Source organism: Diadema antillarum, unplaced genomic scaffold, assembly GCF_040938485.1.
Source record: "Diadema antillarum isolate AM-2024a unplaced genomic scaffold, OU_Dant_1.0 seq00001232_RagTag, whole genome shotgun sequence".
Taxonomy (NCBI): domain Eukaryota; kingdom Metazoa; phylum Echinodermata; class Echinoidea; order Diadematoida; family Diadematidae; genus Diadema; species Diadema antillarum.
Window position 1 is genome coordinate 543,202 of NW_027272020.1, and position 144,179 is coordinate 687,380.

Here is a 144,179-nt window from a genome sequence, read left to right on the forward strand (position 1 = left end):
AGGCGTTATTCAATGCCTCATTTGTAAGCCCTTCAACACGTGGTCCAGAAAAAAATAATGAAGGTACTGTTCGGAATCACGAAAGTGGATAATTTTTATACATTGAATCAAACATGAACAATACAGAATCCTTCACAAAACTAAGTTAATAGACCTGTTTACCAACATTACCTTTATTGAATGTAAGAACTGTATACCATTGATAACGAGAAATATTCCTACTGTTAAACTTGTGCGAGACTTGCCCGAAATAGCAAAAACTAATGCATACAAATGGATTCGACTATAAAATGCAGAATTTGAATACAAGACTTATCTGGCATATCACTGGACACACATGTTTTTATTTTTACCCTTTTACGCACTTTATCTCATAATTAACGGTATATAGTCTGTAAATCCGACCCACAAATTACCAGCAAATAACCAGGCTTAAGTGGTATATCAACCAGACAGGAAAATCAAGTAAATGAGATGTAATCAATGGAATCTTACGACCACCTGCTCGCTTTAAGGCTGGGAATTCGAAACTGCTTCTATGCACACACAATAAAGCCCTAAAACTGGGATCGGTAATTGATTAGAGCAAAACAAAACACACACACAAAAAAAAATACATGGATATCATAGGTAGATGTAAATGTAGACACACATCCAAAATGTATCAGTGCGTAAACATAATGTTCTTGAATTGAAAATCTGCCTCTATTGCTACTCCAAGATGGATGCATAAAAGATAAGTGGATAAATAATGGATGGGTAGATTGGAAAATAGATTGAAACATACAAGAGGCAAGGGACTGGTGCTGTCACTTTGTATGTTGCCGTATCTCAGCACAAACAATGGATGCTGTATGATTGAATAAAACAGAATACGGCAGGCAAAATTAAAATCACATTAGTGTCGACTGTAATTTGGAATATCTCAGTTGCCGTGGCAACGTCATGCGGGAGGAATCACTTATATGCCTCTACCATTTTTCCCCCACGCGAAGCCAGTGAGAATGATCTCCCCGCTTCATTCGCGATATACGTAGCCACTCACCAATTGTTACGTAAGTGCACCAGAAGGTGAACCCCAGGGCCAGAACCTTGATCACACTGCAACATCGTATGGATTGGAAGATCTTCCGGGCGGGTCGCCCCACCCTCCTAAAGTGTGTCATCCTTCCGTTTGCACCCCTCCTCACCTTCCTCTCCAGGTTATTACATCCACACGAGGGAACATTATCTTCGGTGGTACCTTTTTCAGATGTTTAGATTGATCTCTTTCGCATGCAGTAATATGTAACTGACAAATTCACGTTTGCGCAGTGGGAGACGAATGTTTATCTCTTGATCGAATGTTATGTAAAAGATGATCCAATGATGACGATGTAACTATCGTATGATGTTGCATCGAATATACTCGTGGCTTCCCCAAAAAGATTCAATCAGCAAGCAAAATTTGTCGGTGGTGGCACTTTAAAAAAGAAAGTGCGAGCTAGCAACAATCTTTATACACTCTCGTATCTAATCCAGCCGGAGTTTGGGAGAGGTAGCGTGCATTTCATCCATGGTTTGATGTCGGCGTCAGCATGATGAACGAAGCAGTGACAAGATAAGTAGCGACCAATCCGGGCTCAGATCCACTGCATCGCGCATCTCTGCGCCTTGATTTGAACCGTATATCCGACTAAATCCGAGAATAGCCCCTTGCTATAAATGTTTGATGCCACGACGAGGCAAAGAGTGGTCCGATAAAAGAGGATGCATTCCTGCGCTATATCCATGGTGACGAGAATTTGGGAGCAGTCGTCTCTTTCTGTGTTTATATTGTGGACGCTCGCACACACTGCGCGCACCATGCAGGTATTACAATATTAAATCGACTTTGGCGAACAGACTATAGACGAATCTAGAGTGATGCATATCCAATTGCATGTATGTCGATGTCGGGTCTCTCTCTCTCTCTCTCTTTTTCTTTCCAACTGAAGCTACCCCCCCCCCCTTCTCTCTCTGCCCAGCACACTCCGATTCACCATGGGTCATCCCTTTAAGGAGTAATGATACTCAAATGAAGCAGGGCACTAGCTGAAGGAAACATTCAGTGAAAAAAGAAAAATCCGATCTATTTTTCTTGTCCTTGAAAGTTCAGTGTTCCCATCACCCGAATGTCACTGGTTTACACCGCTCTTATACATCTGCTTTCAAGGCGCCAAAGTTTCGTGTTGCACATGAGGGAAAAGGAGAAACAGATATCCTCGCTTCGGATAAAACACGCTTGTATGAGGTGTCAGAGGAGGTGGTTGCCATGGCAACCGGCTTTCTTCCCTCCAATCTGGGTTAAGGCATCTCAAAGCAACTCCCCCTTTCAACCACAACATATCATAAAGGGTACATATGACGTCATCAACTGCTTTTTTAAGTTGAGGGCGCTCCGAAATCCGCGGGTTGTGTCCCGGGATTGCAATCGTGGAGTGGGAACCGACGACGAATTGGTTAAAACGACTGGTGAGCGGCTGTAACGAGGTGCACGAATGTAGATCATAATTGATCACTGAAGGTTACATTTTTTAGACATCCCTTATTACGATTTCTTTACTGCAGAAAGAATGTCATGAGCAATTTAGGGCAGAAAGATTGTCACGAATGCTGGTAATCATTTGGCAATGGCTCTTGCAGGACGCACGCATTATCTTTGCGTTCTATCGGTCGGGATGGAAATGACAGTTTCTAAACAAGGCTCACGCAAACATAACTGATACAATCAGCGAACATTACTGCGTAGCTCATTAAAAAATCTCTCCCCATCAAAAAAGCATAATCATCATCCTCCCCCTCCCCCATGTTCATCTCTGCGTACGAGTTTTCAGTCCATTAGCTGATACATTCACTTCATAATTTGATAATTCACAGATAGAAGGACACATAACTATAATAGTATACAGAAGTATACAAAAACAGATGTCGCGGGACATGATAGATAGATATAGATTATATACATACATGTGTGTGTGTGTGTAAGTTTGTATGTGTGTGTGTGTGTGTGTGTGTGTGTGTGTGTGTGTGTGTGTGTGTGTGTGCGCGCGTGGGTGGGTGGGTGGGTGGATGTGGTATCGCATACTAGATAGACACACAGTGGTAGTTGGATGAATAACAGGAAGGAATAGAAAAACGAAAACACATATGACCAGAATGTCAATGAATCTAGGGAGGACGAAAGAGAATATAGAATACTCATTATCTGCAAAATGAAAAGGCGTTCTGATTTAACAAAAAGGTTAAATACTCAAATCAACAGGCATAACAGATTACATCCTCCTCTATCTGAAAGTCGAAAGCAATCAAGGTGTTAATGCCGTACGGTCACCAGTGGAAATCAACAAACATTGCACTTAAATTGCAATTCAGCATTTGACATAAAAGGTGTCTTTCACAAAACGGCTGTATATCCAGACTAGCGAGTGTCCTTTTTGCTTATGCCTTCATAGCAAGATTGAAGGGTGAAATTTGACGTGTTCTAACCACTGAGGACTGGTAGTGAAAGCCGCATTCAATATTTCATGAAGCTATTAAACACACTCTTGGGCAGCGGGGCATTTTATGAAATATCGATACGCTGGCAGAAGCCTAAATCTAAGGATGCTCTCCCCGGGGGACCTAAGGTGGTGAACCCTATTTTTTGGTCGATTCCATGCATCGAAATTGTGTTGAATGATAGAAAGTAATGCATCAAAGTAGAGTGGACTTGCTTGTAGCGGTAAAAACCTACGCTTTGCCACAATTGCCAGGTGGGAGGAGGCAAGTCAACCACGCATACCGTCCCTTGTGACATCAATTAGACATTCATAGAGCAGAAAAACAAGTCTAATCCATAAGGATACCTTGTACGAAGGCGAAAATATATGCAGAGGTAAGAATGTCATGTGGTATTTTGATGCGCGCTATACATTATGGCATGCATGAAAGCGGGTCAAACACGTACCTTGGCGTTCTTCGGAGTCACCCCTGTCAAGAAAGCACGCTTGGTCTATCCAGCAAATGAAGTAACCGTTATGTGGTGACACGTAAATTTTCTTGCAATATCGGAGAGCTCCCATGCCTTTAATTGGTAGACTAATTGAGTTACGAGCTTCTGTAGCAGAACGCAGGGAAACGTTGAGTGTTCGTGTGTGTGTGTTGCACAAACACACGTACAATTGCACGCATACACATGAAGATACAAAGTAGTCACTCAAACATGCATTTATTTGATGACCCACGACTATAACAAGGAAGACGACTTCGAACATCTTCGACAAACTACAGCTTCTTAATTTACTTATAACAGGGAGATGGTCACTCCGAAGAATTCTCATGATTCTTAATTGATATACGTGTGACTTGGAGACGGGGTGAAAGGTCAAGTATTATATTTGGACAATAATTCCTCTAAAGAATCAATTGAATTGACTTTTATGAAGGATAGAGCTGGTGTCACAACCCATCTGAATGAAATTAGGCACCTGACCACTGTATGACCTATAATTTATGGACAAAAGAGAAACCCCTTTTCTCCAAGTGTGGAATGTTTTTTTTTTTTTTTTTTTTTTGGTTGTACGGACCTTCGAAATGACTTAAGTGTAATAATTGTATGTAATGATTACTTGAACATGATAACAATGAAATGAGATTTGTGTTTGGCTTCTTAATATGAAGGTTTGTTTTACGATTCAATGGATTTGATTAATTACAGACTATTTAGATATACATATATACGTATACACACATACAACATGATATGTAAGTATGCATGTATATATACGTATGTATGTAAATACGATGGATATAGATAGGTACATTATATATATATATATATATATATATATATATATATATATATATGATTAAAGATGACAAAGGATGTCGTAGGATGCCAAAATTGTAGAAATTTTCGGCATTGTCTTCGTCGGTTCTACTGTCTGCAGTCAACATTGACCATTAGATGAAATGTTTCATCTTTTATTCATATTTCTATCCCATGCATCTTCGTTTATGTTTATTTCTTTATTACTCCATGTATGTGAATAGACAATAAAGTTGAGGAAGACAAAATATGTCGAAACCTTCTACAAATCTGATATCCTGGAACATCCTTTGTCATCATTTATAACACCCATGCGATAAGCTTTAAAAATGACAAAAGTCTATGGTACATACAGCACTGAACCAGTATATCACATTAAAATAATATATATATATATATATATATATATATATATATATATATATATAGTGTGTGTGTGTGTGTGTGTGTGTGTGTGTGTGTGTGTGTGTGTGTGTGTGTGTGTGTACATATATACTGATACTTATTCAATCTTACACTGAATACAAGGCTGACGAGAGAGTCTATCCACTCTGAATTCTGCACTTTCGGCACTCAATGAGTTCAGCCAAATGAAATTTTGTCGTCACCTCCACCTTCATCAGCATATCACCTGCGGACAAGACATGGAGGGAAGTGAAAAAGGAAAAGAGAGAGGGGGACGGAGAGAGATGGGGTAGAAGGTGAGAAAGAGAGAAGAGCAGATTGAAGATGAAAGAGAAGTTTGATGGAAGAGCAGACAACAGTGATTTCAATTTCGTTTGCCTCCTTTGCCCCGCCAGACGAGAGGAGAGTTCAGAGGGGTGGCGGTGAGGTGGCGGAACGGTCGTCTGCGATGCACCGCGCACCGCACATAATCGTTTTTGCGCGGTAGCCACTCCTAGAAACACGTTTTAACTAACGCTCACAGTTTATACGATCTCCCGGGGGAGAACATTATCTAACTCAATGAGGACCACTTTGTCACGCCTATTTTTTTTTTCTTCTCTCGGCAGTGCCTGGTTACACATATCAAATGAGCTGCCCATATGATTATGTCTTCTAGATGAGAGCTCAACAAAAGAGATCCATAACCACGCGATGCTACTCTTATCCTTTCGATTTGAGCCATCAATGACAATACATCTATAGTTTGAGTTATGTGAAAGGAACATAACTTTAATTGCTAAGTGGCTCTTTGGCAAACATGATCCGTCTACTCTGTCAATTATTTCAGCAATTAAAGAGCGGCACAGTTTGGTATGATGGATATTGAGCAGAGCTCTGTGTTACAGCAAACATGAGGAAAGTCAGTGTATCATGAATTATTGTGAAATGTCGTTAATCTAGACTGTGATTGGGTGAAGAAAAAAAAAGAGAAAAAAAAATGATGGCAAAGTACCAGCAGAGCAGAGAGCAAAATGTGATCAGTCTTCGTTTATTCTGCCGTAAGGTACCTGCCAACGAGAGCTTTTCTTCTAGTCTTGCCATTCCAGTCCATAATCACGCCTGACTGCAGGAGAGCACGTGTTATTTTTTAACGAGGAAACTTACGCGATGTTCATTAAAGAGAGTTCATATCGCGCGCAAAAAAAAACAAAACAAAACAAAACACACACAAACCTCGAGATATTGGACGGGTGTAGATATGTGATGTACAGTGCTGTGGGCAAATTATCATTGTAAAGTACGCATCGTTCCCATAGATACACACCACTTTGTCTTTTCAGGTGATAAATTGTATAGAGAAACACAAGAAATACATTCCTTGGACATTTAAGGTACTTTACTATGTGCGCAGGCTGCCGTACTTAGCATCCTCTAATTTGTAAACTGTTCAATTTTAGAATGGGAGGATGGGGTGGAACTTAATGGAATTGAGGGGATAGGATGAGATACGACAAAAGAAAAAGGTAAAATGAGTAAGATGCCCTACAAGGTTGTTGAGAGAATTTACAGAAAAAAATCCGTCATTTATACTTAAGAAACAAAGACTCTTTGAGAAAAGAAAAATTTCTATCCAAAAGAGGGGTCATGGGAAAATGACGTCATCAATACCGTTTGTGCTCAGTACGGATCAGCCCTAGTCCAATCACTTTGTCGTGCCCATTACTGCCCAAGATACACAAATGAGTAGGGGAAAGAGCTCAATGAAAGCCTGTCAAGAACAAATTAGATGTGGGTGACGAGGGTGTATCCCTCTCACAACACACCTCCTTAGGAAGATGGACACGCTTTCTCTTAAATTTGGGGGGACTGCGTCATTTTGTTTCGGCGTGAATCAAAAAAAAAAAAAAAAAACTCGTGAAATTTTTTGAATAGTGAAACCTCTTAATGGCTGGCGAGCTGCAAAGTGTCCCCTTCAGGACTGGAGTGAAACAAGTTAATTTGCTCAGATATGAAAAACAAACGATCTTCAATCTAGTGTGTATTTCATAACGTGTGTTTGTGCGTGTGTTTTGTGTTAATTCTTTATTTTCAACGAGTGTGTCTAGGGAGAATTATTTGGAAGTGTGAGAGCAGTCACGACTAGCGTAAGGCTCAAAATAGAAAGAGAACGTATCGTATTCCCCACAGCTATCTCCACACGCACACCATCGGTATGTATCTGAGTCTACACCTGAAAGAGATGGGAAATCGTTGATGTTTTGGTATTGCGTTCGTAACAGAACTTTAGCGCTGTTTGGTATATAAAACAAATACTGACCTCTCTCTCAATTAGGTCGGAGTGCAGATCTTTGACTCGCGTTCATTACAACAGAGTTGTTATGGCCTGCTCGGGTTTCATACAGCACGTCTATCAAAGCATATCAATGATTTGCACGAAGGCCCTATTAAGAAAGCTCTTTTAACTCTTAAAGGAGACCTCCGGATGATTTTCAGATTTTTACATTTGAACAACTATAAATTAATGCTGAGGACAGAGTTTCAGAATTTATGATGATTGGGATGAAGAATAAGATTATTTTGGAAATTTATAACAAATTGCAATGAGCAAGGATGATGACATGGCAGGTTCACCATAAGAATGCATGAGTTGGGGCTCAAGGATGCACAACAAAAGAAGAAGGCATGCATAGATTATAGACAGGTGAACTCGCAAGCAAGCGGTATTGTAATGGAATTACACTGCTACATTTCTGAAATATGTGAGCCTCCTATGTCATCATCCTCGTTCAGTGTAATTTGTTTAAGGTCTTTCCAAGTATGGTTTCTCTTTTTAAGAACTACAATAAATTCGACAAATCTATTCATGGAGCTGTTGATTTATGTACTACATGATGTGAAATTATGAAAATCGTCTGGAATGCCCCTTTAAGGTATTCCTTGCTTCCTCTCTATCCCTTCATACCTGCCCTCGTCATTATTTTTCTTTCTCATTCATTCCTATTTTCTTCTCCCTTATCTCTCTCTCTCTCTTTCTTCTTTTTTCTCCTTGTCATTTTCGCTACTTAGCTACTATCCCTCACCTGCTCACTGCTAATTTCGCTTCCATTAAAAAAGAACTTTTCGTTGTCATCATCGTTAGTGATATGTCATCATTTTGTTTTCTGCTGCGGCTTTCATTCTCTCTCACCCTCTCTCTCTCTCTCTCTCTCTCTCTTTCTCTTTCTCTAATAAGCAGGAAATGACGTAGGCCACTCGTCGACCTCGCTAGAACTTTCACCAATCATTTTGAATGCAGGTCAATATCGAGGGCTTGGTACAAATCCTGAGTATTCTCTTTTGCCAACTGGAAATATATTATTATAGGAAGACACTGCTAGTCGTATGTTTGGAGTACCGAGCGAGGCGATATTATTTTCAAACTTCAGAGTGAACAGACCATCATAAAAAAAGAAAATCTCTTACAACTATATTCTGATGTAATATATATTTCTTACCGAATTGATAGCTATATATGATAGCTATAAACATCTTTTGAAGCGCGTGAAACAAACACCACACCGGGTGGACTTTGAGAATGAGAAAGCAAACGCGTGGTTTTCGATTTCAAATTTTGTCAGGATCTCAGTGTGATCTTCGTTTATGTCAGCGTATACATCACACTATCCTAGCTCATAGTATGTGCGTGATGGACTGAGCTTGGGTAATAAAAGTAAAACCAGACGACACCCTCCTACCTATATACAAGACACCTACAGCGCGGGAAAATATCACCGCTATGCTGGAGTCGCGGATCAACAGAACTTGGAGGGGGGAGAAAATTAGATCTGTCCGTGCAATTGGACATTTCCAAGCACATAATTGAGTTGGATTCATATAGAATTTGACAAGAAATCTCATTACCCGAGCTACTACATGACTCTGTGGAATCCTCGTACCCAAAGAACTCGCTTCACTTCATCTTATTATACAGCCCTATATTTCTCGAATGATTCACTGGTGCGTATCATCATGTTATGTTTGTACATTAGACTCTCAACACAAATTCATACAAATTATTACATATACAAAATATATGTATAGCTCTCTTCTTTTTGAATTTCATATTATTTGTACTATTTCTTATATAAATATATTATATATCTATGTTTATATATAAACATACATATACATGTATATGAGAAAGGAATACACACACTTATCATATATATATATATATATATATATATATATATATATATATATATTAATATATGCATATTCATATGATAAAAACCTAAAATGGCATTAGATTGAAAACGCTTTATCCTGGCGAGGAAAGCGCATGATTTAGAAACAAGACACCAAACAGATGTATATATATTTATACCTATATATATATATATATATATATATATATATATATATATATATATAAAGGAACGGATCATCAAGACACAGACTGCTTAAAAAAAAGAAAAAAAATGAAAGCAAAAACCAAACAAGCAGAGCAAACAAATGCAAAACTAACAAGGATATTTGTATACCCATGCAGCACATTTTATTCTCTTCCTTTCTGCCTATGACATTTCGTCTCAGTTACCTCTCTTGTAACTTATATCCTACCTTCTCCTCCTCTTTGTCCTTTTATTTTCTCCTCAAATGTATGTTTAGTTGACTTTCCTTATGATATTTGATTGCCCTTTTACTCAACTTCAATTCACGGTTCGCGGTACAGGTCCATCAATATCGTGCTTCCATTAAAGTATCTAATGTAAATGACCCAGATATGTAAAGGTTTTCGAATCCTACGACACATCTTCTCCTTTTGTTTTCCTCTTCTTCAAAATCTCTCTCTCTCTCTCTCTCTTTCTCCCATCTCTCTCTCTCCTTCTCTCTCTCTCTCTCTCTCTCTCTCTATATATATATATATATATATACATATATATATGTATATATGTATACATAGTGCGAGAGATAGTCCGCCTCAGTCTAATTTCTTTCAGTCAGTATATAAATATATATATATATATATATATATATATTTCGCTTTCTTTCTAGAACGCTCACCTCTCAAAATTATTCTTGCGCGTCTTCTCAGTCAAACCAATCCTTGACCATTTCTATCCATATTTGTTTTTCAATGTATACTCTCTTCATTGCACAATTCTTGTATTGATTTTCCTACATGTTCCCCTTTGACGCCTTTGATACATGGTGATGTCATCGATCACGTTACTCAACTCAGCTCTCTTATTTGCGTTTCTCACGCACTCTATTCTTGGTCTAGATGAACTTCCGAAAAGAGAAACAAAGAAAAAAGAAATGATATTAGCGATAACATTGTATATCCTAACAAGGAGTTAACCGATAGTCTACTAGTATATGAATCTTTTGCCTGGAATGCCATTTATGTTAACAGAAGTAGTGAACAGTATAGCAATGACAGTTATCTACCTAACTTCAAGCCCAAGTCATCCACTTGGGTGTGTGTGTGTGTGCGTCAGGCGTGTGTGTGTGTGTGTGTGTGTGTGTGCTTGCTTGTGTGTCTGTGTGTGTGTCTGTCTGTCTGTCTGTCTGTCTGTGTGGGTATGTGTGTGGGTATATGTGCGTTGGTGTGTGTGTGAAATAATACTATGTAGCCTACCATACAAGTTTACAGTGTAATTCATTATGTGCATACCATGCACATAAAAGCAAGGCCTGTTAATCAAATTTTCACTAATATTTATGGATATTGCAGACTCCCTAGAATTTCTGCAATGGATTTGGTTTCTTTCTTTCTTTCTTTCTTTCTGTCTTTCTGTCTTTCTTTCTTTCTCCTTTCTTACTTTCTTAAATTCACCGTGCCATACTCTTCTCTCACTACACGTCCATATTATGTAGGCCTACACACACAACAGTAAACACATTTATCTGTGGGGGACACTTGCGTTCGTTATTTGTATTGGGGTTTTTTTTATTATGTACAAGATAAAGTTGGTTCTTTATCGTACACTTTTGCAGGATTAAAGTCATTTATCATCCAAGCCGGTATAACATTAGAGATTGGACAAGCCCAAAGCTGATCACATCGTTATCAAAGGTCCTTATTTTTACGAACACAACATTCAAGGCCAAGTGGTAGTGTATCAAAGTTGAACTTCTTATGACGTCAGTACTATAGTTCATTTTGCATTGTTATGCACGTAAATTGAGAAAGAAAAAAATAGTGATCGATTGCCAACTCTTCACACTAGTTCTGTATAGAAGAAGAACAAAACTATATATGAATGGCTCCAATCCTGAGCCATGTCTGTGGTATAAGAATGACGCTTGAAACAAGCATTGTTCAGGATTTTGTCCATAAATCGTGATGATGTTCCATTTCCAGAAGGTGCCATGGCAACACGAGCCACCTTCCATTCTATGTCTAAGCACTTCTATGACCGACAAAATGGCGTCTCGTGTAAAAGTATCAGTATATTTACCAAATGTGCTACCAATACCACAGAGTAACTGTAGTAATATTGACCAAAATGATCTTTCAGATGCTACAGGAAAATCAGTGCTCCTCATCAATCAAAAATCCAATTTAATCTCTGATCAGCAAGAGTTTTTACGATCTTAATAAGATGTTGATACATTATAATTTCCTCCACGTAATTGAGGTATATAGCTAAACTCCATTAGGCTGTTGTTTTTTTTTTCTTCGCGCAATTGCTACCAGCGTGCACTAGTTCCGCCAATATAGCCAGCGCGAACTTATAATATAGCCCACAGTTAACGAGTCCATTGAATTATACATCGTGCTTGCGACATGACTTCATTGAATGCGGGCGTAATGAGTAAACCACGTGACGTGGACCAACCCGATACAAAATCTTGTGACGTGCTTTAACAGACCGAAATTGGTTTAGCATCGTGTAATGCGGAGAACAGGTATGGTGGTCTGTTGAAGACCATCAAGCGGAGGTTTTGCTATCACAATGTAAGAGTAGCCCTCGTTTTGCCAATAAACCACTTCGGAAGGTTTCGAGCAAAAGATGTATCATGCCCATTGTATGTGTGAATGCATGTAATGGATAACATGAAAGAAGGGAGGGATGTCTAATGACTACAAGTATATTTATATATCTTATTTGTATGTGTGTGTATAAGTGTATATATGTATGTCTGTATGTAAGTATGAGGGTGTATGTAAGTATAGGTGTATGTAAGTATAGGTGTATGTATGTATGCGTGTATGTATGGATGTAGAGCCCTATACATTTGTCTATGTATGATATAACACATAAAATGACGTGAACTATGGGAAATCTTATTCAATGTACTGACACTCAATCGTCATTCTAAGCAAATTTCCTCTACAATGACTGTTGGTTTCGGAAGAGAGGGTATGAAATTCTTGGTTCAACCATCAGTTAGAATATGTGAGGAGAGATCGAACTATTCGCAGTTCATCACCTATCCCAATCCCCAAACCATTTTTCCACATTCTGTAGACAGGTCTTTGCTTTCTTGACACGAACGCGTCTAGTACCAGTAAGTTATCATGAATATTGGAATTTTGTCACTGTTGAGGGGGTGTGTTTACAAAATACTTATTGTATATAATGTAAAACTAAGTCAGTCTTTCTTTTGTTTTTCTTTGAATCCAAATTGATCTGCAAATGAGGGCTACCATCACCACGACCTATGATCTTGTCCACTGACTCCAAAAGATATAGTATGTCTGAGGTCTTATTTCAAATTAGCAACGTGTATCATCAGATAATGTTTTTGAACAGTCCCCTCCATTTCCAACATTTTTTTTTTTTGCGGTATTTGTCTTGAAATGAAAAAAAAAAAAATTACAACTGTTGATAATTTGTTTTTCATTGCATTGTTGAATCATTATGTGTATTCAAATGTTGTAATCATAATGTGCTGGAAATGAAATAAACCTAAATGAAATGAAAAGAATAAGCTAACACTCGTATAAATCATTCCCTAAAAGGAAAACGGAACGAATTAAGACAATCCTCTGGTGAAAATAATGACCGAGAGACATGCCTTCAAGGTAACTCCATGGGGCTACAAAACATGTCTCCATGGTAACGGTAACGGGGGAGCAGTTTTGAAGATTGTCGATCAAATTCTCTCGGTTTGTCTGCGCCCTCAACGATATACGTCGGTGTGATTCAAGAGGACTAGGGACGCAAAGAAATGGTTAAGTTGAGTGCAGGGAAGCTGATAAGTAGACCTTCTCAGAATAAATGGAGTTAGTGACAGCAAGGTCAAAAATGCGTTTGATTATTCCAGAGGTTTCCCACAAAATGACATGCAAGTTTAAAAAGACACGGAGACTAAGGCCCGAATTTACGAAGGTGGTACAATTGAAACCATGGTCAACATGATGATTTAAACCATGGACAATATATGGAGCGCCAAGTGTCGCATGACCTATTTCGTAACCAAATCGGTCATTTCGTCAAATTTTGTCGATGAAATGACGAAACGACGAAATAGGCCATGCAACACTTGGCGCTCCATACAAATTGTCCATGGTTAAAACCTTGGTTTCAATTGTTCCACCTTCGTGAATTCGGGCCAAAGATGTAAAAGAAGGCGGGAGGCTGGGAAAGAGAGACAAAGAAACTTTTCAACAATAGCGCTTCCAACTAATCACCCTGGTTTTCCGTCTCTATAGAAACAGCCGCTAATGTGATATACTGTTTTTCATTACTACCTCATGGTCTGCGATATCATAGTATGCACGTAAAGGGTATACAGCGTTGTGAGTGTGTGTGTGTGTGTGTGTGTTTTCCATAAAATTACACATTAATTAGGTCATTGCGTTTCAAATTTGCAACACCATGCACTTCAATCATCAATCTTCTCTCTCAACAGTTCAATCGCCCTCGAAGAGGGCAGCTCGCGTTCTCCACACTCAACCTCCTTGCCCGAAAGTTCGGTAAGGTCATACTTATGAACTGCTCAACATGTTCACCTTATGGATAGTGCAACGCTACGCCATCCTCACCTCACAGCTCCACTCCCATACTGATCTGTACACAGATTAGTGCACAATCAAGGAGCTACAACGTAGTAGCTCCAAGATATAATATTTTTGAAGATACTCTAAACATCAATATAATTTCACGACCAATTTGATAAAAAACGTGTACTATTTTGTTTGTTTTATGTTTTCTACTTATCAACGTCAACTTATTTATGGAGTAAAGCTACACTTCGGCTGCACTCTATTTCTGCTAGCTGATTTGCGCACTTAAAAAAACACATTAGACTCTGTGCGTCACGTCAATCCCACTTATACTAGTCATCAATCATTTGCAAATATTTCTTTTTCTATTCCTTTTTTCTCACACATAGCATTTCCTATAGATCTTCATCTTCCTGTACCTCTGTTGCTCTCTTTCTTACTACAATATCATAAATGTTTCACTCTCTCTTTTACGTTTTTCTTTGCAATCATCTCTCTCCCCATCACACCTCTCTTTCTCTTTACCTCTCCGTCAGTCTGTCTGTCTCTCTGTCTTTTTAAAATTGTGTCGATTTCTTGTCATGCTCTTTCATCAATCACCATGATATGACTTCATTCTCTCAGACAGTAATACCTTATCAGCTTTACACCTCTCAGTGTGAGGTATAGGACGACCCATTAGTGTGTGATCCCCACTGTCGCTCTCCGACTCCTTAATTCCCATCGCATCTCAAGTATACTTCCAAGGAGACATCCGACCTTCTGAAGATCACACCAACGTAGACCTGTTGACCGTCGGGCTCTCGAACCACTTCTTGCATGCAGCAACCTTTGTCTGACTTGCACTTTTCTCGATCCTATTACCTCACCAAATGTAAGGAGTTTAATGTTTTCGTCGGCTCTTTTTTGATTGTCTGTTAGCGAGACATTCGCAAGGCTACGAACGGATATTGATGACATCTTCAACATAGGTCCAATCTGGTTAACGGAACAGCTATAGGTACTCAGTTTTGTGGGTTGTTTGGGGGTTTTTGTGCCGGGTGATCCGGATCATGATCCGGATGCAGGGGTTTTCTTAAAGGAAGTGTGGATAGTTCGACAGAGGTACGTGACCTTTTAATTGGCGGAGGGTTTGCGCTCTGCTATCCAAGAATGGGAATTCATCTAACTTGTCTGCACGTATATGGCGATGTTGAAACGGATTGCTAGTACTTTCAGGGTGACCTATAGTATTCATCACACACATATTGAAGGTAGGGCAACGTAGGGTTTTTCATCTTTTTACATAAATGATTTACCAAACTGTTCTCAATTGTTAAATTATATATTGTTTGCTGACGATACAAATATTTTTATGCGTAACAATGATCTGTCATTATTATTTGACAATATGAATACAGAATTGAAGAAATTAGATACATGGATGCAGGCAAATAAGTTAATTTTGAATGCAGGAAAAACTAATTTTATGATATTTGGGACTCGTGAGTGTACTGATAATTTTGTTTTATATTATAATAGTGATATGATTAAACGTGTAACAAATATAAAGTTTCTGGGTGTTATGCTGGATGATAAACTGTCTTGGAATAGTCATGTCAATATGCTCTGCAACACACTGTCTAGAAATATTGGTATATTGCGAAAACTGAAATTTTTACCTAAGCATGTGTTGAAATTGTTATATCATTCTTTCATTTCATCTCACTTGAGTTATTGTACTCTCATCTGGGGCCATTCAACTAAAAAGAATGTGAAACGTATTCATTTGTTGCAAAAGAAAGCTATTCGTATCATAACTCATTCACATTATTTGTCACAAACTTCTGCATTATTCAAAAAAATGAATATATTACCAATTCAAGATATAATCTCCTTCCAAACAGGAATTTTTATGCAACAGTATTTATTTGGTGCATTACCAGCCCCCTTACAACCATGTTTTCATCTCAACAGCAGTATCCATTCTTATAATACAAGAAACCAACACAATTTTCATCCTCCCCTTTATCGAACCGAATTAGCCAAGTCAACAATTTTTTTATCAAGGTCCCATTTTGTGGAATACTTTACCAAAAGAACTGAAAACCTACAAATCATTACAGCAGTTCAGAAACAATTTTAGACGCACTTTCCGTATGTAATAGCAACATGGTTTTGTATATTCTGCCAGTATTTTACTCTCTTCTTTTTCCTTCTTCATCCTGCTTTGATTGTGCACCATTTGTGTTCTATATATTTTGTATCTATATATTGTAAGTTGAGAAAGTCTTGTATTTACTTTGGGGCCTATTCCCAACAAGCCTGAAAGGCTTTAATTGGTCCCCCACAATGAATATGTTTATACTATGACTTGAAATGTAATGATTGTTGTTTTTAATGTGGAAATAAATGAAATGAAATGAAATCTTGTAAGATCAAGGAAAGGAAATATAGGTCATTTTGGTGTCGCGTTGTGTAGTGACGAAGTAACGTATCGTTGATGTGTTTGAGAAACTCGACATGTATCAGGAGCCATGACCCCTTGTAAAACGAGGTTTCTGTTTAAAGCCCAAACAAAGTTCTGGTACGCCTGCAAAAGTTGTCAAATTTCGCTCCCAAATGTGAACGTATGCTTAGGAAATGTGCAGGATAACGATGTTATAACAAGATATTCCATGGGTAACGACGAAAATGCGAAATATTAACCAAAAAGGTTCAGTCTCAGAACTTACCCGAACGGGGTCAGGCTAAACCAGAGACTCCAACTCTCCCGTTTTCGACGGGAGATCTCCCGCCGAAAACCCATTTTTGCAAAATCTCCCGTTCTCCCGTTTGAGATTTAATTTCTCCCGCCCTGGCTCTGTGTCTCCCGTTGGAAAGGATTTCTTACTTATTGCTATTGTATGTTGAAAAAATAAGCCTTAGATAGCACCAGAGAGCATCTACAACCCTAGGAATTTCGCGCATTGCACACATCAACTTGGAGTCTCCCGTTTGCTAGGGGTTTCAGGCGGGAGAATCTCCAGATCAGAAGGTGCTTTGGGTTGGAGTCTCTGCTAAACTCGGACTCGGGGATAACTCGGCTTCGCTTTGACGGCGGGATGAGTTGTAATGGTTGTCCCTCTGATTGTACAGTGTTGTCCTATGGGAACGGCCTGTATAAACTAGCGCTTCGTGTTCTGGCTACTCGCAGTAATGGTCCGAGTTGTTACAACGCGCGCATCAAAAACCTCTTTTGCGCGCATGCAAAATTAGTGTGCGCCTCTAAAACAATCAAAGGCGCTTGAAACAACAACAAAAACTCCAAAGACCGCGCGTCTCAGCAACTGAGGACCGCGCGCTGTCATTTTTGTTTTTTGTACAGGATTACGTTAGCACGCACTTTCCTGTCCATTCAGTCAGGCCTCACTTTGGTATCATGCAGTGGCCAGTAGAATGTGGCGATCACGAACTGCGTGTGTCTAAAGTAGGGTCGAATTTTTCCCGAGACCGAGTTAGTCTGGAGCCTTCTGGAATAAAAGTCGGTTTTCCTACTATCATTATTTTTCTCAAAATACCCCAAACCAACTCATCATTCCGGCAAACCGCGTCAGCCAGGTAAGTTTCTTAGTGGACTCTTTCGATATATTGCAAGAAAAAATGAAATGGTGCTAGACGGGTTCTCAAGCACTTACCGAAACTTAGTTTTCACTTTAAATGCATGACGAGGCAATACATTTACTGCTATTTCCTCATCCCCCTGTGTTTTTGACTGATAGTTGTATGTCTACTCCACATAGCATCAAATATCAAAGCGGAAATTTCTTTCTATATGGAATAAAAGACTGGAAGAACAAAACAAAAACGAAACAAAGCAGAACAGATCGTTGTTGAATGCATCAAAGTAATGTTTAGAGTTTGGTATCTGTAATGACTTCCGGGAAATCAAGCGGAAAATTTTTAATGATCATTTCCGCCATGCTTTTTGCCGTTGCCTATCCTCACCAGCTGTTGTAGTCTCTAGATTTACTGAAACCGATAGAACTCCGGACTCCAGACACAAATTACCTGTAACTTACAGGGAAAAAATGGTATTGCTTATTTGGAAGTTCCCTTAAACTGTACACTCACTATAGAATACCAACTCTTCATCAGTGCTTTGGTATTCTTCATTGCAGAGGCGTTGGGTAAACTCAATGTTGTAAGGACAGCAGAAGTTTGAAAGTACGATTTTTTAATTTTTTTTTTTCACACCGGGACAATGGTTTGTAACTCATTAACAATACAGACCTCTATAGAAAATTATGTATAATTATACAGGTGCTGAGATTGTGTGGACTATTCCTAACGTTAATTTGTGTCCAATGCAGTAATGTATGAAAACGAAATGAGGCAACGAAAAATAAAACAACGCACAAACAAAATCTACAATTCGTCAATGAATAATCAAATGTGTTTTTTTTTTCCTTTGCTAGCAGAGTGTTAAAAAAGAACATTGTGGTGACGATTACTCACTGAAAAAGACATAAAACGAACCTTCGGAATAACTAATCTTCGGAATAACGAATCTTCGGAATATCGCCACTGTAACCATTATATACACACACACATGCAAACACGCACACACACACACACACACACATGCACACACGTAGACACACACACGCACTCACACACACAAAGTGAGCAAAAGGCAAAGAGAACTGTCTACTGTTAACGTGATGGACAATAATCACACATGCATGATTTATTTTTCATCCTATACTATACTGTGCAGTGTATAATATGCCCTACTATGAATCTCGAGCTGTTTTTCCGATGCATAAATTGCATCTCTTACTACGTTTTTAAGAGAAGCAACGATTATAATCATTTAGTATGGAGGAAGTTAAAACAGGAATACCTAATAAAATTCCATTCTACAATACGCCCCACGTCTATTCCGCAAAAACAAAACAGAGCAAAACAAAACACAGCAAGAGTTGAGAAAAGGAAACTAAGTTCACGGATTTCCCGAGCATATCCAGCACATGGTCTCGTTCAATGTCATGGTTGCGTGAATTTCCACGTTTTCCGTGCGTGTTGGTGTCATCGGGTGATGGGTGATAACCTTCTTTGTTCCTCGCGCGTACGTGCGGTACGATGGAAAAGACAAAATAAACAACGAAAAGCATTGAGCATTCCACCATCAAAAACTTACCAGTTTTGAAGTCAATATCCTTCTTACTAAAGTTAGGAACAACGTGTTTTGTAAGCAAGAGAATACATTATTAATCAGAGGGGATGAAGGTTGAGGTGTGAATTGTTGTAGAGAGGGAGACAAATTGAAGAAAATTCACACCTCAACGTGTTTTGTGTTGTTGATGTCATGAACGGCAACAACATCATGCCAAATGGCCATCAACAGGGGCAGATTACAATGAAAACAGCCGTGGAGTTGCATGTCTTCTTTTCTGAACACATTCGTGGCATTTAACTGTGACTATATCATTTCACCAATTTGACGTTTATGATACTTGTGAATTCGACGTCGCGCCAAGAATATCAAGCAAGGTATCATTTCGATAATAAGACTCCCCCCCCCCCCCCTCCGCCTTTGACACGTACGTTTGTGATCCGGATTACAAACTTATGGCAAGCTTTATGTGATTCTATGAATCTGAACTGATAATGACATTATTTGGTGTAGTAACCAAGTATTTGAGATATCACCTCATGTCGCTAACAATGATTATAATCCAGACGGTTTTATTGTCAGGCAGCCACCAGTTTCGTCGAGATAAACTTGGTGCTTTTATGTCTAAAATTGTCACATTATGTTAGTATTAAGATCCCCGTCTTTATTTTTATGATCATAAGATGTACTAGCCTTTCTAAGGCTTTAAGAGTAGCACAATTTTCCTCCGCTTTTGAATAGGGCAAAGCTATTAATACGCGTGTATTTCCTCATTTTCATGTCACGTAATGTAACATAGTTTAAATATAATCATAACAAATTATTGCTGATCATGTCGTAAGCGGTATAAGGGACCGATACTTCTCCCCCTGTCTGTGTTTTCAGTACATTATAATAATCTCGGCAATCATAAATTGCCTGCTCCTTCTTTTCTTTTCTAAAACTTTCTTTGGCACAATTGTTTTATCCAGTGTCCTCCTTTACCAATTGTTGCACGCACTTTTTTTGTTTTGAGGACAGTTTCCCCAAACTATACTACACTGTGATGAAGACAAGAGAGGAACGTTATTAATCCTGTCATTTCTGGATGACAGTTTGTATAGGTAACCAACCCAGTGACATATTAATCTTATGCGTGAATTTTTGATGAGGCTGAAAGAGTTAATAGCCCCACCAACGTTGGCCTGGTGATGACGAAGCCATCATCAACACGTCTTCGTTTTCATCCACGGAGACAGTGATGAATGAGTTGTCTCATGGTAATTATACATACAGTGTCATCGCCCTGTAAAGACGTGGTGGGAAGTCCGCACCACTCGGCCGAACCGTAGGCGAGACGATCACCTATTCAGCCCTGTCGTTAAAATATGATTGAGTGCCAAACAGTATTTCCTTGTACATGTCTATATAGAACGATGCATAAAATGTTGAAGTGAGCATTGACTACTACACGAACATTTTCTCATTGTTGTTTGATGCTATTAGTAGAGGCTACTATGTAATCCCGTGAGATTTTTGTGCCAAAATTGATTTTTTTGGCTAACTTTGTCAATTTGGGGGTGCTGAATCCAAAAAAGTTTGGTTCCATTTTTTCTGACCACGTCTTCAGCCGCCATTTTGAATTTCAAAATGGCCGCCATAGTAAACTGTAATTTCATCCATATCTCATTAAGTGAGTATTATAGAAGCTTCAAATTTGGTGCAAAGTGCATGGTTGTGATGTCAGACACTCTGGTATATCTTTTTCTGATATTGTGGATTGTTTTGATACAATTTGTAGGCTGCCATCTTGAATTTCAAAATGGCCGCCATAGCAAACAGTATTTTGAATCATATCTCATGCAGTGAGCATTGTAGAAGCTTCAAATTTGGTGCAAAATGCATGATTGTGATGTCAGCCACTCTGATATATCATTTTCTGTTACGTGGCTTGTTTTGATACAATTTCTGGGCTGCCATCTTGAAATTCAAAATGGCCGCCATAGCGTTTTTACCCATATCTCATGTTGCAATTATTGTAGGAGCATCAAATTCTCAGTAATAGACATGCTAGTGGTGTCCAACGTTCCACTACAGCTGTTTCCTATTGTCGATCATTAGATAGGCCACCATCTTGAAATTCAAGATGGTGGCCATAGAAAAACATATGATACTGTGGTAAGCGCCCTAGATAAATTTGCCAAAATTGTCTTAGTTAGACCGAATTCACGTTCAGGTCACGCAGAACGACAACCATCTCTTAATTCAAAATGGCCGCCATAAGTTCAGACTGTAAGGACGAGGTTCCAATGATGTCATCAAGCCATCCTGAGGGGCAAAAACTGTGTGTGTGTGTGTGGGGGGGGGGGGGGGGAGGGGTCCCATACCATTTCCCATAAGTGTGGGCAAGCGTGTAAGCGTTACATCCCACGTCCCATAATAGCGCCAAGCGGGTATGTGATTCGCTTACACGTGATTTGTTTTTGCCTCTCAGGCAAAACATTATTTGGTTTCGTGGAACCTCGTCAATAGTTACATTCAATCCCAGTTATTAAATATTTGTACAAAAGTAAGCATTGATACAATTAAAGGTGATCTTCAAAAACTTGATGCTGCCTTGAGAGAATGAAGACAAACACGGAAAAGTCTCGCAATGTCAAGAAATGCCATGGTCACCCTACCAGGCATCCCATTCACAAGCTTGTTTGTTGACCACAAAATAAAACAACTCATCAGGGAGCTCATAATTGCTGGATGTATTTCTGGAATAACACAGAATGAATAAGGAATGCCAATGAGTAGGTTTTTCCTGATTGCCCTTGTGTGGGTCATCCTCAATTATCAAGACTTCCAAGATGTTTACTGCTGTACCGCCAATGACTCTAAAACTACCAAGGAGCAATAATAGCTCAGTTCTGTGGCACTTTGGATGCATAAGAATTCCTCAACAATTTAGAACTCCATCACACGAGGGTAATCTCAAAAATTATCACTGCATTGAAACTGATGAACGTGGTGTTTGGCAATCAGGTATCGGAAACATTCAAGGAGGATATTCTAGAAAGAGATGAAAATGGATGTTTTCATGTTCTTTACTAAGAATTTGTATCTGAAAGAATTTAAAAAAAAAATCTGTCTGGGATAATATGAGAAAGGCCAGTCATTCAGCTCTTGCAATTGAAATACACGATGTAAGATTGGATCAAAAGTCACTACCTTCTTATAACACTTCTACCGGTACAACAGTCTGATAGACCTGTCATTATCCAGTCATTACTGGAGGATACAATTATCGGAAGTTATAAGTTCTACTGTTCTATCAAGTAATTCCACAATCACTCTTCATCTCACAATTTATGGCCTTCTCCTCATTCTGACTAACAAAGGTTCATTTTTCATACACATGCCTTAGAAACCCACAAAACTGAGCCAAATAATCAGCCTGAAAGTTGAAATACTGATCAGTCAATTCCATCTGACACAGAACGGGGGAAAAAAAGAAACAAAAGGTTCATCAAAGATGCCATGGGAGCTGTCACCCGTCACGATGAGGAAGCAGATATCCTGATTCCGTTGCATGTATTAAATGCTACTTCAAGAGCAACAGGGAATTTCAGAGATATTGATGATTATTACGTATAGACACTGACATTTTCATTCTCCTAATGGATCTTTGCTTTACTTTTAATACTGCATCGCATGTTGTCTGCTCCATCACTGGAAAAGGGGAGATGATTAAGTACAATTGACAATGTTGAGAGATTATGTTCTGCAAATTGTTGCGAAAAACAGAAGTCTGCTTGGTCATGCCTTTCATGGCACAGGATGAAGTTGAAAATTTGAGGATGTCTCAAAGAGCAGATGGATCAAGAATTCTCTAAGCCTTGAATCATGCAGAATATCCAATGACACAGTCCATGCCTTCCAGAAGTTGGGCGTGGATGACTTCAACCTGGACAATCTCCCGCTTTGCTTTCGTAGAGTCTTGATACAACACATCCAGAGAACAAACCTTGTAAACCTTCAAAACCTAATTTGTGCCTCTACTATACAGGGGAATTTAATATGGTACATTGTAGTTATTTCCAGCGGATATACATAAACTGTGCAATTAAATGCTTTGAGCTTCCTACACCAACGGTAGCCACATAATTCATTATCATGTTCATAATAATGACAAGAAATGCAAAAGTCATTGTTTCTGGAAGAATTTAGAACCAATTCTCCCCTGTGTACAGCCCTATACACAAGTGCTGTGACTTTAAGAACACATGCAGGGAATGAGCCTAGAAGACATTAACTAAAGTAAATTTCCAATAAATTTTCTAGTACACGGCTAATATTGTTTATTCAAGTTCTACAACCAAATCGTCTAAATGGGGGCATTTAGTCACCCAGACACAGTTATTGAGGCACTTTTGAAAGTCATTTGCTTTGACACCAGAATCACATGATTTCCCATTCACAAGTTTTACCCAAATGCAATGCTCTTAAAGGAATGTTTCCCATGGCAGCCATTTTGCATTTCAACATGGCAGTGTACCTACAGGAAGCAGTCCCTCCTATGCAATGATAACACTATTTATTGAAGTGATTGACTTACACATAGGTCCTACATGAAAGTGCTCCAGCATGCTTGAGTTTGCAGGGTAAAGATCTTACAGTACCAAATAATATGGGTCGAAATCATCTTGAATTTCATGAGTGGCAGCCAATGCGAATAATCCATTATTACAGAATGTATATGATTATGTGTGTGTGTCTGTGTTTGTAAAATAATGTACAATGTACACCACCATAAACATTGATATGCCTAAAAGTTGCTTGTCGACCACAGATATTAGCTGAAAAGCAGCCATTTTGAATGATAAAATGGTAGCCTCATAAATGATCTGCAATTTTAGGGAGGGGATCAAGGTACATCTGAATGTTCAACATCATGAGCCTGGTTTATGCCCGAAATGTGAACTTTCTGTATTGTTTACAGCATGAAATACGGGTCGAAATATACATTCTGGTATGGCGGCCATTTTGAATTTCAAGATGGCCACCTATGATATCAAAATGGACCATCATTTCAGATAAAGATGTTTCAGAAAGTATGATAGCAAACGCATGCTCTTTGCCAAAGTTAGAACCTTACACAATGCATACAATATGAGATATAGGCCCAATTACATTTGCTATGGTGGCCATTTTGAATTTCAAGATGGCCGCCAACCAAAATTATCCATCATTTAAAACAAATATGTATATATTAGCATATCTGACATCATAAGCATGCTTTTTGGCCCAAATTTATACTTTCCATAATGCTTACAACCTGAGATACAGGTAAAAGTGCATTTAGCTATGGCGGCCATTTTGAATTTCAAGATGGCAGCCCTCAAATTGTATCAAAACAATCTACAATATCAGGAAATGGTGTATCACAATGTCTGACATTATAAACATGCTTTTTGCATCAAATTTGAACCTTCCATGATGCGCACATTATGACTGGATCTGGGTCAAAATACAGTTTGCTATGGCGGCCATTTTGAAATTCAAAATGGCGGCTGAAGACGTGATCGAAAAAAATGGAACCAAAGTTTTTTGGATTCAGCACCCCCAAATTGACCAAGTTAGCTAAAAAAATCAATTTTGGCACGAAAATCTCACGGGATCCAATATTTCGACATAGCAGACCGTACTATATTGTTGTTGCCCTTGTTTGATTGAATGAGTGAAATATAGGGAGACATTGGTAAATACAAAGCGAAACTGGGCAAACAATGTACAAAGAAAACACTACACTACACTACAAAGTTCCCATCTTAGGGAGACCTCACAAAACGTGCTTACTATGTGTTCTTTTAGGGAGGAGTTGTACTAGCTCTACGTTTATCGAACTTCGTGGACACAATAATAGTGGCATGTTTGGCGTTCAACCGAAAATTGCTATGGCCTACGCCTTATGCATGCCGGAATATGCCGACTCCTGGCAAATGTGAAACAAGCATTAATTTTTCTATATACTGGTAGCAATGAAAACATTGCGTGAGAAAAACAGAATAGCCTATAAACATTATACAACCTTGTGTGCGTGATGTCATTACACGCTGTTATGGTCATTGATGGCATTGTGTATTGTATATTGTGCAGTAACAAACTTCGACCGTGTTGATAATATAATCATGCACTGTTGAAAGATATCGGATACTGCTGAAGCACGCCATTTTGTCAGCTATAGCTCAAACTACGTAAACTTTGGAACGAAAAAATGGTGATATCACACGTCTCATCTATTCGTAGGTCAAGCGCATCAACAAAAGACATCGCGGTGCTAGTTCCCACAGTATCTGAAAGCCTTTACACTTTTGCAGTGGTCACAATGATGATCACATCCTGCGCCCCGTATTTCAAATTAAGATACTCCATGATATGGTATACATAAACATAATTCTGTCCTTTGTATTTTCTTGCTGGTCCCTTCAGCGATTAGAGACACTGGGTGATCTTTATTGGGTTGGCACGTCTTGTCCTTAAGGTCATACGTTGATCTGATCATTCATCAAATACATTGCCCTATCAGGTTTCCTGTCAACGGAATACATCAGATTAATATCTTCAAAATTATGGATTTTTTTTTACCTCTAACGGACGGCCTAAGTAAGTATGCCACCCATTTGGAGATACTCAACTTATTTTAACACTTGGAAGACACATGGCATACACTGATTCTTGCTATGGCAGAAAACCTCGGGGCTCGTGCAAGATTTTTGGCTGTCAAAAATTGTTTGTTATAAAGGTACCCACAGAATTCGAATATATCAGCGAATTGTTCCATTGTAATCCTAGACAAGAGTGGTAAGACCGGTTCTGTAATGTATACAGATTTTATGCGTACTTTGTTCACAAAAGTTACCCTTAACAACCACAAAACTTGCCGGAGGCTTGTCCTACCCAGCAACAACTAAGAGAATTCCTGCCTGTGTAACTTAATTGGAGGGAGCAGGTGAATGAAATGTTTCGTTACTGAGCTGTTAGAAAGGAACATCCAGAAATTGTAATACATTGTGTTAACAGTCTTTTCATGTACTCGTGATCCCTCCATGGTTATAGTCACACCTTTTCCCCCCTCAACAAGATTCAAACCACCTGCTTACAACACGTACAAGCCTACAAACTGTCTGCGATACCCCTGTCGCGCCTTGTACACGTATCCCGTAAAATGAAAAATTACCTGTTGCAATATAAATGATATAAGAATACCCACTAATAACACGGTGTGAATGTTAGTGCTATCTAATAGATATAAAACACATAGGTCTCACTGTGTTGATGGTACACGTGCATGCCATGCGAATGACACATCGAATATCCATCCCACTCTATTTGATCAAGTACTTGTGCCTACTTTTCACTTCAATGACATTGGTACACACACGCACAAGCACACTCTCCAAACAGGCCGCGATCTATCAGAACTCCAAACTCACATGCCGAGGCGCTTCGGTCGAGTTTGGTTACCAAATACATCATAAAGCACAAGGAAATGACTCTACTTACCCAGAGTACGAATTTCGATATTCCTCACAGCTTGCCCCCTCCACGTCTATGAGCTCAAACCTTTCAGGATTCTATTAAGGTGCGCAAGGGTTTTCCATTCAATCATGGGCTCATTAAAACAGATCCCCGGTTGGCGCTGTTATGTTGGCCACACTTTCATAATAATGTACTATACCAAGCATCGTCAGTCCGATATTCGTTCCCACGTCGAGGGTTACAGATGGGACCACGGAGATTGTCCCACGTCAACAAAAGGTGTTTTTTTTTCTCTCTCTCTCGTTTTGAGAACTGCACGCCTGACTTGGTTCAAATACACGAGTTGGCGGCAAACATTCCGAGTGAAGGCGGAGTTCATTCTCTTTTCGTGGTGGATGACTAATGACTTTTTATCATTCAAATCCAAACTTTAGAGATTTATTTCGCTACAAGATGTCAACTTAAATTCCTCCAATTTGCATTATAATAGAGACGTTTGGGATCTAAATTTCCTGACATCTTAATCCGGTCAATAAAGTGACACATATACTAAAACGTGTTCATTCGTGTCTAACAGCACATCGAATAAATTGAAATCAATAGAGCGACAAACATACTAAAACTTGTTCAATCGTGCCTCAAAGCACATCGAATAAAATAAAATCAATAGGGCGACAAACATACTAAAACGTGTTCATTCGTGTCTCAAAACACAATGAATAAGACGGCTCTTGGTTAAGATAACCCTATCGCATATCTTTATTTCGGTACAATTGCGTAATGTTTGGTACATGCGGGTACCATGTTTTCATGTTACCATCTTGTTTGTTTGTACGTTTGTTTTTATTTTTAGTGGAGATGAAGTTTTTTAGGTGAGTGCAGATCAAAACAGATATATGTATATGAGTTTCAATGACACAAAGAACTTTCGAAGGGCATTTATAGTCTCCCCACCCACACCCTTCCTTTTCTCCCCACTCTACCATTTCTGCCCTCCCTTCAGAAAAGGGAATGGGTGAGCGTGTTCGGCTGAAATTGTCTAGATCGAATTCATTCGCGCCGAATTTGCGCATCGTCGTGAACTCCGGCGTTGATAAGCGGGACGCGCGAGCGTGTGCGGCTCATATCTGGCCGCTATCTCGTTACTGGTAATTAATCGAGGTCGATGATGGTGCTATATTCAATTAGAGAGAGACTAGACCAGAGTGTAATTACCGCCACATTTACTCAGCAATATGCAGAGGATTGTAACACCGTTGGTGTTCAGCGTGAGGAGGGGGGGGGGGGGGGGGGGGTAAGATGGGCAGAGAAGGGAGAAAGAGATGCTCGCGTAACAAACTGTTCCCATATTACTTCTTCACTGACGAAAGAAGCTTGAAGGTCCACTACACGTTCACTTTAATTTCTGAGGATGGGAGTTGGTTGATTTTGGGCTATACCATTCTACGCTCACGTTAAACCTGAGGAACGAAGCAAGAGCGTGAAAACAGAGTGGCTATAGATTTATCGGGATCGAACGTAGAGCAAACAAACTTTTGGAATGGTGAAGTTTATATCTTTAATAGATCAGAGATAATGGTCACAATGGCATGTTAAATTAGGCCAAGTGATGATGTTGTCACTATTGTGTTAACAACTGTCCCATTGGTTTGTATATTGTTGGGGTTTTGTTTTTTCTTTTGGCTTAACGTGTTGATGTCCTACTCACATAACACCAAATTTTGCAATCCTTTTCTTTTTCTCTTTGAGATTGCGATTACTATCACATAATTTAATGGATTTGGGGCACATTGACCCTTTAAGTGCTTCGAGTGCCGATTTCCACAGAATACCCAAGTAGCTTTCTACACACCTTCAACAATCCCTGGCACGGAATAGGTTAACAAGATATCATGGATCCGAGTCCTGCCCAGCGAGTACATCCTTGGGAAGGATGTTTTCCCAGTTTTTGGTCCGTGACAAACCCCGGTGTGTATTGGGTGTACGTCACGAGTTCGACAGAAACGAATCATACAACTCACGAGTCATACAGCCAGTAAGTTAAACACTATGCAAATAAGGCCCATGAGTCCGACACTTAGAAGGCATATGAGTGACACTAAGCAAACGAGACCTACGAGAAAGATGCATTACGCCGCGTAATGTTGTGTCGAACTCCTGTATCGTTTTTACCTAGCTTCGCCCAGTGTCGAACTCGTGGGTCGTTTTTACCTAGAGTCGAACTCGAGGGCCTTTTTTGCTTAGTGTCGAACTCGTGGGCTTTGTTTCGTTAGTGTGGGACTCATGGGCCTTGCTTCCCTAGTGTCGAACTCATGGGCTGCACGACTCGTGGGTTGTATAACTAATGGACCTTTATTCAATGTCGAACACCTGGGCCGTATGACTCGTAGGTGTCGGTCTCGTGGGATGACCCCTGTAAATCATGTGGGTGCCTGGCAATGATGGCGAATTGGTAATGGCAGGACTGTCTTATAAGATAGTGATAAACACTGAACGGTATATCCAGGAGGTAAAACGTCACAGTACGTTGTAGCTACACCAGTAAAATAATCTCATCATCATCATCATCATCATCATCATCATCATCATCATCAATAACATTATTGTCGTCGTCGTTCCCATCATCATCAATAACATCATTTCCTCGGCCAAGGAGGTTATATTTTCGACGGCGTTTGTTTAATTGTTCGTTTGTTCGTTTGTTAGATTAGTTTGTCTGTTAGCAATATTGCACGGAATTTTATGAAGGGGTCATGACGACATTTTCAGGACGGAGTAATTGTGATAAAAGGAACAATGGGTAAGTTTTAGGTAGTGATCCAGGTTCAGATTGTTTTAAAGGATGCGCGCTAGGTTCCAGGTGTTAGTCATGTTAGTCGCTCTGTGTTTGTACTCTCCGAATGCGTCTGTTCAAACCCTTATTAATCGGATGGTAAATGTAATTATATGACCTCCTTCAACTAGTTTCAACATAATCACGCTCTTAGTCCGGGAAATACGTTAATATCCCTTTCATACTTGCTAAGCAAATGCAACACACCTGTTAATCTTAGGTTAAGTGCACTTTTACTAACTGCTGTCGTTAATATTCTGCATAGCTTATTACGACCTCACAGCAATCACTAGTCTAGGCAAACCTAACTTGGCTATTGACACTGAATAAACCTGTTTTAAAATCTATCCATAATGCAAGATAATTTCTTTTCGAAGATAACATTGTAATATGCTATTCAATGAACTTTAAGTTAAAATGTTTATTACGTAAATTTCAGCTTATATATTTAATTTGAACGCGTTGATATTTCTGTTTTGTCGTGCAAGTCATTCACAGACAAGCTCAATGGTCGCAAGTAACCACCTTTGTATGATGAGGCACGCATACAATTTGAATACGTTGTTAAACTATCGTTCTAAACGAGGCAGCTGAAATAAATGGCCCATTACTGCAAACACATAGTGCGAAAATAATGAATACGTCATGCAGGTGGGCTAATGGAACACAACTGCCGAAAGTCAAACGAATGGTTCAGTGCTGTAGGAAATGGGGCCAGAAATATATATACAATGGATCGACATTTTATCAGTGAATAGTTCGGCTGGCTGCGAACCCTTGATGTACTGGTCCTCTGTTGACCCTTTATGGATCTTTTATCTCAGAGAATTGCTGGCGGCATCTGTCTTCTTGTCTCAGGATAATAGTTGCCAATTTGCCTTTTTAGGACATTTTCAACATTTACATATCTTTTGTCTTGATCAATAGCGAGCTATACCAACAGACCAGAGAAACCTGTATTGATGAATAGCATTTATGTAATTTTGTATGCGTTACCTTTGCATGATAATAATTTGGATTTTTTTTTTTCTGACAACCATAGAAATCTCTCCCGTGGCTTTCCGACAAAGCAGCAAGGAATGCACGCAACTTGGGTTCAAAGTATACCAGAATTTGTCCCCATAAAACGGTTTACGGTTCCGATTAAGCGGTGGAAATAACACGCGAAAACTTTGTTACATCAAGTTTTGTTGCACTTAAGCGGGGGTTCCCGCTAAAGCGACTCTTGATTAATGGGTGAGCACTGTTTTTTGAAGATATCTAATACACTGTATCTTGAAAAAATATGCGCATTTTGTAGCCTTTTATTAGGTCTTTATAAGGAGAGAAATTTAGAGATATATTGAGAGGACAGGTTCCTGGTGAATTCAGATTTGTGGATAACGATATTCACAATACTGAATTCACCAGTAAACCGTCTTCTCAACAGTTTGCACGCATTATTTGTTGCCTGTCTCCAAAACTCGTCCAGGATGTATTGTGACGGGTGATAAAATTTTTTTTTTACATTTTGCTTCAGACTTCATAGTCCTTTATTGCATTTCCCAATGCGATGTACAAGTTTACTCACATTGTCCAATTTAATCCATACAGCAGCATTGGTTCATTAACAAAGTAGCTTCGATATTTTTGTCCTCGTTTGCTGGCGTAAAACGGAGAATGCTTTCTTGGCGCCATGTTTAGTTGCGCTTTAATAGACTGACAATATTGACTTTTAAAGGAAACGGTTGTTGCTGTTAAATTATTCACCACAAATATGCCTACTTTGTGTGAAAAAAAAACCGGATAGAGAGTTGAGAGCCGATGACGTGATTATCACCCTCATCTTATTTGCATAAATGTATGATGTTGTTGTTTGAATCAATCATGTGAAAAGCTAAATTCCATTAGGGTATTTCATCATGACCGATTTTCAATAGATGACTTTGATATCTTGATATTGCTCCGGGTCGTTTGTTTGTTTGTTCGATTATTTGTTTGTTTGTTTGTTTGTTTGTTTGTTTGTTTGTTTGTTTGTTTGTTTGTTTTAAAGTCAACTTTATCCTACCGTGGAATCGCATGCATCTATAAGTCAACCTCATGAAATAATCAAACACGACACTGGCAGTATTTGTGTTGATGAAATAATCTGCGAAGATTTTGTTTTATTTTCATAGGCACTTAGCTCTGCTCAGTACACGAAAAACACGGTAAAACGACAATCTGCTCAAATTTCACAGCAGTGGTTTTACCGTGCAATAACAAGGTGAATGTAGACTTTTTAATTATATATATCAGTCATAATAATCATTATCATAGGCATGATAGGTGACAATTTGTACAGTTGTGCGATCATTCACTATTTCGGTGTCTTATTTGCATATATTTTCTTCTTTTTATTTTGTTAAATACCTATAGTACTTCGAAGTAAAGAATATCTACACAGACCATTCCAATCAAATCAATGATAAATCTCACATAGAGGATCTTATTCGTGTATTAAAAAAAAAGCAATTTCAGTCTATCTAAATTGTACATAATATTGAAAGCTTGATCATGACCTCGATAATGTCTCATGAAAGAGTAGCAATCAAAATTCATTCTCAGGCAACTCATCTTCTTAGATGTATGTTGTTGTTTTTTTCTTGCACGCATAGCTATCAAGAGAGTTTGAGGACAGATGTGTCGAGCGAAGTCTATGGTAGGCTGTATTGGTATAAATTGAATTTCATGCGATGGAAAACGTGACTCTTGTCAGTGCTTGTGACGTATATTTAGCACAATAATAAACTCATTACTTCATTGAATCATTTGTATCTGAAAAGACACGAGTCAGGGGCGGATCCAGGAATTCCATAAAAGAAGGGGGCGCAAACAATTATTTCTGGTGCTACTTCCGGGTTTCATCTCATTTTTTTCTTTTATTTTTCTTTTGTTTCAACAACAAATAAAGGGGGCGCGCGCGCCCGGTGCGCCCCCCTCTGGATCCGCCACTGCTAGGAAAGGAGAGAACGATATTTAAATCAATAAGGTTGATGAGTATGTTACATAATTTTGACAACAATATATTTTTGTACTTTCATTTCCCTCTTGGACCCAGACAATGGGTCTACCTGATGCCATGGAATTTCGACTATCAAAATTTAACACGATTTTGATACAGGAACATTATGGCTCTTTGATTATTCAGGATTAAAAACCATAAACAGCAAATGCGTTAACCACTTGCAGGACTTGGGTGATCATTGTTCGACGTTTCACTCAAAAATTGTATCAAAACTGCATCTTTTCTAATGAGGTGATTTATACTTCCCTTCACCTATATTTTAATTGTGAGGCAACTCTGGTGTATAGTTTCATTCCAAAAAATATCTGCCTGTCTATTTCATTCGGCATTATGACGCGATACATTCAACAATGTTCAATAGCGTTTTTCTGTACATTGAAAGACACTTTAGGACGACTTTTTTTTTCTCAAACATTTTTTTTCTTTTAGTAATTATGGCTGTGCATCCAGCATTCATTTCAAAGTCCGATAGTTAATTTCGCAGAAATTAAAAGTACATTGAACGTTAAACAATTTCTACAACACTACGTAAAATTAAACACAGTGATGCGTTGCATCAAGTGCGCGAGGGTGATTATCAGATAATAGTATGTTATTCAGCGTTGTGCATACAATGCGACTGAGATGTTTACAGTTTATGCTATATTCCTCGGACTCACATTCTTCAGTAACATGTTGAAGAAAGTCTCGCACAAAACAATACAAAACAAAACAAATGGGAATCCCTGCTCACCGTCAAAATTCGACCAATTAAGTAAAAGAAATTACGGTAACATAGTTTTTCGTCTAACTACTGGTGGTAATTACCTTTACACCTCATCGACTTTAATCAGGGACTTGCATCGTATACTTGTATTTAAATAACGCAAAGGCCACCTCGTGAACACAGCCCTCTAACCTTTAAGCAGTGGACCTAAAACGATGGGTTTAAAAAAAAAGTCGAAGCTGAAATGATCACGGAAATCTGAGAGTGTATACGGCTTGTTATTATTCTCGTAGTCAACATTACATCATTAAAGTACGCAGTGTTCACTCTAACAAAAGCATAAACACGATATCTCTTCGGCATATACTTTCGTAAAATATCCAAAACGACAATCACACTTTAAACAAGCTAAGATATACAATCAGTCTGTATGGCATCAGCATATTTGCAGCCAATACTGACGACAAACAACAAAAACTTAAATGCAAGATTTCTTCATAGCAAGTCTTTGAGATGACGGAATGGGTTCTACAAAATGTCGGGCTCTCTTTGTAGTTTAAAAAAAATATTGCCAAAGTTTAATCACGGCGATTGATCGATATTCATTTCATGAATTATTACACTTACTGTAAAAAGGTAATTTCAGCAAAAAATTAAGATACAAGAAATCCCAGAGAATTAACATCAAAGGGGACTTTCTTACGAGAGAATTGTTAAAATGAAATCTGTGGAATACAATGACACCAGTTCATTATAATGAAATTTGTATAAAACAAAATTATTACTGAGAGCATTTTGATAATGGTATGTCGGTGGATCAATTCACGATCCGTTCTGTGTCATCTCAGTCTAGCCATCATTTTTTATAAATTTATTACATCATTGTCGGACAGATAGACCATTAACAATTACAAACCAATGATAAGTATAATGTACAAATCTCTATGAGACTCCACGAGATACGATGTACTGTAGCACGTTTTCCAATTGCACTGTAGGTAATCAGGATCCAGGAATTTTTAACAGTCAGGCCGATGTATTCAGAAATAGAGCACATCGTTCAGCAGGCATTCATTTCGATCACATGAAAGTAAATGGTCCTCTGTTTATTGATATTAGAAAACCAAGTGCACCATCATGACATATCATTTTGATGAGATCTCTAACGTAGAGGGCGCATGAAACTCTTTGGCGCCAGTGCCGTATTTGGCGCTGTCAAGAGAACCTTGAGGTGCGGTACAATTTACCTAGCAGGACACACACTCACACGAGTGCAATGCATTGAATTCGACCTTAATGGAAAAGAGCTTGATCGGTAAAATCGCTAAGACGATATCAATTGCTTCACCTTACTAATGGTTGACAAGAAGGTTTGGTGTGAAGATTTTAAGGTTGTAATCAACGCGCATTCGAGTACTTTATTTGACATTCATACATTTCGTTCACTTGAATCTATACTGATGACATGATTGATACATTTTTTTTAAGAACAAGAACACTGTTCATGATTACTAGATGCAATCTTAGGAAGGGCATTAATTTGTAATATAGAGGTGGTTTTAAGAGGAACAGCATTTTTTTTCTTTTTACTTGACTTGGAAGTAGACTTTCCTATTCCAACATTCGAAGTGGCATAATTTCATTTCAGGCCTCACAAATCTTCTTGATAATAATCTCTCTCCTTTCTTTAACAGACACTCCATTTTCATTTCACGCCAACCAGAAAGCTTCTTGGTAAGTCGGAAATATCTTTACAAATAAACAAACAGTGTTCCACATACATTTTAAAACTTTTCTAGACCTCATGTCTATTTTCACGCTATACTCAGTCAATAGGCAGAGAATGTGGGAGACACGGTGTACTTGTTTGCGGAGATATTCAGCTACACTGCACCAATCAGTATAAAAGTAGCACACACCATGACGGTTTTTCGATTTAATTCCTTTGTGTGGTTCGGATTAAGATAGATATCCGCCAAACCGGGAGGAGTTTTAAAGAATGGGATTCAAGTTCTGCAATGTATATTCTCATCGTGTCACGAAAACATCACAATATTGCCAACGCATGTTACGAGAACCTATGCAGTGGTTCCTATCTCGAGCACTTTATAATATTGCGATATTCATTTCATGGCTGGGCAATGCCATACTTGTGCAGACACTGTTACAGTTGATTACAGGAGTGTGAGAATAGATTACATGAAATGTTATTCATCTACACTCACTGTTTGGAAATCAGTTAGCAACGATGGTACAGATAGAAAGACAGCCAGAAAAGCATATTAATATATTATTTTCCATCTGCTCTCTACTAATCGTTAAGAAACTGACAAGTGAATGGATTAATGTCGATACAGTGATGGCATCTAATAATGGAGTCATAGATAATGTATCAGCTGCGGCCATGACAGAATCATGCTGGTTTGTTTCAGTAGGTGCTGGTGCCATGAATAGGGAGGTCACGTGCGCAGTATAATTATACAAATTGTGAAATCGATGATGATGCAGGCAATGACAAAAGAGGGCGATTAGAAGCATGAACATTAATTGAAATATATATATATTATATAACTCTGTTTGAGTTGATTTTGTTTTTTGTTTACCATTGTGACGTGATTCAAATTACGAGCATGCATCCTGGGTATCTGTATAAGAAACAAGAGTATTGCATACTATGATCACTAAGATTTAATATAAGTATAGGTGGGAATTTCAGGATCTTTATACGTATACAGCGTATCATACTTAGATGCTAAGTTAGCAATTTGAGTTTAGTAAGAAAAGATTAAAGTTGTTACCTTGTTGCCTAAACTGCTGGATATTGTGGCAATTTCGTGAAGATAAGATCTTGATTTACTCGTTAAAATGTTCTCAAGTCTTACTTCAAGAACGCCAAGAACGTATCAGGGCAATTACTCCCCAAGGACAATTACCCCCGGCTAAATACAGGTCATTGATAGATAAGGTTTGAGTTAGGATTAGGGTTAGGTCAGGTTTAGGGTTAGAGTTTGGGTTAGGGTGAGGATTAGGTTCAGGATTATGATTAGGATTAGGATTAGGGTTAGGACCAGGGGAAGGGTCTGGGGTAATTGTCAAGGGGGTAATTACCATAGAACCGCCAAGAAAGCTTCAAGCTCATTGTGAACCCTGTATAGTACCAACCTTTTAGCTTTACTGATTAATGATTTAACCTTAAAAAATAACAATTAGGTAATTCTCTCCGAGCGAATCAAGGTAAACTGTTAGTTATTGCCAAGATTTTGATAGAGTGCTAAGGAGGTATATGCTTATGCTTATGCTTATGCTTATGAATTCGTGTACTGACTTACTTTTAAAAACCTATGTGTGAATGTTCGAACATGCTAGGCTAGAGCAAGCCCTCTAAACAGCATAAAAGCCCTCTCTTAAAATACTTCTATACGTCATTTTAAAAAGCTCTGGTCTGAACAGACTGAACAGTAGAAGAAAGCAACTCACAAATCATAATGTCCTGCATCGCATCATACTACTGAAATTTTAGCACCTGAGCAACTTGATGTTTTGCTCGTCTCTGTGTTGAACTAATTACATTGATTTCAGTTCTGGAATGTTTCAAAGGGGCGTAGCGATTTGATTTGCAGGATTTTTGAAATATTCATCGGGCCCCTCCATCGGTGTTTGCGACCTATGTTTGTTTGGGACAGCATATAAATCACTAGTGTCTCTCGAAGAGTTTTGAGTTGGCAACGTTCCCGGCCTGTAACTACCATGACTACCTGACGATGCATCTGGCTTGAAACTTGTCACGCTTCCGTTGCGATTTTTGTCTATGCCTCCTTCGGCGATCGGAGCCGTACCTGGTGAGTCCTTGCCATCCGGCGGCGCTCTACTGGAAACTTCGTCCACGGTGGCATAATCGGAAGCCCCAATGTCGTACGTTTGTCGGGGGAGGTCGCCGTAATCGTTTTCTTGTACGAAGCCTCTCCGCGATTCTTCCTGTTCATCGTCTTCAAATGCGGGGTTGCCGAAGCTGGTTCCAAGGGCTGGGTCAAAGGGTATCTTCTTAGTTTGTCGCTTGCGTTGTCTAAACAGAAGAATATAGATAAATACAGATAACTGACTTCCGTGCAATGTAAATTATTATGTTACACGTTTCTCGCACAAACATGACGTTTATTCAAAAATGAAATATAACTTGGATTCATCTTTATCACAGATATGTTTAAAGAAGAAATGGAGAAAGATAATCTGATTTGGATTTCTTGTTATATAATATTGTTAAAAAGGCATCATTGTTGACCATTCTCGGTCAATTGTCACCATACCAAACTAATAATAATGATAATGATAATGATAATAAAATCTTCAAATTCATGGTTCCATTCGGCCGAGTATAATAACAGAAGGGAAGAAGGTGTACGAGTAGTTGATATTCTCATACCGGCTTCGGTGCCGGAATAAAATTAGTGTTTCACTTTATACTATCTACACCCATTATTACAACATCTGCACTCTCTACAAAATAATACATTTATGATAATTGATCATAGTAATGTTCACCTAGTTTTAACTCTTTGTGTCTATGGTCTTTGTCACAGAAAAGAAAAAGTATCTGATTTCGTCGGTCCACCTATGAGTAATATTGGACACTACAGGCATTATCATATCAGACTCTACTGCAGAAATATACAGAATAACTATATCTTGGAACAGTGAATTTAGATATCGATTTATCGAGAATAGTGTTATTATTTCGCCAGACTTCACACTTACTACTATACAGTGCGGCTGTAGTTTGCGCGTGCACTATCTAAGCCAATCGATCAATACTTATTTCACGTTTTGTCAAGCACTAATAAACACCAAAAAGGCTTCATTTAACAAATTAAAACCACCGTAAGGACGTATTTCGCTATTGCTACGGTTTTTTAATGATTGTAGTTGCCATAGCAACGCACCTGACACGTACAAACGTTACAAGAGCACATGGGTTGTTGACTGGATGCTGTTGTGGTAACTACAATCATTGTGAGGCAACATTGCTTTATAAGCTTTATAAGCTTTATAAGCTTTATAAACTGACTCCGATTTATGCAGACATGCTGTCTGAGTGAACAGTCAGGATAGCGGCTACAGCACCGACATCGTCATGCACAAAGCCGACAATTTCACTATGAAGCGCACTGAAATACATCACATGACGAAAAGGATTGAATCATAAATTGCACAGATGTAAAGAAAGATAAACCATGAAAATACTAATAGCATGACGTCAAAAAGCAGACTTTCTTGGTAAGAAAAAAAAAAGAACACCAATATTCCTATTCCTTTTTTTCTTCTGTATCCTTTTTGTAATATAAGGCATGCATTTAAAAAATATCAATAAATTATCATGTAAGGATTCAAAAGTAATTGTAATTTCAATCATGCAAACTCTGACGTAAGGGACTGTAAGAAAATTGCAGCTTTTGGTGATCGTGGACTGCGTAGTGACGTCGTATATATCTAAACTGGTGCATGCATCATGTGTAACGTACCATCCCACTGCTTGACAGAAAAGAGACAACTACTATTACACCTTGTTCGTTGTTGTTGTTTTGTGTAATTTTAGGAAATAAGCGAGACAAGAAGACTAGTGTACGCGGAACTTTCTTTCGGACGTCATTACTTTTGAACAGTTTTACGCACATGTGACGTGAAGAGCCGAGAGTAATCAGTCTATCATACAACAAACACTGACTGACGACTTGAACGAAGGCAACGAACACTGCGCAAGAGTATGACCATAATGCATGCACAAGACATTGAAAAAAAATGATATCAGAAGATACCTCAACATGGGTGACATATTATTATCATTTCGTGTATAATACTATGGATATATCCATGTGGACAACAAAGGGAATACAAAAGTATACATCTATGAACGTTCTACGTGAACGTCATCTCTGTAAAACAGTGGGGACATGGTCACAAATGCAACTAATGTCTATAAAGCAACCAGAATAAAAAGAATACAACCAGAATACCACGAGTGGCAACATCACATGGCACGACAAATAACACATATCGATAAAGTGTATCCGCAAGAGCAAGGTCTTTAAGGAAAGGTAGAAAAACCAAAAGTGGGATGGATGGGTGTTTACGTTCAAGGCTTATTTCGACCATTACTTTTGCTCCCTCGCCGGCTTTCCCTTTCTGTTGGCGGGGAAAGATGAGGATAATAGATTGAGAATGGAAAAAGTACATCAGCTGACGTTGTAGTACCAGGGGTTCCAATACAGTATGTAAAAGTATCCAAGTCTAATGAAGTAGTAGAAGCAAACTTTAATGCGTTTATTTCATTGTTATTATCATAAGATATCATTTTACTATCTTCTCGGACCACGAAGAAGTTTATCATTTGAATACTTATACATGAAAAGAAAAAAAAATGACAACAACTTTACAATCAATAAGGTAAAACCGATGCACATTATTTTGCTTCCAATACAAACCCACACAAGATTACCTTAAAGGCGATACTCCCAAGTATACTGTACACAAAAATGCATCCCAACAATGTGTCAACAAGTGATTCAATCATAAGCAAATCTATCAAACACATTGCCGGGGGGTACGCAGGTGAAAACATAACGAGAGCATCCCACACAGTCACTATACGCATATCGCTTAAAGGGACGCAGTCCTCACGAAATTAAAAAAAAAAGATGTTGTTGTTGGTACCTCCAATGAACTGCTTTCATCAAAAACAAACTTTCAAATCACCAAATAAGCTCGTACATTTCGGTTAAAAAAGTGTGACTCTGCAAATGAGCAAGTCTTGGCGGAGAGTCATACGTCATCGATGCACAACTCTTTCCAGCGGTGTTCTGCTCGTCATCCCTAGTTATTTATAAATACATGTATACTATTTATTTTTATATTAGTTGTATATATAAATAAGCTTGAAATATTTTGTTTGAAATAATAAAACCACATATTGTCACATTTTATGAAAAAATCAGATATGATCATTTTGAACACTTAAATTGGTTTTCTGAGGCACGGCTGTCAACTTGAGAGTAGGGCATCAATGACGTTGCACCTTTTGGCTGGATCTTACACGATCGCTTGCAGGAATTATTTTTTTTTAATCGCGTACGGAGACAATTTTTGATGTCCACGCGTATAAATTGGTGAAAGGTTATATTTTTTACTCTTCTTAATTATCAGTACTGTGAAAATCTCAGGACTGCTTCCCTTTAATTCCAACTTTTGCCCGCCTAATTGACTATGCCCTACAATAATAGGTCAACACAAAACAAAACAAAAACAGAAACTTCAGCCACATTCCCTGCCCAAGATAAATCTACAGTTGCACTGACACATCTAAAGTGATATTGTTATAATGTATGTGTGGAAACATTTTAGCTATGTGTTATATGTTCATTTGGTTACATCAATTGTTTTAAACATTCAGCGGCTACTCCTACATACAAATCAACGATAACAAAAGAAAAAGAATGGCCAAAGCTTCAACGTCTTACGTTCTCGTGGATCTCCATATCTAAGTTTGTGCATGATTTTATAAATTTGAACATGTTTGGGAGATGATGAAAATGTAATTATCAATAACTCTCAGTAACTGTATCTTTCAAACTTTGTGTGTGCATCTATTTATGTGACTTTTTGTGTGCGTAAAATGTGATATGCACGTGATTATAGCTAATACTGTATAAGTGTGTCTTTATGTGTCTTTTGCGTATGTTTCTCTTTTCATCGAAAGGCTAGTCAAGTGAACCATATGGCACAAAATCTAGACCATCTTTTGACTACATACTCCACATGCAATTCTAACTTCCTCCCCCACAGACATGACTTACTTACACTGCTTAAGCCGGTCTCACACGAGATCTTGATTTGCTTTAGGTTGTAAACAGTAACAAACTGCGTCAAACATTCAAGATACATCACACGCGCAGTTTTGACTGATTATCAACCCCATAGGGCAAATTTTAGGATCCTATGAATTGATGGTTTTTAGGTTTGTGCATTGTTTCGGCGCATTTGCTCATACTAGCGCTATCAAAGGCCTCCTGAAAATGGGAGGGAGGTTTTCAACTCTATAAGTGTTACAACGGGGGTATCTTACCTGGCGGCGAATGTTTGCGAATGTAGTGAATTTCAGGTTTCGTCAATCAAATTTGCAAACAGTTTCATTGTCGCAAACTGTGTTTCTTGTCACAAAGACATGAAAGAGTGGCAAAGAAATTTTAAACAAAACTTCTTTGCGACAAGAGAAACTGTTTGCGACAATGAAAACTGTTTGTGACAATGAAAACTGTTCGATTACGACTGTTTACGAACTTATGAATGCCACCATTTTACGAACTCTGACGAAACATACAAGATTCGCCACATTCTGACATTTCGCAAACATTCGCCGCTGAGTTAGAAACCCCCTTCACTAGTCGAAGTGGCTGTTAGATCATAATACATGCAGACAAACAAGACAACTGCTACTTTTGACTCAAATATCCGTTTTCATCTTAGAAACTTAAGAAGATAAAGCAGAAATACGTCAAATTTAAATAATATGATAAACGCATGAGCAAAGGCAAGTACAGAAATAGCTTACTTCCCTCCTTCACTGCAACGACAGCTATACATACATGTGTTGTACCCATTGATTCATATAGGAGCCACTCTGCCGTGTAAGAGTTACTGTGTAAACGAAAAAGTTACTTTTTGCTTAAATTCAGTTCACGCTAGTAAATTATCAAATTGTGTTATACTAAATCAGAGGAGTATCAATTATTTCGAAGAGCTAGCAAATTAATCTATCCAAAAAGAACAGAGTAAAAGGGTAAACATCCCGGGGAAGGATGCGTAGAAGGCAGTACCGTCCAGTTACGCGGCGTTTTCCAAAGTAAATGACCGGACCAGAACATTTTCATTTTGCAGACTGGTAAACTTGCCATTCCTGCTATGGAGAAGTGAACTAGAGAGATGACTTACCTCGAACAGCAGACGGAAATGACGATGACCACTAGAATGACCACGAGAACTGCCGCGGCTGCTCCAACGATGATTGGTAGCAAACCTAGATATTGGGGACAGCCAGTAGATTAGAGCAATCACACGTGGCAATATCTATACTGCTAAGATGTGATCTATTTCAGTTAGGGGGAGGGGATTAAACTAACAGTAATAGCTGTAAGGCAGATCTTATACTTTGGCCAATAGATACTCATGTCTTGACACGAGTACATGGCTGATTTTCTACGGAAAGTTGCAATATCTACAGGATTGCTGTTAAAGTTCATAATCACCATTCATCTCTCTTTTAAACACATTTCTAACTGTACAACAACGACCTGCAGTCTCTTGATAGTTTTGATCTAAAGCATGGAGTCAGCTCCATGTCTAAAGTATTATCGAGTGGAATGTCAAGCCAGCCCCTTGTATTGGTATACATACTGCAGAGAAGAAACGCCCTCTCTAGTTTCACTTTGATAAACACAACTCATTTAAAGGTGCATGGTCCCCGTGTTTTAGTCAAATGCGTACGCGGGTGCACGGCGCAAGTTTCCTATTGACCGATTCTGTGACGCGCTATGTGTATTTTTAGCATAGGCGCAGCCATACTGGGTGTATCAGCCGACCCCCCCTCCGCACTCCCCCACCCCTCTCCCTACATTAGCACGCGCGCAGAATGAAAAACTGCTTTAGCCAACGGGCGTCTCGTACTGAGTGCGCGAATGCTTGCTTAGTGCGCGAACCTTTGTTACAAGTGCGTGATAAACATGTTGCCCCGGGGTGGGGGAGAGCAGGGGGGGTCGGCTGATACACACCATGGCTGCGCCCTGTGCCGTAAAATGTCTGCTGCCCTCAACGAACCCGAATCGGTCAATAGAGACCTACGCTATCGACTTCTTTTGGCGCTTACGCTTTGGCCCACTTTCCCGAGTCCGAAGAAGTCCGATTCACTGTAGTCAGTGGTCCGATCACAGTTCGGCTCATGATTCGGCTGAGAGGGATGACAGATTTAGCAAACTTCTTTTGTGATGTCATAATAACAAGCACATATGCACGCACCCTGGCATTACTACAGACTGCGCGATGCGCAGAGAAGACAACAAAGGCAACGTTACTTAGCAACACCTACGCACTTTACTCTTGATGACAGCTCTACTTCGGTAATCTTCGGCAGTATCATCAACAGCGCCATCTACACTACCGGGACTATCTCCCTTTAAATTCTCATGTTTCTGCTTGGGTATGTGTGTCGTACAGGTAGGAGTATAAATTCTGCAGCTTTCTAGTATAACTTTGTACACATATAGATGAACATGATACGTATTACAACCACGTTATCATTGTTCCCTCGGTCTTTCTCCTGATATCTTTAAAATATAGAAGTTATCATTTCTGTACCTAAATCGTTTGGCCCTTGACTTCTCGTCGTCATATCAGTCTCCCTCGTGGTCGTCTGCGACCTCGTAGAGGCCTCGGGAGTGCGCTCGTTGCCCGTGGTCGAGGCATAATTCAAGGTAGACGAACCGGCCACTGTCGGCGACGACGAAGACGTCGGCGCTGGTGACGACGTCGGCGTCGTCGCTCCGGACTGTGTGGCAGTTGCTTGGCTAGATATCGCCGTGTCAGTAGCGTTGGTAGTAGCCCCCGATGCGGTGGTCAGACTCCCTGTGTAAAAGCGACATTGAGGGCGGTAGAACATTAGCGTTGCAGAGACTCCATACTATCTTGAAATGGAATGTGTCACACAGCTCCTGGCGATATGGAAACTGAAATCGCCTCCGTTTTGCGACCTAATTTCAGCCTCCCGAACATGACTAAGAAAACATCAAAATAAATAAAATGCCATCATTTCCCAGAACATATTGTTCGATTAAGATACGGTTATATGGATACAGTAAAGTAGGCTCTGTTTGATGATTAGGCCTACCTTCATGTATTTTGACTGATGCTAAATTACATTTTTTCTAATGTCAGAAGTACATTGAAGTTACATAGAAACTATAAATTCAGTTTTATCCAACAACTGGTAACAATTCATCATGTCGAAATGGAATGACGCATGCCTGAACACACTCATCTTTCTGAACGCACACACACACACACACACACACACACACACACACACGCACACACACACTCACACACACACATGACACTCACACTGATGCTAGAGGTTTCGAAACGATTCAGCCCCACGTGACATACCACACTTTTCTTTTCTTTTCTTTTTTCATTTCTCTGCTACTTTTCTTCTTGCGGGTTGTTGGTTTGTTCTAGAATTATCATCCCCTACCCCTTTCTCCCTCTCCCTCTCCTTGTCCTTCTACCCTCTCGTTCTACTCAAAAAGCCATTCTCCGAGTCCGACAGTTTAAATCATGACTGTTATTCATTTATATGTTATCTTGGACGATGAACTCAGCGGAGAAAAAAAAAAGAAACACTACATTTTTACCTTAAGATCACCGAACGATGTGATAAGTTCAAGTTATCAGTCATCACGAATTGAGTAACAAAGCACCTTCCACTGCATGTTTCATCCTGCAGCATAGCATAGTCCTATAATTTTTTTTGAGGTTTTTTTTATTTTAATGTTGATTTTTCATTTTGTTTTTGTTTATGTTTAGAGAGCACTGTACCCGTATTTTGCTGATGTATTCATGTCTTAGCATCGTTACTTACCACCATAGTCGTCGAAGCATTAGAACGAGAATACAACGCATTGTGCTCTATGTTACCTGGCACTCTTAAAACACACAGCTTTACAAAAGGCAGCGAAGCATCTGCGGGGCTGTATGTGCTATACAAATGCAATTTCTTCAATGTACCATGACTTCAGCATGCATATTCCCCATTTTCCACTTAATTTCTGAAGAGATAGCACTGGATTTCCCGCAAGAACGAGTCATTTTCAAGTCGAATACGCCAGCTGTTAGGCTGTAGCAATTGAAGTTTACTTTGCATCTCGTCATTTCTTAAAATTTGTTTATCGAATCATATTCTAGTATTGTTGAAGTAAAAATGATTCGATACATTAGTGATGGCAGACTGTAACTGCTGAGGTTATGCCATCTGTTGTCAGTTTCGAGCAAAAGCAAGTCATGCATACCGCTCAGATACTCGTACTACTTTTCACACTAGATTTACCATATCTTTGCGACATGAATAGAATGAATACACCAGCATATACGTAGCGAGCACGTGTCCACCTTTAAAGAGCTGTATTTTTTCAAGGCATATGAAAGCTGAAACAGCAACATTTGCAAAGCCTTATACAGAAGCGTTACTGTATAGTGATAGATTCCCGCGTGCCTGGCACATTTCGCCAAGTGCTACTTTGACTTACATTTTGTTCAAATAAAGAAGCAAAAAAAAAAAATGGCACACACGTTTGACATTGTCAAAAACATGATTAATCCAACATAATTTTCAAAATCGTTTTGCTTGAATAACAGGGAAGAGGAAACCAGTAAAGCCTGATAAAGCTTATTTAAATTAAGGAGCGTAAAGCTAAAGAAGAGATTATCACAAAAGGAGCAAGAAATGAATGAATTGAAATGAAAGAAACTGGAGAAATTCTGTTGAGCAAAATGACTAAATGAACAGATGATACAGATTGCATCCTCTAAAACTTAGGTTTAAAAAAAGAAGTGCAGCGATGAAAACGATTTATTATAAGCAAGTAAAGAAAACCTTGCAAAAGCGCCAAGCTAAAAAGTGACATAATTCACTGAAAAAAAAACATCTGCAGGCAGCATGCAGGAAGAGAGAGAGAGAGAGAGAGAGAGAGAGAGAGAGAGAGGGCGGGTAGGGATAGATGAGAGAGAGAGGAAGGCAAAAGAAAAGAGAAGGAGATAGCTAGAAAGAGATAGATAGATAGATAGATAGATAGATAGATAGATAGATAGAAAGATAGAAAGATAGATAGACAGACAGACAGACAGACAGACAGACAGACAAACAGACAGACAGACAGATAGATAGATAGATAGATAGATAGATAGATAGATAGATAGATAGATAGATAAAGTTGAGGGCGACCAGTCTCATCGGCTCTTCGGCAGTGATGTGTGTAGTTGTAAGCAGAACTTGAAGCCAAGCAAGCGTCAAAGCTGAACACCTTTTGCTTGTAAATCATTGCAGATTGGTTACCTGTCGTCAGGTCAGTTGACCCGGAGGAAGTAGTAGATTGTAAGCTTGAAGGGGCCATCGATGACCCGGATGTAGTACTGGGACCTACGGTAGTGGGAGGCCTGTCTGAAATATCACGTGATTCCGGTACATCAAACAGTTTACCACATTGCAATATCATGTTCCTTCTCTCTTTCATGTAAATGGTTTGAAAAGGTTACTTCAAGAACTACAGATAAAAAGTCAAGAACACGAAGAGAGTAAAGTGATAGAAGAATACACAGAAACATTGATGAAAATAAATGAAGATGAAAACACATAGGAAAAACAAGACTTAACCACTTTCCTCTCTGTACACATACTGTATCGGCCTATATCTTCATATCATAAATCTGTTTATCTATATATCCCTCGATACTACTTTTCCTTCGCTATTTCTGTCAGCATATGGCATCCATTTACCTGCCAAATCATTTGATTTTATTGCACTTCACAAACTGATGCAATACACAAAAAAAGAAAAGAAGATAGAGAAAAAAATATTCATATTTACGTCGAATTGTATTTTGTGCGCCATCTATAATCTCATGTAAAGGCACAAAATCATATTCATCAGTTCCAGGCGAAAGGGTAATATTTCAGCCTCGTGAATACCTTGTGATGTTGATGAAAATCACAAAAGCATGGCGGTCCAACGGTAAGGAAAAAGGGAGCAGTGAGGAAAGAACAAAAGAGCAGGTTCAATTTCGTTGCCATGGAAACTGCGGTGAAACTCCGAAGCGGCGTATCTACGCGTGAATATTGAGGCGTGTCGCACAATAGTGTGTATTCGCAAGCGATTAATTTGCAGTTCCCTCCCTCAGAAGAGTATGTAGGCCTACATTTATTTTCGTATACACAGACATATCCAGACACAAATGCATTTACACATGCACACACTCAAACACACACACAGACATTACACACGCACTACACACAACTACATAAAACACAAACGCGGATTTTACAGCGTAAAAGTCTTTACTTTGAAGTAAGGTGCGGTCTAACATCATTATTTGACATTTCACGGCTGGATCGCGTCGCTTCGTTCATTACCAGCAGCTTTTGATGAATTAATGCATGCTTTTTTCTTTCCATCATCACCACCTCATCATTATTACTATCGTGTGGAGCTGCATTTTCAACCAACAGAACAGATTAGTGACCTCTGTCGGGCCGTATATCGGCCGCGATGCGATATTTTGCAATCATATCCATGATAATATAGGCATATCTATGGAGCTGTAATAGCAAAGGAGAACAACAATTATCCTGTTTACTGCGCATAGTGGCATGCTATGCCATATTTCTTTTTCTTTTTCTTTTCTTTTTTTGCCCGTTTGGGCCCTTGTGTAGGAAAAGAGGTACGCAACCGATAATCATTATCACTCTCATTATAATTACCGGGCTGGTGTTAAAAGTGGTGCGAAATGTGAACTCTTGCTCACATTTAGTGATGAAGCAATTAACCATACAACGACAGTTTGGTGCGTTAAGAACTGGAGCCGGCTTTTAGCGTTATCCATTACGATTCACAATTAACCCTCTGCGTGCTTGGAGTTCCGAGTAGCATAGAAAACCCCCCATTCCATAATAGTACGCACTTTTCAAAGTCCATGGCACAGAAAAGGTTAAAAGGGGAAAGTTTTGATAAACATTGGATAATTCATGCGTCTCACCTCGCGTGCTGACAAATGGAATCATACTAATTACACTCAATCAACCATAACTCTAGCTACAGCAATAATATATCATGTCCAACAAGCTGCGAAATGTTCATTATGATGCCCCGCGTACTCAAATACTGTGTAACAAAAGTGTTCTTGCTCGATGACCCCAAGAGCGCGACGAGTAGGACACTGTATGCGCCAAGAATTGATTATCTTGATGGATCAGTCATGAATACGAGCTTTCATACAATGCAGTTGCAGACACACGAACTAGCAAGTAGCATTCATATCAGCGGGTGCAGTTTGAGACTGGCTCGGGTATTATAAAAGTGCGTGCCCCTTTTGTGGTCCAAACAATGCATCTTGAGGCGACCCAAACATTATGCTGATGAGTTCAGAAATAGACTCGATATAGTGGTGTGTCATCATGCACATGTTAATTCAAAATCGCACATAGACTCGACAATAAATTGGATATTCATTGATCACAATAAGGAAACTGAGTTTGCGTGCGATGGATGTTTTTGTATCATCGGAACATGCTTTTTGTTTGTTGGGGGTGGGGGTGGGTGGAGAATGGAGAATGGAGTGGAGGACTGAACTACACGGAGGTCATGTAATTTTTTTTCTGCTCTCCTCGTCTCTGTTTTTTCTTCCCTGTCTCCTCTCACCGTTTTCAGTGTATTCTGAGTAAATTTCTTGGTCATTTTCATGTAATTTTGTCCTTTCCCCGCAATTTCATATTTTTTATTTCTTTTTTTAGTAATCCCCTTTCTTTCATCATTGTGAGATGAATAATATCAAGCTCCGAAGCCTTCTGTCTCACATGGGCGTTCATCAAGATAATTGCTGCACTCTACACGTGTTCCGCTTGAATCAAGAGATTAATTTGGAAAACGAAAATGAACGAAAACAAAATATAATATCACTTACTGGATATGAATGGAGTGATTATAGTTCCGGCAAAGAAGTTATAGAAATATTGATATAATACAGTCAGAGCTAGATTGTTTAAAGGAAGAAAAATTAATGACACTTCTTTTGAAAATATACCAAAAGATGTTAGGATGTGTTTGTACAATGTACTTCAATGAAATCCTGTTAGAATATCGTACAAATGGAGATATAGTTAGGTTTAGTTATTTAGTTAGTAAGGTTAACCTCTTAATCTTACATAAGCCTTTCAAAGATATAAATCAAGCTAATGTAAAGAAGCGTATAGAACTAATCATATAGAGGATCTAATGTTAGAAAGGTTTAAAGGGATTAAACCAAATTAATAATCGACCCTGATCCCAGTCGATCTTTGTTTTCCCATGTTAGTGTACTTTCTGGTTTCTAGGAGGTTTCGGCGGGAGGAAGACTTTCTATATTCAAAAGACTTGATTTGCAGGGATTGAATGTTAGCAGCTAAGACGCAGGTCAATTCCTGACATCGGCACTGTCATATCGAATACTCTTTGGCGATTGTTCAGTTATTGTTTATTATACCAAAGCTAAGTGTTGGCATTAGGTTGTCATTTCTAATTTGATTAGGATATACACGCCAAGAAAAAAAGAACAAACAGGTTGATCAACCAGTGTTGAAGTAGATGATACACTTGCGAACTGCGCATCAACAAATCAAGTCCTATACAAGGTACATTTCTGAAGATTTGTGCCATAGATTTTCACCGTAGCTTTCTAAGATAGATTGAAATATTCTCTTCTAATTTGGCCCTCTATGTCGTTCATGTGCGTGTATTTATTTCGGTGGCACAATTTTTCAAAGCCTCCTAACCTCTGATAATATATCGACAACTGATTCTCTTAGATCGTTCTCAAACATTGCTTTTGATTTTGAGCGCATTAAAGAATTTAAACCGTTTCGTCTAACCTTCCTCCTATATAAGATAAATTCATGGGTGCCAATTTTGCAGTGCCAAGATGACAATTCCTGTGGCAAAAACTCCTCCAGACCTGGGGGGTGTTTCATGAAGGAACTTGTCGGATAAAATATCTGACAAGTCAATTATATCCGACAAGTTTTGAGAAATTCTTTAGTCTGATTGGCTGATTTCTCTGAACTTGTCGGATATAATTGACTTGTCGGACATTTTATCCGACAAGTTCCTTCATGAAATGCCCCCCCCCCCCCCTTGACTGCTTAAATTAGAATTACTTGTTACACTTGTTAGTATACCTGGCGACGTCCCATATTTTGAGGAAAAAGCTGTTGTCGGGTTGAGAGAAGTTTCTGTCGATGACGTCATTGTCGCACTGTCGCTCGACTGCGATTCGGTTGTTGACGACAACTCCGTGTTAGCAGCTTTTGTAGTAGAGGTCGTCGGAAGAAAGGATGTCGTCGAGGACGCTGTCGTGGTCTCCGATGTCGTCGTCGGCTCCGTCGTGGTTGTCATAGAGGTGGTTGTGGTTATTGATTGCGTGGATGGTGGAGCTGGTTAGTGTGTTAAGGTTACATCAGGCGAGATGAGCACGAGAAACATGCTGGTTAGTTCATGCAACAATATACCATCAAACTCGACGATGTGTTAGAGTATATATAAGCCATATAACTGCAATGCAATTATTTGTTAACCCCATTGAAAGGACGAATACAGTTGTACGTCGTGGAAAAAAAAATGGGATATGAGGTGCGAAACTTGATCGCACTATAGACGTTTTTACCGGTAATGAAGTATTGGAAAGTGCCTTGTTGTTTTGAGCTAATGATATCATTTACTTGATAAAACAATCGTAGCACGATGCATAGTTAGATTTTAATGCACCACCACAATGGAAAAAAAAAAGTATCATATCACTCTTATCACTCTACTGTGGAACGAGAAAATTTTACGCCACACCAGAATGTCTTAACCCATTCCATACGGGAACCTGGTGGCCTGTGTATTAAGTCTATGGGGATTTCAGAATTCAGCATGGAATTGGTTAAACTCGCTCTAATCATTCCAAAGGGAAAAGCAGTTGACAGCACTTTCTTTGATTCCTTTTGATCTTCATTCCAATTATTGCTTTCTCTAGTCGAGGAGCCTTGTCGCATGTTCAAGTTTGGTGTTGTTTGTGGGCGTTTTTTAGTTTTGTTATGTCTTGTTTTTGTGAAGAAAATGTTTTGAATTCTTGTGAAGTCTACCGAGATGTTAAAGGAGTACAGTATAACATGGTTGATAAACATGATTGTGACACCATGACAGGTAGAATCCCCTGATATGTGACAGCAGTGTCTTAAGTAAGGTCTATGTGCAAACCATTAGTTGTGGGGGTAAGTTGTGATGCCATGCTTTTATAGGCTTCAAGCCCTCGGACAGAATATATGCAAGGCTATATAAGCCCATCAATATCATATCACTGCACGTTTGTAGAAAGTATCCGACTCATCACAATTCGTAATTGATATCTAGAATATGATTAATTTTTTAGTGCAAGGAAGAGTTATTAGATTGGACCTCTAACAACATGAATCTTGCAAAATTACCTGGGCATTCAACATCCGTAATCCAGTTGCCGAAAAAATCGCACGTGAGAATTTGGTTGGTTTTAGTCGGATCGAGATCGCAGTCGAAGAGGACGGTGTCATCCACAGAATACGCTGCATTCAGCGTCTGGCCCGAGCTGAAGTTGGCGTGCGCCGGGGCGGTGGGCGTCGAGCACCGCACCGTGCAGACGGGCGGCGAGTCGGTCCAGATCCCCGACGTCGTGCACGTGATACTGGCGGCGCCGTTCTTGATGCTGGGCGACGGACACAGCGACGCGAATTCGATCGTGTCGTTGACGTCGTAGAGGTCGCCAGCCTGAGACTCGCCACCGTTGAGGACGTAGCCGGGGTTGTAGCAGTGGGATTGTGGAGCTGTCAAAGAAGTCAGGATCATGATTTTAGTCGCTAAACATCCTTGATTCATCATCTTAGTGATAATTATGGTTAAAGACACTGGATAATCTAAAGAATAGTTAGTTATTCTTTCGTCATCAGAGTTCACTGCATGTGTATGATGAATATTGATGTATTGCAAACCATTTCGTTCTTTCCATTGCAGTAGACATGAATGTTTATCGTTCTATTGTATATGAGTACTATATATCTTTTTATGAACTCGGAAAAACAAAGAAAAAGATAACAAATATGTTTGGGATCTTAAACTGCGCTAATCGTTTATATGACGCGGGTAAACATTTAAATCACACTCCTTACACTGGTGGAAAAAAACGATCAATATGATGTATGAGGCAATTTGTGTTTGAAAAGGAAACAACTTGTATATGTATCAACAGCCATGATGAGCAACGGATGAAATTTGGTAATGACTCAAAAAGAACTTCTCTTTCTTTCTTGGTCTACCATTCAGAATGAATTTTCAGGTGTTTGAGTTACCCATGAATTCATAGACGCTCATCTGGAACTCGCCCCCACAGAATGTGCTGCTGTTGCCTACACACGGCGTGCTGCAGGCTTCGGTCACCATGTCCGTCGGCTGGCCCAGCCGGTCGTACTGGGCGAAGTCGCCTCCGCAGAGGCACTGCGTGCCCGCCTGCAGGCCAAAGTACCTCAGGTTCTGATCCAGACACATGTCTCGACACAGTTCTATGGTCATTGACCCCGACTGGCAGTAGTTGCTCCCCAGCACGGGGTTACACACATTCTGGCACGTGTTGTACGGGTGACGACTCCGGTCGCAGAAGATGAGATCCGGGAGTACATCTCGCTGAAAGTCGTCATAGAAACACCCAAGATACGTATACTCTGCGTAAATGGGGAGAAAAAGAGATGTATCGATATTAGCTTTATTTCAATGTCATCATTTCGCTAAAATCTAAATATTATCACCTGATTACAAACGAAATACGAATGTAAATAATCCCACTTCATTCATTCATCGAAATGAGCAGAGCGCATGAATCCTGTAAAGTGGGCCTTAATTCCCAATTACATACAACTGGACTCCACGGAAGACCAGCTATAATTAAAACATAATACACCCATCTTGTCAGATGGAAAATGAAAACAAAACAAACATATTGTACTTTCTGTTAGGGTCAATGGAGAACAAGCTGTGTTAAAAATGACCTATGATCCATTATTGAGGACACTCCAAGAACAGGTACAGAGCAAAATGGGGTTCTTGTAATGGGAACAGTCCTTACAGTCTCCCACGCAAACTCATAATAAGTTTGCTGGGACTTCATAATGTCTGATGACGAGTGTACTCTTGTGCCGTTCCGCACCATGTTGCTACAACCTGATGCTTACATGTATATCTAAAGCCTAATTAATAGTTTCGGTGGGTTTTTTTTTTCAAGTAATATCTTCTCTCGCAAAACCACTTCACATAATGATTCACTCGAAAAGTGTTTCCATATCGATCACTAGGCCTGCACGTAACCTGGGTAATCATGAAGCCATAGTTGGCACATTCTATAGGTTCTAATTCTCCATTCTATGTTCCACAATAGCTATAATATACAATACTTCAGTCAGGAGGGGTTAAAATCCGTTTACGAAGCAAAGATTCACGAATAAATATCTCTACCACGCGCCACTTCTTCGCTTCATCAAGGAGACACAAGACTCGGATCGCCTATGGTTGTTTTCATTAAACTAAGACATGGTGACCAATCAATCAATATCATGAAGAGTTTCTATCAACAGACATGACAGAGGTAGAGATATTGATGAGGGTGGTTATTTTTTATATATAGACAACGGTAACAGGATTTTCACAATGATATATAATGATTACACTGATTATGCCAATTGTATACCCTCATTAGATATAAAGCAGAACGATCTGACACCATAATCTTACATGACCTGACCATTCGTTTCTACTCTGTCAGAACACGTCAGGTCAACATAAAAGTGGTACATTCAAATATACACAGCAAGTACTATTACACAGTGATAAAGCTGAATAGCCCTCGGTTCGCTTGAGAACCATCTTTGTAGAGCTCACAGATATAGGTAAAGACAAACAGACATACAGACACACATAATCCGCAAACGAAGGAATGCATGCCCATCATTCACATGCCATTATACATATCAAACATACTGTACATGCATACATATATGCATTCATACATACAGACACACATATATATTACATACATACATACAGACGTAAAGACAGACACACAAACAGATAGATGCGCATGTATGCGTACATACACACCAACATTCGTACGTACAGTACATGCATAGTATTGTGCAGCATATTACACCTTTCAAACACACATCCAATCTCACTGACTGGTGTAATAAATATGTCGAAAGCATAATTATACACACTACATGCTGTTGCAAATTTTCACTGTTTCGACAGCAGCTGGCAACATTTTATTTTGGGTTGTTTTTGCCTTGTTTTGTAGGGGTTTTTTGTAAATACACTTTAAACAAGAAAGGGATAAGGGTCTGCTATAGATTCCAAGGCACGCTGCAGAAAATCCCTGACCTTTTTCACAACCTGTTCATTACACTCTGGAGAGTGTCTAAGGAGAAACCTTCCTTTTTGGACACGAATAATCCCGCGGCAATGGAAGCTTTGATTCGTGTCCTGGTGACCTTAAATGCTTCTGATTTAATTCTTCATGAACTATCTCGATATCTGTCAAATCAAATAGGATTCCTGCATGCATGATTCTTCTGCAATATTCTATATTGGTGCATTGCATTATTTCACTATACACAGCCCGCCTCATGTGACAGAGAGACTCAAATTTGTCACGAAGCAATCTGCACGCACAAAAGAGGACGCAGGTTTTCAGAGTAGGAGTTAATCGTCAGTCTCCTGGGTAAGAATTTGCCTCTTGGTTGCCATGGTAACCTGTGACAGCGAGGCGTCATTCTGGAGTTAAACAACACGCTATCTCGAAATAGGCGGCCGCAGCATTCTCGGTAGCCTTATTTCGTCGTCCTTCAAATACACCTTCCCCGCCATCAAGCGCAGGCGCCTGTTATCTTCGTAAGATAGGTATACAAATGTCAAGTTTTGTATTTCAGTACCCCCGACGCATGAAATGAATTACATTATTGTGGCTTTATTTTAAGTTACGGGCAATATCACCATTTTTACATTTTATTGATCTAAAGGTTTTCAACGGGAAATACACGCGGGGTCATGTGTGCTGGAAACCCTAGAAACATTTCTTGCGATGAGAAATACAATGTATAGTGACAGTTTCGTTCTGAATATACGTCGTTGTGGATCATAACTAAAATGATATTACCCTTAAGTCCATAATAATGTATGTCTGTATAATTACATATTATGTATATATATATATATATATATATATATATATATATATATATATATAAACATTGTAGTTGCTTCGCACTGTCATCCCTGAAGAAGAGGAAGGTTCCTCGAAAATTCGGATTATTCATTAAATCAAGATTGGCTATTAATGCATTCCCTGCATTCCTCTGTTGTGACTTTATTATTGCTACATATGCAGCATACAAATATGTCTATTTGATGCTGCAAATGGACTTACTTTGAATTGTTAAAAATGACGCTTAACCTGTTTTGGCGATTAAACTCTTTATATTATTATGAGATATGTAGGGAGGGGATAATTCGATGGTTGTCAACACGTGCGCAACAGCGACGGGAGACATCTCCTTCACCGCGGGGGTGAAATTCTAATCAACTCCCGATCGCATTCTAAAGACCCATCGTGGCGTAAGAATGCAAATAAATCCGTGTTTGCCAGCCTGCTATCTGTGTTAAAGGTAACCTGATGTGAGATGTGACGGCATGAAAGACGAATGCATGCACACTTCCTACACCATCTCAGACGCCCTACGCAGTATTCACTATACGAGGCTGATATCGGAGAATCCCCCCTTCCCCACACACACACATGCTGTTCAATCTTTTTTCTTTCCTTTCTCTCTTTCTCGGTAAATAAAAGGAAAAATTGAAAGGTAGCTGTATTTGAATGATCCCAGAAATTACAGTATACAATTAGCGATCTACTGACAAAGTATTTAACAATTTCCCTATACAATTACACGAAAAACAATCTATAATGGTATATTATATACTGTTAGTGTGTATGTATATCAGAAAGTTATATGTATATGTATATATATATATATATATATATATATATATATATATATATATATATCATCGACAGCTAGCTTCAGCTAGATAGATAGATAGATAGATAGATAGACAGATAGATAGATAGATAGATAGATAGATAGATAGATAGATAGATATTGGCTCTATAAGATGTGTTTAACTGAAAGCGGTAATAAAATAACATTGGAGAAGTCGGTTTAGTTGTTCATAACAACAGTATTCTCACGGACATAATTTCTGTCAATTATTAATTAATTGCTAGGAACAATGTATACATTATGCACAGTATCATACTAATAAGAACGATGAGCAGAACTAAATGTTTTGGTGTTGATGTTCATACGTGTAAGTAGAGATATGGCTTTGTAAAATATGATATAATTCAAGAATTTAACTTTGGCGTCACCTCCTACTGCATCTTGACATCATCAGTGTGAATCGGCTTGAAATCCATCAGTGAGTAAATAAACTACTGTACTCCCAGATTTTCATGCAAGAGTCTCTTATAAGCCCTCCGTTTATCGCCATCTTCTGCAGTCTCCATCAGCTTAAGTTCACCTGTAACTACATCACGATCCCTCACCCTGGAGAAATAACATACTAGTAGTGATCGAGCCTTCTCTAGCGTTACACTTGTGTTTTGAAACAAGTTACATACTCTCTATATCCCTTAGATTGGATTCAATCTTATATAAGATTATGGTTAGAGACAAGTCCCAAATTAGACTGAGAAAATTGAATGACGTCTAAATATCCGATACCTCTACTCTTGCCGCTTTTAAACTTCTCTTTAAACTCATATTTTTGAATCAGTCCCTATATAATTCAATTTCATTATAATGATTGGTTTTCTCCGCATCAGGCGCTGCATCAATAAAAAGGATTACATGTTCTTTCACGTGAATGCTCGAGTAATTATTGTGTGGCGCGTGTTTATATACCGTCACTCTTGTGCTTTGGAACATGTTACATAAATTATCGTGCATATCCGATGCCTTTGCTCTTGCATCTTTTAAAATTATATTTAGGCATAAACTCATTTTATTTCAAACAGTACCTTCAATTCAATTTCATTATCGTGATTAGCTTTACCCGCATCAAGCGACGCACCAAACTATCATTACCATAAAACGTTATCGTTACGAAAAGGCGTGGACATTTTAGTTATGTTTTTCAGGATTACAATCATGTTTTGCGTGAATGCGCAGGTAATTGCGGTTTGAGTGCTTCTCAGTGGAAATGCATGATTTCATTTCCAAGACATGACATAGCAGTATCCGGCGTTTGCCAGACTTGCCAAAAAAAAAAAAAAAAAAGAGGGAGGGGACCATTAGTTTAGATTGTCGCTGACATCGTGCCCAATACTTTTGCAATAATATCAGGTGTCAACTTGAGCTGGATCGACAGCTTGCGCACTACCCAGCATTGCCATGTCTTGTATGCCAGAAGCGCTTCGTGAAATCTAGATCTTAGGTCCGATTTGGCCTTTATTTGAGGTGGCCACTAGGGATCTGTCTCTTGTTAGAACTGAATTCAACGACTTCAAGTCCACGCTCAGAGGCGGATCCAGGAATTCTGTAAAGGGGGGGGGGGGGGGGGGGGCGTGACTAATATTTCCGGTGCTACTTCCGGGTTTCATTTCATTGTTTTTCTTTTTATTTCTATTGTTTTTTACGAAAAATAAAGGGGGCGTGCGCCGGTTGCGCCACCCTCTGGATCCGCCACTGCACGCTACTCCTTCCAACGTGTCTGTATCTGACCGCTTTGAAAGGTTTGCGTACACTGCTATGGAAATTAGACAGTGCATCATATAATAAGACATTTTGTCATTATTGTTGACATCGCAGAAGCATCACATAGTTCCGGATGAAATGTAGGGAGTGTTTATCTAGTGCAGGAGTGGCAGCCGACACCCTCCACTACCGCTATGTTCTGTCTTTGCAAGGTCACCATTACAGTACAATGTTTACCCACACTGCTGCAAGGAATGTGATAGAATGATGAAAGAATCGGGTTTGTTTGGTACGGAACACTCAACCGAGAAATATTCTCGGACATGATAATTAGATTGACGTCCAATTAGTGTAATGTAGGATGCCGTTAACATAATATCATTCACTCTGTCCCCAATGTATACCCCCATCTTACTATAAAAAGACGGTGATTCCGTAATATTGTATTACAAATAAGATACATAAAAAATGGGAGTGTTTCAGCTCGACTAGATACAAACTCCATCACTGAAGCAAAGTAATAAAGATCAAACTGCCTTTGTAGTAATTTCTTTGGATTCTGTATTATTCCTGACAGTTATTATTTTTACCCCACCAATTTTTCCAATACTGTATTACCATTGAAGTTATACTTTGATTCTGAAAGTACCATGGTATTCATATTGTCAGGTGATTGTTGTGTATCTTTGTTTCATCACTCCTTACAAGACAGGTCTGTAAACTATACCTGTAATCTATCACTTGCTCATTGCTGTTGCAGTTATACTAAATACTTGATAGAGTATAGCATAGTATAGTATAATATAGTATAGTATAGTATAGTATAGTATTATATAGTATAGCATAATATAGTATAGTATTATATAGTATAGTATAATATACTGTAGTATAGTATGGTATAGTACAGTATAGTATAGTACAGTATAGCATAGTATAGTATAGTATAGTATATAGTATATAGTATAATACTAGTTACAAAGCGCGAGAAAACACAAAGAAAAAGAAGAAGAAAGGAGAAGAATAAGAAAACGAAAAGGAAAAAGGAAAAAAAAAAGAAGTATATAGGGGAAACGAAATCTGAATAAGTCTCCCGCTTGAAGGTTTCTTGGATTCATTAGATTAATAGCAGTAACACATGTAATCTGCTCCCCTCTTTGCAGTGAAACTCAGTTTAAACAGCGTGTGTCAACTTCGAGGAAATTTTGACATTGCTAGATTATAGCGGATGTCCATCATTGTGATAATGTGTTTTGGTGAGTTAAGGGCCTGATTAGTGTAGTGGAACTGTGAGGGACGCGCCCTGCCGGTCACCAGCATACAGAAGAATCAAAACACATGCAGGGATGAATTTGAAAACACCTCCATATACGCATGCACGGGAGCGGAACACAATCTTTGTGTCGTACGGCAGAAACATGAGTTTGGTCTCCAGTGAAATACATGTATGCGATGAAAATCGATAGGGCATAACAAAGCCTCTAGTTCAATTCCATTGCGCCTGTCAATATAATTGTGCTAAAACATTCAACTATATACACCCGCACACACAAACACACACACGCACACATATACACTTAATCAATAACGAAAACCTCTTCCTCTGAGACCCGCTTATCTAAAAACAGATGCATACGAATGTGATGAGTTACATCTCAGTTAAAAAAAAAAAAAAAAATCCACCACATCAATAAGTGCGTCCTTCGACAGCCAACTATCACAACACACCATGGCGGATCTATAGGGCCTAGTATACTTGCCTCCTCCGACAACTACAATTTTTGTACGATCAGTATAGAAGATAATGATGCATAGCAATGTAGACTTATTTGTTATTGTAGGCCCAACCTTCACTCTCTCCATCTCCCTCTTTCTTTTTTTCCCTCTCTATCTATCTGTCTTTCTGACCTAACTATCTAGCTATCTGTTCATTTATCTATCTATCTGACTATCTAGCTATCAGTCTATAAATGTCTATCTATCAACCAATCTATCTATCTATCAACCTATCTATCTATCTATCTATCTATCTATCTATCTATCATAATTATCAGACCATCTATCTATATATCTACCCATCTATATGTCTATCCATCCATCCATCTACCTATCTATCTACCTACACATCTATCAGCATCTAGCTATCTAACTATTGTAGCTATCTTTCCATCTATTCATCTATCTGTCTATCTCTTTTTCTATCTAGCTATCTAACTATCTACATGTATTTATCTTTCATTCTGATGTTTCTCCTTTTTTACAGTGATATATTTTGGTTGCCACATCACCTCAAAACGACATTGTAAACCTGGTTTAATAATTTGCCCCCATCATGTAGCCTGCATGTATTTGCCCCATGCATATGTACCATACTTTTGTATCATTGTTTGCATTTGCATCAGTGGTTCCTGACACTTCACCTATTTGTATATTTACAAATGGATTATCTTATTTTGCAAATGTTTTGTATTATTTGCATATGGAAACAAATGAATGAAAGGAATGAATGTTGACATGGACACCTCATGTTCTCATGAAGCATTGTGACGAGGATTGACAGACGATTTTTATAAGATCAACCATGCAGATATTTGGGAAATCGATAACATTGCCTTAATCGCGGAACAGTCTAACTACTTTACCCGCGGAATTGTCTAACTACCTCAAAGGGACAGTATGGTTTGTGGATTCAGGTTTTAACATTTTGCGATATAATTAGAAACCATTTATGATAAAAGAGAACATAATTCTAAGAGGAATTCAAAGTCTATTTGATGAAAATCGGTTACGAAATGGCTGGGATATCCAAAACCAAAGTAAAACAACGTGGTCTTAATAAAAAGTGGGTCCCACTTTTTATCAAGATCTACCTTGCTGTTTTTTTTTTTAATCGAGTAAACCTTGAATTTCTCTTACAACTATATGCTCTTTCATATTTCATAAGTGGTTTCTAATTATCTCACCAAAAAAAAAAATCAGAAACAGGAAGCTTCATCTCAATCAAAACTATATCATCCCTTTAACGTATACGAAACTTTACCGAGCCTGAATCAACTGGCTTTATGGGGATGACAATGTCGAGTTGAGTTGATATGTGGAAACATGTTTCCCTCTTCCACTGATTTGCTATTGGGCTTCCCTTTGCTTCCGGACAGGTAGACTGACAAATATACTTTTGTAGCATTTTCTTGAAACTTCAGTTTTCTCACAATGATTTAGTATTTGAAAATGCACAACCACAAATTACAACGTCAGTATGAACGCCAATTAAAATCTTTATGTATTTTCACATGGTTCACATTTTTAGTGTCCTATTCTTGTCATGATCTTTCGGGATGTACAATAAGTAGATATATCATCAAACAACTATTTCCCTGAAATCAGAATTACAATTTTAGCTGCCAGCGTCATATCTATCACATTAAGTATCTGTTTCGAATGAGGTTTGCATGTTCAGGACCAATATTGACAGTTACTGTTTTTCAAGCACTTGGTAAACCATGCACATTTTATACGTATGTAACCTTCACTATATACAGTGGCACAAGAAAGTCAGACCAATGGTAATAAATTCATCAAAATAAATTGCAACTTCGAAACCCCTTGCGAAAGTTTAAAAAAGGAATTATTATTACGGGCCAAAAATAGATTATAATGAATATCTACAGGCTTGGTTTTATTCACTGAAGGACTGGCAGCCTTGCGGCTTCACACGAGCCTGCGTTTTGGTTTCTCTGCATCACGTACTGATCCAGGTGACGGAACCAATCTAGCACGACGTATCTCCTTCAGATTAAAGGGATGCTATCGTTCTGGTTGAGATGAGAATTCAGATTCATTTGTAGATAATTAGAAACCACTTATAATAATAAAAGAACATACAATCATATTATGAGAAGGTCAAAGTTTATTTGATGAAAATCGGTTTTGAAATGGCTGAGACAATACAAAAAAAGTCTAACAAAGTGGTTCTAATAAAAGGTTGACCCCATCTTTTTAGGATCTTTTGATTTTGGATATCTCAGCCATTTCAAAACCGATTTTCACCAAATTAGCTTTGTATTAATCTTAGAATTGTCTGCTCTTTAATATTTCCCATAAGAGGATTCTAATTAGGCATCTCACAAAAGGTTAAAACCTGCATCCCATCTAAACCCAAACTGTACCATGCCCTTAAACAGCAGAGGAGAAAAAAAAATAAGCCAGGGGGAAACAGATATGCAACCTGTCGCCGTCGGGACCAATATCACATACTGGCCTTCTTATCAGTACGTATTCGCATTTATATTCCCCCACACCCTCCCTTTATGAATTGTTTGTAATTGAAACTTTGATGCGGGAACATGCCGGAAAATGTATCCTCATTTGTGACGTTGATTATTTCAAGCTATGAACAGGCAGTTGATAAGAACTTGACTTTATTTTTTGTCAAACATCATCGTTATCCTTTCCTTCAGTCGTGTTACGACGAATCGAATACTTTAGTATTTGTGCAAATATTAGGAAATGAACAAATGATGGCGTGTACCAAATCCATCCGGGATCAACATTCCCGGATGTAAGTGTTACATTGACTGTTTGGCGATAAGATTTCAATAGGATGGCAAGAACAAAACAAGTTTCATATATCAAGATTCCTGCTAAAATACAGTGCTGCAGCAATTTTTTGTGACTGATGTTTATTGCCTCGAGAAAAGATAGCTATTTGTTTGAAGCCAAAATCGACGAAGTGGAGCTCCTCTGCCTCCCCTTTTCTCCCATCCATCCCAAGCCCCCCCCCCCCCCCCCCCCACCCCTCACCCATACGAATTTTGTTATTTCGACGAAGCTTAGAATTTGATTACAACAAGGAAGTTTGCTATCAAGGGCCATGCCAGGGTTGTAACTCAAATTGGATATTGATAGAAGAAAAGCAATGTGTGTGTGTGTGTGTGTGTGTGTGAATGCATGTACTTGACGACTGAAACTGGAAGTCAAATAGCATTTCAGTCAACCCATATCATATGGGAAGAAGAACACGATTTCTTTGTTCATTTTTTATATTCGTTTCATTTGTTCAAATGTATATTGTTCTTGGAATTATAGTGCTGAAATACATAAAGGTGATATCAGTTTCTTTTATAGATGAAGATATTTCTGTCAACAGTTTGATTGTCGCCCTATTGATCTCTGAGCATTTGTTTGTAATTCCGACATTCGGCATAAAAGTGCATTACGCTGAATCCTTTTTTGAGTGATTTTGAAGTTGAAGTGAAGATTTCAATATTTGAAAGGGGAAGAGTCATTGTTCATTATCCATGCCGACCTACTCTTCCGCATTCCTCACAGGAATGCGGCGTATAATGCATACTAGTATCGTTACTATTCATCAAACAGTATACAGCCATGACATAGAACAGCAATTAGAAGTAACACCTATTTCATAATGTGTAAGCAACACCGATTATTTCATCTTCTGCTCGTATTCGTTTCAAGGATATCTCAACACACCAAACAAGGTTGATAGGCCTTTTCTGACCGATTTACTGCATCTCTCAGAAAACGGACAAACAAACTGACAGCTCGAAAACAATCGACACAAGAATCCTATTATCAAAGACATAGTTTGACTCAAAACCACATCCGCAATTCGCTTTTTCCTTTATCCATGCTACCCACTATTATCGGTCTGATCGCTAAACAGCTACAGGTCTCGAGTCAGTAACGCTTTCGACAATCTATAAACTTGTATTATTGGGACACATTTATTGTATTGAACACATTTATCAATGTTTATTGTAATAAACAATTCTTTGGCGTAAACTCGATAATCATGCGAGCAACTCAAAATATCAATAATATTGCTGTCTTTACACACACACACACACACACACACACACATTGTGTGTGTAATCATGACGGAGACAGAAAGAGAGAGAAAGAGATATATATATACAATCGGGTATGATTACCTTGAAACATTCAAAAATTTACTTGAATGATTATATTCTTGTATAGATACAATGTACGCTGTGTCTGTAGATGAACGTCAATTACGCTGGAAGAATTATGTGGAGCACATAATTATGGCAGTTCATTACAGCAATTGTCAGTTCCTTACTAAACTGGATGGGAGAACAGGGTATAATGAATTGGTTACTATGCTACAGCAGCCACAATGAAATAGATAGTACAAGCCTAAAAAGAAACGCAACCTGCTGCAGTCACCTTGTATGAAAAGTAGCCTGAAAGTGCGCTCACAAAAATATTTGTAGCTATGTTGTCGTTGTCGTTTTTACTGACGTGGTCATTTTCAAATGACATCCAAATGCTGCTCATTTGCGACTTTGCATTCAATAACAAAGTATGAAGTTACAATTTGAATCGGTCACTAATGGAAGAGAAAGGGAGAGAGGAGATGTAATAAACATTCCATGCTGACATAAAAATCTAAGCCAACATGACGTTGTGTATTGAAGATAGATCATTATTTTCGAGAATGTCAGTCGCAGTCAGTATGTATATACTCCATCTGACGATATCTGCTTGTAGATTTAAGCAGAGGCTACAATGGAAGTCTGGCGTCACGTTCGAATTTTCGTCGTAGAGGCCATGACGGTAAATTTGAATTTTTACGATCAATTTTTAGCAGATATCATGCAACATCTATTGAAGCATCACAGGTGACACTGTTAAAAAACGAAAAACGACGACGACAACAACAACAACAACAACCGAAACAAAAATAATGTTTTAAGTTATCCCTGTAAATGAAGGCTAGAACAGAAGATCCCTCGTGTCATGTTAATTTGCCTTTTGCTAACCCTTTCCAGAACACCCGGGCCCCGTTTTATCAAAAGATATAATCGATTTTAAATTTCCTTGACACACAGGCTGCCATATACTTACAATAGAAATCAATTGTATAATCAATTATAACTCTTCACAAAACTAAAGGTGATATTAGCGTTTCACCTTTCTTTACCTGCATGCCCGTTGTTTATACCACCTCGGCAGTCGTATCATCCCTAATGAATGGCTTCGTATTTGATAAGAATGAGATCTATTCACTGTCGACATAGAGCTCCACGCACCGATGGTGATAATCAATTTCAATACATATTTCTCCCACCACCTGTAGCCTACCATAAAGTCATTGTTAAAAGCTGCATACCAAGTTGTAATCGCGTCGAATCTACTATTCAATAACACCACAGCTACATAAAAGGGTTCATAAAATGAGTATTCAACAACACGATTTAAGGGCTTATAGGGCAATCAAGCACAGATGCATAATAGCACAGCAAAAACGAGGTGTATGATAATTGGGTGCATACGAATTTACTCATCCGAATCATATGCAGAAACAGAGATGTTCATTGCAACCACGCATGCTGAGGGGAGGCAGGTGTGGACCTTTATAACAATTATGTTTATACGATTAGCTACACATGCACAGAGATTACCGGTCGTTGTTCTGAGAACTGTATCGAGTATACGGATATGTTAAAGAGTTACGTCAAGGAAAAGGGGTGACACGACATTGGTTTGCTCCTGCCTGTCTTATCTTCTCCCTGACTAAGGGTTAGGGTTAGGGCTATGACAGGGTTTTAGGTTTAGATCGATGTGAGGATTAGGGTTAGGGTTATGTTTGTGGGTAGTTTATGTTTGGCTGATATTCTCTATAAGTGAACTTATTCTCCTTAATCATGGTTGATAAAATAAATGGATTTGCGTTGAATAAGCATTATCATGCTTGCGGCAGAATATCTGATTAAACTATAACCTAAAGTGAAGTCATAGAGCTAATCGAGTGCTGTCTCCTCATAAAATTTAATGGATGTTAAGTTTCTGGCGCCGTCTTAGAATCTCAAGCAATATATACTAATTACATGACGGTCAGCTCGAGTGCCCGCCGCGAGCGAATCAACTCGTCGTTGCGCACGGCGTAGCATTGGCGACATACTATAGTAACAGGTTGCCACTGAATCGATTGAGAAACAAATTACCCTTTGAAATAGGCCTACATTGTTATATTTGACCTGAAACAGAGAAAGTACCAAGGACATTTTGGAGTAATTAATCACAATCACTTTTCTACGTCTTAAAGATATGACTGCAAATCAATTGCCGATTTTTATCTAGATCGGATGCTAACATAAATAATAGATATTCATTACTGGCAAACAAAAAAAAAACATTTGCAAGAAGAACTCATTAAAATAGATGCTGTTATTACAGCTCTGGTGACTTTGTTGTTGCTATTGTTGTACTTGAGCTTGTATGTCAGTGTTTTGCACCAGTGTTTTGCACTATGAAAAAAGATCAGTCGTGTGTGACTGACAAGTGTCACAGGATTGATTGCATTGAAAATATGTTGTCTAAAACAAAGGCGAAATAATTCTGTGAATAAAGAAAAGAGAATAATAGGTGTTTACATCTAGGACAAGCTGAAAGGAGTACAATATTTGGATTTACAAAAAGAGGGAGAGAGAGCGAACTAGAAAGAATGTATATGGACTGACACGTGGATGCAAACTGAGGAATTGGGAGAGTAGGGCGTTTGAAGGATAGCCCATGGGTATATTGACTAATTGGATTACTGTTGTAGGCAATATTAAACGGTATTTCTTGTGTTGAAGGGGGAATGACCTGGAGTACTTCGTTTATGAACACGCTGACCCGTACAGTAGACGAATGTTAAGATAGTATCATTATACTCTAAGCACTGAAAATATTTATGTGGTCTAAACAAGGGTGAAATAATTCTGTGAATAAATCTGATAAAGAAAAGAGAATGATGGGTGTTAACATTTAGGACAAGCAGAAAGGAGCACTATTTGGATAAGAAAGGGTGGAAGGAGGGCTACAAAGAAAGTATTTGACTGACTCGTGGATGCAAACTGAGGATTTGAGAAAGTACGGCATTTGAGGAGTATATTATAGTCCATAGGTATATTGACTATCAAGAATTGAATAAGCGTTGCAGTCAATATCAAACGATATTTCTATTGTTGAAGCGCGAATGACCTGGAGAACTTCGTTTATAAACACACTGACCCGTAGATGTATACGTATCATAACATAACATTATAAGCACTGACCCCATATGGAGAAATCTGCAGTAAGTGGTATTCAAAACAGTTTAAATATGCTAGTCGTCATGCACCAGAGTGGTTTTAACTATTGTCCCGTTCCTATGAACATGTGTGAGCCACTTAGCGTTTTAATACATTGGCATTCTGATGAACCTATGGCATAGTCAATATACACTGTATTCTATATATGTTACTTTGCAATGTACATAGTATGTTATCTTCTGTATACGTTTTGCTATTTAATGTATATGTTCATCAATATCATTCAGGGCTCCATGGAAGACCGCTACTTATTGGTGAATGGGCTACCCTGACAAAAGACCTAGAATTACTACTACTTCTACTACTACTACTAATAATAATGATAATAACAATGATAATAAATATAATAATAATGATAATTGTAATAACAACACTAATAATTATAATAATAATAATAATAACAATAACAATAATAATAAGGTGTTTTGATCTAGAAGAGTCCGCTTTCTAATGAAATTAGATATGAATCGGAACAGTGCCCTTAACATTTGCACCAGAAAGGGGCATTGCTTCCTCCTGAGCAGGTGAGTAGGACCAAAGAGGCACTGGTACCTCCTTGACAAGACTGGGTGGGCACTTGCAGGAATCAATGGAGGTAAACTGTTTTGACCGCGCCCATAGGACATGAAGAAGGGGAAACTGCCCTATTATCATAGCGGCATGGGAGTAAAAACTGTTCAGCACGAGTCGTGTGACAGCCATGAAATGTGCTAGATAACATTTGGGCATGGTAGCATGGAAGAAATAAGATAGATAATATGCAATGACTGATAAATGATAGAAGGATCTTTTCTTGGCTTCATCTGAGTAGTTATTATTATTAGCAATCAGCCTCAGGGCTTTTGTTTGCTTTGGTAAAGGCCTCATGATCAGAAGACTCAAAATTTAACTCAATGCGAATGTTCCAGTATCCTCAAAAATGTATTATGATATCCAATGCTGGGCCGAAGGATAATTCAAAAGAGTTTGCACAACATATAACTGTCCCCGCCAGCCGTGGACCCATAATCTCAATTCAGATAACCTCCTAATGAAACAGAAGTGGATGTAACCTAACTGCTCCACCGTGGCGTCATAATAAGCCAGTTATTGGGTTTGATCTGCGTGCTGGAGAAATTTGACAAAATGCTAATGTCGATAGAGGCTATATAGGTAAACACGGCAACACCATTGTGGTGTGGACCTTTCCGTTTAGGACGTAATGGTATATACACCGTCCATCACATTGAAATAGCTGATCATAGCACTTTGCGCACCTTAATTCTGTCACATGTGCAAACAATTATGTTATTCCTTATCATTTCATCTGTTTGTGCAGGCGAATAAATCTGAAGAAAACATTAGCTTCGAAAGCTCAGAAAAAAATTACAAACAAACAGAAACCCCCGGCCTCCATTCATCTATGCATACGAATGCATCTCACTATCTATCATCACCACCTATCACCTGTAATACCGACCAAAGATGGGAAGAGCCCACAGTAAAAATGTCAGCATCAAACCATTATATCTAATCCAGTACATAATATTATGTTTGTTTTGGATGTTTTGTATAACTACAGAACATCTACATTTTCTGTGATATAAATTTTGAATATGTTAATTGCATGATTCAATTTTGTATTGAAGTATAGACACAAAATATATTTGGAAAATTCCTTCTGTTAGTTTTATTGTGTACTGATAAAATTGGAGAATATCTTATTTTTTAGGATTTGGGAAATAAATATAATGAATATATGCAGCTCCTCCCCCCCCCCCCCCTCCCCGTCTCCTCGGTTTCATAGCTCAAATGTATCACAATGAAGGAATAGAGGGAGAGAGACAGGAGATGTTTATATGCGTGTATGTCAGGAGAGCATAATTCCTCTGGACACATTGCTTGACTGATCTTACGAAATCAATCAGATAACCTTGTTATTTCAGCCATGATCCCAATAAGAGCAAATTGGCGACTACGAGCACTACTGGCCGACTAGGCGAAGTAAAAATAACAATCTCTAAAATCAATTGACGTCATGAGGGAATCATATAGTGGAATGATAATGCAATCCACCTTCGCTAATTTCAAATGTACGTCTACCACATGAACTGGAAGATTATATGGATTAGATAATTGAATACAGAGAGTGAATTAATGTAATTAGGAAAACTGTATAATCACAGTTTCAAAAAGAGAGTGTCCTAAGCATATCTATACTCATTGCTCATATCATAGCACAGAAAGATGAGGTCCAAATATTAATCATTAGAGCCCCTGAAAAAAAGCGGTTATGATATTGTAAAACATCCTACAAAAACAGCAATACCGACTACCAATTCGATTCTCGAGTCAGAATTCATTGAAAGCCAGTTCGGTTTTTCTTCTGACACTTCCGGATACTGAGCAATCTTATTGTATTATTGCAGCTGCAAAGTACTCTATAAGATAAGCAAATCTCTTATGCCAATCTTTTCTTCAACATTGCTTTGGACATCCCCAATAAAATCCTGTAGTTGTAACGATGGAAGTCGAAATGCCGCCAGGTGATGGTCCGTCACACCAGGGAGGTGGAAGCTTCCACCTCCCTGTGGTCACACACATCCTCCAGAAAACGGGCGAGTGATGTCGACCCCTCGTGTTTTGTCCCACGTGACGAGAGCAAAAGTCAACACAAACGATATGAACCAGGTACGTCGTGTCATAATTTCATATCAAAGAAGTTAATAAGTGAATGAAGGTTTCAAAGATACTCGAAAACAAGTGTGCTTAATCTCCTCTACCGATAGATAAGGAGTACATAAATTGCTTGGTACTAGCTTAAATGACGAATCAACTGGTCTCCCCCAGTGGTCCAGGTTTAATTTGATGATAGCATTAGATAATTCTAACATTATTTCCAACAGTCTTACAACGACATTTGATGTTATGTCTAAAATAATAATTTTTGTTTTCATCTCGTCACTTTACCTCTACTGCATATTCGATTCAGAACTACGATACCAATATCCTGTAGTTTGATCATGTTGATATAGGGTCAATCAACAAGATCCATAGATAAAGATCAATTAAAAACGTGTTGTTGGAAGGGATATAGTGAGTACTTAAATAATGAATTGAAAACGGGTATCAAAGACTGTTATCAAAATGCTTCGTTAGAAGAATCAAGTATAATATTCATAAGTAGATAAGGCATTTGCATATCACATGGCCCCGTCTTGCTGGGCGGGTCCCGTTGCTGAGCTGTGGTAAGTCCGTCAATGTCCGTTTCTTACGCCATCACGTCTTCCGGCTGAGTTTTACAACAGGCTTAATTCTAATCTTACACAATTCTTTGGAGGAACTTTGTATAAAGGCCCTTCAAAGTAGGTAATGATGGGGTGGGAGAACCTGTTCCTATGTCTTCCATTCTTCATCTCTTCAACAATGGATTATTTTTGGCTAAGTGTAGCCTTTTCGTTCATCAGAGGCAATGATCCGTGTAAGATGTGAATCATGGTGTCTTGCGAATACGACAGCGTCACTGCATGTCTGTGAAGCCGGTCTCGAATCATGATGAAATCACGCAACAAAGTGAAATCACTCAACATGGCGAAATTACTCAACAAAAAACGAGAATGTCTTCCATTCTGATTGATTGAAATGTGTCAAGAATATGTTCTATCGTATCACCCACGATAAAATCCTAGATGTATTTCTCTCTTTCACTTGCTCACGTTGAAGAGGTGAGGAACATACCTTGAAACATAATGCACGCAAGACAACATGACACCATTTTTTTTTAACATGAATAAGTCGCCAGTGACTCTAACGAGTGATCACGATAACAGTTGTAGGCCTACTTATTGCTGAACAGGTTAAGTTAAACAAGTTAAACAGTCACACATAATATGTTAGAAAAGAATGATTGTATACATGTTGTTGTTGTTGTTTTAGCTGAAAGTATTGCATACATAATTCAGACCTCGGATGTGCAAAATGATACAAACGTTAATAGTGTGAGGGCGTACCAAGATTTGTTATTATAGTCTTGGGTTTTGATGGCGGCAATGCAGATTATCTTACTTCATTGATGATTAGATCTACTTCCATACCGGACTAAAGACAGGAAAAAGAGTAGGAATCCTATCATAATAGATGTACACAGTCTGCAGACCTACACAGAACAGACTGCATTCTCCGACAATGGTGTGCTAAAAGGCTAAAAGCACTAGCCGAGGTTAAGCAAACATAACTTGTGATGTGGCGTGAAATTCATATCTCCCTCCGCAGCATTTATACACAAACAGAATCTGTCGTTAAACTCTACTCCACGCAAATCCAGATGAGCTATTTACATACATAATACTAACCAAGGAGTAATTCAATAATCTAAGAGAATCACATGTGGTAGACATGGTATAAGAACGCCAGTTTGGGGCTGCTTGCTTAAGACTCATCTATGAGAGCGGTGAATTGTACTTACCTTGACTCAAAGCTGATCGCAGGTAGATTCCCAGCAAAGACAGAAAGACCTGAATGTTTGCGAAAGAAGCCATTTTATCATGAGACGAACCACCAGACGTCGGGGTAGATGAACGATCGAACACCTGAATGTTTAGACGAAAATCATGTACACAATAATCACTGCATATTTTCACGGAATGTATAAGCAGCGAACGTGTCCTTCGTTACAGCTTTATTAGTTGTAAGTTATGTAGAAGTGGTCAGGACCTGTTGGACGGCTTTCCCTCCCCTTATGCACTGAGTCACGGCATTGTTACACCCGCCTGCTACTATTCGGTTGACCGATCGGCATTTCAAATACGGGAGTTGAGCTCCAAGGAAGGAGGGCTGCAAAATAACAATAGAAAGTGATGGATGACGCCACACGAAAAGCTCGTCGCACACAATAACATTATGAGGTCACACAAGAGCCGACAACACAAGAGCATACACCCACCCGCCAAGCTGCACTCGAATGATCGTCTGCTACGTTAGTCCCGCTCCGGGCGCGTAGGTGTTGGCTTCGAAAGGGCTGAATCAATTTATTGTACAACTTTGCTATTCGGCAGTACGAACCAGTTGCCAAAGCAACCAGCGGCGATTCAGGTTTGGCGCGGAGAGGGATCGTGAGGGAAGTAAAATGAGGAAAATTATATATATATTTCATTCTTCTCAGTTCCCCCATGACCGGCTAACTTTGAATGATTATGTGGATTAATTTCAGTATCATGACTTTGAATAAAAACAGGGCCTAGTGTGCTACAAAATTATGAGACGTAATATACTCATGTCACTGAGAACTAATCAGAATATTTCCTTTTATTTCTTCATGGGTTTCCCTGCAAGCTAAAATCATGTCTATGAGATTCATAAATCCATCATCGTTAATTCCGTGTTGACACAAGAAGGAGATTGTTATATGCCCTAATATGATATCTTGATTAAGTAGGTTTAACAAAATACCACAACCGTTATGGGTGTATATTTTGTATTGGATTAGCAAGACATTGACGAATTGCGGACCTCCCTTTATGCACAGAACGCCAGAATAGTTTTACATGCACTTCTAATTGTTATATCTTCTTTCATTAATGAGAAGGACAAGTGGGGTATTACAATATAGTTGTCGAACGTCTCAAAAACTGCAGAATAAAATCGGGCCGACAAGCAATGTCTTGAAAACCATCACTAATGGGTCTGGTGTAAGAATAGAGGCTTTATTATTGGCCGTAAAGTCTCTCAACTATAATGTCGTCGATATACCGTAACAAGACTAGCTAAGTATCATCAATGATGTGGAATCCTTGTTATCTTTCGTCACAATTGCTCGATTTTGGCCCATATAATTGTTTGTTTATTTGTTTTTTGCAACTCGTGGTATTTAAACATTATAATCATGCAGGGGTTTTTTTTATGCCTTCATGCACTGTGTTCACCAACAGCATTACAAGAATGTCTCTTTTTATAACTTCATGACAATAATAATATCTTTGAAGGAAGCAGTAAAAATGATATGATCTTCGTAATCATGATGCAAATGTTGGAAGTGACAGATGGTCATCTTTCCAGAACGACACTGACATTAATTTGTAGCTGCATTGTTCCAAATAAATAAATAAATAAATGAATGAATAAATAAATAAATAAATATATATACATATATGTATATATGTATATATATATATATATATATATATATATATATATATATCATGGCTCGACACTTAACTTTTTTGTTTAGTGGCCCGATGGGGCCACCAAAATCCTGAATTTCAAATTTTTGGTGGCCCGAGAGAAAAATTTGGTGTCCCGAAAAAAACCCAATAAAAAACATTAAAAGATTTATGATAGTAAGAATTAGAAGTTGGACATATCTACTCATAAATAAACTTCAACAAACTTGCAACACTCACTCTCAGGCATTCATTCAGTCCTTTTCATCCATCCTTTGAACAAATTTAACTGCTAATTTCCGGAGCAAAATGTTACGAATTTATTGACATACTTTTCAAAAAATTTTGGTGGCCCGACTTTCATTATTGGTGGCCCCGGGCCACCGGGCCACCGTCATATATAATCAATAATAATAATAATGATAATGATAATGATAATAATAACAATAATAACAATAATAATAATAATAATAATAACAATAACAATAATTGCATTTATATGGCGCTTCATACTAGTGTTTCTAAGCTCACTGGTGCTATTTATACAAGAAGACTAGAAAACACAATAGCATTAGGACAATGCAAAACCAAAATAACAGTACCAAAAGAAGAAGAAGAAAAAACAATACATGTGATACAGTGATACAATAATTAATAACTGACTGTGTGTGCCTCCAGAAAAAAAAAAATACAACTGATTATAACATATGGGTTTTGAGAATAATTTTGAATGATTAAATAGATGAGGCATTCTGAATATAAAGAGGGAGTTTATTCCAAAGGGTGGGGGCAATGGAAGAGAAGGCTCGGTCATCATAATGGGTTTTGTACTTGGGCCGTGAAGTAATTGGAGAGAGGAAGATGAACGGAGGGGTCTGGCAGGAGAGGAGGAGCGAAGAGAGACTAGGTTTTGAAGATACGTGATGGGTGCAAGATTACGTGTGATTTTGTACGTCAGAAGTAGGATCTTGAAAGTAATGCGGGAATGGACCGGTAGCCAAATGAAGTGAGCGGAGAACAGGAGATATATGGTCATGTCTCCAACAATAGTCACCTGACCTTTTAAAGATGGCTTTATTCCAGGTTCCGTGTCTGTTGAACACGCTAATACAGCGTAGTACTAAATACAGTATAAGGGTGCTGAACTGGCATGTCACGGTCACTTCATTACGACGGCCGAAGTTTCTTCTCGACGAATATCCTAATTTGCCGCTTCTCAATCTGTCATGATTTTGGCATCCTCTTCATGATAAAACTCAAATATTCATCGATAAGTCACCTTCATTTGATACATGATTGCATCATCGGATTTTAAGTTATTTTATCCAAAGACTTTCATCTTTTATGTTAACACGTCCACGGATATTCGCGAGCGGCCCCTCTGACCACAGAGGGCGCCATTCATCCATCAGCAATTACGCTCATAAAGTTACCATAATCAGTCAGGGGGTCTTTTCTTTATACCGGTATATTGTTTGTCTGAAGGTTTCAGGGATCATAAATGTCTTTTTGATTTTTTCCTCTCTCTCTCTCTCTTTCTCCTCTTATATTTGCCTCGTCTAACGAGACCATGAGGTGTTTATCCTTCATACTTCATGTCTTATCTGTTTTCTAAATTTGGATTGGAAACAACAAATTCAACCATAAAGTGCAGTCTCACACCATATTCAAGTTCGCTTTAACCAATAAAGTAAAATGATTTTTAAGACAAATTCATGGAAATTTATGCTTTCTGTTGCAAATACAACTATATTGTTATTTGTTCACTGTAAGTAAGTGTGTCATTACCTGTCATGTGTCCAGAATAGGACCATGGACCTGGTGTATATGTCAACATGTCTTTTGTTTTTACTTATCAATAAAGACATGATTACAACATGATTTCATGAAACATTACTTTAGTCGCAATCACATGATAGAGTGACCTTTCTGTAAATCGTCACTTGATATAAATTACCGACATGATCGACTTGTATCTTCAAGCTATATGCTTATTTGACGACAGTCTTCTGCATCCATACTCCCAATACATGCGCCATAATTCAGTCAGATCATTTTGATTCACTATATCCCGAGTGGTTCCCAATATATTGACGTGTTCTCTTATTCTTTTCTTCAATCTGTACACGTATATCTCAGTTATGTTCGGATGTACCCACTGTATGTTTTGTTGTCTTGAAAATAAAAAGAAATGACTGTATTTCAATTGTAATCCAATGCAGATAATTCTCAATAAATTCATTTAAATTGAAAAAAAAAAGAAGAAAAATCAATGAGAAAAAGCTAGACAGCTCCCTCATCAAATCATTATCAACTTGTCAAGGAATACACAGTTTTGCTTGACTTGGGGGGGGGGGGGGGGGGGAGAGAATGGGTTGTAGCCTCTGCATTATCAACAGAGCACCATAATCAGATTCATATTTTCGTGAGAGAGAAAAAACACACAAACAAACAGATATGTGAGCTGCGAGATTATAGCAGTGTTTCATGTGTGGTTACGGCCAATTCAGTGAAAAGTGTGCGAACTTCTATCAGTTCATGGTCTATTTTGATGGAAACCAAATTTCGTCACCCTGTTCGTCTTGTTCCCTCTCCCCGTTTGAGGATGACAAGGAATAAAACCTACTGTAAGGATTAAATTTGGGTTGGGTTGGGTGACAATAGAGCGCTTGCAATACGGGCTGACAATGAATTCCGACGCAATCTGGGACGATTGCTCGACTGCTATAGTCACTTATATTCTTTTCTCTTGTCTCATAAACCTAATTGATTGTGAACAACAGACTGTGCTATGTTGTTGTTGTTGTTGTAACCCGGTTCTGATGAAGCTGAGGGCATAATAGATCATACCGAAGCAATGTGGGATGGGCGCTATAGTTATGATCAGACTGACTTTTGCGAATTATTCGGTTTGTAAGTCGTCACAAGAGCGGAATTGTCGCTTTACAATTTCTTCCCTTTGACTGCTGATGCCACATTCTTCTACTGTTTACATTTTCAGACGCCCCCCCCCCCCCCCCACACACACACACAACATGATACATACTACTATGTAGGGAGACTAAACAGGCATCGGACAAAAAGAAAAAAAAAAGTCGTAGAATTTGCTCGATATGGTGACCTTAACATATAATTTGATTAAAATTGTGTAGAACAGAACATCGCCTGCATTAAACACTCTTAAACGAAGGTACAGCCATGGATGTAGAATAACCGTTAATTGTTGGATTGTTTCTCTATACTTAAAAACATAACTGTCCAATGACGCAGAAGAGTAGACGTCAGTGTCATTGTCTTCGTGTTTCAGGGGATGTCAAATGCATGATAGATCAATACCCCTTTTTTCATGTCTCCTAGTATTTGTACTGGATTGTCGGCTGCTTGGTTAGATTACCATGACCTATTCTATCGGGCGTTCAGTCTGTACGTTTGTTGCTTGAGGAGAAACGCATATTTGCGCTTTTCATGGTACATCAATAGTACAGGCTTTATTGACATGTGACACAAAGGAAAGATATTTGATTGTGGTGTAGCTGTGTTCCGGAAAAAAAAAGTCCCCGAGGACGAAACTTCCCTCAGTTTGACTGCAATGTGAGCTTATATAGGCGCAGTTCGTTCGTTGATGGTATTAGGGTGTTGGCTATGGGTTCTGCACAAGTACCCTCTGATAAGCCATGGTGTCAAAATGAATGAGCTTTTATCGTCTTATTCCTTATATCCAGTTGTGATACATAAGTGGTACACTCACGCGACGCGGTGTAAAAGGACTACGGTTGTGTTTTGTTTTGAAGCCAATGGATAAGTAAGGTTTCAGTGTTCTATACCAGTATCAAGAAATTTGATTAAGATGAAGGACCGGAAGATGATTGGATTTTGGACGGTTGTTCTCCTACTCATGGGATGGAATGTATCGCAAGGTAAGGCACCCATGATGACATTTTCTTCTTCTTCTTCTCCTCATCCTCCTCCTCCTTCTTCTTTTTTTTTTTCTGTTGACGTGTTGGAATCGCCACAACGTGGAGGAAAAACAGTTGAAACATCGCTCTATTATGTATTCAATGTGGAAGGTGTGTATGTTTAGGAAAAGAGAGTATCAAGAGTACGAGACCACAGTCTTCCTCATAACTGTAGAATCAGATGCGACATTACCTTCTGTAGTGATGTGATCACTAGCGATGTAGGAGGAGACTACGAAACGAGACTACATCTGCTACTTCTACTATACTACTATCCATGACTGCTACTATTCTATTACTACTGCTACTGCTACAATTACCACTACTACTACTACTAGTACCACCACTACTACTACTACTACTACTACTACTACTGCTACTATTACTTTACGACTACTACCACTACTACTACTACTACTACTACACTACTACTAACTGCTACTACTACTTTACGACTAATACTTATACTCGTGATGGTAATAACTATTATTATCATTGTCAGCAGCAGCAACAGCATTATCATTACTATCTTTTCATTACGACTATAATGTTATCATTTTCATCATCATGATTTTTGTGTGTGTGTTACTATCAAAAGTAATAACATGCATACCCGATGTTTGTTTTCTACCCTGTTACCATAAGACCACAGAGGGGTGACACCGCTGGGTGCTATGGTATTGTCTGCAGATGACTAGCTGTTATGTTTATATCTCACTTATACATTATGCCCTCTGACAGACATACAAGTGTATTATAATTTTTTTGGGAAAAATTAATGTCTGGATTGATCCCGCAAGATGTGGACTATGTAATGTGAACATCGTCATTCTTGTTGCAGTTAGACATGATAATTCACACTGATGGTTGTTTAAAGACAGTGGATTACTATTACTGTATTATTTTCAATTTTCGACATCATGCAGCATCAATGTGTGTGGGGGTGTGTGTGTGATGTGTGTGTGTTATGTTTTGATTAGTGTATGTGTTTTTGTCTACATGTGAATATTAGGATTAGGATTAGCGCGCATTGGATTAGGATTAGCGCGCATTGTGCAGCTCTCCACAGAGCTCCTATTTACTTTGTTATTTATACTGATTTAGCACACACTTTACATTTTGTGATCATTGTTATCTTGTTGTACTAGTGATCTAGACATTACTAGACCTTTTTTGAAGTGTTTGATCATTTTGGTCACTTATTCTACCAGGATCAATTTTTCTTTGCAACTGAGTCATTTTCAGCCAAGGCATGAAGGCATGGTCTCCCATAGTCTACAACTGTTTACGAACTTATAAATACCACCATTTTACGAACTCTGACGAAACATACAAAATTCGCTACATTCGCAAACATTCGCCGCTGAGTTAGAAATCCCCTTCATTAGTCGACGTGGTTGTTAGATCATAATGCATGCAGACAAACTCTTAATCAAACAAGACAACTGCTACTTTTGACTCAAATATCCGTTTTCATCTCAGAAACATAAGAAGATAAAGCAGAAATAGGTCAATCTAAACATGATAAACGTATGAGCAAAGGCAAGTTCAGAAATAGCTTACTTTCCCTTCTTCACTGCAACGACAGCTACACATACATGCGTAGTACCCATTGATTTATAATAAGAGCCAATCTGCCGTGTAAGAGTTACTGTGTAAACGAACAAGTTACTTTTTGCTTAAATTCATTTTACGCTGGTAAATTATCAAATTGTGTTACACTAAATCAGAAGAGTATCAATTATTTCTTAGAGCTAGCAAATTAATCTATTCAAAAAGAAACGGGAACTCAAGAGTAAACAGGTAAACATCCCGGGGACAAATGAATGATGCGTAGAAGGCAGTACCGTCCGCAAGTCACGCGGCGTTCTCCAAAGTAAATGACCGGACCAGAAAATTTTCATTTTGCAGGCTGGTAAACTTGCCATTCCTGCTATGGAGAAGTATACAAGAGAGATGGCTTACCTTGAACAGCAGACGGAAATGACGATGACCACCAGAATGACCACGAGAACTGCCGCGGCTGCTCCGACGATGATCGGTAGCAAACCTAGATATTGGGGACAGCCAGTAAATTAGAGCAACCACGCGTGACGATATCTAACGCTACACTGCTAACACATAAATGCGAGGGATCACCGAAGTGATGCAGCTTTTTGAATTGAACAATTTTGTTACAAATTCAAAAAGCTGCATCACTTCGGTGATCCCTCGCATTTATCCCCAAGTTGAATTATCCTTCGGGTTTATGCCAGGTTCAAGTGTGTGCGTGTGTGTTACACACAAACACACTGCTATAGCTTCTGACCACCCGAGCATTGAGAATTAAGGGTTTCTGGGACGAACACTGCACTAGGGCGGTCTAGCAATCCGGAAGTCTCGGGTTCGAATCCCGATGGAATCCCATTTTCTTTGCTCACTTTTCCACTAATAATTTATATTCTTTCTGGTCAGTTTATTCTGTCTTTATTTGTTACTACTATAAAGTGTAAGAGTTACATCAAAATTGTGTTTTGATCTGGTTCTGTGCTTTCAGTGAGATTGATTTATGAATGATCTCCCATTAATCTATTGTTAGACTCGATATGCTTGCAGTCAGTATACAGTGTACATCATCATGTCAATTGACTTCCCCACACAGGTGTTCATGCAGTGGTGGATGTGCAGCAATGCCTTCCGTACAAGAGAGCATTTGCTGCAAGGAGATCAACGAGATCGTAGAAAAGATGGACTCGTACAATGGAAGCCTGGATTGCATCACAGAGCATCCAGGGTTTTTGACTGTCTGCTTAGACGAGTATGTACTTGAGACTGCTTATTTCCAATATCACGCACAGTATGGAGGAGGAGCTCGTCAGAATGCGACATTGAACCAGTAAGTATGCTTTAGGTAAATAATAGTGTGTATAGTTGTTCTCTATGACAATAGCGTATGTTTGCATGTTAATAGTCTAATACACGGTATTTTAATTTGCAGCTCACAACCTAGAATATTTACCACTCTTTGAATGAGTAGGCCTCTCCATGAACACACTGATTACAAAGAGAATGTTGTATTCAGGCATGATATTCTGTAGATCTAAATCTGATTTCCGGTGTTGTTTTTTCTTCTCAAATCTACACACATATTGCTTTTTCCATGTATCAAAATCACCTGTTAAAATTTTGATTTCCAATTTTTTCAACAAACCTCAATATCATCCATGGTCAAAGTACAAAATGTAGGCCTACCTAAGGTACCTCCTAGTACCTGGTAAATAGTTTGTGATGCACTAGAATACAGAGCTCATGATATTAATTTACAGTACCAGTAGGCCTACTGTTTCTTGGGTTTGTGCATGTAGATCTACATTGTACGATATGACATCTGCTGTGCATATTTTGTTTGCTTTTTTTTGTGTGTAGGGGGAATTAGAATGCAACCAAATACATTGTAAACAGCAACAACAATAACAACAAAAATAGTCAAATCTGCATTTAATATACAGTGTACAAGTTCATATTGGTGGGAGCTAGATTATCTGGCCATTGATTATCTTGATTCTCTGTTTTCCAAATCTCAGATTTTTTGTTTTTGTTTTGTTTTCATGTGTTTCTTGAGTGCCAAATCTTGCTCAAAACAAACAGACGTTGAACCATTATTGTGCATAGAATACACAACGGGACAAATCCCAATCATCAAAGCGGATTGTAACTTTTAAGTCAGTTCGTGAGATGATGTCAAAGACTGTTGCCACGCTTGTCGCTGGCAGTGAGTGCACAGCAGTGGTTACAGTACAATGCAGCATCAGTATTCAAGGAGGAGCAATATTGATTTTGTCCATCTCAAAAAACATACATGAAGGGATATTAGTGTTTACTCATATTTTGTTATATCCTTACAAGGAATCATTTCCCAAAGTTTGGAATATGACAATGCCATGCAGATGATGTGCAGATACACGATAATCATGATATTAATGAATTGGTAAGAACATGTCACCCCTAGCATGATATGCTAGAAATGCTGTATTTTCTGGCCAAATGCCTGCTGGTCCTGACATGGCTAGATAATCAAGGTCGCACTGCGTGTGTATCAGATGAATACATGTATGGCACGTAAGGCTATGAATAGTATGAATGTAAATTAGAACTGTATTCCGCTTGACTTTACTGATTACCTTACTTGTACTAAGCTGACTGCAAAATGGGAGGGGGAGAAAATTGCAACTTTCTGAGTAGAATTATGCACATAATTATGTTAAAGTATGACTGTGAAAGTAACCACATACACTCCTTCATATTTTTACCCATGTTTCACCCTAATTAAAACAAAATGAAATTACATATACTGGTATTCACCCTTCATTTCAAGATCTCTTTCCCCCTTGTCTGTAATTGCAGGAGGTACAGACATATTGCTTATCGCCAGCTGGCAAGATGGTGCTGGGGCTTTTTGGGGCGAATGGTGCGAGTACCTCTTCCATCTTGTGCTGTGCTGAAGATTCGAAAAACCTTCCCATCTGACGAGTACCGTGGCTTCCAAGAGGTGTAAACTTAACATGTACCGGTACCTCATGTCAGTATCCATTAAGTAGAGAAGAGCAAAGGTGTACTGCATACAGACCAAGTGCAATGTAATTTGTGCTATTTGTGCTGAAGAGTATGATTCAGTTTCCTTGTCCTTTGTGTACCATTGCTTAGAGTCCTGTGATTGCTTTGTAGGATGTTCTAGGGTTTATGAATTATCCACATGACAAGCAAGTACTTTTTGCTAGTAATGTGCCAGTAATTCAGTGCCCTTGAGAAATAAGTTTATGTGCACTTACGCTCAGTGAATCCGTTAATTGTGTCACTGAAGTAATGCATAGTATGCCTAGTACATGTATATACCGGTAGATGTGTTACGGTTATCTGTAAATGTACACTTCAACATGCACTAAATGTGTGTGCTTCCACTTGCTTATTCTTGTTTATTTCTGTTCACAACGTTGTCTTTGATGTTATTTCTGTTCACAACATTATGTCTTTGATGTTTTTGTTCTTAAATAGCTTTTTCTTTCGTGTGCAGATAGTTTTAACATTTTGTGACATATTTTGGAGAATAGTGGGTTTTTTTTTTCGTTTTTTTTTCAACATGTGAAAACATGATAGGGTCCCGTAATAAAGAATTGTTTATCTAAGAGTAAGTGCAGTTGTACTGGTACATGTACTTATACACAAGATCATATGAAGTGACTGTTCAAAGAGAAGCATTTGATTCTAGATCGGTAGATGGTAGATTGGTGGATTGGTAGATGTACCTCCCCCCCCCCCCCCCGCCCCCCTTCACAATGTACAGTATGTATAGTGCATGGCAGTCATCATTGGAAAGATGCCAATTGAATAACTGTGTATATCAATAAACATGCATAAATTTTGTTGGTAAAGATGATTTTCTCTGGGTGATGTTTTCTGTATGAATATCATATTTTGAGTAATACCTAATCTATCATAATCTAAAATATACATAACAACAAAATTATTCATACCTCTGAGAAATTATTAGTTCTGAGCAAATTTCTTACAAGTGAAGGATGGACTGATGGTGATTGGGTGTTAAATTTTTACTCATATTGTTCTCTGTAAATTGACATTAATCCCAGTTTCACCTCATTTGCTAAACAACTGAAATGTTGAGTTTATACAGTAACATCCAATCACCATCACTCCATCCTTTACTTGTAAGAAATGTGCTTAAAACTAAAAATTTCCCAGGGGTATGAATAATTTTGTTGTTTACTGTACATTAATTTATTAAAGAGAGATTACTGTACAAACATATTTTCACGTACATTAACATTTTGTGAATGAGGAGGTCAAGAGCATTGTGTGGAGATATTGTTTTCAGGAATTGACACAAAGACTAGCAAATCGCCTGTTGTTAAATTCATGGTCCAAAGGTGATTCACAAAAAATCAGCTCATGCAGTATTTTTGCGCAAGTGTTTGCTTTTTTTTGCACTCACTGGGTAAGATGAATTTTGTATGTTTTAATCCTGCAGACTCGAGACACTTACTAGTGACAAGCCAATATAGTATTCATGTGTCTTATTTTCACACTGGTTTCTTGGTGTGTGAAATGTAAGAAAGTTCCAAGTCACAAAAATTCTACTTTTACAGTTAGCATAATTGAGCATCAGTGCGAGACTAACAAGAAAAAGCAAACTTGCATACTATGTAAGGTACAGTATACACAAATCAGCTTTGACTGCCAATATAATTCCAAAAAACAAAGCAACATTCTATAGCTTGTAATACTGAGTGCTTGAATCTTGTATTTTTTTCATAAGTACATCCTCATACATACAAAATACATACAGCACTGTAAAACAATACATGTACTTCTGAGGAGGGTGTGAACAGAGTACATTATAAACTACAAAGCTCTAGTACCATGTGAGATAGCACGAGTGTGCTTCATATCAATGTTATCCCCCTGAATGAAAATGGTGGAAAGCTAAGTCTAGTCATTGAAAATGTGGTTTTGACAGATCAAAATTCAGGTTCTTAAGAAAGATGCATTGATAAATGGGATATGTGGAGTCTACTCATATTGCTAGTACATGTACATTTACCATAAAATGCAATGTGCATTTCTTCATGTATCGTTCACACAACTTTTTTGCTTCATCAATCTATCTGTATATATTTCTACATCAACAAAACTTGCAACCTGTACATGTATTCATGCAAACATGTACAAATGTTATGTCATTACAACTGTTACAACATGTCAAGTTTGCAGTCTATACATTATTTTGTATCTTTTTCATACCTCACATACAGTGTACTTACTAACATTATGGCAAGAAATACTGACCTACACTATACTACAAATTGACATACAATACTTGCACATAACCACTAGACTCACAAATAACTAAAACTACATACGTGTAAATGTATTCAATTTGTAACTGCTACGTGTACATGTATACTGAAAAAACTAATATTTTGCAGGCATTAAATTTTTGTGAACATTGTGCATAGTGTAGACAAGAACTAAATGCATTTTAATTTTGCGCATATTGGCTCTCATGAAATTCGCAAACTCACAATGCATTTAAACATTCCTCGTTTTACTTTATACATTGGACACTGGATAAAAAGAGATCTGATTTAACAAAATATCTGATATGACAAACTATTTCCCACTGTCCCAATAAAGGTATTTCCTTTGTTTTGTATTGTTTGACAACTGATGTAACAAAATACAGTATCTGGTTTAGACAACAAATCGTCTTGGTCACATGGATCTCATTACCGGTATACCGAGTTCACACTGTGTTTGAGATATGTAAAAGAGGTGATCTGCTCTATGAAATAGCCATCTGGGTACAAGACTCTAGCATTCAAGCCCACTTCATCTGCAAGTTGTGTTGTATCAAGTGATACTTTATCGACTTGTGGTATACAAATACTTGTAAACAAACAGATATGAGTGACTGCTTCTCAAAATGATGCATAACGTTACTCCCATCCCACTCCCACCCTGCTCCCTCCCATAACAAATCTTGAAAGTCATTATGCTTACACATCTCTTATTAATCCAGCAATAGAAGCATACTTCACATCATTTGCACCTACACATAAACACACAAACACATAATCATATCAAAATCTTAGTTTGCAAGCATGTATCAGAAGCACAAGTCATTTGCAAAGAACAATCGAGTACGGTACCATGTACAGAATGAGAAATGCATACATGTCAATGTTTGATCTCAAGATGTGGATATACATGCACCTGATATGGCATTGCCATTTCAAAAAAAAAAAAACCTCTTCTCAAAATATAAATACATTGAAGGAATGCAATCTACTGTCAAAAAGGCATTCATGCTTTAAAACAAGGCATTCCATTGTTGAGGCAGAAGTATTTAGAGTAGTGATACGGACAATGAAAAAGGATTTTGATACTGTAGTTTTTACCACATTCTGTTTTCCTCCTTACAAATCAAATTGGTATGGCTGTCAAGTTTGTTTTCAAAATCCTCTAATCCTTGTGTAATTCTCAGGAAGTGGATATACATGTATATGCACTTGAAATGGCAATATGATTTCAGAAAACCTTTTCTCAAAATATAAACAACACTGAAGGAAAGTAATCTACTGTCCAAAAAGCATTCATTTCCATGCACAAGTGTACTTTCATTGCTGAGGAAAGAAGCAATCTTGAGCAGAGATACCAACAATAATAAAGGATTATAGTAATCTGGTTTCTACCACATTCTGTTTTTCCTCCTCACACGTCAAACTACAATGGGTTTGAAGTTCACTTTTAAAATCCTCTAATCCTTTCCAATTTTAAGGAATGCACCTGATATGGCACTACGATTTCAAACAACCTCTTCTCAAATACACTTTGTATAAAAACATTGCAGGAATTTGATCTATCCCCAAAATAAGCATTACAGTGCACATTCACTGTTGAGGCAAGAAGCAAACCTGAGCAAAGATACCTACAATGCCAAGGAATTGTGATAATCTAGTTTCAACCACATTCTGTCTTTCGTCCTCGCACATCAAACTGAAAAGGCTTTATATTTTTAAAAATCCTCTACAATTCTCAGGATGCCAATATACACGTACATGCACCTGATATGGCAATAAGATTCCAGAAAACCTCTTCTCAAAATACAATGTACAGTTGTATACAATAAATTGAAGGAACGATATCTATGGTCCATGAGGCTTTCATGCTCAAAAATAAGCATTTCAGTGCACAAGTGCACTTTCATTGTTGAGGTAACAAGCAATTGTGAGCAGGTATACCAACAATCACAAAGGATTACAGTAATCTGGTTTCTACCACATTCTGTCTTTCTTCCTCACACATTGAACTGCAAAAGGTTCAAATTTCCTTTTCAAAATCCTGTAATCCTTTCCAATTTTCAGGAGGTAGACATAATGTACTTGCACCTGTTATGGCACTTCAATTTCAGACAAACTTGAGAATTCTCAACAGAGAAAAACATTGAAGAAATGTGATCTGTCCAAAAGGCACTCATGCTCCAAAATAAGCATTTCAGTGCACATTCATCTAAGAGGCAAGAAGCAAATTTGGCAAAGGATTATGATAATCTAGTTCTCATCACATTCTTTCTTATTTGCACCACTAACAAAAAATGCTTTAAAGTTATTTTCAAAATCCTCTCAAATTCTCAGGAAGTGAATATACATGCACCTGATATGGCAATACGATTTCAGAAAACCTCTTCTCAAAATATAAACAAGACATTGAAGGAATGTGATCTACTGTCCAAAAGGCATTCATGCTCCAAAATACACATTTCAGTGCACGTGTACACTCACTGTTGAGACAAAAAGCAAACCTAAGCAGAGATACTACAATGGCAAAGAATTGTGATAATCTAGTTTTCACTGTATTCTTTCTTCCATGCACCTCAAACTGAAAAAGTTAGCTTTCAAAATCCTCTCCAATTCTCAGGAAGTGAATCTAAGTGACTTCATCAATGCATGACAATCTCTTCCTTAGTCTGGTGTGAGTACTTGCTGGTGAGCGATGTGGAGCCTGCTGTCTCTCTGCATGCTCTGCAGTGTCAAACGCTGAAGCGGCTACGTTGCTGCTTGATGATATCTTCCTTAGTCTGGTACGAGTACTTGCTGGTGAGCGATGGTGGAGCCTGCTGTCTCTGCTCTGCTTGGTCTTTGTATGTTCTAGTACTCCTGGCCACCTCGCTCATCAGTTCAGCAACATACTCTGCCATGGAAAGAGCATGCAAAGAATGATACCTATGATTACACAATATCACAGCTGAAATGTAGTTCATGTTCATAAGAGAGAGCAAGGACCACTATCAAAATGCTCACTGAAAAAAAAAAACAATTTTCAAACAAAATACTCCGAAACACAAGAGTTGAAAAAAACTAGAAACTGCTGCAAGCCAAACAATATCATTTGCTTTAACAAAAGAGAAAGAAAATATAATACTAATAAGGTAATCTATGGAATAAAACCACTCGATCCGTCATCTATATTTTGCGAGTCCAAATTTTCACGAATCAGGAATACCCTACGATTTCGCGAGTGGTTAGATTCACATTCACATCAAAGTACAGTTAATATTTTCAGGTGTCTTTAATTTCACAAAAATTAATATAAATATTTGGCGTATACAGTACATGTTGTGATAACTTGCTGATCTCAACAGAAAGTTTGTCTCAAAAGATGAGAATAGATTTTGATACATGTATACTAATGTACAACACATTGATATATAAATGTCATTGCAAGATTGACTAGCCAATACCTCACTAATGCTCGCGAATAAAGTACTGTCTGGTTATGCTGTTGTCTATCTTGTCAATGTTATTTTACTTTCTGGTTCAAATAACACAAGTCTATTGTATACACACCAAACCGTTGAGGTCCCTTGAATGGGGTGACTGTGGCCTTCCCTGGCCTGTACTTCAGCTTTTTCAGCTTGTAGCTTTTCTTCCCCTCTCGTGTTGTGGCTTGTGGTCGGTCACTGTTCTCATTGTAGTGTAGCGCAGCAAGGTGCAGTCTAAATTGAGAATAAAAATTGACAAACTATGAATCTCTACAAATACTCAGGGTAGCATAACCTACATGTCCAGTGCACTCTTGTTATAACTGGCATGGTTATAACAAAATTCTTTTAACAACAGAATCACAATACATGTCCTTAAATCAGCATCTACATATCTCCATACAGTATATTGTTCAGTTATAACAAGATTTCATACAACACAAGAGAACAGTCAGTACTGAGGATTTTGTTACTATGGGATTACACTGTACACTGTAATAGATGATATAAGTCTTTGCCACCATACAGATTACTAAATACCTTGACCCACACCAATGCAGACTTTCACAGAGAGAGCTTTTGCATGTTTACCTGCTGAGCATGCCATGGTACTGGTAAGCTTTCAGTTTGGGAGCAAAATGGTTGATCAGGGCGTGGAATGACTCGAGGGAAGAGGTCTGCTGGGCACTTGACATCTTCTTCACATCACTGAGAAAGGAAGTGCTGGCGATGATGGTCTCAAACTTCTCACATGCCAAGGTGCCTGATCATTTATAAAAGAAATCAATATTCAACATTATTTCTTGCTTTGAATAATTTTTATGTGTTTTGTTTTTTTTATGCTGCAAGTCCTGAGAAAAACAAGAGCCTATTGGCCTGATCAAATTAAGACCGAAAAATGACATTTTACAAACAATATGTCTGACTTTTTATGAGTCCATAAACTACAACTATATCTGAAGTCAGTATTACTACTGCATGCAAATAATAAGGATGCATTTGGATTCTGCTCATATCTTGTGTGTGCATGGCCCTTTACTTTAATACATAATTAGTAAGAGGATCTCATTGATCTTGACTTAAAGCATGATTTTCAGAGGTTTACCTGAAGCCCTAATTAACAATATTGCAGTTAATTTTGACCTTGACTGTAGTCCCTCCAACTTTGTTTTTGTTTGTTTGTTTGTTTATTATCTTATATCATTTCATGTTATTTAATTCTATTCATTTATTTATCATTATCATTCCTTTTTTTTTGGGGGGGGGTGGGTGGGTTAATGCAGATTTTATCTTACTTTACTTCATTTCATTTTGTTTATAAATTTATTTATCATCTTTTACTTTTTTTGGGGGGAGGGGGTGGGTTAATGCAGATAACTGTTACACATTAACATGGTCATGTTCTTCAACCTATAAACTATACCAGTAGTACCACCTTTTCTCTTATCTAACCAGCAGATGCAGTTGAAAAATGTCAAAGTGGTGACATTCTTGTCTTGACCCACTATCATTTCAGGCTGGCAATAGTTTATCTATAAAATATATATTACCACTTGGTATTCCAAGCTGGAAATACAGTTGAAAATGCAATTCCAGCTTTATTTCAATGACATTACGAACTCTGAACCTGAGAAATTTTGCATCCTAAGTGCACATTTGCACAGCACATTCTCACGTCATGTAGCATACATGGCAATTACTAGACCAACTCCAACTCCTCATGTAGACAACGAGGAAAAATGTCACTGTGCCCCTCATGGACGTCTTGAATGTGGTTGGCCAATGACATCCACTTGGACACACGCAGTTCTGGTTCAGCTTCAGGAGTTGAGCATGCGACCCAGTAGAGGTGGTTGTTAATGCTCTGCTCCCATTCGCCAACAACCTCACATCCCTTCTTCTTTGCTAGGGCATGGATTTTCTTTCGGATTCCTGATGTGCAAAGCAAGAAAAAAAACACTACTAATACAGCATTTATTTCAACACTAACATGAAAAATTAGGGCACTGTGGAAATAGAATACATAGGTTTGTTAAATCAAAACAGAGTACAGTGCACTCCCGTTATAACGAACACGGATATAACGAAATTCCGGTTACAACGAAGTAAAATTTAGGGCCACAACATTGTCAACTCTATGTATTTTTATTGTTTAATCATTCGGTTATAACGAAATTTCGATATAACGAAAGAAAATTGCCGGTCCCAAGGACTTCGTTATAACGGGAGTCCACTGTATTATGGAAAATAGTAAGCACAAAACAAGCAGATAACATATGAATTACATCATGTTATAAAAGGTTCAAAGCAAGCTTAAAGAGGTATGGTAGGTTTTGAGGTTCAACATAAATGCATTGACAGAAGGTGCTCGTTGGTAATAAGCTGAAGTACAAATACAAGTATAAGCCACGAAAGGCCTCAATTACTGCAAGAACCGTGAATACCTATTGAGGACGGACTGACTTTGCTACAACATACATTTTAAATCATAGACACTTGCCCGAGTATACTCGGGAATCATCCTCAATGGGTTTCTAAAAGAATGATAAATTGTGCGATATGATAAGATGACATTGTTCGCATATCTTTATCTAAAGAATGATATCCTAACGTTTCTAAGACCCCGTTTACACCAACCGAAAAGCTGGCCTCAGGCCGCCCCCCCCCCCAAAAAAAAAAAAACCGAACAACAACAACAACAAAATGCGAAAAGTGGTACCAAATTTGGTACCGAATTGCGGTACCAAATGGCGGCACGAGGCTACACTGTAAACGGGGTCCTATTCTTCAGTCATTCAATTCACATCTTCATATTTGACACACTGTATCATGTTCCACTGAATAGTACTAACTTCACTTTGCATGGGGTTATGACTCACCTTTGGCAAGATGCCAAACATCATACACATGGGTGATGGCTGGACTTGTTTCCCGAACATGCTTGGCAAGCTGCCTATGTCTGTCTGTCACCAGCTTCCCAATATGAAGTCCCTTGTTGGTCAGGAACTGGTGCATCCTCTTGAAACCTTCAAGTTCCATGTGGGCACTGTTCTTCACCTCATTACTCTGGGAGAAGGAAACAAAGCAATATTGTTCATTTACATATAAGTAGATTAAAATGCATTGCCAAGTAACTTATATTTGTAATATCTGAGATTAGGCATCATATTTTGCATTCAACTTTTTTTTTTCCTCAACATTTATCTGAAATATGTAATAATTGTACTTCATGATCCTAGCTATTATTATCATTAATATAATTATTGACATTACTATTAATACACTGTATTATCAATCAATATCAGGGTTCTAAGATGTAGCAAGATGAAGATATTTCACTTATCCAATACCTGCACTGGTTGAAGATCAATGATCTTGTTAATGCCAAGTTCAATGTTTTGCATTAAACTTTTTTTCCCCCCTAACATTTATCTGAAATATATAATTATTGTACTTCATGATCCTATCTACCATTATCATTAATACACTTTCATTATTGACATTACTACTAATACACAGTATTATCAATCAATATCAGAGATCTAAGATGTAGCAAGATGAAGATATTTCACTAATCCAATACCTGTACTAGTTGAAGATCAATGATCTTGTTAATGCCTAGTTCGATCCCAGTGTAGGTGCCATACTTGGCAGAATGCCCCGGGCTGTCGGCACGCCCATCCCCAGCGATGACCAGCATCTGTCCTTCTGCCTTCAGTGCTTCCAGCAGGGATCTTTGATGTGCCGTCCACACCTTCTCCACCACAGGCTGGAGGATGCGCTCTTGCTGTTTGAAGAATGTCCTCTCTGTAATTACTGCCACCTTCATGAAGCTGAGGATCCGAAGGGTCTTCACAGCGCTCCCTCCAGCAAACAAGGTGGCAGCAGACAGGAGGACATTCCCAGCTGGAGTGCTGCCATAGTGGGGCTGGCTGTCCCAGACAGCAGTTTTGTCGCACGCCACACATTCCGTGGTGACCCTCAGATGGGTGCCTGTCACCTTTTTATTTATGATGACATTCCCCGAGGAGCAGGAAGAACACCTTTGGAACAGTCTCATCAGGTGGCTTTCAAAAATTATGTACTTTGCCTCCTGATGAGGTACTGGTGCCAGGCTTGGTACATGCCGTGTTCTTGGACTGCGGCCTCTCCTGTCAAATATGCAAAAACAAAGAAGTACATGTAGGCATAAAAAACAACCATATGAATACAAAAATATTTTTCAGTGGTCAGATAAGTGCAATTTGTTGGTATGCATTGTGAACCCTAGATTCTTTTTCCTTTCTTTGTGTTCGCGTGCACAAAATCCACTTATATTTTGATTATCAACTTGCAGAGGAATTGTATTCATTAAACTTTTAAATCGCCCAAAATTAATGAAAGAAAGAGATAAATTATTAGAAGTTCCCTAAAAATTCTAATCTTTTAACTCACTGCAGCAATGTAGATGTAGCTATTCAAGAAAAAGTGAAAGAAAAACAACAAATACAAAATATGTAAATGAGAATGTTTGACAAAAGGACATACATGGAGGCATGGAACAACATAACCAATAAAGCTAATTTCTTGTGACTAAGGGATATATCCATTACACTGTTTACCTTGCCCTCTTGGCTTTTTTAGGTGAGCTTTCCTCATCCGAAGAGTCACTGTCATCTGGTGTATACCCAGGAGACTCTGCTTCCTTGCTCTCTGGGGATTTAGACTCAGACGATGATGAGCTGCTTGAAGATTTCTTCGCAGGAAGGTTGCACATTGTACCTCTTGAAGTCACCAGTGGTCTAAGGAGCGCCTGTGTGCCTGTATTTACCCCTTTATGGCACATTTGCACTCTCACTTGAGTACCTGCATAATATTGGAATAAAATGTATCGTAACTACTAAGCAAACAACACCATCATCTTTATCATTTTGTAATGTTCTGTTGTTGTTTTTTCATAATGACTGTCAGGACATCCAAGGGATAATGTCATCCTTTTTATGCAGTAACATCATTCTCACTTTAAAAATATTCACTTGAACAGAAATGTTAGGCCGGAAAAGAAACTAGAAATGTCGCTATGGCGACTGGTATGCCTCCGCCATAATGCATGATTCTCCTAATAGGTCTATAGTACATGTGGACAATGTGTGATTACATTTTCACAAAATTGGCAAAATATTAAAATGACATGTTTGTCACAAATGTATTGAATGTTTACCTTCCTTGACCTATGTTTAATTGGATGAATAGGAGATCATGTATTTGGGGATTTAAGAACTTTAACTTGACTTTGACCATTTCATAAGTTTATGCACTGAGTAATTTTCAAGGTATGGAGAAAAAGTGCAATTTCTGTATTGAACAGTAAATTTTTATCATTTTCATCTGGCCTTTGATTTATAAGAGAAGCACTGTCAGGCAGAACATACATAAATTCAGCATGTACTAAGTTTCAAGATAACTTGAGCCACTTCCGAGATATGGAGAAAAAAGTAAGTTCAGCACTTTCACTTGATCTTTGACCTTTTGACCTTTGACCTTCTTGGCAAAAAAAAAAATCCCAGAGAATCTCTATTGGGTTAGACATGCATACATCAAGTTTAAAAAAAAAAATATCCTGCTGGCATTGCAAATATAAGGAAAATATTAAGATTTTGAAGTATTGCCCTTGACCTTTGACCCCTGACCTTTGACCCCATGAACCCTAAATTCCCTAGATAACCACTGCCAGTCAGTAGATGCATATACACTATGTTCCATGAAGATACCTTGAACAATTTCCAAGATACAGAGAAAAAAGTGAAATTTTAACATTTTACTTGACCTTTTGACCTTTGACCTTTTGACCTCATGACCCCAAACTTTCACCAGAGAATCTTAATTAGGTAGTACATGTACCGGTATACACTAAGTTTCAAGAAAATATCTTCAGGCATTGCATAGATATGGGGGAAATAGTAAAATTTTAAGCATTTGACCTTGACCTTTTGACCTTTGACCTTGAGCATGTGCACCCAAAAGTTGATAGGCACAACTTCACCCCCTAATACACATACATGCCAAGTTTCATTAGGATACCTCAAAAGGTTTTGGTAGTTACCCTGTCCACAAAATTCATTACGGACGGACGGAAGGACGGACGGACGGAAGGACGGACGGACGGACGGACGGACGGATGGAAGGACGGACGGACGGACGGACAACCCGAAAACATAATGCCTCCGGCACCACTTCGTGGCGGAGGCATTTATAAAAAGTGTAAGACAACTATAATTCCCAGCCAATGTGAAGCATCTGATCAATATACTGGTACTGTACTTCACTACAGAAAGTGTAGATCTCATGTATCAACGTTTGTGTGAAAAATGAATACACTTTACTAATTCCAATGAAAATTGTCATTGTCTGGACCTTTAACCCTCCCATTTTACGTACACACTGTTCTTTCTTTCTCTTCTTGACTCTGGAAAGAACATGAAAGTAAAGATTTGAACTTCTAACTTGAAATACAAACTAAAATGTTGTAATACACTGTACCTTTCACTCTGGTAGCAACTCTTGTCTGAGTACCAACAGATCTAGTAGCTTGATGGAGTGGCACAGGAACTGTTGGCATTTCACCGGTTTTCTGTAATGAGAAACATCCAATATTTAAAAGCATTGTGGAGTTCTGCACAAAAAAAAAAAATATATAAGTGATAATGTCTATAGTACAAGTTTTTGCACATTTTTTTTTTCATGGCACTTGTATTTTGTACTTTTTTATGATGAAGTGACAGTTATTTAAAATATTTTCTGGAAAAAAAAACCAATGACAGAGAAAAGGCCATATTACTTCAGAAAAATAAAGAATTAGTTTGCATTATTTCAATAATACACGAGTGGATTCATAAAAAAGTACATGTACCAGTATAACTTGTGAGGTAGTTCTCACAAATGTACAAGAATCAGCACTGATTAAGGTGTTAGAGTAAAAAACTGAAACATCTTCTGATGTAAATCACATGCGTTGATGGGGAAGGATGGTTTCAAAACATTTTATGGTAACTCAACCAATGTCATGCATACAAAAATACTGTTTATAAAATTGCATGCAAAGTCCTGTAAATGAGAAATGTGCTGACCTTGCATTCACCACACTCGACTTCACAAATGATATTGTGTGGATTATAATTTTTACGTTATACACTTACCACCATCTTCGGCAGGTAGCAATTTTACTATACATGTATGTGCATCAAGATTTTATACACAGTCATCCACTTTCTTGAAAATCACATGAAATTACATTCCTTTGTAATCTGGTCTACATGTGCAAATGTTATCTTTTGAAATGTAGCAGAAGCAAAAAAAAACAACAACAAATAAACAAACAAACCCAAAAAACATAAGACTGGGTACCTGGAGGAGGTCTTCATGAAGTATGGGATCAGTTGCCACATGGCTCAGCCCAGGAATATCTGACAAGTCACGCTGATCATCTGACGTGTCCATAGGATCTTCCGATGACGTGTCCTATAACAGGTTCTTGAGAGCTGTCTCCTGCTGTTTCAGCGAGCAATTCATCTAGCATCTGAAAAATACAACCATATTTGAGGGGGTGGGGGAGTTAAAGAAGCTTGAAAATTTGTTGCAGAAATACCGGTACTGTAAAACAAGGATTTTTTGCATGCATTTCAATTTTGCGAATTCCTACCCTTTCCCTTTTGACCCTTTGTACAGCAGCCTCCTGCATACATGTAACACGGACAGCAGTCACTCATTTTGTATCCCACGGTGAACATCTACAATGTTGTACCTGCCTATAGCGGCCGCAAAAAACAAAACAATGGTTAACAAAAAAAAAAATAGCTGAACCATCAGCCATGAATGCGATGCCTTTTACATTTATTGCATGAATTCTATGGAGTCTTAGCTCTGTCACAATCACACAGACATTAATGACAAAATTAATGTAGCTCTTTGCCATAAAAAGCCGTTTTACCACCAACTTGACTCACCATGTACACCAGATTATATCTACAATTCCTGTTCATGTAGGCTTCAGTAATGCCGCCCTGAATACAGATGCCACAGAGGCAAAGACAACTCTTAATAACATCTCAGAATTTAGATACCCACTAATTAGTGTTTTAAAGTCCCTTTTGTTAACATAAGCTTCACACTTATCCATCTCCATCCAACTCGGCACTAGTGATTGTGAACCCCGTTCATGAAAACTTGTACGAACAATACAGTGTATTAGCAGTTTCTCAGGCTCGTAATGTTGTTTTTACATGAAAGAACAGAAGCAGGCCACTTTTGTTGTTTCCCTTGGGTGGCCGCTATAGCCTATCGCATAGACAGTTTTGACTCTATCTTGTATTTTAGATAAATGTACGGCAGTATATGAACTCACTAAAGTGTAGATCTGACCTACTTGCACTCACGGCATAGACAGTCTAGTCATCAGCCAGGCAAAATAAAAAAACACTCGTTTAAGGTTTGCAGTGTCTACTATACAAATGTCATAAATCAGAGTTTCAGGAGCTATACAAAGTTTACTTCTGCCTTGCATCTAGACAGAAAAATCTGTCTGTTTGGTTAACTATACACAGCCCAGTCGCTGTACATAGGTACTTCGCGACGTACCTATGTACAGCGACTGGGCTGTGTATAGTTATCTGTTTGGAGGATATTTTTTACTCATTAGTAATTTATGGCTCTTTCCTTAGATTCCATGAGCCAGACATGCAGACCTACACGTAGCTAGTCTGTTTTTATTATGTCCAACGACAAGATACATATTTTGGTCAACCTTGCCTAATAATCAGGTCATCCGTGTGGTACACAAGTTAGACCTCATTACCGGTAGTCATACATACAAAATTACAATCGCAAGGTGTACACAGTCACAGACAATCAAGTCTTATGTCATAAACTCATCTTGCTCTGTCCATCATCACATGCCTTTCCCAACTGTGAAACTGTATTGGCTCATGCTCATGGATGGCAGCCCTAAGCTTGCTAAGTAAACCTAATAATAGTTATTAATACATGTAGGCCCTACATAGTCATAGATCTACAATCGACATTGTACTGGTCTACTGGAGTACTGCATACTGCTGGTACTGCAACAGGTGTAGAACTGTTGTAAGGCTGTGAAACCCCGTTATAACGAGGTCCGTGGGACCGGCGATATTACCTCGTACCTCGTTATATCCGTACGCATCATAAAACAAAGAAAAACATAAGCACGACATCATATACCCATAAATGAAACCTAAGGACATCCTTTGCGTTGTTATTACACAATTATGGATCATTATTATTGAGAGAATAAAAGGAAATTATTTGTGAATTAGACGAAAACTAGGTGCTGAAATGAGTTAAATCTTAATTGTGATAATTCTTGTTTGTGAAGTTTTTTCTAAACACCAGCGCAGATAGAATAACATACAGGCCTTGTTTACCGTAACTTGCGAGGTATTTTTGCGCTGTTGGTGCCCAGCGGAAATGCGATGATTTAATGAATCATTTCGACTGTAATCTTGTACAATGTATTATCGTTGCGCCCGAAGGAATTAAAAATGCGTTCTTTATTTTCTTCCCAAAAATCTCCGCCTTTTGTACATCCGTTCTTGAAAAATATGCGACAGGATTGACTGTGGAAGGTTGTGATCCTTTTGACGCAAATCTATCTGGTAGACCATTCTGAAAGAAAGAAAGATCTTCATTGTGAAATGCAGTGTTAAAATTGTAATAATGAACAAACCCAGATCTATTCAAACTAATAAATGCGTTGTTTTCTTTTTCTGATTTAGGTTAACATGCGTCATTCAACTTTTTTTACGCTACTGTCACCTGGCGAGATCGCGATGATTTCAGGGTAACATACATGCGTTGTTTACCGTTAACTTGCGAGGTATTTTACGCTGTTAGTGCCCAGCGGGAATGCGATAATTTCATGAATCATTTCGGCTGTAATTTTATACAATGTATGATCGTTGCGCCCGAAGGGATTAAAAATGCGTTCTTTATTTTCTTCCGAAAATCTCTTCGCGATTTGTACATCGATTCGGTTCTTGAACTGTTAAACGCGTTTGTTTCTATTTCCAAACATGCGTTATTCAACTATCTTTTACGCTACGGTCACCCGGCGAGATCGCGATGATTTCACCAGTTATTTCAGCTTCAATCATACACACTCATATTTAAATCATCATTTGTTAAATGATAATGAACAAATCCAGATCTATTCAAACTAATAAATGCGTTTGTTTCTTTTTCTAAACACTGATTAAGTAGGTTAACATGCGTTATTCAACTATTTTTACGCTACCGTCACCCGGCGGGATCGTGATGATTTCAATAATTTTTTCGGCTTTAATCATACACACTCATATTCAAATTATCATTTGTTAAATGATAATGAACAAATCCAGATCTATTCAACTAAATAAATGCGTTTGACTTTGTTTCTTTTTTTCTGAACGCCGATTAAGTAGGTTAACATGCGTTATTCAACATTTTTTACGCTACTGTCACTCGGCGGGATCGCGATAATTTCATTAATTATTTGGGCTTTAATCATCCACACTCATTTGCTAACCAGCAAAAGAACTGGAATTCGGAACTAAAAATGGAAAGGATATAATGATGAGTTTCAGACGCATTCCAATTGTCCATTTTTGGCCACAAGTGTCGCTACATGAAAAGTTTTTGAATGCGTTGTCCTTTTTTTCCTTGTTGCGCTGTGGTCTGACCTAATATCGCGCACGCGTATCTCGCGAAAAAGAAAATCGAATGATTATGTTTAATAATTCAGTAGGAACATCGGAAGGCATTCTTGTGTCTTATTGCGTGGTTTAGAGGAAAAAATGAAAGGAACGGTTCTCTGCAAAACGGGAAAAAGACGTGGATAGCGTGAATTCGGTTTTCAATGTTTCGTTTGTCGCGTGTTTGAAAGCGACAATTTAGTCAAGAAATGGAGCCTCGTTATATCCGATCAAATTGCTTATGTTTTTCTTTATCATGATGCACCGAAATTGTTCTCGTTATAACCGGAATCTCGTTATAACCGAACTCGTTATAACCGATTCGTTCTGCCATAGGTTTGCATGCAAAGGAAAACGGGACCGACGCGATCACCTTGTTATAAGCGGTTCCTCGTTATAACCGAACTCGTTATAACGGGGTTTCACTGTACTACTAATATACTCGCACAGTTAGTTAGTATATGCCGCAACAAAGCTAGTGCGTGGGACCAAAAAAGAGCAACTACTAGTACGCTGTTGTAGAGCTGCATGGATGGAGCTCGCTCGTCTCCATGAGCATTATTATGCATGTCTCTGCATATCGCTGCAGTCCAGTGGGGCGGGCGGGGAGAAGCAACACATCGCGGTCGCTCGCGCTCCAGATCCGCTACTTGCGCTAGCGTTGCTGCTGCACAGCATTTACAGCACAGCGGCGGGGCGGGGATCACCACCACGCAACGTACAAAAACATGATAAAGCTTTCCAAGCTGTGCCTTTACAGAGACTCCAACTCTCCCGTTTTCGACGGGAGATCTCCCGTTCTCCCGTTTGAGATTTAATTTCTCCCGCCCTGGCTCAATGTCTCCCGTTGGAAAGGATTTCTTGCTATCGTATGTTGCAAAAATAAGCCTTATATAGCACCAGAGAGCATCTATAACCCTATAGGAACTTCGCGCTTCGCACACATAAACTTGGAGTCTCCCGTTTGCTAGGGGTTTCTGGCGGGAGAATCTCCAGATCAGAAGGTGCTTGGGGTTGGAGTCTCTGCCTTTACAATGCATACCTTCATAGCTGCGTATAAAAAACCGAAATCCACAAAGTAGTGGAATTTGGCACTTAGCAGTACTGTATACCCAAATAAATATTACGAATTACCACAACAACACAACCGTGTCCAAACCGAACCCCGGACCGCACTTTGTTCACAGTTATCGGGCCGATCGCTGTAAACCGAGTTAGCTAGCTATCCTAGCTGCTAGCTGCAGCTGCACTCGTCATCATGCATGCAACGTGTGTGCGTACCGCGGTGACACGTTTTGATAAAGCGCACATACAGTAACTAACTTCGTGGTCGTTCGTACATGTACTAATAGACCGGGGGCCCAGAGCATTTATTCAGCTGAAAAGGGTCACACTTTTTGATGGTCTCATCATATAAGGATGTGGCCAGGGGTCAATAAAATGAATTGCTGGCAAGTCACATCCTGTACCGTAAGCCTAGGGGCCACAAAAAGGGACCCCGAAAAATCGATTTATTCAGCCGAAGGGGGTCACGGACAAAAGTTGATGGATATTGTTCCTTTGGGTGTACTTATCATGAAAACAGCAATGCCAGCTATTTTATCCTGTACGGGGCCCCAGACAGTAGCCCCAAAGGGTCCCACAAATATGGTGTTATTCAGCTGAAAAGGGTCACGGCTAATTTCTTTTGCAATGGAAGTAGTTCCCATCAGAGATATCCAAAACACCAATGCCAGCTATTTTATCCTGTACGGGGCCCCAGACAGTAGCCCCAAAGGGCCCCACCCCCCATAGGCCCTACGTACAAACACACACAAACATTGATTTTATTCAGTTGAAAAGAGTCACGGCTAATTTCTTTTGCAATGGAAGGAGTACCAATCAGAGATATCCAAAACACCAAAGCCAGCTATTTCATCCTGCACGGGGCCCCAGACAGTAGCCCCAAAGTGCCCCACCCCCTATAAGCCCTACGTACAAACACACACACACAGCTGCACACACACACACACACACACACATTGACTTTATTCAGCTGATAAGAGTAACGGCTAATTTCATTTGCAATGGAAGTAGTACCCATCAGAGACATACAAAACACCAAAGCCAGTTATTTTATCCTGTACGGGGCCCCAGACAGTAGCCCCAAAGTGCCCCCCCCCCCCCCCTACACACATACTCACACAATAGTTTCATTCAGCTGAAAAGGGTCACGGCTAATTTCTTTTGCAATGGAAGTAGTACCCATCAGAGAAATCCAAAGCACCAAAGCCAGTTATTTTATCCTGCATGGGGCCCCAGACAGTAGCCCCAAATTGCCCCCTTACCCCCTCCCCCCTTCCCCCCCCCCCCCCACACACACACACACATTGATTTTATTCAGCTGAAAAGGGTCACGGCTACTTTCTTTTGCAATCGGAAGTATAGTACTCATCAGAGATATCCAAAGCACTAAAGCCAGTTATTCTATCCTGTACGGGGCCCCAGACAGTAGCCCCAAAGTGCCCCCTACACACACACATACACACACACACACACACACACGCACACACATATTGGTTTCATTCAGCCGAAAAGGGTCACGGCTAATTTCTTTTGCAATGGAAGTAGTACCCATCGGATATCCAAAATACCAAAGTCAGATATTTTATCCTGCACGGGGCCCCAGACAGTAGCTCCAAAGTGTTTTGCTTTATTCTCTTTATTGTTTGCATCTCTTCTTCTTCTTCTTAAATATGCGCTCCTTCGTCTTCATTTTCGCGACAACGACAACGTCCTCCTCATCATCATCAGTTTTGCTGTTCTGGCAAACATTTTCCAGCGTATCGGCTACGTTCGATTTTAAAGCGGCGAGAGCGGAAGACATGCGTAATTGAGTCTGGGAAAGCGTATGAACAGCGTAGCTAAAGCGGCCAACAGCGTTATCGAAGCAGGAATGAAGCGTCGTAGGAACAGGCCTTGATTTTATACGAGAGTAGAGAACTTAGTGAGAGCGTCGTTAAAGCGGGAAGGTCGTGCTTTGATCAAGAAAGCGGCGCAGCAGCGGGACCATGTCGTCGGTGTCTAGTCTGCTAGTTTAGACTACTTCCCGTTCTTGTGCCGCTGTTACTACGGTCAGAAAAACCTGGAATTGTTACGCTCATCCCGCGGTATTTACACTGTCACTGCTCTCTCCCCGTTGGAGCTACGATTCAAAATAGGTCAATCTTGATGGGGAGATGGGGAAGAAATTTTGAACCAGTTCAAAATTTCTTCCCGATCTGTAAAATTGCCAGATCCAACCCCATCACCCAAACGCTGCTACTACGATGTTCCCGGTCCCCGTACACTTTTGCCGCTCTCTCCCGATCTGACAGATTGAATAGATCGGGATGCAGATCTTGACAGTGGAATTACATGTGGGGACACTTTAGGAACACTCCGTGGGGCCCCGTACAGCTATATAACTGGTTTCGGTGTTTTTGATACCTCGTTGAGTACTACTTCCATTGCAAAAGAAATTATAGCAGTGATTCTTTTCACTTAGAATAAAATAAGACGGGAGCTCTTTCCGGCTACTGGCTGGGTGCCCCTTAACTGGATGGGTTTGTGTTTTACGTATCTCAGCAGTTAATTCCACTGCCAAGGAAAATAGGCATACATGACTCTTTTCACCTAAAAACACTTAATTCATATAAGTGGGAATACCTTGGGGCTATACCTGTCAAGGTCCCTGCATCCGGGCCAATTTCGCACCTCTTTTAATCGAATTCTGTAATGTTGAATTAGATTTAGCAAAAATTTCGCCTAGATGACATGGTAGTTCAATGTCATAATCTCTTCATTCAAATTAATTTTGAAACATTCACATTACCTCTAACCTTATTCTAAATAACACTTTTTCAACTGAAATCCATATAAACACCATTCCACTATCCGTTCATTCATAAATTCATGATGATATAGTCACGTGATCACACATGCTGCGCTCGTTCATTCAAATTGATTTCTGGCCATCTAATTTAACATGTTCTGCAGTCAATTAAACAGATATGTTCATGCTTGACCTCTTTCCTTATTTTCTTTCATCGTAGTTATTGTTTTGTAAGCATCATAGCATTTCATGTTTTCGTATTCGTTTAAGAGACTTTGACACCAGTTTTTTTTTTTTTTTTTTTTTTTTTTTTTTTTACGTGCTTTTTGAATCGGAAGAAGTAAGAAGCCACAAATTATCTGGCCGTTACGAGCGCTTTATTACGAGCGGTCGGCCAGTTCCAGGAAGTCAAGGTTATGATCCTCAAATGTTTTTTTTTTTTTTTAATAATTCTTTCTATGTCTTCTAGAGATATACGTCTGTATCTATTGTGCTGTCATGACTATAAAAAATGAAGTTAATCTGCATTACTGGTACACGTATAGGCCTATAATTACATGTATATGAAAGAGAAGGAGCGTTACCAGTCTGGTTACAGAACAACCAAATCCAGTTATACTAGATAAGAAATATGATACTTTTACTGCTTTATAACAGTAATTCATAGATGAAACGAAAACACACATAGAAAGACACGTTAAAATGATCTGAAACAAAGAAATAGCAAGATTTGAATTTGAATGAACACGTTTGGAATTTGACTGTCTTTCGCGAAATTTAATGACTGAAATACCCTTTTCGGCAAGTCAAGGCGAATTTGAATGAACGTAGGGTACCAGCCAATTTGAATACCCATTTTACGAATTCGAACCTTCTATCAAATGAACCAACAAAAGTGCGAAATTGGCTGGGAAAACCTAACTGGCTTTGATGTTTTGGGTATCTATGATGTAAACTAAGGCCTACTTCGATTGTAAAAGAAAAACAACTATGACTCTTTTCAGCTAAATGATGTCATAATAATCATGTGGGGGAGGGGCACTTTATGGCTACTGTACTGGGCCCAGTACAGGATGAAATGACTGGTTTTCGTAATATGGTCATCTCGGTTGTGCACTATACAGAAGTATGCTTCCTTTGCAAATTTCTTGGGCGTTTTGCTACTGTAACCTATCGGACCCCGTATACAGGATAAGATGACTTGCTTTGGTGTTTGTGATATCTCTGTTCAGTAGGCCCTGATATTTACGTTACCAAAGAATTTGTAAGACCATTTTCAGCTGATTCACAGTACATGTATAATGGATGGGACACTGTGGAGCTACTGTCTGTGGCTCTGTACAGGATAAAACAACTGGCCTTGGTGTGTTGAATATCTCTGATAGGTACTTCTTCCAGTGCAAAAGAAATTACCCGTGTTTGGGGCTATACTGTCTGGAGCCCCGTACAGGATAAAATAACTGGCTTTGGTATTTTGGATATCTCTGATGGGTACTACTTGCATTGCAAAAGAAATTAGCCGTGACCCTTTTCAGCTGAATGAAACTAATGTGTGTGTGTGTGTGTGTGTGTGTGTGTGTACGTGGAGAGGGGGTGGCACTTTTTTGGGCTACCGTCTGGGGCCCCGTACAGGATAAAATAACTGGCTTTGGTGCTTTGGATATCTCTGATGGGTACTATTATACTTCCATTGCACAAGAAATTAGCCGTGACCCTTTTTGGCTGAATGAAACTAATGTGTGTGTGTGTGTGTGTGTGTGTGTGTGTGTGTGTGTGTGTAGGGGTGCACTTTGGGGCTACTGTCTGGGGCCCCGTACAGGATAAAATAACTGGCTTTGGTATTTTGGATATCTCTGATGGGTACTACTTCCATTGCAAAAGAAATTAGCCGTGACCCTTTTTAGCTGAATGAAACTAATGTGTGTGTGTGTGTGTGTGTGTGTGCGGGGGGGGGGGGGGAGGGGGGGGCTCCTTTAGGGCTACTGTCCGGGGCCCCGTACTGGATAAGATAGCTGGCTTTGGTGTTTTTGATATCTCTGATGGGTACTCCTTCCATTGCAAAAGAAATTAGCTGTGACTCTTCTCAGCTGCACGAATAAAATCAATGTTTGTGTGTGTTTGTACGTATGGCCTATGGGGGTGGGGCACTTTGGGGCTACTGTCTGGGGCCCCGTACAGGATGAAATAGCTGGCATTGGTATTTTGGATATCTCTGATGGGAACTACTTCCATTGCAAAAGAAATTAGCCGTGACTCTTTTCAACTGAATAAAATCAATATTTGTGTGTGTTTGTACGTATGAGGGCCTATGGAGGGTAGGGCCCTTTGGGGCTACTGTCTGGGGCCCCGTACAGGATAAAATAGCTGGCATTGGTGTTTTGGATATCTCTGATGGGAACTACTTCCACTGCAAAAGAAATTAGCTGTGACCCTTTTCAGCTGAATAACACCATATTTGTGGGACCCTTTGGGGCTACTGTCTGGGGCCCCGTACAGGATAAAATAGCTGGCATTGCTGTTTTCATGATAAGTACACCCAAAGGAGCAATATCCACCAACTTTTGTCCGTGACCCCCTTCGGCTGAATAAATCCATTTTTCGGGGTCCTTTTTTGTGGCCCCTAGGCTTACGGTACAGGATGTGACTTGCCAGCAATTCATTTTATTGACCCCTGGCCACATCCTTATACGATGAGACCATTAAAAAGTGTGACCCTTTTCAGCTGAATAAATCTTCTGGGCCCCCGGTCTATAACCATCACATCATATCAGCGTAACAATATTTTCATCGGCGTAAAAAGCTAACAATATTCACAATAATTCTTACCTTCATTTTCTGTCGCTTTTCAGCGGCTGGTCGAGGAACTACATCCTTGCTGCCCAAACTGGCGGCCTTGATTTTTGGAATTGCGTCGGGTTTCAGCCGTTTCTGCCTTTTGAGGCCAAACTGGGCCCATAATCCCAGATCTTCGAAGTCCGCCACATCAAAATGCTCGCTGCATAATGTACCCTGCATATCACACTGGCGTCCGAAGGACCCTTCCACCGAGCCCTCGTGAGCTTCACCTTGGAAGTCCAAATTTTTCGCAGATTGGGGTCCTTTGGAAACGAATGAAGGCTAACCCCATCTTTGTACGTATTCGAACATCCCGCTACGATACATCGGGTCGGCATTTTCTCTTTTCTCTGCTCTCTGATCAAACAAATTCTCAGCTGAAAGAAGGTCACCCCGCATACGCAAAACACAATACAAAACCAATACAATGCTCGCATGCTGCGTGCAGCTCGACTGCGGCACAAAAGCCTAGCGACTTCTCAAACTGACGTCAGAGGGTCACGTGATAGTACTACCTCGTTTGGGACCGTTTTGGGGGGCGGGGCGATTGGAACTGAGACAAGGTAAATTCTAATGAGTTATGCACTTGTCAATTGTAGTCCCGGCCCCTGGGTACCCGGGGATGGCCGGGACTTGCATCACACTTGCAATTTTGGGATGTTACACCACCCGGCCAAGTCCCGGCCAAGTCTCCGACCGGTCGGGCAAAATTTTCATGGAAATCCCCCGCTAACTCCCCGGCAGGCCGGGCAAAATTGAAGTTGAAATCCCCGGCCAATTCCCCGACAGTCCGGGCAATATTTGTGCCGAAATCCCCGGTCAAGTCCCCGACAAGCCGGGTATATTTGCATAGAAATCCCCGGCCAAGTCCCGACCCTCAAGGCCCGGTCACACTGCCCAAAAGTCGCGTAAGTTTGCATGAATCACGCAAGAAATTTGGTTGTGCGTGCTTGTCCGTTGAGAATTTTCGCTGATTTACGCGATGAAAATCACCGATGAATTGCGGAAATATCACTCAAAAATCACTAAACCACGCACTTTCAGCGCATAGGCACGCAAAGGCCCCATAAAGGGCGAATACGTGGTTGTGCGCGACGACTGAGGTCCACGCGGAAAATCACGCATAATCTGCACTTCATCACAATGAATTGCGTATGAATCGCATGATTTGCTCATGAACGTGATAGTGGCAACATTTTCGCAAACGATCACTGATATTCCACGCATATTTCGCCCGTTTTTCGCGTAAGAACAACGCAAACTACGCAAAAATTACGTAAATTGTCAGCCGATGTGCACCGGATCGGCGCTTTACGCAATTCCGGGTTTTGAGGAGCTCAAAACTCGGCTTCGCGTAAAAGTTTACGCATTATTTGCGCTGTTTTACGTAATTTTTGCGTAGTTTGCGTGGTTCTTACGCGAACAATGCGCGAAATATGCGTGGAATATCAGCGATTGTTCGTGAAAATGTTGCCGCTATCGCGTTCACCAACGACTCTCCACTGACGATTAGCAGACATAAATAATGACGCATGTTTCGCGCTTGTAACACCTACGTATCACTGAAAATCACTGAAAAAAAAAATATTGGCGTAGGCCTATGTATCTCTAACAGAACACGCAAATAAACGCATGTAATACTTACGAAATACTGATCGATGAATCACTATAATGTATCACTAACAACTCACGTATGATTGTGGCGCTATATTTTTGCGTGATCTTTCCGAAGTTCTTGCGTGATCTTTCCGTAGTTCTCAGTTGCGCAATTCATCGGTGATTTTTCATTGCGTAAATCAGCGAAAATGGTCAAATTCTCGACGGACAAGCACGCAAAACCAAATTTCTTACATAATTTTGATATGCGATTATGCAACTTTTGCGCATGGAATCGTGTAAAGCGCCAATCCGGCGCACATCCGAGTCCGCGGACAATACGATCGAAGGTTCCACGTCAGAAAAATTCATGAAATGCGCAAATCGCGCATGTTTCGCGCTAGGCTCTATTTTCTTACGTGATTCATGCGTTTACGCGACTTTTGGGCAATGTTGCCGAGTCCTCAATAGCGGGGAATTGCTAGTCAAGCGAAATAATTTATGGTCACATTACCGTACTGGAAATGGTACAAGTCATGGTCAACTCTCAAGCAAAATCTGGCTCAATCCCGGCAAAAAATCCTGCCCCAAATGCCTGTCATTTGGTTGGAGCGAATTTCCCCCGACAAGCCCCGGTTTATTCCCCACCCACCGGGGCAAAATAAGTGAATCTCCCCCTACAAAGCCCGGCCCATTCCCCGACCCACCGGGGCAAAATAATTGAATTTCCCCCGACAACACCCCGGTACATCCCCGGCCCACCGGGGCAAATTAAGTGAATTTCCCCCTATACAAAGCCCGGTCTATTCCCGACCCACCCGGGCGAAAAAAATGATGAAATCCCCGCTCAACTTGGTTGCAAGTCCCGGCCATCCCCGGTACCCATGGGCCGGGACTTCAATTGACAAGTGCATTAATCGGTAATAACTTCTATTGAAATAATTTTTTCTCACCCCTTTTTGTGAAATTGGGCTCGTAGCAGGATACTTTGCCATATAAAAATCAATTTCTATGGTATTTCTTCGGACCTTTAAGCAGAATTAGCAATTGATGCTAGAGGTTTCGAAACCATTCAGCCCCACGTGACATATCACACTATTTCATTTGTTTCTCTCCTACTTTCCTATATTTGCGGGTTGTTATGTTTTTAGAATTACCATCCCCCTTTCCTCTCTCCCCTCCCTCCTCTGAATCCCTCTCAGTCCTTTTCTCCCACTGCTGAGAAAGCTATTTTCTGAAAATAACTATTGAAAACATGTTTGTTATTCATTTATGCAACCTTGGAGGATGAACTGAGCTGATAAAAAAAAATGAAAAATATTTTTATTTATATATATATATATTTAAATGAAAAAGTTTTTTCATTTAAAGATACAATGAAAGATATGATAAGTTGATATCATCTGTGTTATCACGCCTTGCGTCACACATAGCATCGCCAATGCATGCTTCATCATGCAGCATAGAATAATCATATGATTTTTTTTGTTTCTTTGTTGTTGTTGTTGTTGTCGTCGTCGTTGTTGTTGTTGCTGTTGTTGTTGCTGTTATTGTTGTTGTTGTTGTTGTGCTTTTGGTTTGGGTTTTTCTCTCTTTTTTGGTTTTGGTTTTGGTTTTGAATTTGAGAGCACTACCTGTGTTTATGGTTTTACCGACGTATTCATGTATTAGCATCGTTACTTACCACCATTGTCGTCGAAACATGAGTGGTATGTACAACCACTGAGCTACTTTGGAGCTCTGTGGTACAACACATTGTGCCTAATGTTACTATAGTCACTATTAAAACACACAGCTGTACAAAAGGCGGCAAAGCATCTGCGGGGCGATATGTGCTATACACATGCAGAAGCGTAATATAGTATAGAGGCAGCGCCCAACGATGAAGCTGGAATAAGCTGAAATTCTTCAATGTACTAGGACTTCCCCATGCATATATTTTCCATTTTCCACTGGATTTCACACAAGAACGAGTCATTTTCAAGTCGAATATGCCAGCTGTTAAGCTGTAGCAATTGAAGTTTGCTTTGCATTTCGTCATTTTTTAATTTGTTTATTGAATTATATTCTAGTATTGTTGAAGTAAAAGCGATTCGATACATTAGTGATGGTAGACTGTAACTGCTGAGGTTATGCCATCTATTGTCAGTTTCGAGCAAAAGCAAGTCATGCATACCGCTCAGATACTCGTACTACTTTTCACACTAAATTTACCATATTTTTGCGACATGAATAGAATGAATACACCAGCATTTACGTCGCGAGCACGTGTCCACCTTTAAAGAGCTGTATTTTTTCAAGGCATACGAAAGCTGAAACAGCAACATTTGCAAAGCCTTATACAGAAGCATTACTGTATAGTGAGAGATTCCCGCGTGCCTGGCACATTTCGCCAAGTGCTACTTTGACTTGCATCTTGTTCAAATAAAGAAGCAAAAAAAAAAAAATGGCATACACGTTTGACATTTTCAAAAATATAATTAATCAAACATAATTTTCAAAATCGTTTTGCTTGAATAACAGGGAAGAAGAAACCAGCAAAGCCTGGTAAAGCTTATTCAAATTAAGGAGCGTAAAGCTAAAGAAGAGATTATCACGAAAGGAGCAAGAAATGAATGAAATGAAATGAAAGAAACTGGAGAAATTCTGTTGAGCAAAATGACTAAATGAACAGATGATGCAGATTGCATCCTCTAAACTTATTTCTTAAAAAAGAAGTACAGCGATGAAAACGATATATAAGCAAATTAAGAAAACCTTGCAAAAGCGCCAAGCTAAAAAGTGACGTAATTCGCTGAAAAAAAAAATGCAGGCAGCATGCAGGAAGAGAGAGAGAGAGAGAGAGAGAGAGAGAGAGAGAGAGAGGAAGGGTAGGGATAGATGAGAGAGAGAGAGAGAGAGAGGCAAAAGAAAAGAGAAGGAGATAGCTAGAAAGAGATAGATAGATAGATAGACAGACAGACAGACAGACAGATAGATAGATGGATGGATAGATAGATAGATAGATAGATAGATAGATAAAGTTGAGGGCGACCAGTCCCATCGGCTCTTCGGCAGTGATGTGTGTATATTTGTAAGCAGAACTTGAAGCCAAGCAAGCGTCAAAGCTGAACACCTTTTGCTTGTAAATCATTGCAGATTGGTTACCTGTCGTCAGGTCAGTTGACCCGGAGGGAGTAGTAGATTGTAAGCTTGAAGGGGCCATTGATGACCCGGATGTAGTACTAGGGCCTTCGGTAGTGGGAGGCCTGTCTGAAATATCACGTGATTCCGGTACATCAAACAGTTTACCACTTTATATTATATACATTATTTTACATTACATTACATTATACATTATTTTACATTACATTACATTACATTCTACATTATTTTATATTACAATATCATGTTCCTTCTCTCTTTCCAGTAAATGATTTGATGAGGTTACATCAAGAAATACAAATAAAAAGTCAAGAACACGGAGAGAGTAGAGTGATAGAAGAATACACAGAAACATTGATGAAAATAAGTGAAGATGAAAGCACACAGGAAAAACAAGACTTAACCACGTCCTCTCTGTACACTGCTGTATCTGCCTATATTTTTTATATAGATCTGTTTATCTATATATCCATCAATACTACTTTTCCTTCGCTATATTTCTGTCAGCATATCTCATCCATTTACCTGCCAAATCATTTGATTTTATTCCACTTCACAAACTGATGCACAAAAGAAAAAGAAGATAGGGAAAAAAATATTTATATACACGTCGAATTGTATTTTGTGCGCCATCTATAATCTCATGTAAAGGCATAAAATCACATTCATCGCTTCCAGGCGAAAGGGTAATATTTCAGCCTCGTGAATACCTTGTGATGTTGATGACAATCACAAAAGCATGGCGGTCCAACGGTAAGGAAAACGGGAAGCAGTGAGGAACGAACAAAGAGCAGGTTCAATTTCGTTGCCGTGGAAACTGCCGTGAAAATCAGAAGCGGCCTATTTACGCGTGAATATTGAGGCGTGTCGCACAATAGTGTGAATTCGCAAGCGATATTCGCAGTTCCCTCCCTCAGAAGAGCATGTACATTTATTTTCGAATGCACAAACATAACCAGACACAAACACATTTACACATGCACACACTAAAGAAAACAACAACAACAATAACAAACACACACACACACACACACACACACACGAATTACACACGCACATACACACAAAAGCATACACACACAAACGAGGATTTTACAACGTAAAAGTCTCTACTTTGGTGGAAGGTGCAGTCTAACTTCATTATTTGACATTTCACGGCTGGATCGCGTCGCTTCGTTCGTTACCAGCAGCTTTTGATGAATTAATGCATGCCTTTTTCTTTCCATCATCACCGCCTTATCGTTATTACTATCGTTATGCATACTATGCATTTTCAACCAACAGAACAGATTAGTGACCTCTGTCGGGCCGTATATTGGCCGCAATGCGATATTTTGCAATCATATCCATAATAATATAGGCATATCTATGGAGCTGTAATAGCAAAGGAGAACAACATTTATCCTGTTTACTGCGCATAGTGGCATGCTATGCCATATTTCTTTTTCTTTTTCTTTTCTTTTTTTGCCCGTTTGGGCCCTTGTTTAGGAAAAGAGGTACGCAACCGTAATCATTATCACTCTCATTATAATTACCGGGCTGGTGTTAAAAGTGGTGCGAAATATGAACTCTTGCTCACATTAGTGATGAAGCAATTAACCATACGACGACAGTTTGGTGCGTTAAGAACTGGAGCCGGCTTTTAGCGTTATCCATTACGATTCACTATTAACACTTTGCGTGCTTGGAGTTCCGAGTAGCATAGAAAACCTTCATTCTATAATAGTATATGTAGTGTTGTTATAGCGCCAGCTATGTCAAGACCGGGTCATGCAAAAAAAGGATTAACATGGCCGGAATAAAGTGACAGGCCGATGTGGATGTTATTCCCCAAAAGATGTGTATCGTGTTCTCCTGTGACTGTGTCGCGTGAATGAGAGTGATTGCTACAAATGGCGACGAGGTAAATTACGGAAAATGACACTGAATTCCATTTACTGTCATTCTGAACTGGTGTAACTACCGATCGTTTCGAGCGAGATATGTTGATCTGCTTCGGACGTAGGCCCTACTGTACATTGCAACTGAACTGTGCCTGACGTTGTACGTGTATTGCGGTAGGCCTACTGTACATCGCATAGCTACGTATGGCCTACAGCAACCCATAGCCATACATATATGTACAGTCTACCGTGCATTCCCGTAATCAGCGGTGTGCGGAGTTTTCACTGTGAGGTGATAGTCGTTCATCAGCAGCTCTACCACGATGAGTCAGCTGGGACTCCCTGCCTTCCCACCCTTTGTGGAAATCGACCAGAATCCAGGGCCACAATGGGGTAAGTGGCTTGGCCGTTTTGAGCGATTGATGGTTGCTATGGGCGTATCAGATCCTAAGAGAAAGAGAGCACTTCTTCTGCACTATGCAGGTCCGAAAGTGGATGAGATTTTTGACACTTTGCAAGACGTTGGCCAAGAATCCGACTATGACAAAGCTGTAGCTGCATTGAATAAATATTTCAGCCCCAAGTCCAATTCTCTGTATGAGACATACATTTTTCGTCAGGCCAAGCAAGAAGCAAATGAATCGATAGACCATTTTGTCACACGTCTCCGCCAACTTGCCCAGAATTGTAAATTTTACAATGCTGATCGTGAAATCATGGTCCAGATAATCATGAATGGTTCATCTCCACGGTTACGGCGACAGGCCCTCTGCAAAGGAGAAGACCTAACCTTGCAACAGTTACTCGAAACCGGTCGTTCCCTTGAGGCCAGTGAGCAGCAGGCACACATACTAGAAGGGAGTAGATCTAGGCCTACTGTCAATTCAACTTTCCATAGCAATGGGAATAATCTCGAGCAGATGCAAGCAGGTGACCATGCAGACGATGTTAATGCTGTTCGCTCTAATTTCCGAAGCAAGAAAGGGCAGAGATCTCATTCGAGGGGCCGTAGTCAGTCCAGAAATAGGGACTCGCATGCAACCTGCTACTTTTGTGGAGGCCCGTACCCGCACAAGGATACTTGTCCAGCCACAGGGCAAGAATGCAGGTTATGTCACAAGTTTGGTCACTTTGAGCGAGTCTGCCACTCAAAACGGAAGCAGAACAATGCAAGGAGGACATATGGAGACAGGAAGGTGAACAAACATAAGTCTAAGAGGGTCAATCGGGTAGCGGAATCGGAATCTTCTGATGACCAGTACACGTTCACTGTTGGTGACAGACAGATGGTAGCGTATCACCTGAATCATCTACCTATGACCGAGGTTTTTGCTGGGCCAACCAAGATCAAGGCTGTAATCGACTCTGGCACGACTGTGAACATCCTAGATGAAGAAACTTATCAGAAGCTTGGAAGCAAGCAATCCTTGCCAATGTCCAGACCCACATCCCAGTTGTATGCGTACGGCTCAAACACGCCTTTGCCAGTGAAAGGCGTGATTCGTGTAGAACTGCACTCGGAAACTGCGTCCTGTTTTGCAGACTTCCATGTCGTCCAGGCCAAGGGGAATCTCCTCAGCTATTCAACGGCGAATAAGCTGAACCTAATCACAATTCACCAGGTTTCAGATCATCACTTGACGACCGATGACATTCAGTCACAATACCCTGACATGTTTGAGGGTATAGGGAAGGTGAAAGACAGGAAAATCAAGCTGCACATTGATGAATCTGTTCAACCCAAACAACAGAAGCACAGACGAATACCTTTTCACACACGGAAAGATGTGGAGAAGGAACTTCTTCGACTTGAACAGTTGGACATCATTGAAAAGATTGATGGACCAACTCCTTGGGTGAGCCCCATCGTGGTTGTCCCCAAATCAACAGGCCAAGTCAGGATCTGCGTCGACATGAGGGAAGCCAATAAAGCCATCAAGCGGGAACGGCATCCAATGCCTACCCTAGACGAATTGATCGAGGACATGAACGGCTCCTGCGTGTTCAGCACACTGGACCTGACTGCTGGTTATCATCAGTTTGAGCTGGACGAGTCAAGCAGGTACATCACTACCTTCAGTACACATGTGGGACTAAGAAGATACAAACGCCTCATGTTTGGTGTGAATGCAGCTTCAGAGATATTCCAATCCGCAGTCGCAGAACTCCTCTCAGGCCTGGAAGGAGTTAAGAATGTGTCTGACGACATCATTGTGTATGGGAAAACACAAGCTGACCATGACAAACACCTGAAAGCAGTCTTAGATCGTCTCCAGAAATACAATGTTCGACTGAACCGAGACAAATGCAGGTTCTCACACAGTGAAGTCAAGTTCTATGGTCACATGTTCAGTGAGAAAGGACTAAGCCCAGATCCAAAGAAGGTGGCAGCCATCGTCAATGCTGAGGCACCAACAAATGCTAAGGAGGTAAAGTCCCTACTCGGTCTTGCGGTGTACATCTCCCGATTCATACCAGACTATGCAACTATCACTGCACCGCTGAGACAACTCACACATCAAGACACTGCCTGGAAATGGGAAGAAGAGGAATCAGAGGCATTTGACAAACTGAAGAGAGCTCTCACAAACACAAAGATAATGCCGTACTTCGACCCAAGCCAACCCACTGAACTGATCGTTGATGCAAGCCCGGTTGGGCTTGGAGCAATCTTGTGTCAGAAACAACAGCCAATCGCATATGCCAGCAGGTCATTGTCTGACACAGAAAGTAGATACTCACAGACAGAACGAGAGATGCTAGCTGTTGTCTGGGGAGTAGAACACTTCCATCTCTATCTCTATGGGGCCCAATTCAAGGTGATTACAGATCACAAACCACTACTCAGAATCTTCCAGAAGCAGACGCCCATGTCAGCAAGGATAGAGAGATGGCGTTTGAGATTGATGCCCTACAACAGCACCCTGATCTACCAGAGGGGGCGAGATGATGAAAACCCCGCTGACTTCCTAAGCAGACATCCAAGGTCTGATGAATTCGCCAGGAAGACAGACGAGTACCTGAACTATATGTCTGTGAAAATGCCGTGCCGAAAGCAATGACCATAGACGAAGTCAGAGAAGCAACAGCAAATGATGACACAATGCAAGCTCTGATGCATGCAGTCACTACTCAGAATCATGAGAACTGGACAAAACCAGAGCTACGACCATATGTTTCATGCAAAGATGAGTTCGCAGTGCACAATGGAGTGATGCTGAAAGGAACCAGGTTGGTGCTCCCGATGTCATTGGCATCCAAAGCCATTGCACTTGCGCATGCTTCTCACCAGGGAGTTGTCAAAACAAAAGGCCTACTTCGAGAGAAAGTGTGGTTCCCTGGTATTGACAGGATGGTGGAAGACAAAACAAAATCCTGCCTACCATGCCAAGCAGCTCAAATTGATGGAGGTGAAAGGATTGAGCCACTGAAGATGACACCGCTCCCCACAGGCCCATGGCAAGAAGTATCAGCTGACTTCCTTGGCCCTTTGCCAACAGGGGAATATTTGCTGGTTGTCATAGACGAATACAGCCGGTACCCAGAGGTTGAGGTGGTGACCTCCACATCATCAAAGGCAACCCTGCCGGCACTCGACGCCATATTTGCCAGACAAGGTATCCCAGAGATCTTAAAGACAGACAATGGCCCTCCATTTACCAGCCACGAGTTCTCGGAATTTGCCAGCCATCTTGGTTTTACCCACAGAAAGATCACTCCATACTGGCCAAGGGCAAATGGCGTCGTGGAACGTTTCAACAAAGTGCTGGTAAAGACCATCAGAACTGCCCACACAGAACGGAAGAGCTGGAAGCAGCAGCTCTTCATATTTCTTCGCCAGTACAGGGCCACGCCACATGCAACTACCAACGTTTCGCCATGTTTTGCTCTGAACAGTCGTGAGTTGAAGTGTGAGCTACCCTCATTCACCTCACACCATGCAGACAAGCAGCTCAATGACACCATGAAAACCAGAGGTGATGAGCAGAAGCAGAAAATGAAAAAGCATGCAGACCAACAGCTGAAATGCAAGGACAGCAGCCTGAAGAAAGGAGACGTCGTCCTGGTGAGACAACCCAAGACGTCTAAAGCAAGCTCCCCGTTTGACCCCCGTCCGTTCAGAGTAGTTCGCAAAATGGGTACTACCATTGTAGCACGGGGAGGCAACAAGGAAATAACGCGTAACGTCTCATTCTTCCAAGAAGGTGGATGCTAGAGTCGCTCGCCACTCTGAAAACGACAGCGAAGACGAGTTTGACAACGTCACAGATGCATTCCACCCAGTCGCTGACAAGGCTGAAGCTGACCGACGACCTCACCCAATCTTGCGCGGTCCCCTTCGACGCTCCCGAAGACAAGCGCGAATGCCAGTGAGGTTCCATGATTATGTTGTCTACTGAAATTGAATTACCTTTTGGAAAGTGTGTTCGCGATTCGCTTTTCTCAACCCCACAGGAAAGTGTGTGTTCGCGTTTTCAATTTTTCCTTCGTTGAAATACCTAAAGGAAAGTGTGTGTTCGCGGTTTTACATTTTTCCTTCATTGAATTACCTCTTTGGAAAGTGTGTTCGCGATTTGCTTTTCTCAATTGCACAGGAAAGTGTGTGTTCGCGTTTTACCTCATGGAAAGTGTGTTGTTCGCGATTTGCTTTTCTCAACTGCACATGAAAATGTGTGTTCGCGTTTTACATTTTTTCCTTCATTTAATTACCTAATGGAAAGTGTGTTATTCGCGATTTGCTTTTCTCAATTGCACAGGAAAGTGTGTGTTCGCGTTTTACCTCATGGAAAATGTGTTGTTCGCGATTTGCTTTTCTCAACTGCACAGGAAAATGTGTGTTCGCGGTTTACATTTTTTTCCTCTCAACTGAATCACCACTAGGAAAATGTGTGTGCTCGCGATCTACATTGTTTCACAAGTGATGTGTTCTACCCTCGAAAAAAACAAAAAGGAAATAGTGAAAGTGTCAGTGCTCCGAATTTCATTTGGATATCTCCTCTAATTTTCAAAAGTTGTATTCACAAGTGACGACATGAAAGAATGTTTTAGAATCATATGACAATTTTTGCTGCATCGGAAATCCCACACGGACATGACTTTAATTATTTTGTACCAACAGGAAGCGGTTTTGGACTCCATGGATGCCTGAAAGTGATAGAAAATCCACGTTTTATTTTCAAACATATGAACACAGTACAAGTTAATGATGAGTGACAATCTTACGCAAAGGATAAATTTTGTGTGTTGGTTGGACGAAAAAAAAAATACAAACCAGAACTGCTGCGCAGTGAAGGCAAGAAGCGTTAATTTGTGGACTTTTTTTTCGTGGACTTTTGAACTCTGAAAACTGTTGTGTTAATCGGTTTTCCATGTTTTGCATCTGCACTCCGTTGAAGTGTACATACAGTATATTTACTTGTGTGGTTTTTTGTCATGCCTACATGACATATCTTTTCGTAGCTAACATGTTATATCTTTTCGTAGCTAACATGTTATGGTGGAACACAGGATAGTTCCCTGTATACAGTGTACCTGTATTTAATAGTTTTAAGTGTTCAAAAGAAACTTGCATTATTAGTACGCGTGTATACACAAGGAAAGAAAACGAGTGTACATGTGTTTAGTTATAGTTTTAAAAAAAAAGAAAGGGGATGGAAGAGGTCAGAAAAAAAATTAACAGACAAAAAATCTCTCTGAGAGTATTTGAAAAAAAAAAATTCTGAAATGATATGGAATATCAAAGTGCATGCTTCTCAGTATTTTATGATACTTTGCACTCAGACAAGCCCAAACAGTTGTCGTGATGTTTTCTTTTGAATTAGACTTAATGGAAAAAAACACCTACAAACAACAACTTAAGATGCATTAATTTTGTTTTAAAGAAAACAAAAGAAAGTTGTTATTCCAACAACATGTATACGTATGTTGAAAGAACAGATGATGAGATTTATCTTTCAAAGGAAAGGGGTGATGTAGTGTTGTTATAGCGCCAGCTATGTCAAGACCGGGTCATGCAAAAAAAAGGATTAACATGGCCGGAATAAAGTGACAGGCCGATGTGGATGTTATTCCCCAAAAGATGTGTATCGTGTTCTCCTGTGACTGTGTCGCGTGAATGAGAGTGATTGCTACAGTATACACTTTTTAAAGTCCATGGCACAGAAAAGGTTAAAAGGGGAAAGTTTTGATAAACATTGAATAATTCATGCGTCTCACCTCGCGTGCTGACAAATGGAATTATACTAATTACACTCAATCAACCATTACTCTAGCTACAGCAATAATAATGTCCAACAAGCTGCGAAATGTTCATTGGATGCCCCGCGTACTCAAATACTGTGTAACAAAAGTGTTCTTGCTCGATGACCCCAAGAGCGCGACGAGTATAGGACACTATATTATGCGCCGAGGATTGATTATCTTGGTGGATCAGTCATGAATACAAGCATTCATACAATGCAGTTGCAGACGCACGAGCTAGCAAGTAGCATTCATATCAGCGGGTGCAGTTTGAGACTGGCTCGGGTATTATAAAAGTGCGTGCCCCTTTTGTGGTCCAAACAATGCATCTTGAGGGGACCCGAACATTATGCTGATGAGTTCAGATATAGACTCGATATAGTGGTGTGTCATCATGCACATGTTAGTTTAAAATCACACATAGACTCGACGATAAATTGGTTATTCATTGATCACAATAAGGAAACTGAGTTTGCGTGCGATGGATGTTTTTGTATCATCGGAACATTTTTTTTTTTGTTGTTGTTGTTGGGGGGGTGGAGAATGGGGATGGAGGAGTGAACTACGCGGAGGTCATGTAATTTGTTTCTGCTCTCCTCGTCTCTATTTATTCTTCCCTGCCTCCTCTCACCGTTTTCAGTGTATTCTGAGTAAATTTCTTGGTCATTTTCATGTAATTTTGTCCTTTCCCCGCAATTTGATATTTCTTCTTTCTTTTTTTTTTTAGTAATCCCCTTTCTTTCATCATTGTGAGATGAATAATATCAAGCTCCGAAGCCTTCTGTCTCACATGGGCGTTCATCAAGATAATTCCTGCACACTACACGTGTTTCGCTTGAATCAAAAGATTAATTTGGAAAACGAAAATGAACGAAAACAAAACATAATATCACTTACTGGATATGAATGAAGTGATTATAGTTCCGGCAAAGAAGTTATAGAAATATTGATGTAACACAGTCAGAGCTAGATTGTTTAAAGGAAGAAAATTAATGACACTTCTTTTGGAAATATACCAAAAGATGTTAGGATGTGTTTGTACAATGTACTTCAATGAAATCCTGTTAGAATATCGTACAAATGGAGATATAGTTAGGTTTAGTTATTTAGTTAGTAAGGTTAACCTCTTAATCTTACATAAGTCTTTCAAAGATATAAATCAAGCTAATGTCAAGAAGCGTATAGAACTAATCATATAGAGGATCTAATGTTAGAAAGGTTTAAAGGGATTAAACCAAATTAATAATCGACCCTGATCCCAGTCGGTCTTCGTTTTCCCATGTTAGTGTACTTTCTAGTTTCTAGGAGGTTTCGGCGGGAGGAAGACTTTCTATATTCAAAAGACTTGATTTGCAGGGATTGAATGTTAGCAGCTAAGACGCAGGTCAATTCCTGACATCGGCACTGTCATATCGAATACTCTTTGGTGATTGTTCAGTTATTGTTTATTATACCAAAGCTAAGTGTTGGCATTAGGTTGTCATTTCTAATTTGATTAGGATATACACGCCGAGAAAAAAAGAACAAACAGGTTGATCAACCAGTGTTGAAGTAGATGATACACTTGCGAACTGCGCATCAACAAATCAAGTCCTATACAAGGTACATTTCTGAAGATTTGTACCATAGATTATCACCGTAGCTTTCTAAGATAGATTGAAATATTCTCTTCTAATTTGGCTCTCTATGTTGTTCATGTGCGTGTATTTATTTCGGTGGCACAATTTTTCAAAGCCTCCTAACCTCTGATAATATATTGACAACTGATTCTCTTAGATCGTTCTCAAACATTGCTTTTGATTTTGAGCGCATTAAAGAATTTAAACCGTTTCGTCTAACCTTCCTCCTATATAAGATAAATTCATGGGTGCCAATTTTGCAGTGCCAAGATGACAATTCCTGTGGCAAAAACTCCTCCAGACCTGGGGGGTGTTTCATGAAGGAACTTGTCGGATAAAATATCTGACAAGTTAATTATATCCGACAAGTTTTGAGAAATTCTTTAGTCTGATTGGCCGATTTCTCTGAACTTGTCGGATATAATTGACTTGTCGGACATTTTATCCGACAAGTTCCTTCATGAAATGCCCCCCTTGACTGCTTAAATTAGAATTACTTGTTACACTTGTTAGTATACCTGGCGACGTCCCATATTTTGAGGAAAAAGCTGTTGTCGGGTTGAGAGAAGTTTCTGTCGATGACGTCATTGTCGCACTGTCGCTCGACTGCGATCCGGTTGTTGACGACAACTCCGTGTTAGCAGTTTTTGTAGAAGAGGTCGTCGGGAAAAAGAATGTCGTCGAGGACGTTGTCATGGGCTCCGATGTCGTCTTCGGCTCCGTCGTGGTTGTCATAGAGGTGGTTGTGGTTATTGATTGCGTGGATGGTGGAGCTGGTTAGTGTGTTAAGGTTACATCAGGCGAGATGAGCACGAGAAACATGCTGGTTAGTTCATGCAAAATTATACCATCAAACTCGACGATGTGTTAGAGTATATATAAGCCGTATAACTGCAATGCAATTATTTGTTAACCCCATTGAAAGGACGAATACAGTTGTACGTCGTGGGGAAAAAAAATGGGATATGAGGTGCGAAAGTTGATCGCACTATAGACGTTTTTACCGATAATGAAGTATTGGAAAGTGCCTTGTTGTTTTACGCTAATGATATCTTTTACTTGATAAAACAAACGTAGCACGATGCATAGTTAGATTTTAATGCACCACCACAATGGAAAAAAAAAACAAAGTATCATATCACTCTTATCACTGTACTGTGGAACGAGAAAATTTTACGCCACACCAGAATGTCTTAACCCATTCCATACGGGAACCTGGTGGCCTGTGTATTAAGTCTATGGGGATTTCAGAATTCAGCATGGAATTGGTTAAACTCGCTCTAATCATTCCAAAGGGCAAAGCAGTTGACATCACTTTCTTTGATTCCTTTTGATCTTCATTCCAATTATTGCTTTCTCTAGTCGAGGAGCCTTGTCGCATGTTCAAGTTTGGTGTTGTTTGTGGGTGTTTTTTAGTTTTGTTTTGTGTTGTTTTTGTGAAGAGAATAATTATTTTGAATTCTTGTGAAGTTTGCCGAGATGTGAAAGGAGTACAGTATAACATGGTTGATAAACATGATTGTGGCACCACGACAGGTAAAATCCCCTGACAAGTTACACCAGTGTCTTAAGTAAAGTCGATGTGCAAACCATTAGTTGTGGGGGTAAGTTGTGATGCCATGCTTTTATAGGCTTCAAGCCCTTGGACAGAATATATACAAGGCTATATAGACCCATCAATATCATATCACTGCACGTTTGTAGAAAGTATCCGACTCATCACAATTCGTAATTGATATCTAGAAAATCAATTCGTAATTGATATTATCTAGAATATGTTCCATATTTTAGTGCAAGGAAGAGTTATTAGATTGGACCTTTAACAACATGAATCTGGAAAAATTACCTGGGCATTCAACATCCGTAATCCAGTTGCCGAAAAAATCGCACGTGAGAATTTGGTTGGTTTTAGTCGGATCGCGATCGCAGTCGAAGAGGACGGTGTCATCCACAGAATACGCTGCATTCAGCGTCTGGCCCGAGCTGAAGTTGGCGTGCGCCGGGGTGGTGGGCGTCGAGCACCGCACCGTGCAGACGGGCGGCGAGTCGGTCCAGTTCCCCGACGTCGAGCACGTGATACTGGCGGGGCCGTTCTTGATGCTGGGTGGCGGACACAGCGACGTGAATTCGATCGTGTCGTTGACGTCGTAGAGGTCGCCAGCCTGAGACTCGCCGCCGTTGAGGACGTAGCCGGGGTTGTAACAATGGGATTGTGGAGCTGTCAAAGAAGTCAGGATCATGATTTTAGTCGCTAAACATCCTTGATTCATCATCTTAGTGATAATTATGGTTAAAGACACTGGATAATCTGAAGAATAGTTAGTTATTCTTTCGTCATCAGAGTTCACTGCAGGTGTATAATGAATATTGATGTATTGCAAACCATTTCGTTCTTTCCATTGCAGCAGACATGAATGTTTATCGTTCTATCGTATATGAGTACTATATATCTTTTTATGAACTCGGAATTAAAGCAAAGAAAAAGATAATAAATACGTTTGGGAGCTTAAACTGCGCTAATTGTTTACATGACGCGGGTAAACATTTAAATCACACTCCTTACACTGGTGGAAAAAACGATCAATATGAGGCAATTTGTGTTTGAAAAGGAAAACAACTTGTACATGTATCAACAACCATGATGAGCAACGGATAAAATGTGGTAATGACTCAAAAAGAACTTCTTTTTTTTTTCTTGGTCTACCATTCGGAATGAATTTTCAGGTGTTTGAGTTACCCATGAATTCATAGACGCTCATCTGAAACTCGCCCCCACAGAATGTGCTGCTGTTGCCTACACACGGCGTGCTGCAGGCTTCGGTCACCATGTCCGTCGGCTGGCCCAGCCGGTCGTACTGGGCGAAGTCGCCTCCGCAGAGGCACTGCGTGCCCGCCTGCAGTCCGAAGTACCTCAGGTTCTGATCCAGACACATATCTCGACACAGCTCTATGGTCATTGACCCCGACAGGCAGTAGTTGCTACCCAGCACGGGGTTACACACATTCTGGCACGTGTTGTAAGGGTGACGACTCCGGTCGCAGAAGATGAGATCCGGTAGTACATCTCGCTGAAAGTCGTCATAGAAACACCCAAGATACGTGTACTCTGCATGAATGGAAAGAAAAAAAAAAGGAAGAGATTAATGGATATTACCTTTAATTTCAATGTTACCACTATCTATCACAAAATCTAAACATTACCACTTCATTACAAACTGAAATACGAACGTAAAACATCCTGGTTCATTCATTCATCGCAATAAGCAGACTCCACATTAATCCTGTAAAGTGGTCATTCCCTAGTATATGTACATACAACTGGACTTCACGGAAGACCAGCTATAATTAAAACATAATACACCCATCTTGTCAGATGGAAAATGAAAACAAAACAAACATATTGTACTTTCTGTTAGGGTCAATGGAGAACAAGCTGTGTTAAAAATGACCTATGATCCATTATTGAGGACACTGCAAGAACAAACACAGAGCAAAATGGGGTTGCTTTATAATGGGGACAGTCCTTACAGTCTCCCACGCAAACTCATAATAAGTTTGCTGGGACTTCATAATGTCTGATGACGAGTGTGCTCTTGTGCCGTTCCGCACCATGTTGCTACAATCTGATGCTTACATGTATATCTAAAGCCTAATTAATAGGTTTGGGTGTTGTTGTTTTTTCTTCAAAGTAATATCTTCTCTTGCAAAACCACTTCACCTAATGATTCACTCGGAAAGTGTTTCCATATCGATCATTAGGCCTACACGTAACCTTGGTAACCCTGAAGCCATAGTTGGCACATTCTATAGGTTCTAATTCTCCATTCTATGTTCTACAATAGCAATAATATACAATGCTTCAGTCAGGAGGAGTTAAAATCCGTTTACGAAGCAAAGATTCACGAATTAATATCTCTCCCACGGGCCACTTCTTCGCTTCATCAAGGAGACACAAGACTCGGATCGCCTATGGTTGTTTTCATTAAACTAAGACATGGTGACCAATCAATCAATATCATGAAGAGTTTCTATCAACAGACATAACAGAGGTAGAGATATTGATGAGTGTTTTTATTTTTTTATATATAGAATACGGTAACATATGATTTTCACAATGACATATAATGATTACACTGACTATGCCAATTGTATACCCTCATTATATGATAAAAGCAGAACGATGTGACGCCATAAAATGTTTGATCTTACACAACTTGACCATTCGTTTCTACTTTGTCGGAACACGTCAGATCAACATAAAAGTGGTACGTTCAAATATACACAGCAAGCACTATGACACAATGATAAAGCTGGATAGCCCTCTGCCCGGTCGAGCATGATCTTTCCTGGGGCCCGTTTCATAAAACTTGTCATCAGTGACAAGTTGTCATAGATGTGACAAGCTACTGAAATCCTTGCATCTGATTGGCTGAGAGCAAATTTGTCATAGAAATGTGGCAGTTGTCACTGATAACAAGTTTTATGAAACGGGCCCCTGATCTGACAGATACACGTACAGACAAACAGATATGGGGATACATCATATCGCAAAAGCAGGAATGCATGCCCATCATTCACATATCATTTTACATGTTATACTGTACATACTGTACATGCATACATACTGTACATGCATTCATACATAATTATACAGACATACATACTGTATAATATATCACATACATACAGACGTAAAGACAAACACACAAACAAACAGCTGTGCATGCATGCATGCATACATACATACCAACATTCGTACGTATAGTACATGCACATTCTATTGTGCAACATCCAATCTCATTGACGGTTGTAATAATTATATCAAAAGCGTACACACGACATGCTTTTGCAATTTATTTTTCACTGTTTCGACAGCAGCTGGCAACATTTTATTCTGGGTTGTTTTTGCCTTGTTTTGTAGGGTTTTTTTATGTACATAGACTTTAAACAAGAAAGGGATAAGGGTCTGCTATAGATTCCAAGGCACGCTGCAGAAAATCCCTGACCTTTTTCACAACCCGTTCATTACACTCTGGAGAGTGTCTAAGGAGAGACCTCCCTTTTTCGACACGAATAATCCCGCGGCAATGGAAGCTTTGATTCGTGTCCTGGTGACCTTAAATGCTTCTGATTTAATTCTTCATGAACTATCTCGATATCTGTCAAATCAAATAGGATATCTGCATGCATGATTCTTCTGCAATATTCTATATTGGTGCATTGCATTATTTCACTACACACAGCCCGCCTCATGTCGACAGAGAGACTCAAATTTGTCACGAAGCAATCTGCACGCACAAAAGAGGACGCAGGTTTTCAGAGTAGGAGTTAATCGTCAGTCTCCTGGGTAAGAATTTGCCTCTTGGTTGCCATGGTAACCTGTGACAGCGAGGCGTCATTCTGGAGTTAAACAACACGCTATCTCGAAATAGGCGGCCGCAGCATTCTCGGTAGCCTTATTTCGTCGTCCTTCAAATACACCTTCCCCGCCATCAAGCGCAGGCGCCTGTTATCTTCGTAAGATAGGTATACAAATGTCAAGTTTTGTATTTCAGAACCCCCGACGCATGAAATGAATTACATTATTGTGACTTTATTATAAGTTACGGCGGGCAATATCACAATTTCTACATTTTATTGATCTAAAGGTTTTCAACGGGAAATACACGCGGGGTCATGTGTGCTGAAAACCCTAGAAACATTTCTTGCGATGAGAAATACAATGTATAATGACAGTTTCGTTCTGAATATACGTCGTTGTGGATCAAAACTAAAATGATATTACCCTTAAGTCCATAATAATGTATGTCTGTATAATTACATATTATATATATATATATATATATATATATATATATATATATATGTATATGTGTGTGTGTATGTGTGCAAAGTTTGATTTCAGAAACGAGATACGACCGTCATTGTCAACTTGATACATTTGCGAATAAAGCTGCTAAAATAACAAAGAAAATAATGAAAAAATATGAGATATGCTTTTTTTATCATAACCTAAAGGACCCTCCTTGTTATGTAACAATTAACGTATCAATGAAAAGGTTTTATTTTGCTCTATTTGATGCTGCAAATGGACTTACTTTGAATTGTTGAAAATGACGCTTAACCTGTTTTGGCGATTAAACTCTTTATATTATTATGAGATATGTAGGGAGGTGATAATTCGATGGTTGTCAACACGTGCGCAACAGCGACGGGAGACATCTCCTTCACCGCGGGGGTGAAATTCTAATCAAACTCCCGATCGCATTCTAAAGACCCATCGTGGCGTAAAAATGCAAATAAATCCGTGTTTGCCAGCCTGCTATCTGTGTTAAAGGTAACCTGATGTGAGATGTGACGGCATGAAAGACGAATGCATGCACACTTCCTACACCATCTCAGACGCCCTACGCAGTATTCACTATACGAGGCTGATATCGGAGAATCCCCTCCCCACACACACACATACTGTTCAATCTTTCTTTCCTTTCTCTCTTTCTCGGTAAATAAAAGGAAAAACTGAAAGGTAGCTGTATTTGAATGATCCCACAAATTACAGTATACAATTTGTGATCTACTGACAAAGTATTTAACAATTTCCTATACAATTACACGAAAAATAATCTATAATGGTATATTATATACTGTTTGTGTGTATGTATATCAGAAAGTTATATATATATATATACATATATATATATATATATATATATCATCGACAGCTAGCTTCAGCTAGATAGATAGATAGATAGATAGATAGATAGATAGATAGATAGATAGATAGATAGATAGATAGAGATAGATAGATAGATAGATAGATAGATAGATAGATAGATAGATAGATATTGGCTCTATAAGATGTGTTTAACTGAAAGCGGTAATAAAATGACATTGGAGAAGTCGGTTTAGTTGTTCATAACAACAGTATTCTCAAGGACAAAATTTCTGTCAATTATTAATTAATTGCTAGGAACAATGTATACATTGTGCAGAGTATCATACTAGTAACAACGATGAGCCGAACTAAATGTTTTGGTGGTGATGTTCATACGAGTAAGTAGAGATATGGCTTTGTAAAAAATGATATAATTCAAGAATTTAACTTTGGCGTCACCTCCTACTGCATCTTGACATCATCAGTGTGAATCGGCTTGAAATCCATCAGTGAGTAAATAAACTACTGTACTCTCTGATTTTCATGCAAGAGTCTCTTATAAGGACAACTGGTGTGAAGACAACTTCGAACAAATTTATTGTAAAACGTCAACAAGATTTACAGAGTTATATGCAACGTCTTCTATCATAGCCCTCCGTTTATCGCCATCTTCTGCAGTCTCCATCAGCTTAAGTTCACCTGTAACTACATCATGATCCCTCACCCTGGAGAAATAACATAGTGATCGAGCCTTCTCTAGCGTTACACTTGTGTTTTGAAACAAGTTACATACTCTCTATATCCCTTATGATAGATTGGAAATCAATCTTATATAAGATTATGGTTAAAGACAAGTCCCAAATTAGACTGAGAAAATTGAATGACGTCTAAATATCCGATACCTCTACTCTTGCCGCTTTTAAACTTCTCTTTAAACTCATATTTTTGAATCAGTCCCTATATAATTCAATTTCATTATAATGATTGGTTTTCTCCGCATCAGGCGCTGCATCAATAAAAAGGATTACATGTTCTTTCACGTGAATGCTCGAGTAATTATTGTGTGGCGCGTGTTTATATACCGTCACTCTTGTGCTTTGGAACATGTTACATAAATTATCGTGCATATCCGATGCCTTTGCTCTTGCATCTTTTAAAATTATATTTAGGCATAAACTCATTTTATTTCAAACAGTCCCTTCAATTCAATTTCATTATCGTGATTAGCTTTACCCGCATCAAGCGACGCACCAAACTATCATTACCATAAAACGTTATCGTTACGAAAAGGCGTGGACATTTTAGTTATGTTTTTCAGGATTACAATCATGTTTTGCGTGAATGCGCAGGTAATTGCGGTTTGAGTGCTTCTCAGTGGAAATGCATGATTTCATTTCCAAGACATGACATAGCAGTATCCGGCGTTTGCCAGACTTGCCACAAATAAAAAAAAAAAGAGGGAGGGGACCATTAGTTTAGATTGTCGCTGACATCGTGCCCAATATACTTTTGCAATAATATCAGGTGTCAACTTGAGCTGAATCGACAGCTTGCGCACTACCCAGCATTGCCATGTCTTGTATGCCAGAAGCGCTTCGTGAAATCTAAATCTTAGGTCCGATTTGGCCTTTATTTGAGGTGGCCACTAGGGATCTGTCTCTTGTTAGAACTGAATTCAACGACTTCAAGTCCACGCTCAGAGGCGGATCCAGGAATTCTGTAAAGGGGGGGGGGGGCGTGACTAATATTTCTGGTGCCACTTCCGGGTTTCATTTCATTGTTTTTCTTTTTATTTCTATTGTTTTTTACGAAAAATAAAGGGGGGCGTGCGCCGGTTGCGCCCCCCTCTGGATCCGCCACTGCACGCAACTCCTTCCAACGTGTCTGTATCTGACCGCTTTGAAAGGTTTGCGTACACTGCTATGGAAATTAGACAGTGCATCATATAATAAGACATTTTGTCATTATTGTTGACATCGCAGAAGCATCACATAGTTCCGGATGAAATGTAGGGAGTGTTTATCTAGTGCAGGAGTGGCAGCCGACACCCTCCACTACCGCTATGTTCTGTCTTTGCAAGGTCACCATTGCAGTCAGTGTTTACCCACACTGCTGCAAGGAATGTGATAAAATGATGAAAGAATCGGGTTTGTTTGGTACGGAACACTCAACCGAGAAATATTCTCGGACATGATAATTAGATTGACGTCCAATTAGTGTAATGTAGGATGCAGTTAACATAATATAATTCACTCTGTCCCCAATGTATACCCCCATCTTACTATAAAAAGACGGTGATTCCGTAATATTGTATTACAAATAAGATACATAAAAAATGGGAGTGTTTCAGCTCGACTGGATACAAACCCCATCACTGAAGCAAAGTAATAAAGATCAAACGGCCTTTGTAGTAATTTCTTTGGATTCTGTATTATTCCTGACAGTTATTATTTTTACCCCACCATTTTTTTTCCAGTACTGTATTACCATTTGAGTTATACCTTGATTCTGAAAGTACCATGGTATTCATATTGTCAGGTGATTGTTGTGTATCTTTGCTTTCACATCACTCTTTACAAGAAACTATTTTGTATAAACTACATACCTATTATCTATCACTTGCTCATTGCTGTTGCAGTTATACTAAATACTTGATAGAGTATAGTATAGTATAGTATAGTACAGTATAGTATAGTATATAGTATACTATAATACTAGTTACAAAGCGTGAGAAAATATAAAAGAGAAAGAAGAAGAAAGGAGAAGAATAAGAAAACGAAAAGGAAAAAGGAAAAAAGAAGAAGAAGTATATAGAGGAAACGAAATCTGAATAAGTCTCCCGCTTGAAGGTTTCCTGGATTCATTAGATTAATAGCAGTAACACATCATGTAATCTGCTCCCCTCTTTGCAGTGAAACTCAGTTTAAACGGCGTGTGTCAACTTCGAGGAAATTTTGACATTGCTAGATTATAACGGATGTCCATCATTGTGATAATGTGTTTTGATGAGGTAGGGCCTAATTAGTGTAGAGGAACTGTGAGGGACGCGCGCTGCTGGTCACCAGCATACAGAAGAATCAAAACACATGCAGGGATGAATTTGAAAACAACTCCATATACGCATGCACGGGAGCGGAACACAATCTTTGTGTCGTATGGCAGAAACATGAGTTTGGTCTCCAGTGAAATACATGTACGATGAAAATCGATAGAGCATAACAAAGCCTCTAGTTCAATTCCATTGCGCCTGTCAATATAATTGTGCTAAAACATTCAACTATATACACCCGCACACACAAACACACACACGCACACATATACACTTAATCAATAACGAAAAACTCTTCCTCTGAGACCCGGTTATCTAAAAACAGATGCATGCGAATGTGATGAGTTACATCTCAGTTTAAAAAAAAAAATCCACCACATCAATAAGTGCGTCCTTCGGCAGCCAACTATCACAACACACCATGGCGGATCTATAGGGCCTATACTTGCCTCCTCCGACAACTACAATTTTTGTACGATCAGTATAGAAGATAATGCTGCATAGCAATGTAGACTTATTTGTTATTGTAGGCCCATCCTTCACTCTCTCCATCTCTCTCTCTCTTTTCCCTCTCTATCTATCTGTCTTTCTAACCTAACTATCTACCTAGGCTATCTGTTCATTTATCTATCTATCTGACTATCTAGCTATCAGTCTATCTATCTATCAACCTATCTATGTATCTATCTATCTATCTGTCTATCTATCATAATTATCAGACCATCTATCTATATATCTACCCGTCTATATGTCTATCCATCCATCCATCTACCTACCTATCTATCTATCTATCTATCTATCTATCTACCTACCTACATATCTATCAGCATCTAGCTATCTAACTATATTGTAGCTATCTTTTCATCTATTCATCTATCTGTCTATCTCTCTTTCTATAGCTATCTAACTATCAGTTTATCTCTCATTCTGATGTTTCTCCTTTTTTACAGTGACATATTTTGGTTGCCACATCACCTCAAAACGACACTGCAAATCTGGTTTAATAATTTGCCCCCATCATGTAGCCTACATGTATTTGCCCCATGCATATGTACCATACTTTTATATCACTGTTTGCATTTGCATCAGTGGTTCCTGACACTTCACCTATTTGTATATTTACAAATGGATTATCTTATTTTGCAAATGTTTTGTATTATTTGCATATGGAACAAATGAATGAAAGGAATGAATGTTGACATGGACACCTCATGTTCTCATGAAGCATTGTGACGAGGATTGACAGACGATTTTTATAAGATCAACCATACAGATATTTGGGAAATCGATAACATTGCCTTAATCGCGGAACAGTCTAACTACCTTACCCGCGGAACTGTCTAACTATACCTCAAAGGGACAATATGGTTTGGGTTAAAGGGATTGTACAGTACTGGTTGAGGTGGGGATTCATGTTTTGCACATTCCTAAGTGAGATAATGATAAACTTCTCATGAAATATGAAAGAGTCTGTAATTTTAAGAAGGGTTCAACGTTTATTTGATGAAAATTGGTTTTCAAATGGCTGAGATATCCAAAAAAGTGATAATAATAAAAGGCGACGTGCCACAACTTTATTAGGATCTCTTTGTTTCACCTTGTTTTTGGATAACTCGGCCATTTCAAAACCGATTTTCATCAAATAAGCTTTGATACCCCATGGAATTGATGCTCTTTGACATCTCATAGAGTGGTTTGTGAATAGCTTGCAAAACATTAAAAGCTAAATCCTCACCTCAACCAGAACTGTACACACCCTTTAAGATGTGGATTCAGGTTTTAACATTTTGCGATATAATTAGAAATCATTTATGATATATTAAAGAGAACACAATTCTAAGAGGAATTCAAAGTCTATTTGATGAAAATCGGTTACGAAATGGCTGGGATATCCAAAACCAAAGTAAAACAACGTGGTCCTAATAAAAGGTGGGTCCCACTTTTTACTAAGATCTATTTGCTGTGTTTTTTTTTATCGAATAAACTTTGAATTTCTCTTACAACTGTATGCTCTTTCATATTTCAAGAGTGGTTTCTAATAATATCTCACACACACAAAAAAAAAATCAGAAACAGGAAGATTCATCTCAATCAAAACTATATCATCCCTTTAACGTATACGAAACTTTACCGAGCCTGAATCAATTGCCTTTATGGGGATGACAATGTCGAGTTGAGTTGATATGTGGAAACATGTTTCCCTCTTCCACTGATTTGCTATTGGGCTTCCCTTTGCTTCTGGACAGGTAGACTGACAAATATACTTTTGTAGCATTTTCTTGAAACTTCAGTTTTCTCACAATGTATTATTTAGTATTTGAAAATGCACAACCACAAATCACAACGTCAGTATGAACGCCAATTAAAATTTGTATGTATTTTCACATGGTCACGGTTATTTGTGTCCTACTCTTGTCATGGTCTCTCGGGATGTACAATAAGTAGATATATTATCAAACAACTATTTCCCTGGAATCAGAATTAAAATTTTAGCTGCCAGCGTCATATCTATCATATTAAGTATCTGTTTCGAATGAGGTTTGCATGTTCAGGACCAATATTGGCAGTTACTGTTTTTCAAGCACTTGGTAAACCATGCACTTTTTATACGCACGCAACCTTCACTAAAGTGGCACAAGAAAGTCAAACCAATGGTAATAAATTCATCAAAATAAATAACTTCGAAACCCCTTGCGAAAGTTTAAAAAAAGGAATCAGTATTACGGGCCAAAAATAGATTATAATGAATATCTACAGGCTTGATTTTATTCACTGGACGACTGGCAGCCTTGCGGCTTCACACGAGCATGCGTTTTGGTTTCTCTGCATCACGTACTGATCCAGGTGATGGAACCAATCTGCTTATCTCCTTTCAGCTTAAAGAGATGATATAGTTTTGGTTGAGATGGGGGTTCATATTTTAGTGTTTTTTGTGGGAGATAATTAGAAACCACTTAAGAAGTATCAAAGAGCATACAATCATGATAATGAGGAATTCAAAAGTCATTTGCTGGAAATCGGGTTTGAAATGGCTGAGATATTTTTTCAAAAGTCTAACCAAGGGGTTCTAATAAAATGTTCGACCGATCTTTAGTTAGGACCTTTTGGTTTTGGATATCTAAGCCATTTCAAAATCAATTTTCATCAAAGTAACTTTGAATTAATCTTAGAATAATTATCGTATGCTCTTTAATATTTCCCATAAGAGATTTGTAATTAGCTCACAAAAAGTTAAAATCTGAATCCCCATTTCAAGCAAAACTGTACCATCCCTTTAAACAGCAGAGGAGAGGAAATAAGAAATAATATCAAGCCGGGGGAGGGAACAGATATGCAACCTGTCGCCAACGGGACTAATATCACATATTGGCATTCTTATCAGAACGTATTCGCATTGTTATTCCCCACCCCCTCCCTTTATGAATTGCTAGTACTTAGTAATTGAAACTTTGATGCTGGAACATGCAGAAAAATCTACCCTCGTTTGTGGCATTTATTATTTAAAACTATGAAAGCAAGTAGGGGCAATTGATAAGACCTTGACTTTATTTTTGTTAATCATCATGGATATCCTTTCCTTCAGTCGTGTTAAATAATTATGCAAACATTGGGAAATGAAACAAAATGATGACGTGTATCAAATCCATCTGATGAGGTCCATATTCCCGAATGTAAGTGTTACATTGACTGCTTGGTGCTAAGATTTCTAGGATGGCAAGAACAGCGCGGGTTTCAAAGAGAAAATATATCAAGATTCCTGCTAACATACAGTGCTCCAGCACTTTTTGTGACTGATATTCATTGCCTTCGAGAAAAGAAAGTTTGTTTGAAGCCAAAAATCGACAGAGTGGAGCTCCTCTGCCTCCCCTTTTCTCCCATCCATCCCCAAGCCCCCCCCCCCCCCCCCCCGCATACGAATTTTGTTATTTCGACGAAGCTTAGAATTTGATTACAACAAGGAAGTTTGCTATCAAGGGCCATGCCAGAGTTCTGTTGTAACTCAAATTGGATATTGATAGAAGAAAAGCAATGTGTGTGTGTGTGTGTGTGTGTGTGTGTGTGTGTGTGAATGCATGTACTTGACGACTGAAACTGGAAGTCAAATAGCATTTCAGTCAACCCATATCATATGGGAAGAAAAACACGATTTCTTTGTTCATTTTTTTTATTCGTTTCATTTGTTCAAATGTAAATTGTTCTTGGAATTATAGTGCTGAAATACATAAAGGTGATATCAATTTCTTTTAGAGATGAAGATATTTCAGTCATCAGTTTGATTGTCGCCCTATTGATCTCTGAGCATTCGTTTTTAATTCCGACATTCGGCATAAAAGTGCATTACGCTGAATCCTTTTTTGAGTGATTTTGAAGTTGAAGTGAAGATTTCGATATTTGAAAGGGGAAGAGTCATTGTTCATTATCCATGCCGACCTACTCTTCCGCATTCCTCACAGGAATGCGGCGTATAATGCATATACTAGTATCGTTACTATTCATCAAACAGTATACAGCCATGACATAAAACGGCAATTAGAAGTAAAACCTATTTCATAATGTGCAAGCAACACCGATTATTTCATCTTCTGCTCGTATTCGTTTCAAGAACATCTCAACACACGAAACAAGGTTGATATAGGCCTTTTCTGACCGATTTACTGCATCTCGAAGAAAACAGACAAACAAATTGGCAGCCCGAAAACAATCAACAAAATAATCCTGTCTTCAAAGACATATAGTTTGACTTAAAACCACATCCGCAGTTCGCTTTCCTTTATGTCACCAACTATTATCGGTCTGATCGCTAAACGGGTACAGATCTCGAATCAGTAACGCTTTCGGCAATCTATTAGCATGTATTGAACACATTTATTGTAATAAACATACCATAATCGTAAACTCAATAACCATACGAGCAACTCAAAATGTCAATAATATTGTTGTCTTTACATACGCAGCCACAAGTTATCCCTGTAAACATGGCGAGAACGGAAGATTCCTCGTGTCGTGTTAATCTGCGCTTTTGATAACCCCTTCCAGAAGACCGGGGCCCCGTTTAATCAAAAGATATAATCGATTTTAAATTTCCTTAACACACAGGCTGCCATAGACTTAAGACTGAATTCAACTGTATAATCAAAACAGGGTCGGTCATAAGAGGTGATATTAGCGTTTCACCTTTCTATACCTGCCCGTTTTTTATACCCGCTCGGTAATCTTATCATCTCTAATGAATGGCTTTGTACACTGTATTTGATTAGAACGACATCTTTTCACTCTCGACATAGAGCTCTACGCACCAATGATAATAATCAATTTGAATACATATTTCTCCCACCACCTGTAACCTACCATAAAGTCATTGTTATTAGCTGCATACCAAGTTGTAATCGCGTCGAATCTATTCAATAACACCACAGCTGCGTAAAAGGGTTCATGAAATGAGTATTCAGCAACACGATTTAAGGGCTAATAGGGCAATCAAGCACAGATGCATAATAGCACAGCAAAAACGAGGTGTATGATAATTGGGTGCATACGAATTTACTCATCCGAATCGTATGCAGAAACAGAGATGTTCATTATAATCTTGCATGCTGAGGGAGGCAGGTGTGGATCTTTATAACATGTTCATACGATTAGCTATTACACATGCACAGAGATTACCCGTCGTTGTTCTGAGAAGTGTATCGAATATACGGATATGTTAAATAGTTACCACGGTTCATACGTCAAGGAAAAGGGATGACACAACATTTGCTCTTGTCGCAATTGCTCCGGTCTTATTTTCTCCCTGGACTAAGGGTCAGGGTTAGGCCTATGACATTCAGTGTTTTAGGTTTAGTTCGATGTGAGGATTAGGATTAGGGTTAGGGTTATGTTTGTGGGTAGAATTTGTGTGGCTGATATTCTCTAAGTGAACATATCATTCTCTTTAATCGTGGTTGATAAAATAAATGGATTTGCGTTGAATAAGCATTATCATGCTTGTGGCAGAATATCTGATTAAATCATAATCTCAAGTAAAGTCATAGAGCTAATCGAGTGCTGTCTTCTCATAAAATTTAATGGATGTTAAGTTTCTGGCGCCGTCTTAGAATCTCAACCAATCATACTAATTACATGACGGTCAGCTCGAGTGCCCGCCGCGAGCGAATCAACTCGAGTATGTCGTCGCGCACACGGCGCAGCATTGGCGACATAACAGGTTGTCACTGAATCGATTGGGAAACAAAAATATAGGCCTACATTGTTATGTTTGACCTGAAACAGAGAAAGTATGAAGGACATGTCAGAGTAATTAATCACCATCGCTTTTCTACGTCTTAAAGATATGACTGCAAGTCTGTTGTCAATTTTCTATCTGGGTCGGATGTAAACATAGTAGATATTGAATTACAGGTACATGTACAAGCAAAAACAAACTAATTGTAATAAGAACTCTTTGAAATAGATGATATCACAGCCTTGATGACTTTGTTGTCGTTGTTATTGTTGTTGTTGTACTTGAGCTTATATGTTAGTGTTTTGCACTCTGACAAAAGATCAGTCGTGCGAGACTGACAAGTGACACAGGATTGATTGCATTGAAAATATGTGGTCTAAAACAAGGGCGAAATAATTCTGTGAATAAAGAAAAGAAAATAATAGGTGTTTACATCTAGGACAAGCTGAAAGGAGTACAATAATTGGATTTACAAAACGAGAGAGAGGGGGGAAACTAGAAAGAATGTATATGGACTGACCCGTGGATACAAACTGAGGAATTAGGAGAGTAGGGCGTTTGAAGGGTATATAGCCCATGGGTATATTGACTATCAATAATTGAATAACTGTTGTGGTCAATATTAAACGATATTTCTATTGTTACAGGGGGAATGACCTGGAGAACTTCGTTTATAAAAACGCATACCCGGATGTATATCATTACATAGTGTATTATACTCCAAGCACTGACCCCATATGGAGAAGTTTGAATCAAGTGATATTCAAAACAGCTTGATTATGTGAATCGTTATGGCTTCCAGTTTTGCCCCGCTCCTATGAAGATGTGTGAACCACTTATATTGTACAGAGTTTCGAAGGTGTTTTGGTCTAGAAGAGTCCGCTTTTTGATGAAATTAGATATGAAGTGAAATAATGACCTTAACATTAATTTTGCACCAGAAAGGGGCATTGTTTCTTCCCGAGCAGGTGCGTATAGAGGACCAAGGAGGTACTGATACTTCCTTAATAGGACTGGGTGGGCACTTGTATGGATCAATGGAAGTACAATGAAGTAAACTGTTTTGACCACGCCCACAGGATAATGATGAAGGGAAAACTGCTAGCTGCATGGGAGTGAAAACTGTTCGGCTCGAGTCACATGACACCCATGAAATATGCGAGGTAACATTTAAAAGTTTATAGCATGGAAGAAATAAGACAGATATGCTATGACTTCATAGAAGTCTTTAATCTTTAGTCTTTTTCTCATAGAATCTTTCCCATTAGCTTAAAGGGCTCGTATAGTTTTGTTTGAGACCCAGTTTCTCTTTTCTAGCATTTGTTTCTTGGTGAGATAATGAAAGAACTTATTGTGAAATATGAAAGAGCATGTAATTCCAAGAGGAACTCAACGTTTATTTGATGAAAATTGGTTTTGAAATGGCTGAGATATCCAAAACAGAGCGATTGTAATAAACAAAAGGTGGGACTCACCTTTATTACGATCGCTTTCTTTTACTCTGTTTTTGGATGTCTCCGCCATTCCAAAACCGATTTTCATCAAATAAACTTTTAATTCCTCTTAGAATGGTAATGCTCTGAACAATTTCAGAAGTGGTTTCTTGGTATCTCGCAAAAAGTATAAAGTCCAATCCACTAATACTTTACCATCCCTTTAACCTCAGTAGTTATTACTGGCAATCAGCCTCAGTGCTCTTGATTGCTTTGGTAAAGGCCTCATGAACAGAAGACTAAAAATTTAACTAATATTCCAATTAATATCCCCACCATTGTATTATGATATCCAATGTTGGGGCCAAAGGATAATGAAAAAGAGTTTGCTCAACACATTTAATAACTGTCCCCGCCAGCCGTGGACCCATAATTTCAATTCAAATAACCTCCTCATGAAACAGACGTGATTGTAACCTATACTCCTCCGCCATAGCGTCATAATAGGCCAGTTATTGGGTTTGATCTGCGTGCTGGAGAAATTTGACAAAATGCTAATGCCGATAGAGGCTAGGTAAACACGGCAACACGATTCTGTGGTGTGGGCCTTTTCGTTTAGGACGTAATGGTATCCCGTCCATCACATATTATATATCTGATCATATCACTTTGTGCACCTTAATTTCTGTCACATGTGCAAGCAATAATGTGCTATTCCTTATCATTCCATCTGTTTGTGCAGGCAAATGAATCTGAAGAAAACATTAACTTCGAAATCTCACAAAAACAAAAACAAAAAACCCAGAAAACCCCTACCTCTAATCATCTATGCATGCAATCATTATCAATCATCACCACCTGTAGTATCTGTATATACAAAAGATTGGAAGAGCCCACAGTAAAAGTGTCAGCATCAAACCATTATCATCTAATCCAATACATAATATATGTTTGTTTTGGGTGTTTTGTATAACTACAGAAAATTTTCTGTGATATAGATTTTGAATATGTTGATTGCATGATTATATTTTGTATCGAAGTATAGACACAAAATATGTTTGGAAAAGTCCTTCTGTTGAGTTTCATTGTGTACGGATAAAATTGGAGAATATGTTTTTTTTTAAGGATTTGGGAAATAAATATAATGAATATATGCAGCTCCTCCCCCCCCCCGCCTCCTCGTTTCCATGGCTCAAATATATCACAATGAAGGAATAGAGAAAGAGAGAATGAGAGATGTTTAAATTCCTGTATGTCAGGAGAGCATCATTCCTCTGGACATATTGCTTGACTGATCTAACGAAATCAATCAGATAACCTTGTTATTTCAGCCATGATCCCAATAAGAGCAAATTGGCGACTACGAGCACTGCTGGCCGACCGGGCGTAATAAAATAACAATCGCTAAAATCAATTGACGTCATAAGGGAATCAAACAGTGGAATGTTGTTGCAATCCTTGTTGACTAATTTCAAATGTACGTCTGCCATAAATGACCTGGAAGACTATATGGATTAGATAAATGAATTTAGAGAGTGAATTTGTGTAAGTAGGAAAACTGCATAATCATACTTTCAAGGAGACAGTGTCCTAAGCACATCACTTCTCGTTGCTTATATTAAAAGTAACAATAAGAATAGCTAGTTTTGATATAGAACATGTCATGCTTGTTAGATATCTCAATGCACTTTACAGACTATCATATTACATTATATTGTAATGTATCATAATTATTGTATTATTTTATATTATATCATATCATGATATATCATATTACATTATATTAAATTAAATTGCATTACATTATATATTATATTATATTATATTATATTATATTATATTATATTATATTATATTATATTATATTATATTATATTATATCATATTATATTATATTATATCATATGATATGATATGATATTATATTATATTACATTATATCATATTATATTATAGAAGAAAAGAGAATCGTGAGATCCAAAGACCAACCATCAGAGGCCCTGGAAAAAAAAAATATATAATGCTGTAAAACATCCTACAAAAACAGCAATAGCGACTACCCATTCGATTCCCGAGTCAGAATTCATTGAAAGCCAGTTAGGGTTTTTCTCCTGACACTTCCGGATACTAAGCAGTATTATCGTATCATTGTATTATTGCAGGTGCAACGTGCCCAGATAAGACAAAGTCTAATACCCTTCGTTCCATTCAGCATAACTTAATGGGACATCCTCAAGAAGTATAGTTGTCACGAAGAAAGTCAAAGAGCCGTCACGTGATAAACTCTGATCCATCACACACATCATCCAGGAGGGCATTTCATGAAGCATTTTGTCTGACAAATTTGTCGGAAAAATTTGCTCTCAGCAAATCAGATGCAAGGATTTCAGTAGTCAGAAAAAATATCTGACAAAACGCTTCATGAAATGCTCCCCCCCCCCCCCCCAAGAAAAAGGGCGAGTGATGTCGACCCCCCGCAGTTCGTCCCACGCGACGGGCAAAAGTCATCAATGATATGAACCAGGCACGTAGTTGTGTCATAATTTTATATTGACAAAGTTAATCAATGAATGAACCAACGTTTCAGAAGATACTTGAAAACAGGTCTCCTCGTCTATAACAATAGATAAGTAGTACGCAAATTGCTTGGGACTATCTTCAATGACGAATCACCTGTAAGGTCTCCCCCAGTGGTGCAGGTTTAATGTGATGGTACCATTTGATAATCTAACTTTGTGTTCGAATAATCTTACAACGATATTATTTTGATGTTATGTCTCAAATTCTTTTTTTTTTTTTTTTGGTCTTTTCATCTCTCACTGTACCTCTGTACCCGCTTCAGAACTACGTTACCAATATCATGTAGTTTGATATAGGGTCAATTATCAAGATCCATACAGATCAATAAAAAACACATGCTGTTGAGAGGGATAGTGAGTGTATATTATGGTGAACAAAGAATAAGGGATCAAAGACTGCATGTAATTGAAATTCTTCGTTACAAGAATCAAGTAGGACTACAGATGAGTTGATAACGTATTTGTATAATTAATCACATTGTCATGGATCCGTCTTGCTGGGCGGGTCCCGTTGCTGAGCTGCGTATAAGCCCAAGGAGGCACTAGGCGAGCTCGCCTAGTACCTCCTTGGTAAGCCCGTCACTGCCCGTTTCTTGCCCCATCATCACGTCTTCAGGCTGAGTTTTACAACTGGCTTAATTCTAATCTTACACAATTCTTTGGAGGAACTTTGTATAAAGGAACTTCAAAGTAGGGGATGATGGGGTGGGAGAACCTGTTCCTATGTCTTCAATACTTCATCTCTTCAACAATGGATTATTTTTGGTTAAGTGTAGCCTTTACGTTCATCAGAGGCAATGATCCGTGTAAGACGTGAATCATGGTGTCTTGCCAATACGAGAACGTCACTGCATGTCTGTGAAGCCGGTCTCAATCATGATGAAATCACGCAACAAAGTGAAATCACTCAACATGGCGAAATTACTCAACAAAAAATTAGAATGTCTTCCATTCTGATTGATTGAAATGTGTCAAGAATATGTTCTATCGTATCACCCACGATAAAATCCTAGATGTATTTCTCTCTTTCACTTGCTCACGTTGAAGAGGTGAGGAACATACCTTGAAACATAATGCACGCAAGACAACATGACACCATTTTTTTTAAACATGAATAAGTCGCCAGTGACTCTAACGAGTGATCACGATAACAGTTGTAGGCCTACTTATTGCTAAACAGGTTAAGTTAAACAAGTTAAACAGTCACACATAATATGTTAGAAAAGAATGATTGTATACATGTTGTTGTTGTTGTTTTAGCTGAAAGTATTGCATACATAATTCAGACCTCGGATGTGCAAAATGATACAAACGTTAATAGTGTGAGGGCGTACCAAGATTTGTTATTATAGTCTTGGGTTTTGATGGCGGCAATGCAGATTATCTTACTTCATTGATGATTAGATCTACTTCCATACCGGACTAAAGACAGGAAAAAGAGTAGGAATCCTATCATAATAGATGTACACAGTCTGCAGACCTACACAGAACAGACTGCATTCTCCGACAATGGTGTGCTAAAAGGCTAAAAGCACTAGCCGAGGTTAAGCAAACATAACTTGTGATGTGGGGTGAAATTCATATCTCCCTCCGCAGCATTTATACACAAACAGAATCTGTCGTTAAACTCTACTCCACGCAAATCCAGATGAGCTATTTACATACATAATACTAACCAAGGAGTAATTTGATAATCTAAGAGAATCACATGTGGTGGACATGGTATAAGAACGCCAGTTTGGGGCTGCTTGCTTAAGACTTATCTATGAGATCGGTGTGTTGTACTTACCTTGACTCAAAGCTGATCGCAGGTAAATTCCAAGCAAAGACAGCAAGACCTGAATATTAGCTAAAGAAGCCATCTTATCATGAGACAAACCACCAGACGTCGGGGTAGACGAACGATTGAACAGCTGAATGTTTAGACGAAGATCATGTACACAATAATCACTGCATATTTTCACGGAATGTATAAGCAGCGAACGTGTCCTTCGTTACAGCTTTATTAGTTGTAAGTTATGTAGAAGTGGTCAGGACCTGTTGGACGGCTTTCCCTCCCCTTATGCACTGAGTCACGGCATTGTTACACCCGCCTGCTACTATTCGGTTGACCGATCGGCATTTCAAATACGGGAGTTGAGCTCCAAGGAAGGAGGGCTGCAAAATAACAATAGAAAGTGATGGATGACGCCAAACGAAAAGCTCGTCGCACACAATAACATTATGAGGTCACACAAGAGCCGACAACACAAGAGCATACACCCACCCGCCAAGCTGCACTCGAATGATCGTCTGCTACGTTAGTCCCGCTCCAGGCGCGTAGGTGTTGGCTTCGCAAGGGCGGAGCGCCAAATCACCCTGAATCAATTTATTGTACAACTTTGCTATTCGGCAGTACGAACCAGTTGCCAAAGCAACCAGCGGCGATTCAGGTTCGGCTCGGAGAGGGATCGTCGGCTTGAGGGAAGTAAATTGAGAAAAATTATATATAATCATATTTCATTCTTCTCAGTTCCCCCATGACCGGCTAACTTTGAATGATTATGTGGATTAATTTCAGTATCATGACTTCGAATAAAAACAGGGCCTAGTGTGCTACAAAATCGTGAGACGTAATATACTCATGTCACCTAAAACTAATCAGAATGTTTCCTTTTATTTCTGCAAAGGTTTCCCTACATGCTAAAATCCTGTCTACGAGATTCATAAACCTATCATCGCTAATTCCATGACAACGCAAGAAGTGCGTGTGAAATGCCCTAATATCTTGATTAAGTAGGTTTAAAAAAAAAACCCACAATCATTACGGGCGTATATCTTATGTTGGATTAGCAGGTGACGAACTGCGTACCTCCCTTTATGCGATGTAGGCACTACGCCAGAATTGTTTTACATGCACTTCCGATTGGTATATCTTCTTTCGTTAATGGGAAGGACAAATAGTGGAGTATTACAATATGGTTGTCAAACGTCTCAAAAACTGCAAAATAAAATTGGGGCCGTCATGCAACTTGTTGAAAACCATCGCTAATGGGTCTGGTATAAGAATAGAGGCTTTATATTGGCCGTAAAGTCTCTCAACTTATGTCGTTGATATACCGTCACAAGTATTTTTTTTCATTTGCCAGAATTGTTTAGTCTTAAGCAGACTTTTTAGATCAGTTTAATTGCCATATTATGTTTCTCTGTTCTGTGTCATGTGAAATATGAAATTTGGTAGTTTGAACGATTTCATTGATACGAAACCAGTGTTTTGCATAATACATTGCAACAGTATATTTTTTATGAATGTATATTGATTGATATTTTGTGATAGAGAGTAAATGATATTTTAATTTTTATAATGGAATATAATAATGTCTGATTATGATAAGGGCAATTTCAGGGAATAAGAAGAAGTTGAAGGAGGGAAAGTGATGATAAGGATGGTAATATTCATAAGGAGGGGGAAAAGAGAAGATGGAGGAAAAGAAGATGAGTAGATGAAAAGAAAGTTGATTTTTTTAGTAAGGTTATTTGTTAAACAAAAGAGATTATTTATGGAAATAAGAACAGAGATGTGAATAATTGTAATTGTATTTTTTTTTTTGTTAATGGTAAAGATTGATTTTGTTGTGCAATAGTTGATATTTCTAATGTATGTTTGTATATTTGAATGTATTCATGATGATCCTTGTAAAATGTCCGCAATTCAGCCTCCTGGCTGCAAGAGATGTTATTTAATAAATACCTTTCAATCAATTCAATCAGGTATCATCAATGTGGAATACTTGTTATCTTTCCTCACATTGCTCATCGATTTCGGCCCATGTAATTGTTGTTTTTTATTGGTTTTTGGTTTGTTTGTTTTTTGCAACTCGTGGCATTTAAACATCATAATCATGCAGGGTTTATTTTTTTCATGCCTTTACACAATGTGTTTACCCACAGTATTACAAACATGTCGACTCTGTTTTTATAACTTCATGACAATAATAACATCTTTGAAGGAAGTAGTAAATATAATATGATCTTCGTAATCATGATAAAAGAAACAAAGTTTGAATGTTGCAAGCGTTGGAAGTGACAGATGGTCACCTTTCCGGAACGACATTGACATTTGACGCTAAATTGTTACAAATAAATGAATAAATGAATAAATAAATAAATAGATAAATAAACAAATAAAAAATATAAATAATAATAATATTGATAGTAATAATAATAATGATAATAATAATGACAATAATAATAATAACAATTATTATAATAATAATCATCATTATTATTATTATTATTATTATTATTATTATTGTTATTATTATTATCTTCATCATAATTGCATTTATATGGCGCTTCATACTGGTGTTTCTAAGCGCACTGGTGCTATTTATACAAGAAGAGTAGAAAACACAATAGCATTAGGACAATGCAAAACCGAAATAACAGTACCAAAAGAAGAAGAAGAAAAAACAATACATGTGATACAGTGATACAATAATTAATAACTGACTGTGTGCGCCTCCAGGAAAAACAACAACAACTGATTAAACATATGGGTTTTGAGAAGAATTTTAAATGATTAAATAGATGAGGCATTCTGAATATAAAGAGGGAGTTTATTCCAAAAGGTGGGGGCAATGGAAGAGAAGGCTCGGTCACCATAATGGGTTTTGTACGTGGGCCATGAAGTAATTGGAGAGAGGAAGATGAACGGAGGGGTCTGGCAGAAGAGGAGGAGCGAAGAGTAGGTTTTGAAGATACGTGATAGGTGCAAGATTACGTGTGA

At 39.0% G+C, this 144,179-nt stretch overlaps 3 protein-coding genes and 1 pseudogene across 3 annotated transcripts; 1 reads left to right on the top strand and 3 right to left on the bottom strand.

Annotated features, from left to right (window-relative positions):
- Positions 1-5,370: 5,370 nt before the first annotated feature.
- Positions 5,371-71,672, bottom strand: LOC139745058 (uncharacterized). The gene is made up of 8 exons (XM_071655473.1): positions 71,600-71,672; positions 52,589-52,957; positions 51,695-52,066; positions 46,535-46,639; positions 43,783-44,049; positions 42,364-42,448; positions 37,140-37,447; positions 5,371-5,459 (listed from the first exon to the last, which is right to left on the bottom strand). Exons 1-8 carry the CDS (start codon positions 71,670-71,672, stop codon positions 5,371-5,373), a joined length of 1,668 nt encoding a protein of 555 aa, XP_071511574.1.
- Positions 71,673-79,896: 8,224 nt separating this feature from the next.
- On the top strand, positions 79,897-81,782 carry LOC139745059 (uncharacterized). Its single transcript, XM_071655474.1, has 2 exons — positions 79,897-80,123; positions 81,632-81,782. The coding sequence occupies exons 1-2, from the start codon at positions 79,918-79,920 to the stop codon at positions 81,780-81,782; spliced, it is 357 nt and encodes a 118-aa protein (XP_071511575.1). The 5' UTR covers positions 79,897-79,917.
- Positions 81,783-85,851: 4,069 nt separating this feature from the next.
- On the bottom strand, positions 85,852-105,328 carry LOC139745060 (uncharacterized; annotated as a pseudogene).
- Positions 105,329-119,389: 14,061 nt separating this feature from the next.
- On the bottom strand, positions 119,390-141,273 carry LOC139745061 (uncharacterized). The gene is made up of 6 exons (XM_071655475.1): positions 141,201-141,273; positions 122,210-122,578; positions 121,319-121,690; positions 120,788-120,790; positions 119,991-120,245; positions 119,390-119,424 (listed from the first exon to the last, which is right to left on the bottom strand). The coding sequence occupies exons 1-6, from the start codon at positions 141,271-141,273 to the stop codon at positions 119,390-119,392; spliced, it is 1,107 nt and encodes a 368-aa protein (XP_071511576.1).
- Between the last annotated feature and the right edge of the window lie 2,906 nt (positions 141,274-144,179).

Coding starts and splice junctions, on each gene's coding strand:
- LOC139745058 (XM_071655473.1), bottom strand. CDS start 71,672: ATGGCTTCTTTCGCAAACATTCAGGTCTTTCTGTCTTTGCTGGGAATC. Junction 46,640..51,694: donor TACGGATGTTGAATGCCCAG/GTAATTTTGCAA, acceptor GTGATATTTCAG/ACAGGCCTCCCACTACCGTA. Junction 5,460..37,139: donor CAAGCCAGATGCATCGTCAG/GTAGTCATGGTA, acceptor TCTTGTCCGCAG/GTGATATGCTGATGAAGGTG.
- LOC139745061 (XM_071655475.1), bottom strand. CDS start 141,273: ATGGCTTCTTTAGCTAATATTCAGGTCTTGCTGTCTTTGCTTGGAATT. Junction 121,691..122,209: donor GAGCGTCTATGAATTCATGG/GTAACTCAAACA, acceptor CTTCTTTGACAG/CTCCACAATCCCATTGTTAC. Junction 119,425..119,990: donor AAAATATGGGACGTCGCCAG/GTATACTAACAA, acceptor GTTGATGCGCAG/TTCGCAAGTGTATCATCTAC.
- LOC139745059 (XM_071655474.1), top strand. CDS start 79,918: ATGCCTTCCGTACAAGAGAGCATTTGCTGCAAGGAGATCAACGAGATC. Junction 80,124..81,631: donor CAGAATGCGACATTGAACCA/GTAAGTATGCTT, acceptor CTGTAATTGCAG/GAGGTACAGACATATTGCTT.